Source organism: Staurois parvus, unplaced genomic scaffold, assembly GCF_062004578.1.
Source record: "Staurois parvus isolate SC_StPar_1 unplaced genomic scaffold, SC_StPar_1.0 ptg000574l, whole genome shotgun sequence".
Taxonomy (NCBI): Eukaryota; Metazoa; Chordata; class Amphibia; order Anura; family Ranidae; genus Staurois; species Staurois parvus.
This window is the reverse complement of record NW_028318370.1, coordinates 3,013,994-3,129,433: the sequence shown is the minus strand read 5'-3', so window position 1 is coordinate 3,129,433 and position 115,440 is coordinate 3,013,994. Positions and strand designations below refer to the sequence as shown.

The 115,440-nt window shown below is 43.9% G+C and overlaps 1 protein-coding gene across 1 annotated transcript; it reads left to right on the top strand.

The window, feature by feature from the left end:
• The first annotated feature begins 24,459 nt into the window (after window positions 1–24,459).
• On the top strand, window positions 24,460–109,247 carry ACP6 (acid phosphatase 6, lysophosphatidic). The gene is made up of 11 exons (XM_089691906.1): window positions 24,460–24,551; window positions 34,618–34,824; window positions 41,163–41,291; window positions 42,766–42,896; window positions 55,176–55,255; window positions 57,075–57,162; window positions 65,387–65,519; window positions 69,771–69,871; window positions 75,864–75,959; window positions 77,672–77,837; window positions 98,464–109,247. Exons 2-11 carry the CDS (start codon window positions 34,627–34,629, stop codon window positions 98,602–98,604), a joined length of 1,263 nt encoding a protein of 420 aa, XP_089548032.1. The 5' UTR covers window positions 24,460–24,551; window positions 34,618–34,626; the 3' UTR covers window positions 98,605–109,247.
• Window positions 109,248–115,440: the final 6,193 nt, after the last annotated feature.

Sequence of the window (115,440 nt, the reverse complement as noted above, 5' to 3'; positions counted from 1 at the left end):
GTTCAATACTTTTTCCCAGTTTCATTCTATTTTATTACACACAACTTAATCTCTGAACGTATTTGTTTTGGTTTCTTTGTATGTATGGATTGCATGGGTTGTTACCAACTTATGGTGAACATTTCATGTCAATAGAAATATATTTACTGAAATGGTGACGTGTTCAATACTTACTTTACCTTTGTGTGTGTGTGTGTATATATATATATATATATATATATATATATATATATATATATATATACACACACACACACACTGCTCAAAAAAATTAAAGGGACACTTTTTAATCAGAGTATAGCATCAAGTCAATTAAACCCCTTCGGATATTGATCTGGTCAGTTAAGTAGCAGAGGGGGTTGTTAATCAGTTTCAGCTGCTTTGGTGTTAATGAAATTAACAACAGGTGCACTATATGGGCAACAATGAGATGACCCCCAAAACAGGAATGGTTTTACAGGTGGAGGCCACTGACATTTTTTTCCCTATTCATCTTTTCTGACTGTTTTTCACTAGTTTTGCATTTAGCTAGGGTCAGTGTCACTACTGGTAGCATGAGGCCATACCTAGACCCTACAGAGGTTGCACAGGCAGTTCAACTCCTCCAGGATGGCACATCAATACATGCCATTGCCAGAAGGTTTGCTGTGTTTCCCAGCAGTCTCAAGAGCATGGAGGAGAATCCAGGAGACAGGCAGTTACTCTAGGAGAGCTGGACAGGGCCGTAGAAGGTCCTTAAACCATCAGCAGGACTGGTATCTGCTCCTTTGTACAAGGAGGAACAGGATGAGCACTGCCAGAGCTCTACAAAATGACCTCCAGCAGGCAACTGGTGTGAATGTCTCTGACCAAACAATCAGAAACAGACTTCATTAAGATGGCCAAAGGGCCCGAAATCCTCTAGTGGGCCCTGTGCTCACTGCCCAGCACCATAGAGTTCGATTGGCATTTGCCATTGAACACCAGAATTGGTAGGTCCGCCACTGGCGCCCTGTGCTTTTTACAGATGAGAGCGGGTTCACCCTGAGCACATGTGACAGACATGAAAGGGTCTGGAGAAGCCATGAAGAATTGTATTCTGTCTGTAACATCATTCAGCATGACCATTTTGGTGGTGGGTCAGTGATGGTCTGGGGAGGCATATCCATGTAAGGATGCACAGACCTCTACAGGCTACACAATGGCACCCTGACTGCCATTAGGTATGGGGATGAAATCCTTGGACTCATTGTCAGACCCTACGCTGGTGCAGTGGGTCCTGGGTTCCTCCTGGTGCATGACAATGCCCGGCCACATGTGGTAAGAGTATGCAAGTGTTCCTGAAAGATGAAGGAATTGAATTGCCCCCACACTCTCCTGACCTAAATCCAATAGAACACCTCTGGGATATCATGTTTTGGTCCATCCGACGCTGCCAGGTTGCACCTCAGACTGTCCAGGAGCTCAGTGATGCCCTGTTCCAGATATGGGAGGAAATACCCCAGGACACCATCCATCGTCTCATTAGGAGCATGCCCCGATGTTGTCAGGCATGCATATAAGCACAAGGGGGCCATACAAACTACTGAGGACCATTCTGAGTTGTTTCAATGAAACTTCAGCAAAATAGACTCACCTGCTGCATCATTTTTTCACTTTGATTTTCAGGGTGTCTTTGAATTCAGTTCTCTGTAGGTTGATCATTTTCATTTCATTCAAACGATGGGACATCCTTACGTTCCTAACACATTACCCAGTCCATCAGTATAGATATCCAGCATGTGTGTATATGTACAGTATACAGGTGAAACTCGAAAAATTAGAATATCATGCAAAAGTTCATTTATTTCAGTAATGCAACTTAAAAGGTGAAACTAATATATGAGATAGACTCATTACATGCAAAGCAAGATAGTTCAAGCAGAAAATTAGAATATTGTGAAAAGGTGCAATATTCTCGGCTCAAAGTGTCCCACTCTAATCAGCTAATTAAGCCATAACACCTGCAAAGGGTTCCTGAGCCTTTAAATTGTCTCTCAGTCTGGTTCAGTAGGAATCACAATCATGGGAAAGACTGCTGACCTGACAGTTGTGCAGAAAACCATCATTGACACCCTCCATAAAGAGTGAAAGCCTCAAAAGGTAATTGCAAAAGAAGTTGGATGTTCCCAAAGTGCTGTATCAAAGCACATTAATAGAAAGTTATGTGGAAGGGAAAAGTGTGGAAGAAAAAGGTGCACAAGCAGCAGGGATGACCGCAGCCTGGAGAGGATTCTCAAGAAAAGGCCATTCAAAAGTGTTGGGGACTTTCACAAGGAGTGGACTGAGGCTGGAGTCAGTGCATCAAGAGCTACCACACACAGACGAATCCTGGACACGGGCTTCAAATGTTGTATTCCTCTTGCCTAGCCGCTCCTGAACAACAAACAACGTCAGAAGCGTCTTACCTGGGCTAAAGAAAAACAGACCTGGTCTGTTGCTCAGTGGTCCAAAGTCCTCTTTTCTGATGAGAGCAACTTTTGCATCTCATTTGGAAACCAAGGACACTGAGTATGGAGGAAGAATGGAGAGGCCCAAGGACCCCGAGTATGGAGGAAGAATGGAGAGGCCCAAGGACCCCGAGTATGGAGGAAGAATGGAGAGGTCCAAGGACCCCGAGTATGGAGGAAGAATGGAGAGGCCCAAGGACCCCGAGTATGGAGGAAGAATGGAGAGGCACACACTGCAAGATGCTTGAAGTCCAGTGTGAAGTTTCCACAGTCTGTGTTGATTTGGGGAGCCATGTCATCTGCTGGTGTTGGTCCACTGTGCTTCATTAAGTCCATGGTCAACGCAGCCGTCTACCAGGAGATTTTGGAGCACTTCATGCTTACTTCCGCAGATGAGCTTTATGGGGATGTTGACTTCATTTTCCAGAAGGACTTGGCACCTCCCCACACTGCCAAAAGCACCAAAACCTGGTTCAATGAGCGTGGGATTACTGTGCTTGATTGGCCAGCAAGCTCGCCTGACCTGAACCCCATAGAGAATCTATGGGGCATTGCCAAGAGAAAGATGAGAGACATGAGACCGAACAATGCAGAAGAGCTGAAGGCCGCTATTGAAGCATCCTGGTCTTCCATAACACCTCAGCAGTGCCACAGGCTGATAGCTTCCATGCCACGCCGCATTGAGGCAGTAATTGCTGCAAAAGGGGCCCAAACCAAGTACTGAGTACATATGCAGCTTCTACTTTTCAGAGGTCCGATATTGTTCTATGTACAATCCTTGTTTTATTGATTGCATGGAATATTCTAATTTTCTGAGATTGTGGATTTGGCGTTTTCATGAGCTGTAAGCAATAATAATCACAATTATGACAAATCACGTCTTGAACTATCTTACTTTGCATGTAATGAGTCTATCTCGTATATTAGTTTCACCTTTTAAGTTGCATTACTGAAATAAATGAACTTTTGTACGATATTCTAATTTTTCGAGTTTCACCTGTGTATGTATGTGTATATATATATATATATATATATATATATATATATATTCCAAAACACACTCCACACACATGACACTATTTGCCCACTTTAGCTTGCAAAATACCTTCTCGTTTCTAAAGCATTCTCCAATGTGACATCTGATCTCATGCGAGAAAATCGCATTGGCAAAGGGACATTTTATAGACATAGCTGGAGGGGAAACTAAGACTTCATAGAATGTTCCAGAAATAGAAAAGATGCTGATAGACAGAACACATAAACATTGCTAAAAATAGGTATATAGATAAATCATACATAATTCACAGAGGCATAAAGGCATCACATTTAGTGTACAATTTAGGTAAAAACCGTATATCAGTTGATCAACATATAAACAGATTGCTAAGTACATCTTGCAAATTATTGTGTGCTTTATTAGGTGCCTGTTCATGCACATTAAGTGTACTGGTACAATAAGGTGCCATTCATTCTTTAGTACCTTGCCATGCATTGCACTGTGCTGTAATGCACGTCCATCAAAAGGTGTGTTGGTGTAGCTGTTATGAATGAATGGCACCGCACTGCACCAATGCACCTAGGCTACACTCATACCATGGTGCATCCACACAAAGTGTATTAATGTGCATTGTGTTAGCGGTTCATGCGGAATGTTCCCATCAAACACTTGTAGCTAATGACTTGTAGCGGTATGGTGACGACTACCAGCTGGGAACCCATATCAACACAAGGCATATATCACAAACATACATGCCTAAGGTGAGATGCTGCATGGCCCCCAAAACGTCACAATCCTCTGTGATATGATCACTTTAATAATCTTTTGGACACTGTTTCAAAGATCAGTGGTGTGCTGCAATATATGTTTTGACTTGTGTTTGGAGTTTGGGCTCTCTAGGTCACTACAATGCACCAAATTATGTGCATGTGACTTTTTTTTGACAGGTAGGACACCACAACATATGGTACTGTGCATTGTGGTGTGCTAAAATGCTTATCTGTGGCAAGGTTGGTACATTGGGGTGTTATTAAGAATGAATGGCACCACAACCTACAACATGCTAATATGCACAGTCCTGGAGTGCAAAGGTGTGAACCCAGCCACAAATGAATGGTGTGAACGTTTGTAAAGTGAACATTTGATTTCTTCATGTAGGGAAAAGTAACAGCTTCATTTTGTTGGAGGCCCCACCAGCAGCACGCACTCACCTTTGCTTCACTACTCTGTTATTTCATTTGGCCACCAGAAGCGAACAAAAATACTTGATACTTCCAAGTGTGGAGAGCATGTGATTGACTTCCCTTCACTCCCTTCATGTGATTGCCTTCCCTTCACTTCCATCATATGATTTCTTCCCTTCACTTCCATAACGTGATTGACTCCCTTCACTTCCATCATGTTATTGACTTTCCTTCACTTCCATCATATGATTGACTTCCCTTCACTTCCATCATGTGATTGACTTTACATTCACTTCCATCATGTGATTGACTTTACATTCACTTCCATCATGTGATTGACTTTCCGTTCACTTCCATCATGTGATTGACTTCCCTTCACTTCCATCATATGATTGACTTCCCTTCACTTTCATCATGTGATTGACTTTCTGTTCACTTCCATCATGTGATTGACTTTACGTTCACTTCCATCATGTGATTGACTCCCCTTCACTCCCTTCATGTGATTGACTTCTCTTCACTCCCTACTTTTGATTGACTTCCCCTCACTCCCTTCATGTGATTGACTTCTCTTAATTCCCTTTATGTGGTTGGCTTCCCTTCACTCCCTTCATGTAATTGACTTTCCTTCACTTCCTTCATGTGATTGACTTCCCTTCACTTCCTTCATGCGATTGACTTTCCTTAACTCCCTTCATGTGATTGACCACCCTTCACTCCCTTCATGTAATTGACCATCTTCACTCCATGTGATTGACCACCCTTCACTCCCTTCATGTGCTTGACCTCCCTTCACGTGATTGGCTCCCTTTCACTCTCTTCATGTGATTGACTTCCCTCTCACTTCAGTCATGTGATTGACTTCCCTTCACTTCCTTCATGTGATTGACTTCCCTTAACTCCCTTCATGTGAATAACCTCTCTTCACTCCCTTTGTGTGATTGACTTCCCTTCATGTGTTTGACTTCCCTTCACTTCCTTTATGTAATTGACTTCCCTTCACTCCCATTATGTGATTGACTTGGCCGCGCAGACACATAGGGACAGGAGAACGCTCATGGCCCTGCATATTTATTTATTATTTCAGGTACTTATATAGCGCCGTCAATTTACGCAGCGCTTTACACATATATATATTGTACATTCACATCAGTCGCTAACCCTCAAGGGGTGTACAATCTAAGGTCCCTAACTCACATTCATACATACACATACTAGGGACAATTTAGACAGGATCGAATTAACCTACCAGCATGTCTTTGGAGTGTGGGAGGAAACCGGAGTACCCTGAGGAAACCCATGCAGTCACAGGGAGAACATGCAAACTCCAGGCAGGTAGTGCCGTGGCTGGGATTCGAACCAACGACCCTAGTACTGCCAGGAGGAAGTGCTAACCATTTAGCCACTGTGCTGCCCGTTATATGCTCCATTCTACTTTATTGCTCGTGTTAAACTTCCTCGACTGGAGACAATTGGTCTTCCTGGAAGTGATTATATATCTTCGTGAATTTTGGGTAGGGCATAAAATGTGGAAGTCTTCAGAACTCCTATGTCTGCTTTGAAATCACTACTTGGCTTTAGGCCCCATCGATTATCTCAAAGTATTCTATATAACAGGAGACAGAAAATATATGCATAAAAGGTTTTTATGAGTGGCATATACTGGATGTTCACTCAATTCTAAAGAATGTAATTAATAAATGAAGGTTTCAAGGAACATATTGATGTTTAGGTAGTACTTGTGAAAGACCCATTTTTGTTGTTTTGAATTTTCTCTTTTTCCATATTGGAATGAGGGCATAGGATAAAAACCTTAAAACAATAGGGAATTGGGGACCATGGGGCCCCTGTGTCCTCGCCCACACTCAAACCACACCTAAAAAAGCCTATGAAAGGTACCAGGGGCATCACATGGGGCCCCCTTCTGACCCCGGGCCCACGGGCAGTGCCCGAGTTCCCAAATGGTCAGTCCGCCCCTGTATACAACTTTATACTGGTTGTTGTCAATTTATTTTATAAACCATTTGCAAAACTTATTTTCTGCATTACCATAGGTCTTTTTTTTTAAAGAGCAGCTAACAATAGACAGGTGAACGTATAAAATGAGAGCATAGAGCTCTGCCTTATAAATAAAAAATATCCATATGCGTTCATATTTTCCATATATATAATTTCATTTTTTTTAGCCCTGAAAGCAATGAAGGAATAAGATAAGTATAGAAAATACTATGCATTTCTTTTTAGCAGTTGTACAAATACAGGTCACAGTTTTCTTCTTTGACCATGTTGTAGCCTGAAGACATATCTCCTGACTGTGGGAGGAGCTTTCTGCTTCCAGTGACAATTGGAGATGGTCAATGTGGAGTTGCTGTAATTACTGTCATGTGGCATTGACGCCTGGCTGTCTGCACGAAGAACTCTGATGAAAATCCACAGATTTAAAACAAACACACAATTATTGCCTGATGGTAACTGCCAGCTTCAGCTGAGGAGTGCAATCACATTAGTTTAGTGACTTTAATCACGTTGACTTCTTCATTAAACACAATTCCTTCAGGCCAATTAACGAAGATGTCAGCCAAACTACTGAAAACTAAATTTTCTTATGAGAAGAACTTAACATATCTCCCAATGGTAAATGACACATTTGTCATAATTATGAATAGGGATGGGTCACCCCATGTTACCCCTGCATAGGACAACAAATGGGAATACGTCCACCCATATTAGCCCTGCATAAAGACAATGAATGAGGATGGGTCACCCTATATCACCCCATGACAATGAATGGAGATAGGTCTACCTATGTCACCCTGCTCTGGACAATGAATGGAGATGGGTTACCCCATGTCACCCCTACATAGGACAAAGAATGAGGATGGGTCACCCTATGTCACCCCATGACAATGAATGGAGATAGGTCTACCTATGTCACCCTGCTCTGGACAATGAATGGAGATGGGTTACCCCATGTCACCCCTACATAGGACAAAGAATGAGGATGGGTCACCCTTTGTCACCCCATGACTATGAATGGAGATAGGTCTACCTATGTCACCCTGCTCTGGACAATGAATGGAGATGGGTTATCCCATGTAACCCCTACATAGGACAAAGAATGAGGATGGGTCACCCTATGTCACCCCATGACAATGAATGGGAATAGGTCTACCTATGTCATTCTGCATTGAACATTAAATAGAGATGGGTCACCCTACATGGAACATTAAATGGGGATAGTTCACCCCTGGATAGAACTCTAATGGTCTATTTATGTCACCCTTGTATAAAACAATAAATAGAGATGGATATCCTCTTGTCACCCTGCATTGTACAATGAATAGGGATGAGTCACCCTTGCTTAGGGCAACAATTGGGAATATGTCCACACATATTACCCCTGCATAAGGAAAATGAATGAGGATGGGTCACCCTATATCACCCCATGACACAGAATGGGGATAGATCTACCTATGTCACCCTGCACTGAACAATGAATGGAGATGAGTTACCCTATGTCACCCCTACATAGGACAATGAATGAAGATGAGTCACTCTATCACACCCCATAACAATGAATGGGGATAGGTCTTCCTATCACTCTCTTCCCACCCACATCAGGGTTTGCATCTCTGCATGCTTCCTTCAGGTCAGCAGTATGCAGTGCAGGGGTCAGAAGTATGTAACACACTAGTATATGTGTGTATAGTGTAAGGATTGGGATTAGGTAATGTTCAACACAGTGTAAATAGTTGCAAGCATCAGTTATGTACAACATACTGTAGTGCATATAACGCAGGGGTCAGGACTATGGAATGCAGCGTATACAGTACAAGGAGCAGGCGACTTAAGGTACAACATATATATTAACACCTGTTCATTTGCTTGTTAGCACAAATTGCTAATCATCCAATCACATCGCAGCAATTCAATGCATTTAGGCATCTAGACGTGGTGAAGACTATTTGCTGATATCCAACCCAAGCATCAGAATGAGGAAGAAAGGGGATTTAAGTGACTTTGAACGCGGCATGGTTGTTGGTGCCGGATGGGCAGGTCTAAGTATTTAAAAAACTGCTGATGTATTGGGATTTTCACGCACAACCATGTCTAGGGTTTACAGAGAATGGCCTGAAAAGTAGAAATTATCTAGTGAGCGGCAGTTGTTTGGACAAAAATGCCTTGTTAATGTCAAAAGTCAGAGGAAAATGGGAAGACTAGTTTGAGATGCAGAATGCCATCTCTGAAAGCAGAACACATAGAACCTTGAAGCAGATGGGCTACAGCAGCAGAAGACCACACCAGGTGTCACTCCTGTCAGCTAAGAACAGGAAACAGAGGCTGCAATTCACACAGGCTCACCAAAATTGAACAGTAGAAGAAAGGAAACACATTGACTGGCCCCAATCCTTACACTATACACACATATACTAGTTTGTTACATACTTATGACCCCTGCACTGCATACTGCTGACCTGAAGGAAGCATGCAGAGATGCAAACCCTGATGTGGGTGGGAAGAGAGTGATAGCTGGACCTATCCCCATTCATTGTCATGGGGTGACATAAAGTGACCCATCCTCATTCATTGTCCTATGCAGGGGTTACCCTATGTCACCCCTACATAGGCAACCATGCCACGTTCAAAGTCACTTAAATCCCCTTTCTTCCCCATTCTGATGCTCGTTTTGAACTTCAGCAAGTCAACTTCATAACGTCTACATGCCTAAATGCATTGAATTGCTGCCATGTGATTGGCTAATTAGCAATTTTTTGTTACCAAGCAATTGGACAGGTGTACTTAATATAGTGGCCGGTGAGTGTATATTGCCTACATTGTACATTCACTATAGGCTGAACCTGTTGTTGTGTCCTGCATGCACAGCTTCCCTTTAAATAAAGTAAAACTGAACATGGCGTCTTTTTGTTATTAAGGCGATATATCTGTATTGAGGCCCGTTCTGCTGTTGACACCAAATTTTAAAAAACTCTTTGATTTGCACACAGGGTGTCTGACCTTCCTGCAGCCTTCTCCTGCCCTGGGTGTGTTCTGAATTCAATACATTCTTTCACGTGTTTTCAAATATTTCAGGCTCCAAAATAAGCAGTATTGCCCTGAGCCTGAGGTTCTTCTTATGTGACCAAACAGCTGGGATCTTGTACTAAAAACATCTCTGTTAGCACAACACTGTCCATTGATTGCTAGCCGGGCAAAAGTGACAGAGCAAAAGTATGGAAACATCATTCTGCTTAAAGGGCAATGCCACCCAAACAGTTCTATCTCAATTCCAGGTGGACAATTATGGATGCATCACTTTCCTTTTAGGACATTGCCATCCACAAATTAAAGAGGCTCCCCTTGCGTTTTCAGGTGTTACCTGTTGATCCTGCAAGTTCTTCTTTGAAGCTTTTTCTGCTTGTGAATGTTTGGCAAATAAATGTTAGCACTCCTCAAACTACTGAAGGGTTGTCAGGCCTCAAACCTGTGTCTCCTAATCTATCCCTGCCGTGATGTCATGATGCCAATATCCACCATTCTAGAAGTGTCAATGGCAGGGACATAGTCCACCCCCATCAGCCGCAGAAGAAAGTGGATAAGCCTACTGTATATTACTGGATATCATTTTTGTTATATAATATTTACATTTTACCTTTACTTTTCCACTGGGCAAATCTGACTCTTCCTGGGCTTTCCCTAGTAAAAACCCACCTCCAGCACACACACACACACACACTAATGCAGGCCATAGATGGGGAGAAAATGTTTTTTTTAACAAAAAAAAACCAAACAAAGGGTCGTTCAATAGGCCAATGTTACCACCAACAGTAAGAAGAAAAAAAAATCGGCCAATTTTCTTCCCGTCTATGGCCGGCATTTAATTACTTCTGTCCCTGCAGAGAGCCCCACTATTATATCTGACATTAAAAAGTATTGCGGTTGCAACATTGTATCTATTTGTATCCATTTCGGGGGGTTTCCGGATACAAATAGATACATTGTTGCAACCGCAATACTTTTTAATGTCAAATATAATAGCGGACTGGAATTCTTCTTCTTTCTCTTCTTCTTTCTCTTCTTTCTCCTCTTCTTTCTCTTCTTCTTCTTTCTCTTCTGCTTCTTCTTCTTCTTCCTCCTCCTCTTCTTCTTCTTCTTCCTCCTCTTCTTCTTCTTCTTCCTCCTCTTCTTCTTCTTTTTCTTGCAGGTCACGGCTCATGCGCAGATTTTTTATCGGTAAAAAGATCCAACTTTACCGATCAAAAAAATCTGGCAAAATCCAGAAAAACGGCCGACCAATTAACCCATTAACGGTGCAAAAATCGGCTGTTTTTTTTTTCGGCCGAGAAATCGGCCAATTTTTGACCCATCTATGGCCTGCATTAGATTTACTAAAATTGGTGTACTCAAAATCTGGTGCAGCTGTAGATGGTAGCCAATCAGCTTCTAAACTCAGCTTGTTCCATTAAGCTTTGAGAAAAAAATCTGGAAGCTGATTGGTTTCTATGCAGAAGTGAGCCTGATTTTGCACCCTGCAACTTTGGTAAATAAACTCCATAGGCTTTTCTTCAGTAAGATCCCACCTCCAGCACACACACATAATGTTTTTATTTCAATAGGATCCCATCTCCAAACACACACACACACATTAGTATTTTCTCAATAAGATCCCACCTCCAGTACGTACACACACACACGCACGCACGCACACACACACACGGTTAGATTTACTAAAACTGGAGCACTCAGAATCTGGTCCAGCTATACATTGTAGCCAATCAGCTTCAAAACTCAGCTTGTTCAATTAAGCTTTGGGAATAAAACCTGGAAGCTGATTGGTTCATGCTATGGCTTTTCTTCAATAAGCTCTCACCTCCAGCACACACACATTGTTTTTTTTCACAATAGGATCCAACTTCCAGCACACACATGTTTTTTCTCAATAGGAACCCACTTCCAGCACACACACAATTTTTTCTCCAATAAGATCTCACCTCCAGCACACACACATTGGTCTTTCCTCAATAAGATCCCACCGCCAGCACACAGATCCCACCTTCAGCATGTAAATTGGTCTTTCCCCTGATCCACTTTTCCAACACATACTCTACAGTTTCTCCAGAGACTCCCCAGTCTACAGTCAAAACTCCCACCACACAAATTGCGTATTGAACACTGCCCATATACTTCCTATAGACATTGCCCACTGAGTGCAATGTCTTAACATAGTTATAAATGGGGGTTTCATCATCCTGGCCCAGTCATTTCAGACACTGAAGATTTCAAACCCAGAAGAAGGAAGGGAGAAGATGGAAGCACTAATGACAGAGGGGGGGCCCTGGCATCACAATGCTGATTGGGATCATTTACTAGGTAGGTTTTCCATATTGTGCTAAAATGTTGTAAATACTAGCACATTTTGAAAAAAAAAAAGGTTCCTGGGGCCCAAAATGTTCCTTGTTGCGACAGTTTACATCTCTTTTAACCCCTCAAAGACGTGTGTACCATGTATGCAAATATTCTATGGGGGTTTATTTACTAAAGCTGGAGAGTCCAAAATCAGACTCACTTCTGCATAGAAACCAATCAGCTTCCAGGTTTCATTGCCAAAGCTTCATTGAACAAGCTAAGGTTAGAAGCTGATTGGTTTCTATGCAGAAGGGAGTCTGATTTTGGACTCTCCAGCTTTAGCAAATAAACCCCATGGAGTCTAGTCTATATGCCTGCTCCTGCTTGGAACTCATGAGGTCATCGCCCATATCTGAGGCCTGTGTAACTTGGGTGCCCAGATTACGGCCAGTGCACTAGAGGAACCTTTCTGATCACCGCCATTGACAGATCCACCGTAACCGACCACCACTACTCCTTTCCTGAACCTGCTGTTATGTTTTCCACCTAGGTATTGGCTGAGCTTCTATAATCATTTCTGGTATAGTCCTCCAGCACACTGTAGGGCTTTAATGAGGTGCCTAACTGTTTGCAGACTGTAATCAAAGGCGAGAGTTACAAGAACATGGTACAATACTCCATAATACAATACAGTAGATGGCACATTGGCATTCCAAATAATTGGTAGCATAAAGTTCCCAAAAAATGTTAATTATGCAAACAAAGGTTAGAAATTCATGATTTATTTTTATTTTGTTCCCAGCAACAGGTGTCAAGAGGGGGCTGCGGTGCTCAATCATACCAAATCATGGTTACTACGAAGGTCTATGAGGATTCCTTGGAGGAGATGCCCTCCCTGTTGCTACACCTCTTCATATTCATTCTACTCTCTGTAAAACCCTCTCTCTTCCCCTACTATCTCAGCCTTCACTTGACTATTCCCCAACTGGGTGGAACAACCCTGAAGGTAACGTGACCTCCTCTTATATGGTGTATGGATCCAGTGTCAAGGAAAAGGGGTTGTGAAAAACAGCCTACAGTATGTAGGTTTAGCAACCTTTTAATTCTTCATGTTCCACCTAACTGAGGGCACGGCAGGGATAGGTCCTTTTCCTACATACACTGTGCTACAAAGTGTTGTTCTTTTTCATCCCAGAAAGTTGGGAGATACTGTATGCTTATCATTTACAAATTGTTTAGGAAACAGGTGCCCAGCAAATATAGAGATGCATATAGGAAATGTTTAATAATAAACAGAGTCCAAATTCTCAGGCTAATATGGAGGTATTTAGACTTGGATATAGTTCTGACACGCCGAGCACCTGTTCTTTTTTTGTCTGCATCGACATCTGTTCTTTATCATATGACTGCGAATGAACTATTGTACCTTGACGTGTCGATACAAAGCACATACCAGAGCCAGCAGTCACTCACTTTCTGATTAATAACCCAGTCAGAGCAAAGTGCATGCTATGGTGCTTGAAGAATTGAAGTGTATCTAAAGTCATAATGTTCTCTTTTCATTTTGAATAGAGAAGTAAAAGGTTTAAACCCATTTTCCCCTCTGTTTTCCATCTGTGTCCCACTGGAGAGATTTCTTTTTAATTCCTGTCCTGTAGACAGGTCCGGGACAGGGGGTAGGAAGAAGAGGCAGCCACTTTGGGCTCTTCATTATTAGGTGGCACAGAAAGGGCAGAACCTGCATCCTATGCCACTGAAGTAGTTTACAGCTCATGAGGAGTACACTATGTCCTTTCACCTTGGGTGCTACACGACCTTGTCCTGTCTGTAAACACAAGTTGTGAGAGGTAATCTCTCCAAAGTGAGAACCAGAAGAAGTGTCTTCATTGGAAAATCCCCCCTCTATTCCTGTTCTAGTGAGAACTCAAATCTTTGAATTCTCCCCCATGTTCATTCCCATTGACACCCAAAGCTTCAACCAAAGTTGTTTTTTTTTTTTTTTCGTGCATGGTTGCTAGAAAGTTGAGTCACGTTCTAGCTTGTGATATCTTTTGGAGACCCCAGAGAAAAAGTCCTTTCTGAATTCACAATGGATCAGTAGATGACTGGGTGCCACTTCTTGAAGTTATCAGAGCTGCCTTTCTTAACCTTTTCAGCACAGAGGAACCATTGAAATCATTTTCTGGTTTCAGGGAACTCCTGCTAAAAATGACTACATCTACAACTCATGATGCATTAGTGTGATGGTCAGTGGGAAGAATGCTCTTTAGATTTATGGCCAGTGGGAAGAATGCTCTTTAGATTTGTAGTCATTGGGAAGATTTACTCCCTTACAGATAGCTAAAGAGATCAGTGGTGTTTGTGGGAACTTATCTGAGAGGCAAAAATTTCTCACTGCTCTGGGAACATCTGGAGGAACCATAGAGTTCCACGGAACCTTGGTTGAGAAACCCTGTGTCAGAGAGTGACAAAACTTCACTATGACCTTGCGGGAGAAGCAGAACTGCTAAGAAGGGTATGTTTAACCAATGAGTTATCTGTTATTCTGACTTTTTAATTTTCAGGAAATTTCCACCACATTCAGCCAGTGTTTAATTGCTAATGCAATCAAAAGTGATTAAAAGAACTAAAACAACCAACGAATCTGATTGACCTCCAAACTTTAATGATATGGAAAAAAAATTTAGTACATTAAAATACTAATTGTGATTAAACAGTCAATGATCCAACCCAGGAACCCCGTCAAGCAATCTGATAGAAAGCGATGAGATTTTTCACCATGTTCATTCCTGGTTCCCTCAACTCAATTGACCATGGGCTGATCATAAATGGTGGACTATTCACTGGATTCTTTTTCAGTGTGGATGGTAATTGATCAAATGAATGATGGGATTTCAACATTCATGGTCAGCCTATAAAAATACGAAACTGACAGATGAACCTTCCTTTCCTCAAGCACATCCTTTGAGATGAAGCCACAATAATATTGCAAAAAGGGGCCTGTAGAAGAAAATCCTTCAAGATGAACTCTGAGCACTCCCATGCTTCCCTTGTCATCCCCTTTTTCAACTTACCAAACCTTATATTAGTTTAAAAAAATATTCTAAAATGTTAGAAATTCATTAATCTGTGGTCACAGGATACACTGGGTCCTGAGTCTTCCATCCTGTTCCCTGCAGAGGAAGAGGGTCTTTCTTCATATTCCCATATCACTGTTTGGGTGATGAGCCCATTTCTTATTGATTATCCAGCAGCATGGTTCCCTGGAGACTTCAGTGGCAGGAAGAGGCAACCAATTTACTGTGGCACTGGATCCACCAGTTGTGAATGTGTAGGTGTTGCAGGACTTAAGAGCTTCAAAAGGTATGCCAAAAATTCTGGAGGAGATATCAGGGGGTTGGAGGGAATAAAGCTTTGAGTGGAGTTGTTTAAAGGAAATTCAAGCAATATTAGGGCTGCCATTGATGATCTTCTTCTGAAAGTGTTAGGCTGGGCACACACGGGTGAATATCGGCCGACATCAGACAGTTCAGCAGAAACTGACCTGCGTGTACAGCTGCCAGTCTGACAGAAGCTGGTCCAACGACTGGCTTCTGTCAAACAGGCATGAGGGAAAACTAGCATCTGACTGGCATCTGATCTGATTGACTGCAGAGCTCAATCTCAGTCCCATGAAGACAGTCCAGTGAAGACTGAGATTGAGCTCTGCAGTCACTTTTGAAGCAGTTGTTCTCTTATTCTGGGTCACAATCCTGTGCAATGTCCTTTCGTCTCTTTCGGTCAGTTGACCTTGCTGACCATGCTTATGCTTATCAGATGACGTTTTCCCGGAAACTGTAAATGCCATCATAACCTTTGATACTGTAACTGGTGACACGGCAAATAAATTGTCGACTTCAGTCACAGCATATGTGTGTACAGTAGATTAAATTTTCTTTTAATTAGTGATGCAATGTAAATAGAGTGAATGGAGTCTCAGGGAGTTCCAGGAACGTTGTAGAGAAGTCCCAGCACTGCTCTGACATTTCTGTAATCCCCTGCAAAGAATTGCCCACACACCTGCAGATAAACCCTGATTTAGCGGGATATGATTCAACATCATTTTAGGTTCTGGCCCCCCTGGGACATCACCTTCTTGTCCCCTCTTGCCTTGTACAGGCCTCCTCCATCTCCGTAAATAGCACACATAGAACAGCTGCAGCAAAACGCCTTCCATGCACTGTGTCTGTACTGTGCTAATCTCCATCTATGGGAGCACTCCGGAGCAAACAGATCCCCAGGAACAACACTCTGAGGTGGAGGCAGCTTGATAGGTTAGGGTTTAGCAATGTGATTTTGGTGCTGATAGTCCAAAGAGAAAATGGTCCTGTCCTAAGCCCCCCCAAAAAAATAAAAAAAAATACATGTGTGTCCTAAATCAAAACCAACGTGCTCTTAAAGTATAGCTAAAGGCAAAACTTTTTTTTAATTAAGTTTTGGATAGAGTGGAGAGGGATTAGATCCCCTGCTAGGTTTTTATTGCAGTCTGTATCCCCATTAGGGAGATTCACCATCTCTATTTGTCCTGTCTACCATGAAAGTAAAAGAAAATCCCAAATTCTATGTTGTCACCCAACAGAACAGGAATAGAGGGGAAATTTTCCAATGAAGACACTAGTTCTGGTGACACAACAGGATTCTCTCTCGTTGCATGGATTTCCTCTCACTTCCAGTTTTGGCTATGGGACAGGAATTGAAGGGAAATCTCCCCAATGGGACACAGATGGCTATCTTGGACCCCTATAGGGAGATTCACCCTCTCTATGTGTCCAGTTTTAATATTATCATTGAAAGTGAATGCAAATCTCAAATTTTGGGTTGTCCCCAGAACAGGAATAGATGGGAAATCTTCCAATACGGACACTAATTTAGATATTTCCTCACTTTGGAGGGATTTCCTCTCACTTCCTGTTTTGGTTATGGGAAAGGAAGTGAAGGGAAACCTCTCCAATGCAATCACAAATGGCAAAAAAAAAACTTTGCAGGGGTTATAACCCCTCAGTACTCTATTCAAAATAAAAAAAATTTTTTGCCTTTGATTACATTTTAACATTCTTGTGCATTGATCATTATTATCACTGATTATTTCAGCTATGTAGACTACAGAACACCTCCCCCTATGTTATGGAGATGAGAGAGAATAACACTCCAATGCACAACGCACACCAACATGCATGTGAATTGGAGACCAGTGTGAAGGGGCCCTACTGACCCAAAACAAGCATGTAGAAAGCAAAGTCAGAACTCCTAATCTGCACATGGGTTCAGAAAGTTTTAAAAGCAGATGATCAAGCTGACAACCCAGCAGGCGGTGTTTTCAGAAACAACAAGTCTATCAGTGGGGGGTTTCAATCCAAGACAAAACAAAAACCACAAAGTATAGCTAAAGGCAAAACTTTGGAAAGGGTGGAGAGGGATTACAACCCTTGTCAGCGTTTTATTGCTGTCTATGTCTCCATTAAGGAGGTTTGCCCTCTCTATTTGTCCTGTTTACCGTTATCACAGAAAGTGAAAAAGATCCCAAATTTTGTGTTGTCACCAGAGCAGGAAGAGAGGGAAAATCTTCCAATATGGACACTACTTCTGGGATTTCCTCATTTTGGAAGGATTTCCTCTTACTTCCTGTTTTGTCTGTGGGGCAGCAAGTGAAGGGAAATCTCCCCAATAGGGCACTGATGACAGGGGTTATACCCTTCCCTATTCTATCTAAAATGGGAAAATAGTTTTTTCCTTTAGTTCTACTTCAATCATGTGGATAGAAACCTTGAGATCTTCATTCTGAAGGTGACTGAGCTAATAAATGTGCACCATAATTCTGAATTCCTGCATCTTGGAGGGGATTTTCTCTCACTTCCTTGTCACCCAACAAAACAGGAATTGAGGGGAAATCTTCCAATGGGGACACTAGTTCTGGTAACACACCAAAATTCTCTCTCTTTGGAGGGATTTCTTCTCACTTCCTGTTTTGGCTATGGGACAGAAAGTGAAATGAAATCTCCCAATGGGACACAGTTGAAAAAAAAATGATAGGGGTTATAGCCCCCCCCCCCCCCTTACCCTATGCAAAATGTTTTGCCTTTAGTTCTACATTAATTATTTGGGTAGCTACCTTGAGATTTTTATTCTGCAGATGATTGAGCTAATAAATGGAGACACTAGCTGTGGTGACACTTTTGAAGACTGTCCTCACTTCCTGTTTCATCTATGGGGCAGGAAGTGAGGGTAAATCTCCCCAATAGGACACTGATGGGGATTATAACCCTCTCTCACTCCATCCAAAATGAAAAAAAAAAAAAAGTTTAGCCTTTAGTTCTAGCTGCCCTCTGCCCTATAGCAGAAGTACTGCTACAGGGCGGCAGGGCTGTGCAAAATCACGTATATATAAGTGATTTGCAGTTCTGGGTAGGGGGCACGGCCCACGCCGCTGTCGGCAGCTAGAGATCTCAATCACTGGGTCCCGGCCAGCAATTCTCAGCTGACACTTGGCAATCATTGGAGAAAGCTGACAGGGGAGAGACCTGTATGTCAACAACACAGGTATCTCTCCTGACAGCAAGGACATGCTGCTGTGTTCCTCTCTGCACAGCATGTCTCCCTAATAAAACACACCCAGCGCACAGTTAACCCTTTGATCGCCCCAGATGTTAACCCCTTCCTGCCCAGAGCCATTAGTACAGTGTCAGTGCTTTTTATTAGCACTGATCACTGTATTCGTGTCACTGGGGATGTCAGTGGCAGTTAGTCAGTTCCCCACCAGTGTTAGAATTATAGCCGCAGTCCCACTATAAGTCACTAATCACTGCCATTACTAGTATAAAAAAAAATTCCAGTATCTATACCTTTCATATAAACCAATTCATTTACACCTATTGGGATTTTTTTTAAGCAAAGACATGGAGCAGAATATATTTTGGCCTCAAATTTATGAAGAAATTTGATTTTTTAATTTTTTTTTATTGAATGGCCTGGTCAGGAAGGGGGGTAAATCCTCTGGAGGGCAAGTGGTTAAAGGGTTAGTTCACCTTAACTGTCTATGCAGATGAGGGACATCTGTATATATAAAGAAACTGCAGCTTTGACCAAAGTTAACCCCTTGCCTACCAGACACTTATACCCCCTTCCTGCCCAGGCCAATGTTCAGCTTTCAGCCTTATCACACTTTGAATGACAATTGTGCGGTCATGCAACACTGCACCCATATGAAATTTTTATCATTTTTTTCACACAGATAGAGCTTTCTTTTGGTGGTATTTAATCGCCGCTGGGTATTTTATTTTTTGTGCTTTAAACAAAAAAAGAGCAAAAAATTTGAAAAAAACAAGGTTTTTCTTTGTTTCTATTATAATATTTTGGAAACAGATAATTTTTCTCCTTCACTGATGTGCATTGATTAGGCTGCACTGATAGGCAGCACTACTGGGTGGCACAGGTGGGCGGCACTACTGGGCACAGGTGGGCAGCACTGCTGGGGACAGGTGTGCGGCACTGCTGGGTGGCACAGGTGGGCGGCACTGCTGGGTAGCACAGGTGGGCGGCATTGCTGGGGACAGGTGGGCAGCACTGCTGGGGACAGGTGGGCGGCACTGCTGGGCACAGGTGGGCAGCACTGCTGGGCACAGGTGGGCGGCACTGCTGGGCACTGATCATCAGGGCACTGATGATCAGGGCTGATCTGTTTGTAGACAATCGCCGGTTCTTGGCAGTACTTTCCTCATGCTGTGACATTGTGAGAAAAGTGCAGCCGATAACAGGCAACTGTATTTACCTGGTGATCTGCTGTGTCATTGGACACAGCTGATCATGTGGTAAAAGGCTGATGTGATTGGCCTTTTACCACATTATACGATCAGCTGTATCCGTAGGACACAGTGATCGCGGAGATCGCCGGGTGCGCGCCCCTGGGGGCACGCAGGAGGGGGTGTTCTGGGAGGACGTCATATGATGCCCTCCCAGAACTGGACAACCACACTGTAGCCGTAATTCGGCTATAGCGCAGTGAGCAAGTGGTTAAATAATGTTCTTGCTATAGGTGTAGGCCATTTATGTACCTCACGACGCCTGACTGGAAAGCTCCCAGGATGCTGCTTGGACATTGCTAAGAGATACCTAGCTGTTACTGCTCACTTCCACCATCACAGGAGTGAGCTCTATCTCTGATTCAAAGCCCCTCACATGCACTTTCTCTTCCCTGATACAGTAGCTCTGAGCTCAGTGTTTGAGAGCTCACTCTTGTGATGGTGGAGGTGAGCAGTAATGACTAGGCCTCACTTAGCAACATCCTGGGAGTAGTGCACTCAGGCTGCATGAGGTACATAAATGGCCTACACCTATAGCAAGAGCATTATTCAACTTTAGTCAGAGCTCCACAGCCTGTGTTTATCTACTCCTGTGATGGTGAAAGTGAGCAGAATTAGCTAGGAATCTCTTAGCAACGTCCTTAGTAACATCCTAGGAGTATTCCATTCAGGCTCAATGAGGTACATAAATGGCCCACACCTATAGCAAGGACATTATTCAACTTTGGTCAACGCTGCACAGTTTGTTTTTATCTTCAGATGCCCTGGCCTTTTCTGCATAAACAGTTTTAGGTAAAGGTGAACTATGCCTTTAACCAGTTATGACTGCCCACCTGCACTGTACTGTGGATGGGCAAAGAGACGTACGGGTATGTCGCTGCCTAATTCTGGGCTTCGGGTGTGCATGCCCCTCCAACCAGCACCCATTGTGATAGTACACAGCGGGAGCCTGTCAGCAAATCCTAGACCAATGATTCACGGTCGGGACCTGCTGATCGGCTGTGTCCAATCACAGCCCAGAGCTCTGTGTTAGTAAAGAGAGCTCTGTACAGAGGGAGCAATCTGTCAATTTCTCATTCCTGCCTTTGCGGGTGGGAAGCTTAGAGATTGTTTAGTAAAAGCAGCACACATTACACATAGTTAGGCACACATTTAACCCCTTGATTGCCCTAGATGCTAACCCCTTCCCAGTCAGTGTCATTAGTACAGTGACAGTGTATAGTATTGTTTCTGATCACTGTATTAATGTCACTGATGATGTCAGTGGCAGTTAGTCAGTGGCAGTTATACCCCGTACACACGATAAGAAAATCGTACGAAAAATTTAGCGGAACCACTGATCAAACGATTTTCTCTTCATTGATGAGCAGGATGTTTTAACTGGTAACAATATTATCAACAGAAAAATCTGGTCGAACAATAGTGAAAAATGTCGTTTTACATACGAACAACTGATTTTCTATGCGGCGGTATGACGGTCGTACGAAAAAAAAAATCTATCAAGCGCTATCACGAATGAGCGGAAACAGAAGATGACCCGGATGTTTATGTTCAAGGAATCTTTGTAAAAATGAACGAAAAATCCAAATGTTAACAGTAGATTGGCCAATGAGATAATGAAACCAGAATTCTGCAGATTATATTTTACGTATCACTATTTATGTATATAGGTCATGTAATAAACGATATTATACTCATTGCTGGTAATTGTGTATATCGTTCGTTCTGGCTGGAAGGGCGTGGCTACAAGGTCACACGCACACCGCATCACTTCCACTTGTACAAGACGTCAACACTACGTATTGCCCGACGAACAATATTTTTAGATTGGTTAATGTGGGCCACAATTTCGACCAATGAACGAATGCCTCTCGGTCGTCAGGTGACCGATCGGTCGATTTTCTAATCGTGTATTCCCACCTTTAGTATCAGATTGCCCCGCCGCACTCCCACAGTCCCACTAGAAGCCACTGATCACCGCCATTAGTAGTATAAAAAGGAAAAAAAGAAAATTCCAGTATATGTACCAGAGTTTGTAGATGCTATAACTTTCATGCAAACTAATCAATATACACTTTTTTTTTTAAGACCAGGCATTTTCTGGCACTTTTTATTTACAAGTTTAAATCAGTATTATTTTGCTAGAAAATAACTTATAACCCCCAAACATTATATTATTTTTTTTAGCAATGACCCTAGAGAATGAAATGGAGGTTGTTGCAATTTTTTATCTCACATGATATTTGCACATTGGTTTTTCAAATGCAATTTTTTCGGAAAAAATACACTTTAGTGAATTTAAAAAAAAACACACAAAATATACCTCGATTTGTTTTGTAAAATATGAAAGAGGATGTTATGGCGAGTAAATAGATATCTAACATGCCACATTCTATTATTACTCACGCTCGTGGAATGGTGACAAACTACGGTACTTAAAAATCTCAATAGGCGACGGTTTAAAAAATTTTACAGGTTACCTGTTTAGAGTTACAGAGGAGCTCTAGCGCTAGAATTATTGCACGCGCTTTAACGTTCGCGGCGATAACCAACATGTGTGCTGGAACCACCATTTACATATGCATGCGCGATTTATGTATGCGTTCTCTTCTGTGCATGAGCAGAGAGGGATGGGGGCACTTTAAAATATTTTTTTCTTAGTTATTTATTTTTATTTTTACACTGTCCCTTTATTTTTTTTATCATTTTTATTCCCATTACAAGGAATGTAAACATCACTTATAATAGAAATATGCATGACAGGTCCTCTTTAAGGAGAGATCTGGGGTCAAAAAGACCCAGAACCTTTTCTTTACCTTTAAAAGCAAAAGATAAAAAAAAATATTTTTTTTTATCTTTCGCTTTAGAAAAGAAAACAAATTGTTTACATCCGCTGCCAAGTGTTGTCATGACATCGCTCCGGTCCTCCATCATGGTATCAGTGACCATAGAGTCTCTCAAAGCCTCCATCTTCAGCCAGCCACACCGTCGGATCATTTCTTGGGCGCGCTGGTTTTAGCGGTAAGCCTAAGGGCTCGTTCACACTTGACTTTTTTTCCAACTCTTGCCAAACGCCCCTATAGCAGTTTGGCGTTTGTGAAGTGTTTTTAACGCTCTGCAAATGCTCCAAAAATGCCGTACGTGCAGTTTAGCGGCAGTTGGTAGGCGTTTGCCGAGCGTTAAAAATGCCCCACAAATGCCTACAATGAAGTTTGAATGGTGTTAACGCTCCGCAGATGCCTCGCAACTGCACCACAAATGCTGGCCAGGGCAGAGCGGCACCATAGACTTGAATAGGAGGCTTCTACTCCTCCTGACTCGACCAGAGGCGTCCGTTTTACCGCGACGCTAACGCTTCCGTGTGAACAGCGCTATGTGCTGCAATGTGCAGAATTTTCAGAGGCGTTTGGAAAGCGGTAAAAACGCTTCCCAAACGCCTGTCTGCCGCCTGCTGACAACGATAGTGTGAACGTAGCCTAAGAAACACCAGAGTGAGGGGTGGGATGTCCCCTCCTGCCACTACAGAAAGTCGTCCGTCGGCTGAAAAAAAAAAAAATACTGGGATTATGGCCCATAACCTCTTGACAACCGCAATGTCATACCTCCCAACTTTTTGAGATGGGAATGAGGGATACCTATTAGTTACTGTATGTGGGCATAGGACACACCCCCTGCCACACCCCTTAAAGGAGAATTATACTAAAAAAAAATAAACAATTATGTAAACCCACAAGAGCTTTTTTTACCACGACTATTCTTTTATATTGGCTTTTGAAATCTACAAATGCAGCAATTTAGAAACTGGATGAAAGGTTTAGCACTGGGAGACACTTTCTGAAAGATAGAACGTGCACTTTATATACAACTATATAGATCAGACCAAAATGAGGGGCAAATGAGGAGGAAGGAGGGACAGAGGGACTTTGTTCCAAATCAGGGACAGTTGGGAGGTATGCGCAACGTACATCCTTATTGCGGTTGTCAGGTGATTAAAGACATGTAGCCGAATATATTTTGGACAAAAATGTATGAAATTTGATTTTTTTTTAAATTATTATTTTATTGGATGTAATTTATAGCAGAAAGTAGAAAATATTGTTTGTTTTTCAAAAATGTTGGGGATCAAATACCAACAAAAGAAAGCTCTATTTTATTTGGCTACAGCATTGCATGACTGCGCAATTACCGGTTAAAGTTGCGCAGTGCTGAATAGCAAAAAAAAATGGCCTGGTCATGAAGCGGGTAAAACTTTTCAGAGCTCTGTTTTGGTAACCACGCAGATTTCCAGGCTCAGCCAACTCCTAGAAGTAACCTCCCAGGGCTGTGAATGCCATGTAACCAGGCTCTGCATGCAGAAGATGCAGAATCTCCATAGTGAAACGCAGGCTCCCCTTTTTTAATATCAAAGTTGGCTCACAGAAAATGGCGGCGCCGTAGACCGCTCTGGAGACCCAAGAATGAAAAGCTAGTCAAGACCTCTAGCGGTCAGAGCGGCGAAGACCAGCAGAGAGCGGGAGCACGCGGTGCATCTTGGGGGATGTAGTCTGTTTGATAGGAGTCCATTCATGAGCGCTGTACTGAGCCGCTGGTTGGACTACATTACCCAGAATACCTCGCCTTCGGCTGTCAGAGTCCACCGAGTGAGACAGTGTGGTGGCTGTGGAGTGTGCCAGGATTCGGGGATCACACAGCAGAAGCCCTCTGCCCAGGCTGGACACCAGATGTAGGTTTGGGAAAGACTCCCCCCCCCCCCCATTCATTCCCCTCCTATGTTCTGGTGGTACCTTGTCACCTCTCCCCCTGTCCTGCTGTTTGTAGTCAGGATTTCACTGTCTCTTCCCTTTAAGTGACTTTCTTACAATCTATGTGCAACATAGAAATGGGATTTAGCTGGTCTTTGTCCCACAGGAGAGATTCCCTTTCACTTCCTCTTTTGGAGACACAACAGGAAGTGAGAGGAAATCCCCTCTTAGTTGTCACCACAATAAATGTCACTGCTGACAGATGTTTGCTCACCATCTGTTCCAGTGACAACACAACATTTTACATTTCCCCACCCTTTTAGACTACAGTCATCAGGACAAATACTGGGAATCCCACCGTGGACTTAGATACCCGACAGGGGGTATAACCCTTCCTCAGTCTGTCCAAACTGTATACAGAAGTCATGACTTTAGATACCTTTAAAGCAAACATTTCTGCAGGGGGGTGGGGGTGTTGAATGTAGTATATAGGGATTAGAACCCCTGTCAGCTTTTATTGCAGTCTGTGTCCCCATTAGGGAGACTCATCCTCTCTATTTGTCCTGTTTATCATTATCACTGCATGTGAAAGAAAATCCCAAATTTTGAGTTGTCACCAGTACAGGAAGAGCGGGGTATTCTTCCAGTGGGCACACTAGTTCTGGTGACAACCAGGGATTTCCTCTCACTTCCTGTTTCAGCTGTGGGAAAGGAAGTGAAGGAAAATCAAATCTCCACAATGGAACATATATATATATATAACTAATATAGGTCACACCCTCCCCAAATCTGTCTAAAATGGGAAACAAAAGAATTATGTGGCTGGAAATCTTGAGATCCTTTTTCTGAAAACGATTGGGCTAATAGTACATGGGGACACTAGCTCTGGATTCCTTGGAGGGGATTTCTGCCTATGGGACAAGAAGTGAATGGAAATCTCCCCAATGAGACACAGATGGCAAAAAACCTGACGGGATATAACCTTCCCTTACTAAATCTAGAATTGGGAAAAAAAGTTTTGCCTTTAGTTCTACTTTACTTGTGTGGATAGATCTTTATTCTGAAGAGGACTGAGCTAATAATAAATGGGGGCACTAGCTCTGGATTCCTGCATCTTGGAGGGTTCCTCTCACTTCCTGTTTTGTCTATGGGACAGGAAGTGAAGGGAAATCTCTCCAATGGGACACAGATGGTAAAAAAAACTGACGGGATATAACCCTCCCTTACTCGATCTAGAATTAGTTCTCATTTAATCATGCAAATGGAAGCTTTGAGATCTTCATTCCGAGCATAATTGAGCTTATTAATGGGGACACTAGTTCTGGTGACAACTTGCAATCACTTCCTGTTGTGGATACAGGACAGGAAGTGAAAGGAGATCTCCCCAATGGGAAACAGATGGAGAACGCATGCGCGGTAAGAATGGGAGGACGTCATCAGAACGAGAGAACGTCCCTCATATTACTATATGGCGGGCGGGAGGTGGTTAACTAAACAAATATGCTACAAAGATGCTGCAAGCAGGATTTTTTACACTGTAACGGAAGCGCAGTGCCCCAGTGAGATCACCTACGTAGACATACATAGGGAAGCATTTTTCATGAGCTGTTCTTGCTTTTTTTTTTTTTTACAAAAAAACCTCTTCAAAAACTCCTCAGTGTTAAGGTAGCCTAAGGAGGGAATTCTTCCCAATGACCATCACACTAATGTATTATAAGTTGTAGATTTGGTCATTTTTAGCAGGGGTTCCTTGAGACTAAAAAATTATTTCATGCTGAAAGGGTTGAGAAAGTCTGATATAGATGAAAACCTTGAGATCTTTATTCTGAACATGACTGAGCTAAAAAATGGGGACACTAGTTCTGGTGACACTTTGGAGGAATCTCCTCTCACTTCCTGTTTTGGCTATGGGACAGGAAGTGAAGGATAATCTCCCCAATGGGATCATTGCATGTGAAAGAAAATCACAAATTTTGAGTTGTCACCAGAACAGAAAGAGAGGGGGAATCTTCTAATGGGGACACCAGTTCTGGTGACAACCAGGGATTTCCATTCACTTTCTGTTTCAGTTATGGGAAAAGAAGTGAAGGAACATCTTCCCAATGGGACACAGATGGCAAAAAATCTGACGGGATATAACCCTGCCTTACCATATATCAGTGGTTCTCAACCTTCCTAACAGTTCCTCATGTTGTGGTGACCCCCAACCCTATAATTATTTACCAAGTAATTATAATTCATGAGTGTTGTTTTACCTCCAATACTGCTGCTTTCAACACAGTAGCTGCTTTCAACACAGTAGCTGCTTTCAACACAGTAGCTGCTTTCTACACAGTAGCTGCTTTCTACACAGTAGCTGCTTTCTACACAGTAGCTGCTTTCTACACAGTAGCTGCTTTCTACACAGTAGCTGCTTTCTACACAGCAGCTGCTTTCTACACAGTATAATATATGTGTTTTCCGATGTCCTTAGGTGACCCCTGTGAAAGGGTCGTTCGACCCCCAAAGGGGTCGCGACCCACAGGTTGAGAACCGCTGATATAGAGCAAGATTTCTCAACCAGGGTTCCATTGAACCCTAGTCTCCTCCAGAGGCTGCTAGGAGTTCCTTGGGCAATGAGCAATGTCTACCTTCCAGATACGTTCCCACTGACACCATTGGTCTTTTTAGCTCTCTGTAAGGGGGGAATTCTTCCCAATGACCACAAGTGTAAGGATCATTCCTCCTGCTGACCATCACACTAATGTATCATGAGTTGTAGATAGATCCCTGAGACCGCAAAGTTGTTTCAAGGGTTCCTCCATGTTGAAAAGGTTGAGAAAGTCTGATGTAGATGAAAACCTTGAGATCTTTATTCTGAACATGTCTGAGCTTATAAATGGGGACACTAGTTCTGGTGACACTTTGGAGGAATTTCCTCTCACTTCCTGTTTTGGCTATGGCACAGGAAGTGAAGGGTAATCTCCCCAGTGGGACACCAATGGCAAAAAAACCCCCAAAAAACTGATGGGTTATAACCCTCCCTTACTCTGTCTAGAACCGTGCCCTATATAACATCTAGAAGGGAAGGCTGGAACTAATGGACTTTATAGACTCACAAACTTCAAACAATAATTGTTTTTTGTTTTTTTTTTAAACCTTGATTATCTTTATTACAAAAAAGTTTATATATATATATATATTTACTAATTCATAAAAAGTAATACTAAATATACATCACAAACTGAAAAAATGTCGCACCCTAACAAGAGAAAGTGAAATACATAAACCTCCTGGCAATCTCAAAAGCTATTAAGGTACCAAAAGACCACCGATGACTGAGATGATCCTCTACATAAATATGTATGTACATTCCCAATGGGGTTTATTTTCCCGATTTCAATTGAAGTTGGCTCTACATGTTTCGCAACTGAACGTCGCTTCTTCAGGAGCTGAATGGGAGCATCTAAATGGATAAATAGGACATAGGTTTTAGATATACATATCCGCATAACACCAAAAGGTATGTCTTTACAATTGTTATATATCCTCACAATAAAAAGTAGTTGTGACGGGAGTGACTTTTGGGGGTGGGGGGACCCCTGTATCATCTCTTATGTGTAAAGGCACCCTGTGCCTGTTAGGGGGTACAGGGTGCTCTGTCGTGATATTGTGTAGACATGTATAGGTTTGGTGTGGGGGTTGTCCATTGTTCACTGCCAGGTGCTGCATCCCATTGTTCTATTGTGTCTTGCTGGCCAGCAAACTATTATGGGATGTATGTGTCCCTGTATTGTCTAATGCCATGTGGTTGTTCCCTTGTTCTATTGTGTGTCTTGGTTTGGTGGGGGGTGTTACCAGCAGCCCTTCCCCCCAGTGGGTCGGCCTGGTGATGTGTTTCCTGTTCCTGGTTGTGTTTCCCCTCCCTGTGTATATATCTTGTGTTTGTGTAAAAATAAAGCAGTTGACTTCCTGTCTTAAGAGAGTCTGGTGCTGTCTATTTCCTGCATGATCAGCGGTGGGGTCCATGGATTTGGTTTGGAACGGGGCGGACTGACAACTCATGGGGCCCCTGTGTCCTTGCCTAAACCCAAAAAACCCTATGAAAAAGGTACCAGGGGCATCTCATGGGGCCCCCTACTGACCCCGGGCCCTCAGGCAGTGCCCGAGTTTCCAAATGGTCAGTCCACCCCTGGTTCGGACAGGAAAGCTGGAGTCTACTGGAAATACCCAAGCACGGTCTGGGTCCGGTTCCGTTACAGTGGTATTGATTATATACCACCAAAGGAGAAGATGTGCTGGATCTGGGGGTCCAAACATGGGGGCACATTATGAGGCCAGGGGCAGCACCATGATGCACAAATAGTTGCAGTCTAATAGGAGTGAAATACCCAAAATGTATGATAGTTGCAATATAACAAAACATCCAGTCTCCAAAAGAAGTTTAGCACAGGGACACATACTTAGCCATCGAGCACAATCAACGGTTTTACAGCGGCTGTTTTTGGCTTGTGACATTTTTTTCTACAGCCAGTAAACCGCCCCAGCATGTTATCCTATGTGTCCATGTACACATAGACTGGAATTAATGTTTTTTGGCTAGAAAACCCCCCCCCCCCCAGGACTAGCGGGTTTCTAGAGTTTTTCAGCTGTAAAAACGCTCTAACGCTGAAAAACACTGCAAAATGCAGTAAAATGCCGCAAACTGTTGTTTCTGGATTTTTTTTTTTTACCCAAAACATTTTTTTTATGGTAAAAAAAAAACAACTCTAAGAAATGCAAATGTGGAAAAAACGCCACAAAACACTAAAAAAAAGCTGAAAACTCATGTTTTTAACCACTTCCAGTCCGGACACTTTTACCCCTTTCCTGTCCAGGCCAATTTTTAGCTTTCAGCGCTGTCACACTTTGAATGACAATTACGCGGTCATGCAACACTGTACCCATATGAATTTTTTAGCATTTTTTTGAGACAGATAAAACTTTATTTTGGTGGTATTTATTCACCGCTGGGATTTTTTTTTTTGCTATGTAAATGAAAAAGTCCAAAAAGTTTGAAAAAAAGTGTTTTTTCTTATAAAATTTTGCAAATAAATAATATTTCATCATAAATCTTGGTCAAAATGTATTCCGTTATCTTTTTAGTAAAAAAAAAACCCAAATTAATTTATAACCAAAATGACAATTTTTAAAAAATTTTTTACATTTTTATTTTTTTATATTTATGTTTTTTTTTTTTTTTGCATACTGTCACCCTAGTAGTACAGAGTCACCATGGTGACACTGTACTACTTGTGGGGGGTGATGAAGATTTTTTTTTTTTTACACTGATTGCTTTTACACCCATAAAGGCTGTAAAAGCAATCATTTCTCCTCTCTGGCTGCATTCTTGCAGCCATTGAGAACTACTGTGTGAGCTGTGATTGGTCACAGCTTGTCACATGGTACAAGGCTGTTGTGAATAGCATTACCATGTGACCTCTGTGATTATTCACAGATTTCACACGTAGTAAGCAATGATGTCAGAAGTGATATCTTGCTTACTGCTCTGCATGTGATCACTGATTGGCCAATCAGTGATCACATGATCGGGACCTCGCACAGAGGTCCCGTACGCCGATCGGTGTTCCACTGTGTCCGGAGGACAGCGGGCACCGGATCGCGGTGCTGCGTGTTCCAGGGAGCGCACACAAGCAGGGGGCGGGGAGGCCGTTTATAGACGGCCCCCACCCCTGCACTGCCACCGTCTGGCCGTTTATATACAACGGCTGGATGGGAGGTGGTTAACGTGACTTTACACAGCTAACGTTACCAGCGTTATCAAAACGTGCCGTGTTACGATGGAGGCTCGGGTGGAGGGAAATGGGCCATATAAACCAGGTCAGCAGGAGGTGATCATCAGCATTACTGAAAATGGTATACAGAGACACGGAGGTTATAAATAGTAAAAAAAATATTACGACCACTCTTGGGATATATATTATATGGAGGTATTTGCAGAGTTAAAGGATAAGTTCATCTTTTTGACAAAAAGAATAAATGCACATTGTTTTACAGGTAAAAAAATGTGCATTTAATTTTTGTCCGCAGGAGCCTGGAAAGCATTGCACCAGCAATCAGTAGATCGATGATGGCATGCCGATCTGTCAGAATATGTGCTTGCCGTACGAACAAGCGGATATTCTAACAGGAAGCTTCAATGAACGACCATAGAGCTTCACAGCAGCGTGGTAGTTTATTGAAAACTACAAGCCCACAGCCGCTAAGGCTGCCGGGACTAGTACGCACTCATATACAGAACTCAGTGAATGAGGGACGCAGCCGTGTGGGCGGATCCCTGCCGCTCACGCTGTTTTCAAATTTGACAAATAGTACGGGGAAACTTCTCTCTGTACTATCTATCAGAGGGAGGGGGCGGGCGCGGCTACAGCTATGGGAACATGTTACATGTTCCAACCTAAAAATGTGTGGAACATGTAAAATGTTCCCAAAGGTGGACGTATCCTTTAATTACCTTCTTAACATGATGTATACAATACCAAAGGTATTAATATTAGGGCCGTGATGTATTCAATTGTAAAGGCTGATCCAAGGCTCCTTTCACGTGGGCATTCTGCTTTTTAACCACTAGCCTACAGGGCACTTATAGCCCCTTCCTGTCCAGGCCAATTTCGAGCTGTCAGCGCTGTCACACTTTGAATGACAATTGCGCGGTCATGCAACACTACCCATATGACATTTTTATCTTTTTTTTTGTGACACAGCTTTATTTTGGTGGTATTTAATCTTGAAAAAAACACAAAACGTTTTTTCTTAGTTTTTGTTATAAAATTTTGTAAATAAGTGATTTTTCTCCTTCACTGATGTGCACTAATGACGCTGCAGTGATGGGCACTGATAGGCTGCACTGATGGACACTGATAGGTGGCACTGATGAGGAGGCACTGGTAGGTGGCACTGATGGGCATTCACAGGCATCACTGATGGGCACTGAAAGGCAGCACTCATATATGGCACTGATAGGCAGCACTGACTGGCACTGATAGGTGGTACTGATTGGCAGCACTGATTGGCATTGATAGGTGGCACTGACTGGCACTGATGGGTGACACTGAAAGGCAGCTCAGATGGGCAGTGATGTGTGGCATTGATGTGCACTGGTAGGCACTGATATGTGGCATTGATGTGGCACTGATGGGCACTGGCAGGTGGCATGGATGAGCACTGACAGGTGGCACTGCTGGGGCTACACTGATCATCAGGAAACACTGACAACGTGACAGCTCGTGAGGAGAGAAATGCCGATAACCAGCATTTCCCTATTTACATGTGATCAGCTGTGATTGGACACAGCTGATCACATGACCGAGCCGACATCTTCGGCTCTTTCCGTCGATTGGTGATCTGCCGAGGGACACAGCACTCCGCCGATCACCACGCTGCGTGCTCCCGGAGCCGCGCATGCGCGGTTAGAATGGGAAGACGTCATATGACATCCTCCCAGAACGAGAGAACCTCTTTGCGCCCTTCATTGTACTATATGGCGGGCGGGAGGCGGTTATTCAGTTCAGTCACATTTTTTCCAAGAAAAAAAACGATCAATTCATGCCACTTTTTCATCAGTTTACATCCTTATTTGTATGTCCGTTTACATCCATTTTTTTATTCATTTACATCCTTTTTTTTTTTTTTACAGAAGAAAAGTAAGGTTTTCTTCCGTTCAAAAAAACAAATGTTAACGGATGTGGACATTAGCAGATGTAAACAGACGATCATCCGTTTACATCGGCTAGTCTATAGAAATACATGGGTGTCCATTTTTCATCCGTAAACGGACAGATGAAAAACGGACATACGGAACGCCCGTGTGAAAGGGGCCTTAGGGCGTTATATGATTAAGCTGCGTTGGCCTCTGGAATGGTTCCTTTCTGATATAGAAGCCATTACTTAAAGTGAATCAAACACGATAAAAACTTCTTTTGAAGAGTGGCTGTTTTGTTATATTACCACTATCATTTTTAAGTTTTGGGTATTTTACTCTTATTAGATTGTAACTATTTGTGTTTCATGAAGTTGCGAAACATGTAGAGACAACTTCAGTTGAAATCGGGAAAAAAAAACATTTAGCATGTACATACACAGCTGTACAAGATCATCTCAGTCATCGGTGGTCTTTTGGTACCTTAATATCGTATAAATTTGCCAGGGGGTTTATGTATTTTAATTTTCCTTGTTAGGGTGCAACATTTTTTCAGTTTGTGATGTACAGTGGGGCAAAAAAGTATTTAGTCAGCCACCAATTGTGCAAGTTCTCCCACTTAAAAAGATGAGAGAGGCCTGTAATTGGCATCATAGGTAGACCTCAACTATGAGAGACAAAATGAGAAAAAAATCCAGACAATCACATTGGCTGATTTGGAAAGAATTTATTTGCAAATTATGGTGGAAAATAAGTATTTGGTGAATATGAAAAGTTCATCTCAATACTTTGTTATATATCCTTTGTTGGCAATGACAGAGGTCAAATGTTTCCTGTAAGTCTTCACAAGGTTGGCACACACTGTTGCTGGTATGTTGGCCCATCCTCCATGCAGATCTCCTCTAGAGAAGTGATGTTTTGGGGCTGTCGCTGGGCAACACAGACTTTCAACTCCCTCCAAAGGTTTTCTATGGGGTTGAGATCTGGAGACTGGCTAGGCCACTCCAGGACCTTGAAATGCTTCTTACGAAGCCACTCCTTCGTTGCCTGGGCGGTATGTTTGGGATCATTGTCATGTTGGAAGACCCAGCCACGTTTCATCTTCAATGCCCTTGCTGATGGAAGGAGGTTTGCACTCAAAATCTCACGATACATGGCCCCATTCATTCTGTCCTGTACATGGATCAGTCGTCCTGGTCCCTTTGCGGAGAAACAGCCCCAAAGCATGATGTTGCCACCCTCATGCTTCAGTAGGTATGGTGTTCTTTGGATGTAACTCAGCATTCTCTCTCCTCCAAACATGACGAGTTGTGTTTCTACCAAACAGTTCTATTTTGGTTTCATCTGACCATATGACATTCTCCCAATCCTCTTCTGGATCATCCAAATGCTCTCTAGCAAACTTCAGATGGGCCCCGGACATGTACTGGCTTAAGCAGGGGGACACGTCTGGCACTGCAGGATCTGAGTCCCTGGCGGCGTAATGTGTTACTGATGGTAGCCTTTGTTACATTGGTCCCAGCTCTCTGCAGGTCATTCACTAGGTCCCCCGTGTGGTCCTGGGATTTTTGCTCACCGTTCTTGTGATCATTTTGACCCCACAGGGTGAGATCTTGCTTTGAGCCCCAGATCGAGGGAGATTAACAGTGGTCTTGTATGTCTTCCATTTTCTAATTATTGCTCCCACAGTTGATTTGTTCACACCAAGCTGCTTGCCTATTGCAGATTCAGTCTTCCCAGCCTGGTGCAGGTCTACAATTTTGTTTCTGGTGTCCTTCGACAGCTCTTTGGTCTTCACCATAGTGGAGTTTGGAGTGTGACTGTTTGAACTTGTTATCAGTATAAAAGACACCTGTCCACAACCTCAAACAGGTGCCATTGATACAGGTAATGAGTGCAGGACAGAGGAGCCTCTTAAAGAAGAAGGTACAGGTTTGTGAGAGCCAGAAATCTTGCTTGTTTGTAGGTGACCAAATACTTATTTTCCACCATAATTTGCAAATAAATTCTTTCCAGATCAGCCAATGTGATTGTCTGGATTTGTTTTCTCATTTTGTCTCTCATAGTTGAGGTCTACCTATGATGCCAATTACAGGCCTCTCTCATCTTTTTAAGTGGGAGAACTTGTACCATTGGTGGCTGACTAAATACTTTTTTGCCCCACTGTAAAGGAAGAAAAAGAGAAAGGGGTATTATATGAACGTGGAAATTGTTTATGATACGCAGTGTGTCAGTAAACTAAACGTCATCCGGTGTACACAGGTGGGGGGCAACGGCCCCCTGGGGTCTCAGTGGTTGGTCAGCCTTGCCGGAGGAGATTTGTATTTCGGTATTGAGTGACGCTATCTTCTTTCCTTTGCTCCCTATAGAGGCACACAATGAGTGTGTGGGTGCGTGCCGGTCTTTTGGGATCCATCGTCTATTGTCTGCACAGGAAGAGAAGCGCTTTAGCCGAAGTGAAGAGGGACATTGCGCAACTGAGCGGACTGAACCCCGAGTATGAGCTGAAACTGGTGCAAGTGGTGTTTCGGCATGGAGCCCGAACCCCCCTGAAGCCCATTCCTCACAATCAGCAGGTAAGAAAGGGAGGCTAATTTTTATTAAAGGGAACCTGTCAGGATATAAATATGGAACTCGCCACGGATGACATTTTTTAAAGTTGAAAGTCAGAGACCGATGTCATCTTTGCTGTTTTATTCCGACCACCGCCCCGGCCCTTTTAAGAGCTTTTAAATGCAGAGAGGAGGAAGCGGGCATTTGGATCATGTGACCGCTGCGATTGGCTATCACAGCGGTCACACGATTGGAAAGCTCCCAATTGCTAGTTTTCTTTGGGAGCTTTCCGGTTCCTTCCGGTGTCCTTCAGGGCGCACACTCTCAGCACAGAGAGTTGTTTACATAGGGCCACATACATGCGTCCTCTTGGCGTTTAAAGCTCACCTGCCGAGAGGTTGAATATATATACGCCACGTTGGCGGGAAGAGGTTAAAGTGTACCTGTGCTCATTCTATGCAGGGTAAAGCAACCGGTTCACTTTTACCTCCTCACTTCCCTTCACAAAATGGGCATCACAGTATGTTATATATGGAGCTGCGTGGCCGCATATCAGTCAGAGTGCCCATGCTGACCCATGTCCACAGCCAGAAGGGCCAACAATGGGCACGTGAGCATCAGAACTAGACTACGGAGCAATGGAAGAACGTGGCCTGGCCTGATGAATCACGTTTTCTTTTACATCATGTGGATGGTTGGGTGCGTATTCATCGCTTTCATGGGGTTGAGACAGCACCAGGATGCAGTACGGGAAGCAGGCAAGGTGGCAGAGGCAGTGTGATGCTTTGGGCAACGTTCTGCTGGGAAACCTTGGGTTGTGCCATTCATGTGGATCTTACTTTGACATGTGCCACCCACCTAAACATTGCTTGTGACCAAGTACACCCCTCCATGGAAATGGTATTCCCTGATGGCAGTGGCCTCTTTCAGAAGGATAATGCGCCCTGTCACACTGCAAAAATGGGTCAAGAATGGTTTGAGGAACACAACAATGAGTTTGAGATGTTGACTTGGCCTCCAGATTCTCCAGGTCTAAATCCAATCGAGCATCTGTGTGCTGGAAAAACGGTCTGATCCATGGAGGCCCCACCTCGCAAATCACAAGCCTGTGCTACTGATGTCTTGATGGCAGATACCACCCACTGCCTGATTTAACCAGGGGTGGACTGACAACTCATGGGGCCCCCGGGCAATAGGGGATCATGGGGCCCCTGTGTCCTTGCCCAAACTCAAAAAAGCCTATGAAAAAGGTACCAGGGGCATCTCATGGGGCCCCCTGCTGACCCTGGGCCCTCGGGCAGTGCCCGAGTTTCCAAATGGTCAGTCTACCCCTGGATTTAACCCTAAATTGCTGTACTGATGTGCCGCAGTCATGGGCATTGCATGAAGTTTGGTTCCAACGTGACCCCACAGGACTGCTATAGTCGCAGCACCGCCCACCCATAGTGACACGCTGCTTACGTTTTGCCGCAAAGCACCGCATTATGAGTGGCCATATGTTCGTGTCCAGGCGGGTGTTTGGGAGGTGGTAAAACCACCACCTGGTTTTAACAAACCCCCCCCCTTCCCTAAATGAGGCAAGAATGGGAATGGCAACAGCATTGGTGCCTTCGAAAACAAGTCAGCCATGGCGGTAGAAATCTACACAGTTGTTTTTAGAGCTCTCACACTTCTGTTTGTGTACACTGCCCTGGAATAGTAGGAGCCCTGGAAATCTGAGAATAGTCAGGGCCCTGGAAATCCGAGAATAGTACGGGCCCCGGAAATCCGAGAATAGTACGGGCCCTGGAAATGAGAGAATAGTACGGGGCCCTGGAAATCCGAGAATAGTACGGGGCCCTGGAAATCCGAGAATAGTACGGGCCCTGGAAATCCGAGAATAATACGGGCCCTGGAAATCCGAGAATAGTACGGGGCCCTGGAAATCCGAGAATAGTACGGGGCCCTGGAAATCCGAGAATAGTACGGGGCCCTGGAAATCCGAGAATAGTACGGGGCCCTGGAAATCCGAGAATAGTACGGGGCCCTGGAAATCCGAGAATAGTACGGGCCCTGGAAATCCGGGAATAGTACGGGCCCTGGAAATCCGAGAATAGTACGGGCCCTGGAAATCCGAGAATAGTACGGGCCCTGGAAATCCGAGAATAGTACGGGCCCTGGAAATCCGAGAATAGTACGGGCCCTGGAAATCCGAGAATAGTACGGGCCCTGGAAATCCGAGAATAGTCAGGGCCCTGGAAATCCGGGAATAGTCGGGGCCCTGGAAATCCGAGAATAGTCAGGGCCCTGGAAATCCGAGAATAGTCAGGGCCCTGGATATCCGAGAATAGTCAGGGCCCTGGAAATCCGAGAATAGTACGGGGCCCTGGAAATCCGAGAATAGTACGGGGCCCTGGAAATCCGAGAATAGTACGGGGCCCTGGAAATCCGAGAATAGTACGGGGCCCTGGAAATCCGAGAATAGTACGGGGCCCTGGAAATCCGAGAATAGTACGGGGCCCTGGAAATCCGAGAATAGTACGGGGCCCTGGAAATCCGAGAATAGTACGGGGCCCTGGAAATCCGAGAATAGTACGGGGCCCTGGAAATCCGAGAATAGTACGGGGCCCTGGAAATCCGAGAATAGTACGGGGCCCTGGAAATCCGAGAATAGTCAGGGCCCTGGAAATCCGAGAATAGTACGGGGCCCTGGAAATCCGAGAATAGTACGGGCCCTGGAAATCCGAGAATAGTACGGGCCCTGGAAATCCGAGAATAGTACGGGCCCTGGAAATCCGAGAATAGTACGGGCCCTGGAAATCCGGGAATAGTACGGGCCCTGGAAATCCGGGAATAGTACGGGCCCTGGAAATCCGGGAATAGTACGGGCCCTGGAAATCCGGGAATAGTACGGGCCCTGGAAATCCGGGAATAGTACGGGCCCTGGGAATCCGGGAATAGTACGGGCCCTGGGAATCCGGGAATAGTACGGGCCCTGGAAATCCGGGAATAGTACGGGCCCTGGAAATCCGGGAATAGTACGGGCCCTGGAAATCCGAGAATAGTATGGGGCCCTGGAAATGAGAGAATAGCATGGGGCCCTGGAAATGAGAGAATAGCATGGGGCCCTGGAAATGAGAGAATAGCATGGGGCCCTGGAAATGAGAGAATAGCACGGGGCCCTGGAAATGAGAGAATAGCACGGGGCCCTGGAAATGAGAGAATAGCACGGGGCCCTGGAAATGAGAGAATAGTACGGGCCCTGGAAATGAGAGAATAGTACGGGCCCTGGAAATGAGAGAATAGTACGGGCCCTGGAAATCCGAGAATAGTACGGGCCCTGGAAATCCGAGAATAGTCAGGGCCCTGGAAATCCAAGAATAGTCAATTCTGAGGTTTCTGGGGGATTTTGTGCTGTGATCAGCTACTTCTAATGTCCATATAATCAGCACAAATATTCTTCTGTGATTTTGTACCGCCATCTAGGGGCTGTAGAGGAGATTTATTTCAGCAAAAAGTCTGAAGGCATCCTGCAAAAATAACATATAGAACTAGGTGGTTGTTCTTCTATAATAGATGTAAAAAAAACCCTGAAATGCTAGTTGTCTGGCTGCTGTGCTGATCCTCTGGCGTTGGTGCTATCAGAGCCTACGTTTGTGCCTCAGAAGGTATACAGCCAGGTAAGTAGCAGGCGAGCAATAGTGGTCTCTGTTTTTCCTTTAAAATAAAGCACCACCAAAAAAAGAATAACACATTAACCCCTCGCCTACCGGGCACTTCTACCCCCTTCCTGCCCAGGCCAATTTTCAGCTGTCAGCGCTGTCACACTTTGAATGACAATTGCGCGGTCATGCAACACTGTACCCATATGAAATTTTTATCATTTTTTTGAGACAGATAGAGCTTTATTTTGGTGGTATTTAATCACCTCTGGGTTTTTATTTTTTGCTAAACAAACCAAAAACAACTGAAAATTTTGAAAAAAAAAGTTTTTTTCTTAATTTTTGTTATAAAATTTTGTAAATAAGTGATTTTTCTCCTTCACTGATGTGCGCTAATGAGGCTGCAGTGATGGACACTGATAGGCTGTACTGATGGACACTGATAGGTGGCACTGATGGGCACTGATGAGGAGGCACTGGCAGGTGGCACTGATGGGCATTGACAGGCATCACTGATGGGCACTGAAAGGCAGCACTCATATATGGCACTGACGGGCGGCACTGACGGGCGGCACTGACGGGCGGCACTGACGGGCGGCACTGACGGGCGGCACTGACGGGCGGCACTGACTGGCATTAATAGGTAACACTGAAAGGCAGCTCAGATGGGCAGCGATATGTGGCATTGATATGCACTGATGGGCACTGACAGCTGGCTCTGATGGACACTGACAGGTGGCACTGCTGGGGCTACACAGATCATCAGGGCACACTGATCATCAGTGGTCTGATGATCAGTGTACATGTCCCCTCTGAGTAAAGCTACCGGCTCTCCTCTCCTCTGTCAGCGTGACAGCTAGTGAGGAGAAAAATGCTGATGACCGGCATTTCCCTATTTACGCGATCAGCTGTGATTGGACACAGCTGATCACATGACCGAGCCGACATCTTCGGCTCTTTCCGTTGATCAGTGATCCGCCACCGATCGCCGCGCTGCGTGCTACTGGAGCCGCGCACGCGAGGTTAGAATGGGAGGACCTCATATGACGTCCTCCCAGAATGAGAGAACCGCCTTGTGCCCGTCATTACCTTATATGGCGGGTGGGAGGCGGTTAAAGGATAAAATAACAAAACCAGCTGTTACTGCAATTTCACTTCCTCACTTTCACTTTCTCTGAGCCCAGGTCACTGTAGACCTGCCCAGCCTATGACTAGACAGTGAAAGGAGAAGCAGCACAATGAAGATCTCTGTCACTCTGCTGTCTCCTCTTATCAGCATGTTCCTTGTCAGCACATGAACTGATTGGCTCCTTGTGCTGCCGCTTATTCTCACAATCCCGCTCTGCTGTACAGGGGCAACAAGATACTGATTCCAGGTCACATTCAATGATACTGCTTGCATTTATAAAAAGTCATTAATACAGAGCTGCTTTCATTTTTGTATTTTATACCTGTTTGGAGTTCAGTCTTAAAGTATTACCAAACCCACAGCAGTACAATCAGTCTGTATATGCAGTAAAGCATGCTTGTTATACTCACTGTGGAACCTAAGGGGTTATTCCTCTGCATTGTGTGAAAAAAGGCTGTTTGATCCATTCTTCTCTGTTCCTTCGCTTTTTCAAGCGACCATGTCTTATCTCCAGACTGAACCGTAGGCATGCACATGCTCAGTTTGGTGTGTATTGCTAGAGAGGTTTTTTTTTTTTTAATATCTTGGGAGAGTGTATGTGATCAGCACAGGGCCAATCGGCTCTGTCCAGACAGATGTCCAGGGATTTTCATCCTCCAAGAGCAGAAAGAAAACTCCTCCTACAAGCTGTAGCTAGTGGTGGGCTGGACACTGATAGAAGTCACAAGACTGCTCTAACTGCTGATGAGAAAAGGTATTTAGCAGTAATATTTACTAAAATAATTGCATTTCCATGTTGTGTGTACTGTGGGAGACCAGATATAGTGAATGCGGGGTCCGGGGAGACCGGATATAGTGAATGCGGGGTCCGGGGAGACCGGATATAGTGAATGCGGGGTCCGGGGAGACCGGATATAGTGAATGCGGGGTCCGGGGAGACCGGATATAGTGAATGCGGGGTCCGGGGAGACCGGATATAGTGAATGCGGGGTCCGTGGAGACCGGATATAGTGAATGCGGGGTCCGGGGAGACCGGATATAGTGAATGCGGGGTCTGGGGAGACCGGATATAGTGAATGCAGGGTCCGGGGGAGACCGGATATAGTGAATGCAGTGTCCGGGGAGACCGGATATAGTGAATGCAGTGTCCGGGGAGACCGGATATAGTAAATGCAGTGTCCGGGGAGACCGGATATAGTGAATGCGGGGTCCGGGGAGACCGGATATAGTGAATGCGGGGTCCGGGGAGACCGGATATAGTGAATGCGGGGTCCGGGGAGACCGGATATAGTGAATGCGGGGTCCGGGGAGACCGGATATAGTGAATGCGGGGTCCGGGGAGACCGGATATAGTGAATGCGGGGTCCGGGGAGACCGGATATAGTGAATGCGGGGTCCGGGGAGACCGGATATAGTGGATGCAGGGTCCGGGGAGACCGGATATAGTGAATGCGGGGTCCGGGGAGACCGGATATAGTGAATGCGGGGTCCGGGGAGACCGGATATAGTGAATGCAGGGTCTTTTACTTCTTTGGCCAGCGTCATTACCAGCATTTGACTGAAAAGGCTTTTTTTGATGTCTTCATCCTAGGTGGAGTGGTCGCCGACTCTGCTTGAGGCTCCCGCACACACTCAGTTTCATTATACAGTCACAGATCTGGAAGGTGGACCCAGACCTCCCTCACCATTCGAAGAGCGATATCGATCTCACAAGCTCAAGGTAAAGCAATGCTGGGATTTGTAGTTCGAAGACTGATTCAACTTTTTAAAGTTTAGGATGGAGGAGGATATGCTCCTAGAGACACCAATAGCGAGAGGACATCTCTTTAAACAGAGGGAATGTCCCTGGAACAGGTGTCTCTATTGAGAAATTTCCCCCTAAACATTTTGATGACAACTGTGAAATTTTGGAATTTCCATCACCGTCTGCACTGGTGACAGTGATCACCAGGACAAATAGAGAGAGTGAATCTCTCTGCCGGAATACAGACAGCAATAAAAGGCTCATCAATATGATCATAAAATGTCTAAATAAAACTTTTACTGTTTTCATTACATACCTTTTTTGAGACCCAGTGATATCATCACTGGATCTCTATGCTTCTACACAGATCATGGCTGGTGGGAGGGTGATTTTGTTTTTTACCGTTGGTGGTAACATCGGCCTATTGAATGACCAATTTTTTGTTTTTTGTTTTTTTTTAAACAGCTGGTTTTCGACCCATCTATGGCCTGCATTAAACCCAATAAGTGAAAAAAAATGTACAAGTGACAAAACGCCACACAAAAAAGTACACTAAGGAGTGTGCTTTGTCCAACCCCTCAGGCACAAGGATCCCCCTGATCCCCCGAGGCACAAGGCTCCTGACAGGGACAAGGTTTCCAATGTGGTGCGCCTAGCCAAAAGGCCTGGCAGACCCCTCTCCTCGTGGTGAGCCAAAGCCGACCAATGAGTTGAGGGGCTCTCCCAAAGAGAGACCCCACCGGGATCAGAGGAGGAAGGAGCCTAAGGGCCACACATCCTCCCCTTAGACTTCAAGGTAGTCCCGAGGACCCACACCCTCACCTTCAGTAGTATATTTAAAAGACCAAAAGGGACCAAATAGGAAAAGTTTAATATTCTGGTTTACATTCTCACTACCTGCGTTTGTGCCAAGTGAGGGTGAATTGGTTGGTGACACAGACAGCAAAAAAACCTGAGGGTGGGTCTAACCTTTACCCACATTATCCAACGCTTTGCCTAGAATTTTATTAGATCTGAAAAAATGCTAGTATTTATAGTTTTATGGTGGATACATAGACATACATTGGACCAGCAGGGGGTTCTGGGTATTCTAGATCCATCACAGCTGGATAGACACCGCACTGCTTAGCATTATTATTATACAGGATTTATATCGCGCCAACAGTTTGCAATACAAGGGTGACAGTACAATTACAATACATTTCAGTACAGAAGGAATAGAAGGGCCTTGCTCGTGGAGCTTACAATCTAAAGGAAGGGGTATGCCTAGGTTATATTCCATCCACAGCTGAGGAGTTAGCAGGGTAAAGTGGTGCAATAAGCAGCAGAGGTTAACCATTAGTATCCTGAGGTTGATATAAATGCTGAGTCTTGCCCCCCCCCCCCAATCATGCAGTAACCGTATTAAACAGTAGTCACATTACACTTCTGTATCTTGTTTTCATCACAGGGTGGCACCTTCCCAGGACAGCTCACCACAATAGGGATGCAGCAGATGTTCAATCTTGGCATCAGGCTCCGTAAGGCCTACATGGAAGAGCAAAGTTTCCTGTCGCCGGTATTTAAGCCATCAGAGGTCTAGTGAGTGTTTAAAAAAGTATATATGTGTACACTGCTTCTATAATATGAATAATCAGATTATCCAACAGGCACCGTTTCTATAGATGTTCACAAAGGGAAGTGTGCAATCTCCCTTACATTTACTAATACTACCAATACTATGGGGTTGATTTACTAATGGTAGATAGACTGTGCACTTTGTAAGTGCAGTTGCTGCAAAGCTTAGTAAATGAGGTAAAGCTTCGTTTTGCATGAATACCCAATCAGGAGAAAGAAAAATAAAAAACAGCATTTTTGCTTGCACATGATTGGATGTTGGAAGTCTTCAGGGTTTTTCCTCATTTACTAAGCTCTAGGGCAACGGAACTTGCAAAGTGCACAGTCTATTTGCCATTAGTAAATCAACCCCTATGTAATTTGAGTGACTACCTAAACATTCCACTTCGTTTGTAGCCAATTCGGTGCTACATACACTATATGACCAAAAGTATGTGGACCAAATTTTTGATCATGTTTCCATTACGGAGTATTGTTAATAGTACAGCATACAAAGACAGTTTAGACAATTGTGCACTTCCAACCTTGTGGCAATGGTTTGGGGAAGGTCTTTGTCTGTTCCAGCATGGCTGTGCCCCTGAGCAAAAAGCCAGTTCCCCAAAGACATGGTTTGGTGTGGAAGAACTTGAGTGTCCTGCACAGAACCCTGACCTCAATCCTACTGAACATGTTTGCTCCATAAAGACATGTCTGTTCCAATCTGATGTGGGGAACTCAAGTGGCCTCCACAGGGTTGTGACCTCAACCGAACTGATCACCATTGGAAAGAATTGGAACGCTGATTGCAAGACAGGTCTTCTCATCCAACTTGAAATAGTAAGAATTCCCATAGACTCGCTCAAAAATCGTGTGGAAAGCCTTTCCAGAAACGTTGAGGGTGTTATAGCTGCAAAAGTGGGGGGACTCCATATTAAAGTGTGCCTTTTTCCTCAGTGACAAGGTCTGCTTATTCAAGATGCACCCCCTTCCTAAAATCCTGGATGGAAGTGCAAAGAAAGAACTTGTAAGAGGGAAAAATTAGATAATATACCTACCTTTCCCCAGATTCCTCTAGCAACACCTAGGTGAGGGTGACATCATCCTTCTTCTGGCCAGATCTCAGGGAGTGTTGAGTAGCCCAGGTATTGCAAGAAGATAATCCTGCACTGTGCTGTAAAGTGTTCTCTTGTAATTTCATCTATAGAGCATTCCCAAGGATCTTGTCAGCAGTAGGATGATTTCACCTGTCGGGATAAGGTGAGTATATTTTCAAACTACTGTTAGGATGGTCCTAATAATAGGTCCTTTTTTTGCACTTTTATGCATTGTTTAAGGAGGAGGGTCTTATTAATAACGTGGAGCTTTCCTGACATACAAGTTCCACTTTAATGTCCATGGTTTTGGAATCCAAGATCATATATTTATGATGGTCAAATGTCCACAAACGTTTGATCACCATATTATATACTTGTAGTAGATCTAAAGAATTCACATTCACAGGCTTGCTCAACTTTGCCCCCCACACACACACAACCTTCTCCTTTTCAACATCCATGTACTTACAGTTGCAAGAAAAAGTATGTGAACCCCTTGGGATTACGTGGAGTTTTGCATGAATTGGGCATAAAATGTGCTCTGAATGTCATCTAAGTCACAACAATAGAAGAACACAGTCTGCTGAACATAATACTACACAAACATTAGATGTTGCCATGGTTTAATTGCACATAACATGTAAACATTCACAGTGCAGGGAGGAAAAAGTATGTGAACCTTTGGACTTAATAACTGGTTGACCCTCCTTTGGCAGCAATAACCTCAACCAAACGTTTCCTGTAGTTGCAGATCAGACCTGCACAACGATCTGGAGTCATTTTGGACCACTCCTCTTCACTAAACTGTTTCAGTGTAGCAATATTTTTGGGATGTCTGGTGTGAATCGTTCTCTTAAGGTCATGCCACAGCATTTCAATCGGGTTGAGGTCAGGACTCTGACTGGGCCACTCCAGAAGGCGTATTCTGTGCTGTTGCAGCCATTGTTTTGTTGAATTACTTGTATGCTTTGGGTCATTGTCTTGTTGCATCACCCATCCTCTGCGGAGCTTCAGTTGGCGGACAGATGGTCGTACGTTTTCCTGCAAAATGTCTTGATAAACTCTGGAATTCATTTTCCCATCAATGACAACAATCCGTCCAGGCCCTGAGGCAGCAAAGCAGCCCCAAACCATGATGCTCCCTCCTCCATGTTTTACAGTGGGGATGAGGTTTTGATGTTGGTGTGCTGTGCCTTTTTTCCTCCACACATAGTGTTGTGTGTTCTTCCCAAACAACTCAATCTTGGTTTCATCTGTCCACCGTATATTTTGCCAGTAGTGCTGTGGAACATCCAGGTGCTCTTTTGCAAACTTCAAACGTGCTGCAATATTCTTTTTGGACAGCAATGGCTTCCTCCGTGGTGTCCTCCCATGTACTCCATTCTTGTTTAATGTTTTCCTTATTGTAGATGTGTCAACAAAAATGTTAGCATGTGCCAGAGATTTCTGTAGGTCTTTAGCTGACACTCTGGGATTCTTCTTTACTTCATGCAGCATTCTGCGCTGTGCTCTTGTTGTCATTTTTACAGGACGACCACGCCTAGTGAGAGTAGCAACAGTGCTAAACTTTCTCCATTTGTAGACAGTCTGTCTTACCGTGGACACATGAACATCAAGGTTTTTGGAGATACTTTTGTAACCCTTTCCAGCTTCATGCAAGTCAACAATTCTTGATCGTAGGTCTTCTGAGAGCTCTTTTCTGCAAGGCATGGTTCACATCAGACAGTGCTTCTTGAAACCAGTAAACCCAAAACAGGTGTGTGTTTTTTAAGGGCAGGACAGCTGTCAGCAACACATCCAATATCATCACACTGATTGAAGTCAAGGTTGGCTCACTTCTGGCTCCAATTAACTCTGGGAGAAGTCATTAAGCTAGGGCCACACATACTTTTTCCTTCCTGCACTGTGACTGTTTACATGTTATGTACAATTAAACCATGGCAACATCTAATGTTTGTGTAGTATTATGTTCAGCAGACTGTGTTCTTCTATTGTTGTGACCTAGATGACGTTCAGAGCACATTTTATGCCCAATTCATGCAAAACTCCACGTAATCTCAAGGGGTTCACATACTTTTTCTTGCAACTGTATGTGAATAGAGTGGTCACTGCTCTTCTGGCTAACCAGTCCTACGCTTCTCCACAAACCATTGACACGTTTTGCCCCACACTTGTTTTAGCTGTCTTTTTTTTTCATTCAAAAAATGACACAGGATTAGAGGTAACTCCTAAACAGCCAGGTTATACTGCTGCCTACAGGAGGAATTGGACACCAGCAACCAATAATCTATTGACCAGTCAGGTATAACCTCACCGATTTTCATCATGTTTCACGTTTTTGCCTGTGTCCTAGGAGGATGGATGTCCTTTCGCCTTGGAAAATTGTAACTATTTTTACTAAGCCCATTGCACGGGGTGTTGCTCATGTGCTGTAGTCACTTATGTACAATATTGTGTGACTACATGGAATCTAAATTTGGTCCTCCAAAAGATCCCCACCTTTGAAACTATCACGGATAACCCCCCTTTCCATTGTCATGCATGAGGTTGCCTTCCTTCTATCCATCACCTCTGCGAGTGGTGGTTATGAGCTGGCAGCCTTTTTTTCTAAAGTACCGTATTTGCCGGCGTCTAAGACGACTTTTTAACCCATGCAAATCTTCTGAAAAGTTGGGGGTCGTCTTATACACCGGTATACGGCGAGCCGGTGTCAGGGGCGGCGCGGTGGCAGAAGGGACACTAAGTACAGGGGCGGACAGGGGGCTGCTGTACCTTACCTGGCTCCGGTCCCGGTCCCACGACGATCCGGTCCAGGAAGCGCGGCTCCTCCTTCTTTCAGTTCGGCCGCTCGATGGTCGCGCGGCCACTCGGCTCCGCCTCCTCACCGGTGATTGGGCGCCAGCACTGGAAAGGCACACAGGCAACCAATCACCAGTGAGGAGGCGGAGCCAAGCGGCCCCGCGAAAATCGAGTGAGGGAGCGGCCAGTAAGTGTGCAGCAGCACCATGCTGTGACACTCTTGGCACTATTCCTCTCCCCCACTGACACTAAAGATGAGGCACTGTTCCTCCCTCACTGACACCAACGATGAGGCACTGTTCCTCCCCCACTGACACCAACGATGAGGCACTGTTCCTCCCCAACTGACACCAACGATGGGGCACTATTCCTCCCCCACTGACACCAATGATTGGGCACTATTCCTCCCCCACTGACACCAATGATTGGGCACTATTCCTCCCCCACTCACACCAACGATGAGGCACTATTCCTCCCCCCACTGACACCAACGATTGGGCACTATTCCTCCTCCCCACTGACACCAACGATGGGGCACTATTCCTCCTCTCCACTGACACCAACGATGGGGCACTATTCCCCCCCCCCCACTGACACCAATGATGGGGCACTATTCTCCCCACTGATACCAATGATGGGGCACTTTTCCCGCCACTGATACCAATGATGGGGCGCTATTCCTTCCACTGATACCAATGATGGGGCGCAATTGCTGCCACTGATACCAATGATGGGGCGCTATTCCTCCCACTGTCACCAATGATGGGGCGCAATTGCTGCCACTGATACCAATGATGGGGCGCTATTCCTCCCACTGACACCAATGATGGGGCGCTATTCCTCCCACTGACACCAATGATGGAGCACTATTCCTCCCACTGACACCAATGATGGAGCACTATTCCTCCCACTGACACCAATGATGGGGCACGATTCTTCCCACTGACACCAATGATGGGGCACTGTTCCTCCCCCACTGACACCAACGATGAGGCACTATTCCTCCTCCACACTGACACCAACGATGGGGCACTATTCCTCCTCCCCACTGACACCAACGATGGGGCACTATTCCTCCTCCCCACTGACACCAACGATGGGGCACTATTCCTCCTCCCCACTGACACCAACGATGGGGCACTATTCCTCCTCCCCACTGACACCAACGATGGGGCACTATTCCTCCTCCCCACTGACACCAACGATGGGGCACTATTCCTCCTCCCCACTGACACCAACGATGGGGCACTATTCCTCCTCCCCACTGACACCAACGATGAGGCACTATTCCTCCTCCACACTGACACCAACGATGGGGCACTATTCCTCCTCCCCACTGACACCAACGATGAGGCACTATTCCTCCTCCCCACTGACACCAACGATGGGGCACTATTCCTCCTCCCCACTGACACCAACGATGGGGCACTATTCCTCCTCCCCACTGACACCAACGATGGGGCACTATTCCTTCCACTGATACCAATGATGGGGCACTAAAAGAAGGGGGTCGTCTTATACGCCCAGTCGTCTTATACGCCGGCAAATACGGTAGCCTAATCAGTCTTACACAAGCACAAAGTTTTTGAGGCCTAGAGTCTCTTTAAATTCTGCCGTTCACCTCTTTCCAGCCCCAGCATATCCCAAAGAGATTTGTCTTCATTGCTTGTGTATGGTTAGAACTGTTAAACCAATCTGACAGCACAATACCACCTATCCCAACAAGTACCTCAGCCTAAAGAAAAATCAACAACTTTCACCCTTGAAAGTTAACGTGAATAATAACGGACTTTTCTCAGCAAAATAAAATAAATAAAAATAAAATAATAAATAAATAATAAACTAATAACCAATCATAAGTGTCCAAAAATGTAAATGTCCTCAATCAAAAATTATCCAAAAAATTGTCTCTATATGATACAGTCTTTTCACCTCCAAACAAATAATGTATTTCTTTACTTTATCCCGCGTGATGTTTCCAGATTCCTCGTGTACCTCAAAAAATATAAACTCAGGATAGTGTATTACCTTTTATATATAAGTAACGTGCCACAAATCGTGAATCATGCAAACTGCATAACATGTGCAATACACGTGGAAATAAAATATATATGTATAAATTATAAAGTATAACCAATATAAAATCAGTAATATATCAAAATACACACGTGAGTCCACTCCAATTGTGAACACTTCAACTGCAAACAATAAACAGTGATTCACTCCAATTTGATGTAAAACACACTTAACTCAATGCAAAAAAGAGATCAAGCTTTCAAACCAACTCTATAATAATCTTCTATATCAAACCCATTTCTATGTTGAGCACAAAAACACTTAAAAATAAAATAAAGTGTTCCACTCCAGCTGGTGTAACAGTGAATAATTACCCTATGCCAGTAATAACAGGCACTCCTCAGATAATGGATGAAAAACACTCTCCAGGATCCTAATTAATCTTGTTGTTTCTCCTCCATATTCCTCATAGAATAAATCAGGGATTAGAGATGATGGTGTAATTAATAAAATGCCATTTATTAAAAAACTTACATCTTAAACTGAAGAAAACAGCCCCCAATGACAGAGATAGCTCAAGTATATGCTTTAGTATGGGAACTACCGCATGTTCCCACTTCCAAAATGGCCGCGATCGCACTTCTGGTTCTGCGTGAGTGTGTCAAACGTCACGTGTTCTGATGCGTTACGTCACTTCTTGGACTTTTTCACAAGGGATCCACGTGTGTATTGCACATGTTATGTAGTTTGCATGATTCACGATTTGTGACACGTTACTTATATATAAAAAGGTAATACACTATCCTGAGTTTATATTTTTTGAGGTACACGAGGAATCTGGAAACATCACGCGGGATAAAGTAAAGAAATATATTATTTGTTTGGAGGTGAAAAGACTGTATCATATAGAGACAATTTTTTGGATAATTTTTCATTGAGGACATTTACGTTTTTGGACACTTATGATTGGTTATTAGTTTATTATTTATTATTTTATTGTTTTATTTTGGTTAGAACTGTTGGTCTTTATCTTGCATCCTCCAGTTCCACTAGAAAGACTATTGCTCTCTTTTCCATTCTTGAGGGACCCTGAGGGCAAGGGAGAACCTGCTTCTTGTTCCACCATTTGTGGTTGCTCAGATCATTCAAGACTATAGGCTTTTGGAAAAGATTTCTACCATTCCTGTCAAAGTACACTCTGCTAGATCTTTGAGCGCTTCATGGGCCTTTTGGCATCAAACATCTCAGATTTGTAAGGTTGCCACTTGGTCTTCTGTCTCACATTCTGCATGTTTTACCAGGTGGATATTCAACCCTAAGCTTTGGACATAAGGTCCTTAACTACTTCCCGACCGGCCATTGTATATAAACGGCCGGACGGTGGCAGTGCAGGGTCAGGTGCCTTTTATAAACGGCCTCCCCGCACCCTGCTTGTGTGCGCTCCCTGGGAGCACGCAGCACCGTGATCTGGTGCCCGTTGTGTCCTCCAGACACAGTGAAACACCGATCGTCGGACGGGACCTCTATATAAGGTCCCGATCATGTGATCACTGATGATCACATGCAAAGTGGTAAGCAAGATGTCACTTGTACCATCATCGCTTACTACGTGTGAAATCTGTGAATGATCACAGAGGTCACATGGTACAAGGCTATTCACAACAGCCTTGTACCATGTGACAAGCTGTGACCAATCACAGCTCACTCAATACTTCTTAATGGCTGCAAGAATGCAGACAGAGAGAGAAATGATTGCTTATTATTATTATACAGTATTTATAAAGCGCCAATAGTTCGCTCAGCGCTGTACATTACAGAGGGGGACAGAACATGTGACAGAACAATACCAATACAATGCAAAACATGAGGGGATCGAGGGCCCTGCTCTTTCGAGCTTACAATCTAGGAATACATCCTATATGGGTGTAAAAGCAATCAGTGTAAAAAAAAAAAAAATCTTCATCACCCTCCACAAGTAGTACAGTGTCACCATGGTGACACTGTACTGCTAGGGTGACAGTATGTAAAAAAAAATAAAAATAAAATAAAAATGTTTAAAAATTATAATTTTTTTGTTATAAACTAATTTGGATTTTTTTTTTTTTTTTACTAAAAAGATAACGGAATACATTTTGGCCAAGATTTATGATGAAATATTATTTATTTGCAAAATTTTATAAAAAAAACCCTTTTTTTCAAGATTTTTAAACTTTCATTTACATAGCAAAAAAAATAAAAATCCCAGCGGTGAATAAATACCACCAAAATAAAGCTTTATCTGTCTCAAAAAAATGGTAAAAAATTAATTTGGGTACAGTGTTGCATGACCGCGCAATTGTCATTCAAAGTGTGATAGCGCTGAAAGCTGAAAATTGCCCTGGTTAGGAAGGGGGTAAAAGTGTCCGGACTGGAAGTGGTTAAAGGCTGCTCATTGACTGGCAACCATCCTCCAGTTCTTAAAAGTGTTGTTTTTTGGGATGTTAATGTTTTGTTGCTGTTTATCTTACATCTCCAGCTGCATTCGAAAGCCTGATTCTCTCGTTGTTATTCCTGAGGGTCCTTGTATGGGAGAACCTGCTTCTCTTTCCACCATTTCTTGGTGGCTCAGGTCATTCAAGCCTGTAGGAATTAGAACAACGTTCCTAATTTTCCTGTCAAAGCGCACTCTACTAGATCTGTGAGCACTTCATGATCCTTTCAGCATCAAGCTTCCCGGATTTCAAGGCTGACACCTGGTCTTCCATTTCAAAGTCTCCAAGTTAAACCAGGTGGATGTTCAGGACTCAGCAGATGCCAGCTTTGGGCATAAGGTCCTTCAGACCACTTTTTGAGCTGCAACCAGCCTCCAGATCTTAATCCTGTTGTTTTGAGGAGTTGATAATGTTTTGTCGATGTTGACCTCCTCTCATTTGGACTGCTTTTATATATCCCAGTTGTTTAAGGATTACTTCTCATCCCATTTCCCTTAATGCACTTGTCTTGGAGCCTATTAACATGGTATTAAACCCAAAAACATAAATGCAATATATTCCAACTTACCAGTCATTAGATTCAGAAAAAATGAGGAAAGGTTGTAACAGCGCAAACACCCCAAAGTCCTGGGAAATAGTAGTATGGGGTGATCGTGGTATTAGTGGCTACTGTATGAAGAGCATAGGATTCCGTGTGGCACTGAGGGCCAGGCTTCCAAGTCATTAGATATGGTGGCTGCATTAGGTTTCTTTTTTTTTTCTTTAGGCTTTTTCTCCTCTGGTGATCTGGTCCGTAACATACCTCCTGTATTAGAGTCTATAGTCTGGATGAAGAAGCACAGGGGGATGTCTTTGGACTGTCTATGGGGAGGGGAGTGTTAGATGTACTAGCAGATTTGCATACACTAACAAATTGAAGCCAAAATCCAGCTGATATTTTATAATCATTTACAGCAATCTGAGATACTGGGATAAACATTTTACATCATTGAATAGAAGATGATCATTGTAAGCATCCCTGTCAGTGGTAAATGGTTTGTCTCTTCCCTCTAACTGCTACTTATGCAGGTCAGCTTGTTCTTTTTAAAAACAACAGACTTACTGGCCAGATCACCAGGTGAAAATAAAGAGGTGGGGGGAACCTAAAAAAGAAAACAAATGCATCCGCCACATCTAATGATTGATAAGCTGCAATATAATAAACATTATTGTTTGGGTTTATTACCACTTTAGAGGACACAGGTCCCACCCCTCTGTGTTTGTGATTTATTCCTAGTACTGCCTTTCTACAAAACTGAAGCACGATAGGAGTGAAGAGGTTCTATTTCGTTGGTCAGTGGCTGTTTTTTTTTTCTGTGCGTGTCCAGTTCCTCCTGTAGGCAACAGTATATCTCCATTGTTTATAATAATTTCTTCTTATCCTGGTCACTTAACCACAAGCCTACCGGGCACTTCTACCCCCTTCCTGCCCAGGCCAATTTCCAGCTTTCAGCGCTGTCGCATTTTGAATGACAATTGTGCGGTCATGCAACACTGTACTCATATGAAATTTTTATCATTTTTTTGTGACAGAGCTTTATTTTGGTGCTATTTAATCACCTCTGGGTTATTTTTTCTAAAACCAAAAACCACTGAAAATTTTGAAAAAAACCAAAACGTTTTTTCTTAGTTTTTGTTGTAAAATTTTGTAAATAAGTGATTTTTCTCCTTCACTGATGTGTGCTAATGAGGCTGCAGTGATGGACACTGATAAGCTGCACTGATGGGCACTGATGAGGAGGCACTGGTAGGTGGCACTAATGGGCATTGATAGGCATCACTGATGGGCACTGAAAGGCAGCACTGATACATGGCACTGTTAGGCGGCACTGATAGGCGGCACTGACTGGCACTGATAAGTGGCACTGATTGGCAGCACTTATAGGTGGCATTAATAGGTGTCACTGACTGGCACTGATGGGTGACACTGAAAGGCAGCTCAGATGGACACTGATATGTGGCATTGATGTGCACTGGTATGCACATGATATGTGGCATTGATGCGGCACTGATGGACACTGACAGGTGGCACTGCTGGGGCTACACTGATCATCAGGGCACACTGATCATCAGTGCCCTGATGATCAGTGTACATGTCCCCTCCACGAAAAGCCGATTACCGGCTCTCCTCTCCTCTGTCAGCGTGACAGCACGAGAGGAGAGAAATGCAGATAACCGGCATTTCCCTGTTTACATGTGATCACGACATCTTCGGCTCTTTCCGTTGATCGGTGATCCGCTGTGTCCGAGGGACACAGCGCACCACCGATCGCCGCACTCCTTGAGCTGCGCATGCGCGGTGAGAATGGGAAGACGTCATATGACGTCCTCCCGGAACGAGAGAACCACCTTGCGTCCGTCATATTACTATATGGTAGGAGGGAGGTGGTTAAACGGATTTTACAGTAAGTACAACAATCCTGTTCTATACTTCAACAGTGACTTTGATTATGTTGAGATGATGTCATCAGACTGCTGCTTTGAGGAGGGAGCTTTTCCTCAGTCTCCTTTCCCACCATGCTCAGACTGTACATTGTAACTTTACTAACAAGTCACAAGGGAAGAGGCTACAGCAGGGCTGACCTCTGTCACTCATGTGTCAACCAAGGACTGCACAGATTCCAGGACTTGCATGATTTTGTCATCTATGGGTTAGCTTCTAAGTCCAGAAAATAGATGGTGACCCTTGGTGATGCCTGAACAAAGATGGCTCTTGCTGCCTGGAGAGAAAAGCAGATGAAAGCATCGTCAGAGGTGTATTGTGATCTCTGTGAGAGGTTTCTGGACTTTTTGCACTTGCACATTATTTATCATTCATGTACTTAACCACTTCCAGTCCGGACACTTTTACCCCCTTCCTGCCCAGGCCAATTTTCAGCTTTCAGGGCTATCACACTTTGAATGACAATTGCGCGGTCATGCAACAGTGTACCCATATGAATTTTTTAGCATTGTTTTGAGACAGATAAAGCTTTATTTTGGTGGTATTTATTCACCACTGGGATTTTTTTTTTTTGCTATGTGAATTAAAAAGTCCAAAAATTTTGAAAAAAAGTGTTTTTCTTAAACAATTTTGTAAATAAATAGTATTTCTTCATAAATCTTGGCCAAAAAATAACCCAAATTAGTTTATAACCAAAATTATAATTTAATTTTTTATTTTATTTTTTTATATTATTTTTTATTTATTTTTTTTACATACTGTCACCCTAGCAGTACAGTGTCACCATGGTGACACTGTACTACATGTGGGGGGTGATGAAGATTTTTTTTTTTTTTTTTTTTTTACACTGATTGCTTTTACACCCATAAAGGATGTAAAAGCAATCATTTCTCCTTCTCTCCAGCTGCATTCTTGCAGCCATTGAGAACTACTGAGTGAGCTTTGATTGGTCACAGCTTGTCACATGGTACAAGGCTGTTGTGAATAGCCTTGTACCATGTGACCTCTGTGATCTTTCACAGGTAGTAAGCAATGATGTCACAAGTGACATCTCGCTTACTACTTTGCATGTGATCACTGATTGGCCAATCAGCGATCACATGATTGGGACAGAGATCCCGTCCGACGATCGGTGTTCCACTGTCTCCGGAGGATCGCGGTGCTGTGTGCTCCCAGGGAGCACGCACAAGCAGGGTGCGGGGAGGCCGTTTATAAACAGCCACCTGACCCTGCACTGCCACCGTCCGGCTGTTTATATACAACGGCCGGGCGGGAGGTGGTTAACAGGAAAAAATATATTTGATGCTGGGTCCACTTTAACAATTTTAACATTGTCACACGTGGCTGTATTGTACACTAGAAAGCTGAGCACTAACTGGACAATTTTTTCCTTTTATTTCAGTGTCCGGTCCACCAACATAGTGCGTAATCTGGAGTCCATGCGGTGTTTACTGGCCGGCCTCTACCAGCAAAAGCAGGAAGGTCTGTACTTTGTAGATAGTAGTAATAGTTTATTCACAGTTAATGGGAATTTTTCAGTAATGTTGAAGACATTTCACAGCTTGTCCAGTCCACTTCCTCAGTTTAAATGAGTGTCAGGAAAATACCCCAACATAGGTAATATAGACACCTCCATTTAAACATCACCAAATGTGCCAAGGCAGATGTTGATTGTTTAAGATCAGGATGGGAGGTATGAGAATTGTGGAGCCACCCTGTTCTAGTTACTTAATTCCATCCTTGGTGTCAGGAAGACTTCATTATTATTATTATACAGGATTTATATAGCACCAACAGTTTGCTCAGCGCTTTACAATATAACGGAAGACAATACAGCAACTATACAGTTCAATACAAGAGGGATAGGAGGGCCCTGCTCCTTGGAGCTTACAATCTAGGAGGGAGGGGCTAGTGGTACAAAAGGTAGTAACTGTGGGGGATGGATTGGTTGGAAAAGTAGAAGATTTCAGTATTAGCTGAGGGCAGGATAGGCTTCCCTAAAGAGATAGGTTTTCAGAGATCGCCTAAAAGTGAGCAGAGTAGGCGATAGTCTGATAAATTGGGGTAGAGAGTTCCAGAGGATGGGGGAAGATCTGGAGAAGTCCTGGAGACGAGCATGGGAGGAGACATGGGTGTTAATCGTTTGATTCACTTGGCTGAAGGTGTGAATTGTCAAAATGCCAGGGTAGAGATTATAAAACTACATTACACTCACCGGCCACCTTATTAGATACACCTGTTCAATTGCTTGGGAACACAAATTGCTAATCAGCCAATCACATGGCATCAACTTAATGCATTTAGGCATGTACACATGGTGAAGATGACTTGCTGAAGTTCAAATTGAGCATCAGAATAGGAAAGAAAGGGGATTTAAGTGGCTTTGAACATGGCATGGTTGTTGGTGCCAGATGGGCTGCTCTGTATTTCAAAAACTGCTGATCTACTGGGATTTTGGTACACAACCATCTCTAGGGTTTACAGAGAATGGTCCGAAAAAGAGAAAATATCCAGTGAGCGGCAGTTGTGTGGATGAAAATGCCTTGTTGATGTCAGAGGTGAGAGGAGAATGGGCAGACTGGTTGCTGCGACATTTAGATGGTAGGGTCTGAATTTGGCAGAAACAACATGAAAGCATGGATCCATCCTGCCTTGTATCAACAGCTCAGGCTGGTGGTGGTGTAATGGTGTGGGGGAGAGTTTCTTGGCACTAGCAAGGTTAGAGTGGCCGGTGAGTGTATATGTAAGAGACAGAAGGATCCCACCCCTGTCCAGGGTGACTGCTACATTTTGACCTAGATGGTCTGTTTTGCGTTTTCTGCAAACAATTTGTCCCAAATCTGCTCCTCGCTGTCCTTATATGAATGTCTCTTTTGTGTCCTGACTGGTGGGATTTTCCCTCCTATATTGGTTCATTAACTTCTTGAGAGGTTGTCCTGTCTCCACAACGTGCAGATCTCTGCATTCCACACTACAGCGCACAAAACAACCTCCACAAACAAGTATACACCCACAGGATCTCAAGGACTTTTTTATACATTGAAGGAAAATGGATGTTCCTACGAGGACCATGAGACCGAGAACAACTGGTTCACTAGAGCTGTGAAAGAGGCAGTGCCAACCAGTGCCAGGTTTTCAGACTGCAGGGAAGACCTTAGTGGGGTTCAAGCCTTGCCTACCCTTCACAATAAAAAAACAAACAAAAAACAGTCTCTTGCTGCTAACTGGGTATAATTTGCATTTGTTTGTGGTAGAGGTAGCTTGTAAAATATTACGGATAAACATGTTACTCTTTGCTCAGGACCCATCACAATTGTCACGGATGAGGCCAGCAGTGAGATCCTCCACCCCAATTACCAAAGCTGCCAGAAGCTCAAACATCTGTCAAGGTGCGTTTGGACAATCTTCTTATTAGCATGGAGCCGTATTGGTGGAAATGCAGGAAAATGTACTGACATTTGTTCAGTTTGTATTGAAACATTGCATGATTTTCTAGACTGTTCTAGGCTTATTATCTGCAAACCTTATTTTCTATCACATTCCTACAGCGGTGCTAAAACCTAAAAGCTGCAGCAGTCTAAAGGAAAAAAGCAATAAATAATGGTGCAGCGCTGAATAAATACTAAATCAATATAAAATCAAACTAATTCATAAATAGACATACTTTAGTAAAAAAACAGGTGTATCAATAATTAATGCTCACACATATAATCAAAAAATATTAACCCCAACACTAGGATCATATTAAGTGAATAACATAATTCATGCATGTGTATAAAACACTCTGTGAAACAATTCAATCTATGTATATATATATGTATATATGTATATATACAGTGGGGATCGAAAGTTTGGGCACCCCAGCTAAAAATTTGTATTAATGTGCATAAAGAAGCCAAGGAAAGATGGAAAAATCTCCAAAAGGCATCAAATTACAGATTAGACATTCTTATAATATGTCAACAAAAGTTAGATTTTATTTCCATCATTTACACTTTCAAAATAACAGAAAACAAAAAAATGGCGTCTGCAAAAGTTTGGGCACCCTGCAGAATTTATAGCATGCACTGCCCCCTTTTCCAAGCTGAGACCTGCCAGTGTCATGGATTGTTCTCAATCATCGTCTGGGAAGACCAGGTGATGTCAATCTCAAAGGTTTTAAATGCCCAGACTCATCTGACCTTGCCCCAACAATCAGCACCATGGGTTCTTCTAAGCAGTTGTCTAGAAAACTGAAACTGAAAACAGTTGACGCTCACAAAGCTGGAGAAGGCTATAAGAAGATAGCAAAGCGTTTTCAGATGTCAATATCCTCTGTTCGGAATGTAATTAAGAAATGGCAGTCATCAGGAACAGTGGAAGTTAAAGCAACATCTGGTAGACCAAGAAAAATATCAGACAGAACAGCTCGCAGGATTGTGAGAAAAACAATTCAAAACCCACGTTTGACTGCACGATCCCTCCAGAAAGATCTGGCAGACACTGGAGTTGTGGTCCACTATTCCACTATAAAGAGATACTTGTACAAATATGGTCTTCATGGAAGAGTCATCAGAAGAAAACCTCTTCTACGTCCTCACCACAAAAATCATCGTTTGAACTTTGCAAATGAACATATAGACAAGCCTGATGCATTTTGGAAACAAGATCAGTGGACCGATGAGGTTAAAATTTAACTTTTTGGTCGGAATGAGCAAAGGTACGTTTGGAGAAGAAGGGGCACAGAATTTAATGAAAAGAACCTCTGTCCAACTGTTAAGCATGGGGTTGGATCAATCATGCTTTGGGGTTGTGTTGCAGCCAGTGGCACAGGGAACAGCTCACGAGTAGAAGGAAAAATGGATTCAATAAAATTTCAGCAAATTTTGGATGGTAACTTGATGCCATCTGTGAAAAAGCTGAAGTTAAAGAGAGGATGGCTTCTACAAATGGATAATGATCCTAAACACACCTCGAAATCCACGGGGGATTACATCAAGAGGCGTAAACTGAAGGTTTTGCCATGGCCTTCACAATCTCCTGACCTCAACATAATTGAAAATCTATGGATAGACCTTAAAAGAGCCGTGCGTGACAGACAGCCCAGAAATCTCAAAGAACTGGAAGACTTTTGTAAGGAAGAATGGGCAAAGATACCTCAAACAAGAATTGAAAGACTCTTGGCTGGCTACAAAAAGCGTTTACAAGCTGTGATACTTGCCAAAGGGGGCAGTACAAGATATGAACTCTGCAGGGTGCCCAAACTTTTGCAGATGCCATTTTTTTGTTTTCTGTTATTTTGAAAGTGTAAATGATGGAAATAAAATCTAACTTTTGTTGACATATTATAAGAATGTGTAATCTGTAATTTGATGCCTTTTGGAGATTTTTCCATCTTTCCTTGGCTTCTTTATGCACATTAATACAAATTTTTAGCTGGGGTGCCCAAACTTTCGATCCCCACTGTATATATATATATATATATATATATATATAATATACACACATATACATGTATATATCCACTACAAACAAAATCCACACAATGTCCCAATGATATAGATATAAGTAAATCCGTGCTCCACAGCAATAACTCGCGTGTAAATATTGTGAATCCAGTGCCCACAACTCGTGAATCCAAAACCTTCCAAAGTGGCCCCTCACCTCCCAATAGTGACCACAAAGGCCAGCTCGCTTTAGGGTAAGTAACACTTTCCCAGGAACAATCTCGTCACCTCCAGGTGGACCCTCCTGGATATCCACAGGCCTTTATCCTCCTGAGTACTCCACTCCCCGGGTACTTGTATCAGTAGTTCACCTGCAGGTAGCAGCACTGAAGGATCATCAAAGGAGTAAACAGAATTTGATGTACAGCGCTGCCCCCTGGAGGAGGAAACGGATGATCCTTCAGTGCTGCTACCTGCAGGTGAACTACTGATACAAGTACACCCCAACACTAGGATCATATTAAGTGAATAACATAATTCATGCATGTGTATAAAACACTGTGAAACAATTCAATCTATATATATATATACACATATATGTGTATGTGTGTGTATATGTATGTGTGTATATATATATATGAATATATATATATATATATATATATATATATATATATATATAGATTGAATTGTTTCACAGTGTTTTATACACATGCATGAATTATGTTATTCACTTAATATGATCCTAGTGTTGGGGTTAATATTTTTTGATTTATATGTGTGAGCACTAATTATTGATACACCTGTTTTTTTTTACTAAAGTATGTCTATTTATTAATTAGTTTGATTTTATATTGATTTAGTATTTATTCAGCGCTGCACCATTATTTATTGTTTATTTACACTTTATGGTTGAAGGGGGGTGCTAGCAGCTTAGTGGTAGGGTTTCTTCATTTAAGCGCAGGAGATTGCATTTATTTATTTTTTTCTGCTAAAGGAAAAAAGGACTCCCCTCATATCTCAAGTGCAAATAATTAAAGGGTCAGTCCACAGAAAAATGATTTTTTTTGGTTGTAGATGGTGTCTGCCACTGGACTCTAGAGCAGTGGAGACGTGTTCTCTGGAGTGACCAATCACGCTTCTCTGTCTGGCAATCCGATGGACGTGTCTGGGTTTGGCAGTTGCCGGGAGAACGGCACTTGCCTGACTGCATTGTGCCAAGTGTAAAGTTTGGTGGAGGGGGGATTATGGTGTGGGGTTGTTTTTCAGGGGTTGGGCTTGGCCCCCTAGTTCCAGTAAAGGGAACACTGAAGGCATCAGCATACCAATACATTTTGGACAATTCATTCTCCCAACTTTGTGGGAACAGTTTGGGGATGGTCCTTTCCTCTTCCAACATGAAGCTGTTATAGCTGCAAAGGGCAGGGCCAACTCAATATTGGACCCTATGGACTAAGACTGGGATGCCATTAACGTTCATGTCCATGCAAAGGCAGGTGTCACAATACATTTTGACAATATACTGTATTTCTTGGCATCCATAGAGGTAAGATCTCCTTAATAATATTCAACGTCTGTCCTGCTCACCTTTTGGGTATTTCCACTTCTGGTATAGGCCACATAAAATAAAAATCCAGCAGGGATGGTGGGAGCCCCTCATCGTGTGCAGTCAGGTGTGTAGCCTCGGGAACTCTGCACAGGATCTCTCTAAGAGAGTCCATGAGAGATAGAAGAAACTGTCAGAGGGTTTAACTCTTCAGTGCCTATATAAAGCTGAGCTCCAGGATGAGCTTCAAGTTGGTTAACATTTTTACCTTACAGCAAGGAATGCAGGGGGTGGGGCCAAGTCCCACTGACTGTGTCAATAGATGCAGACAGCGAGGCTCAGGAGCTAGTTCCCCGAGTGCCACCATAGAAAGTGTCTTTCTATGGGGCACTTAGCGGAGAAGAGAAGCCAGATGCGCTGGTGGGGACCTGAGAAGAAGTTCAGGGCCACTTTGTGCAATTCCATTGCACAGAGTAGCTAAATATAAACCTGGTTGTTGTTGTTTTTTAAGGAGCCTTTACGTTTCCTCTCCTATTTGGGACAGACCAGCCAAACATATTTTCAATAAGTAAAGGCAAACCCAAGAAATCTGTATTCTACTTGCTGTGACGTCGCTGTTCCCCTGCAAGCATCTCATCCAGCTCGGGCTGCAGGGAGGAGGAATCTGTGAGGTTCTCTACGTCTCATGACCTAGGTGCAGTGGGTGGGTTTTGTGGGTGTTGCTTTGTGGCGGATACAGCGGATCAGTACTAGTCTTTTACATTTAGGTGCATATATATGTGGACACAGGCACAATTTTAGATTTGTTCAGGTATTTACCAAAATATATTCAAGCTATAGTTATATATTGGATATGGGCTGAAAGTGTGCACTCTCAGGTGTAATTTGAGGGTATGTACATCCAAATTGGAGGAAGGCTTTAGGAATTACAGCTCTTAAGAGTAGCCAGCCCCCCTTTTTCAAGGGACCAAAAGTAATTGGACAATTAAATGAAAAGCTGATTCATGGCCAGGTGTGGGCTACTCCTTTTGTTATTTCTTCATCAATTAAGCTGGTAAAAGGTCTGGAGTGGATTCTAAGTGTGGTATTTGCATTTGAAATCTATTGCTGTGAACCTACATCATGCGTTCCAAGGAGCTGTCCATGCAAGTGAAACAGGCCATTGTAAGGCTTCAAAAATGAAACAAATCCATCAGAGCAATAGCAGCAACATTAGGAGTGGCCAAATCAACAGTTTGGTACATTCTGATGAAAAAAGAATGCACTGGTGAGCTCAGCAACATAAAAAGGCATGTACGTCCATGGAAGACAACAGTGGTGGATGATCACAGGATCCTCTCTGTGGTAAAGAAAAACCTATTCACATCATCCAGACAAGTGAAGGACACTCTCCAGGAGGTGGGCGTATCATTGTCAAAGTCTACTATCAAGAGAAGACTTAACGAGAGCAAATACAGAGGGTTCACCACAAGGGGAAAACCATTCATACCTGAAGAATGGAAAAGCCAGATTAGACTTTGCCAAAAAACATCTCAAAAGCCAGACAGTTCTGGAAAAGCATTCTTTGGACGGATGAAACTAAGATGATTCTGTACCAGAATGAAGGAAAGAAAAAAGTGTGGAGAAGGCTTGGAACAGCTCATGATCCAAAGCACACAACGTCATCAGTAAAACATGGTGGATGCAGTGTGATGGCATGGGCATGCATGGATTTCAGTGGCACTGGGTCATTGGTGTTTATTGATGATGGGACAGAAGACAGAAGCAGCCGGATGAATTCTTCAGTGTTTAGAGAGATACTGTCAGCCCAGATTCAGCCAAATGCAGCAAAGTTGATTGGACGGCGCTTCACAGTACAGATGGACAATGATCCAAAACACACTGCAAAAACAACCCAGGAGCTTTTGGAGGAAAATAAGTGGAATATTCTGCAATGGTCGAGTCAATCATCTGATCTCAACCCCATTTAGCATGCATTTCACTTGCTGAAGGCAAAACTAAAGGCAGAAAGACCCACAAACAAAGAACAACTGAAGACAGCTGCAGTCAGAGCCTGGCAAAGCATCAGAAAGGAGGAAGCCCAGTCTTTGGTAATGTCCATGGGTTCCAGACTTCAGGCAGTCATTGCCAGTAAAGGGTTCTCAACAAAATATTACAAATGAACATTTGATGTATGATTATATTCATTTGTCCAATTACATTTGAGGCCCTAGAAATGGAGGGACTGTGTATAAAAATGGTTGCAGTTCTTAAAATTTGTACTTGATATTTATGTTCAACCACTTGAATTAAAGCTGAAAGTCGGCACTAAACATTCATTTGGATTGTTTCAATTTAATTTATTCTGGTGGCATATAGAGCCAAACGTATGAAAATTGTGCCGTGTCCAAATATATATGGACCTAACTGTATGTAAACTATGCCATACCTAAAACTTCAGCTTTCCATGTGTTAGTAACAGATATCGCTGAAACGCCATACTTTCTTCACACTCATCACACTTCATTATTGCAGATTCTGGGCCTTCTGTGCAGATAAGGGAAAGAGGAAATAGCTGGGCCCAGACTGTGGTGACGGGTGTGATATAGATAGGTTGTGGCCTAGACAGTAATACGTATAACCGCAGGCCTGTGTGTATAGTCTGGAGGATGACACCACAACAATACCACTTCCCCTTGCTGAGGAAGAAGACTGGCCAGACTGGACAGAGCTTGTGATGTCTGTACTATAACACAAGCCACTTTCATTTTCAGATTGCTAAGAAGCCCCTTTTAGTTCCAGGCTGCTTAGTCTTCAGAACATCTAACAGAACAAGCTACAGTTAAAGTTAATGTCTAGGGAAAATTCCAAACTACCCTTGCCGTGGGGCTTCCCCAGCACTGCAAGGTTTAGTTGCTTACATTTACAGTTGGGGAGGTGGTAAAACACCATGGTTAAGATATGTTTTTACCACCCACGCCCCAACCGCACCTCCTTTCACTGCAGTAGTCAAGGGTGTGCACATGTCGCAGCTACAGTAGGAGTCATACGCCCAGGGGCGGACTGACCATTTGGAAACTCGGGCACTGCCCGAGGGCCTGGGTCAGTAAGGGGCCCCATGAGATGCCCCTGGTACCTTTTTTCATAGGCTTTTTTGAGTTTGGGCAAGGACACAGGGGCCCCATGATCCCTTATTGCCCGGGGGCCCCATGAGTTGTCAGTCCGCCCTGTCATGGTTGGTGGGGTAGCACCTGCTAAGCATGACCCATCCAAGTGAATGAGGCTGCTCTGTAACCTTGTGCACTATAGCAAACAAGGAGGTAAAGCAGGCAGTGTTATGTTACATTTTGCCCAACTGCTTTAATACCTAGGACCTTGCAGAAGCATTCAGTTGTGGGGGGCTAGCAGAGTGGCCTCATTTACTTGAATGAGTCATGATTGGAAGGCGGTAGCACCCACCAAAAGTAACAGGGGGTTTAATGCCTGTTGTGGCATGTGTACACCTTTGGCTGCTGTCTCAGCAGCTAAATGGGGGGTAGGGATTGGGGGAGGTAAAACCGCAACTCAACAGCAGGGTTTTACCACCACCCAAACTTTACGTGTGAACGTAAGGATGCCACTGCTGAATGCAACTAAGGGCTCATTCTCCGGCACTGGTGCTCCTCTGAAAAGCGATCTGAGCGTGTTTGTCAGGTGGTGAGATGGAAATATTTTGCCTCCTCATCATCTGATTTAAACCCACGATTGCTGTACAATGCACACGATTGTGACACAGTAATTTGACAATTATAGGTTTAAATCAGGTGTGAGAAGACAACACTGCCTGGTGATCTTTGACTTCTCATGTTGTTCAGGTAGATCTCCACCTCTTTAAGGTTGCCCACCCTGCTCTAGACCTAAACAACCAATTAACTCTTGCATACTTTTTTCGTTGCCTGTAGTTGAGCTATAAAACTTTTTTTTTTTTTTGATAGAGTGGTGAGGGCTTAGAACACTTGTCAGTTTTTATTGCTGTCTGTGCCCCCCGTTAGGGAGATTCTCCCTCTCTGTTTGTCTTCTTTACTAATATCATTGAAAGTGAACATGAAAGTAAACCCCACATTTTAGTAATAGAGGGGAAATCTTCCAATGGGGACACTAGTTCTGGTGACCTGGAGGTCCCCATGTAATTACCTTATTTGCAGGGATTCTCCCTCACTTCCGGTTTGGCTATCTGGGAAAGGAAGTGAAGGAAAATCTCTGCAATGGAACACAGATGGCGGAAAAAAAAAATCTGACAAGGGTTATAACCCTCCCTTGCTCTATCCAAAATGAAAGAAAAAACATTTTGCCTATAATTCTACTTTTAAGTTGCATTGTTCTGTAGCCCATCAAGTAAACTTGGACTACGGAATGCTTCCCCTTGTGTTATGGTTAATAAAGTGGAAGGTGTTTTGTAGCCCTGTCCTAGTGTGACAATGCTGCTCCTTTAAAAATACATTACAGTGAGTGAGTGTTGTCACCCTAGGACAGGAACTATGTAATGGGTAGAATCACCAGGTAACTATAAAGGGGAAAAAAAAAACGAATGCAGCCAACACATCCAAGAATTGGTAAGCTACAAGGTATTGCATTTTTGTTCTTAAGTTTGGATACTCTTTAACTGAACTTTTGATGTTGCAGTGGCCGGATGTCTGACGCCTCCAAACAGCCCGGAATGACAGACGAGCTGAAAAAGCTCCAGCGAGACTTGAATATTGATATCACAGAGGAAGTGGATTTCTTCTTACTGCTTGACAATCTGCTGGCTGAACAGGTGAGAAAGGAAGGCCACAGATGCTGATGTGCAGGTTGCTCAAACCAAGCGATCAGATTTCAGCTGCTGCATTTTTGGTATACATGACCCTAGGTTCACATCTGTGCGGGTGGTGCCGCTGCGGATCCACACGAAAATCCGTGCACCCGCATAGAGAACTGCGTACCCGCGGGCAGGTCCCATTAGTTCTAATGGCACGCCGCCCGCACTGGAAAACACAGCCGTACTGAGAACCGAGGGTCCCGTGCAGGCTGCGTTTTCCAATGAAGTGCAGAGACTTCTTCCCTGCGTGTCCTGGGCATGGGAGTCCATTCAAATGAATGGGCTCTCGTGCCTGTGCAAAACGCGGCCCGCACGGCCGAATAGGTGTGAACTGGGGGTTAAAAAAATGAACGTAGGCTTTTGACTGGCAGTTGTGAGCCACACTATTGTTCTTTCTTTACCTGGGTGATTAACAAATATGTCCCAGTGTACCCACTTAGGGCAAAGTAACAAGCTGCCTTCCCCTGGTGATACTTACTCCTCCCTGCATTCCTCTGGTGCCTGCTGGAGTCAAGATAAAGAGCCGGGGCTTTTAGATTTGAGGAGAATATTTATTTATTTATTTATGGTACTTCTATAGCGCTGTCAGTTTACGAAATGCTTTACATATATATTGTACATTCACACCAGTCCCTGTCCTCAAGTTGCTTACAATCTAAGGCCCTTAACTCACATTCATACATACACATACTAGGGCCAAGTTAGACAGGAGCCAATTAACCTGCCAGCATGTCTTTGGAGTGTGGGAGGAAACCGGAATACCCGGAGGAACCCCACTCAGGCACAGGGAGAACATGCAAATTCCAGACAGGTGGTGCCGTGGTTATTACTCTGTCCCCTTTCAGCATGTGAGCAGACAGTCACTAGGGCAAAAGCTGTATCACATGTGGTGGTAGAGGGAGGGTCTTTATACCTGTGTAAGTTCCAGGTAGATCGCCGACCAGAAAAAAAAAACTTTTTTTTTTCTTAACCTCTCTTTAGTTCATTTCTAGTTTCATTTAATTAAAATAAAAATAAAAGCCACACTTTTTTAAAAGCCACCACAGTTAAATGACAGGCTGGGCCCAAAGTCTTCTTTCTTCTGATTTGTAGTATAGGAGGGACCTTCTTCTCTGTGATTTGAATGCTTCCCATTGGCTGAGGAAAATATTTATCGGATCATCCTCATAGGGTTCTGTAGTGGCTAAAGCTGAGGTTTAATCTGATCATAGTCTTCCTTTCTTGGTTCCTCCTGTACCCTTTCAACAACATACTAATGACCTTTTTAAATAACACCTTTCTGTTTTCATTACATACCTTTTTTTATGATGTCATCACTGGGTCTCTGTGCTTTTCTTTGCAATGCAAGCAGATCACAATTGGTGGGAGGGGCCCACAGGCTTCTGTACATAGCTTCCTGGAAACATCTCAGCACCCTGCCACAGTACTCATCTCAAGGGCCCTCAACGATGATGAAAACCCTGAAATCCAATGAATGAAAAGGGCAGGTTGGGGACAGTCATGCCGGGAAGAAAAGAGTTAGATGATGTTGCCGCTTCTAATGCTCACTGTGAGAAACATTGAAATCGGAGTGAAGCATGGACCATTTTTTTTCTCCGTCCACACAAACAGGTGGATGGAGGAATACCTCCCGCTGGGACATTGTATGCTGACACGGCTCCCACTGCTGTCTGATGGGTTTATCTGCACTTTACACTGCACTCTGTTTCGCTCTCTGTAGTGTTAAAGGGGCAGCATCAATCATAATGTCACAGCTCCGTTGTTTGATACAGAGGGCTTTAGCAAACCAAATGTCATCTAGTTAGAGGTTAGATTGGCCTTTCTCAACTAGGGTTCCATAGAACTCCAGGAATCCTCCAGAGGTTACTAAGGGTGACGTGAGCAGAGAGCAATGGCAGATTAAATCCTGGAATTCTGCTTTAATTATCCCTCCCTGAAATGTCATAGAATGTAAGGGCATGGAGAGACTCTACCGCAGTTTCTGTCTCCATCTGCACACTGAGTGTGATTAATTTTTTTTATTTCAGGTACTTACATAGCGACGTCAATTTACGCAATGCTTTACATATATTGTACATTCACATCAGTCCCTAACCCTCAAGGGGTGTACAATCTAAGGTCCCTAACTTACATCCATACATACACATACTAGGGACAATTTAGACAGGAGCCAATTCACCTACCAGCATGTCTTTGGAGTGTGGGAGGAAACCGGAGTACCCGGAGGAAACCCACGCAGTCACAGGGAGAACATCCAAACTCCAGGCAGGTGGTGCCGGGGTTGGGATTCGAACCAGCGACCCTAGTACTGCCAGGCGGAAGTGCTAACCATTTAGCCACTGTGCTGCCCCGTGATACTACATCCTATCAACATCGTTCCTTTTAGGCCTCATGCACATTGGACATTTTAAACCCTGCCATTAGGGATTTCTGGCATTTTGTTTTTTGCCTCTAAATGCCCCTGCATGTCAGTCTATGTGTCCATGCACACAAAGACGTTTAGAGGCAGAAAAAGAACCCCACTGCCAGTGCGTCCAGGAGCAGCAGTGTTTTGGTGCTTGAGCGTTAATTCATTTTAGTGGCCAAAATAAGATATTAATCTGGTTAATTAAATGAATTAATGCCTAAGCGCTTGACGTGCCTAGACTAGTGTCTACATGTGTTTACAAGCGTCAAGCGTTTTTCTGCCCAAACACTGCTAACAGAGGGAAAGGCATCTAAGAGATATGGGCAAACGTCCTGCGTTTACAAGGCACATATGTGTGGCCGCTGTATGTGGAAATGCAAACAAAACCCACATGGTCCAACTTTTCAACAAGGGGACTGTTTGGGAGAACATTATTGGGCTTCTTTCACATGGGTGGCCAGAGGGAGCGCTAAAAACAGGTGATCCAGCCGCATTTTTACTGCCTTCCAACCGCACACCTTAAACATAATGTTCAGCCAGAGGAGACTGCACACATGCAATGGCAAATTTTACTTACATGAAAAATGGATATGGAGCGAGCGCCAAAAACCAACTAGCAACTGATACACCAAAGGCAACCTTCAAATACCTCCAAAAACACAAATAAACATGGGGTGCGGCGGTAAATAAATATAAAAACGTATACCAATAAAGCATCAATCATTAAAACATATATGCTAATTATGCATAAATGAATAAAGTGCCAATATAAGTGCAATCAATCAATAATATATAAGGGTGCTGTGCACGTGATGATAAAGATGATAAAAATCTATACATCTCAAACAGCTCTCCTATGAAGAGAACGCATGTCAGTTCAAGAGTTATAAATGAATGATGTACTCAAAAAAGTCTCTAAATGGTGATCCGTGTATTCTTGGGCATTCAATTCAGGTGATGTGTAAAAGGTCTGTTTAACCATTAGCCGCCCGGCCTATAGCCGTTTGGCGGTGGCAAAAATGCTTCACCTTTCCGGGTGCACGCCATTTGGCGTGCTCCCGCACATGCGTTGAAGTGGTTAAAATGCACACTCACCAGATGGCAAATCATAATACGCAATGTATATAACAATAAGCCGGAGGTCCCCCTTAAAGGTAATTGGCAGCCTGGTCTGGTCCAAGAGATCTCCTTCCTACCTGGTAATCAGCCAAACAGCTACCGTCCTCAAGGAATGGGCTCTAGGATGGTATTAGCTCATATGGGCTCTAGGATGGTATTAGCTCATATGGGCTCTAGGATGGTATTAGCTCATATGGGCTCTAGGATGGTATTAGCTCATATAGGGCCAAGAAGAAGAATGTCCATAATGTAGTATATTCAGCCAAACACGTTTATTGTAGATAAGATGAAACGGCAAACATCAGCAGAAAAAGCTCAAACATTTGACAGGCAGCACAGTCTATCAAACATGCCCATAGAAATCAATGGGGATGCACGACAACCAGGGGCCAAATGCTTGACTTGTGGTTGCAGTGCAGTTTTCAATACAAAATCCCCATTCGGCTGAAAAAAAAAAAAAAAAAAAAACACGTTGAAAAGTCAATAACTAACACTTGGCATAGGGTTGGTGCAATACACCACACCAAGCCCAGGAGGGGGCACTCAGAAGGTAGTACACTTACAGTTTCAATTTAAAAAGTCTTCGTTCATTTGGCTTTATGGAGTATTGAATAGATAGTCCATCAATATGGAGCAGTTATATTTATTGTGCAATCACTTTTTAAATGTTTTTCTCTCTTTAGGTGCATGGATTTCCCTTTTCTATGAAGTATAAAAGCCATCTGCAAAAGTCAGAGCAAAGAGCCCTTGACATTGTCACATATATAGGGGGACCTAACAACAGGTGAGATAAACCTTCGTTCATGCACGCTGGGTGAATTGTTGCTTTGGTAATGCAAATAAATAACTAGGTCTTGTGAATTGGTTGTGCAAAGTATTAGATTCAAGATTTTGTATATGCAGTGCAGGCTAGAGGATGAAAACCTGTATAATGATGGTTACACAGTGTGCTTTCCTATAGTAGTTATTGGTGAAGTTCAAGGCCTGTTCATGGCGGCCTGAGGCCAAATCTGATTCACAAACACTAAAATGACAAGAGTAATGTTCTTTCACATTATTTCTTAAAGGAGCAATGCACTTTGGGAGAAGCGCTTGTGGAAATTTACCTCCTAATTTGCACATCTGGCCCAAGTCGCTGACTCAGAAAGCACTGATCCCAGGTTCACACTATGCAGTGCGGGACACTGCATGTAATTCACACAGGAATTGAACGCATTCCTCTGTGAATTACATGCAATTGTCTGTGCGGTGCGATTTGAGCCACACACTTTGTATGGCTCAGATTGCATCGTATCCACACCTAAAAGGTGCAGGACCCTTTTTTAATCCGCACCTGAATCGCATCACATGGGTGGTCTCATCCATGCGATGCGATTTCTGGCAAACGCATCTAGTTTTTCAATCTCTTTCAGGGTGTTATTAATTTATCATTGATACCCGCACCAGATCGCATGAACACGATGCTATTGCAATGCGGTGTGAGAAACGCTCAGGACTCGCAGTGTTTCCCACACCACATTGGTGTGAACCGGGTCTAAAGCCATTGAATCTGCATAACAGCCAGGCAACTAGCCTTTTCAGAAGGAGAGGCCACAAATGGAAGACTTTATGCTTTCTCAGTACAGTCGAGTACTCGTTTGTGTTAATATAAATGTAAACCCTAACGGGATGACAATTGGGTTACCAAAGCCCTCTTGCTTGGACAGGGGGAGAATACAAGTAAATAATAGAAATTAGTGCTGAAAGGTAATTATTATTATTATACAGTATTTATAAAGCGCCGATAGTTCACTCAGCGCTGTACATTACAAAGGGGGACAGAACATGTGACAGAACAATACCAATACAATGCAAAACATGAGGGGATCGAGGGCCCTGCTCTTTCGAGCTTACAATCTAGGAGGGAGGGGATGGTGGCACAGGAGGAGATAGCTGTGGGGGATGGAGTGGTAGGAAGAGTGGAGGAGGTCGGCAGGTTAGCAGGGGGTGGGGTAGGCTTCCCTGAAGAGATGGGTTTTCAGGGTGCGTCTAAAGGAGAGGAGAGTAGGTGATAATCTGATGGGTTGGGGCAGGGAGTTCCAGAGGATGGGTGACACCCTGGAGAAGTCCTGGAGGCGGGCATGGGAGGAGGAGACCAGGGAACTAGAGAGAAGGAGGTCTTGTGAGGAGCGGAGTGTGCGTGCTGGGCGGTACTTGGATATTAGGTCAGTGATGTAGTTCGGGGCAGTATGGTGGACGGCTTTGTACGTCAGTGTTAGGATTTTGAATTTGATCCGTTGCGCAATCGGAAGCCAGTGGAGGGATTGGCAGAAGGGTTGGCGGAAACGGAGCGGTTGGAAAGGTGAATGAGTCTGGCAGCCGTATTCAGGATGGACTGAAGCGGGGATAGCCAGCGGTGAGGCAGGCCAGTGAGGAGGGAGTTGCAGTAGTCGAGTCGTGATATGATGAGGGAGTGGATGAGCTGTTTAGTGGTTTCTGGGGTTAGGAACGTGCGGATTTTGGCGATGTTGCGGAGGTGGAGTCTGCACGAGTTTGTTAAAGATTGGACTTGGGGCTGGAAGGATAGGTTGGAGTCCAGAATGACACCCAGTACTCTGGCCTGCGGGGCGGGTTTGATGGTGGTGTTGTTGGATGTGATGGAGAAGTCAATGGGGGGTGGGGTCCGGGCTGGGGGGAAGACAAGAAACTCGGTTTTGGAGAGGTTCAGTTTAACCGTTTCAATACCGTGCAATTTTACACCTTCCTGCCCAGGCCATTTTTCAGGTTTCAGCGCTCTCACACTTTGAATGACAATTGCGCAGTCATACAACATTGTACCCAAACTAAAATTTTATCATTTTCTTCACACAACTAGAGCTTTCTTTTGGTGGTATTTAATCACCGCTGGGGTTTTTATTTTTTGCTAAATTAACAAAAAAAGACCAAAAATTTTGAAAAAAAACCACATTTTTCTTTGTTTCTGTTATAAAAGTTTACAAATAAATAATTGTTCTTCATAAATTTAGGCCGAGATGTATTCTGCTACATGTCTTTGGTGAAAATAACCCAAATTAGGATGTATTATTTAGTTTGTAGGAAAGTTATAGAGTTCACAAACTATGGTATAGATCTGAATATTGATCAATCCTGAAGTACTGACAGCCAATCTAATTTCTTGAGGTCCAAGAATGTCAGAATAGTACAGATATCCCCAAATGACCCCTTTTTGCTGAGTAGACAGTCGGACGTACTTCATAAGAGGCATGGCGAGTTTTTTGAAGTTGTATTTTTTTGTCATAATTTTTCCGAAAATGAAAAAATGAAAAATATTATTTTCACTATTTTTTTTTTTACATACTGTCACCAGTGCAGTACAGCGTCATCATATAACTGGCATGGCAGTGAACAGGGACACTGACTGGTGACAGTATGAAAAAAAAAAAAATTATATTTTTTTTTAATTTTTTTTTATTTTTTTATTATATTTAATTTTTTATTACATTTTTTTTAATTTTTTTTAAGATTTTTTTTCATATTTTACTATGACCAAAATAGTACAATGTTACCATAGTAACATTGTACTACTTTGGGGAAGTGATCAGTATTTTTTTTTTTTTTTTTTTTACACAATTTGCTTATAGCAAAGAATTACTTTGCTATAAGCAAGCATTTAGCTGAATGAAATCGATTCATTCAGCTTTTTTTTTTTTTTTTTTTTTTTGTGCTTAGCTGTGATTTGGTCACAGCTAATCACATGACATGTGCATGTGATTAGCTGTGACCATTCACAGCTAGGCACTAGTATACAATGGATGGCATCATGAATGAAGCCATCCATTGTATACAGCTGTCATGTGACCTGCTGTGATTGGTCGCGGCAGGTCACATGGTACCGGCAACGGGAGCCGGTACTCGGATCTGTCATCGGCCGTGTCCGAGGTGCACGGGCGGTGACAGATCCCGCTGCTGCGCCGCTCTGCAATAGCGCAAACGGCGCATGTGCGGGAGCACGCCAAATGGCGTGGACCCGGAAAGCTGCAGCGCTTTTCAAGCCGCCAAACGGCTATTGGCCGGGCGGCTAATGGTTAAGGAAGTGGAGCGACATCCAGTCTGATATGTCGCTCAGCAGGTGTGTGATTCGGGCTGAGACCAAGGGGGTGAGGTGGGGGGTTGAGAGATAGATTTGTGTGTCGTCGGCATAGAGGTGGTAGTTGAATTCTGGCAATGATGAACTTTTATTCCCATTCCAGAGTGGAGACTTAGTCAAGTACAAATGTGTACTGCTGACTTGTTCTCTTTAGGGTGAACACAAGTTTATTTTAAAGGCCTGGTCTATGTTTTGAACCTTGTTTCATATTACACCCATATTTAGGGTGTGACATGCTGCTTGGCCACATGCATCTTCCCCAAAACTCAAACTTCCCTCTTTTGTCTGAACCAAGGGGTACCTATTCATTTGTTATTATCTGAATTCAGTAGATCTGTGTATTGCTCAGCCCGCACAGCCTTGTCCTCTGGGATCACTCACACCGGAGATCCCTCCTCCCTCTTCAGTGTGGTCATAGGGCTGATGCCTGTGCTCCTTGTCTCCCTCTCTGCCTCCCTTCCCATTTCTTTCCCTCAAGTGACATCACGCTGGACACAACTGTCAGTTATCCCCAAGCGTGTTCTCAGCGATAGATTACAACTGTGTGTCTATGCTGGAGGGGGTGGCTGGATGCAGCAGCACAGTATGATGGCACACTGCTCCATAGTACAGCCGCACTTCCTCCAGTAGATCCTCACCTGCATGTAGCTCTGAGGCTGGAGAAACACTGCGAGTCCTGAGCGTTTCCCACACCGCATTGCAATAGCATCGTGTTCATGCAATCTGGTGGGGGTATCAAGGAGAAAACCATTACATTTGTGATGCACTGATCACAGTAGCAGTGCACTGCAGGCTCCTTTGCAAAAAATAATTTAACCACTTCCAGTCCGGACACTTTTACCCCCTTGCTGACCAGGGCAATTTTCAGCTTTCAGAGCTATCACGCTTTGACAATTGCGCGGTCATGCAACACTGTACCCAAATGAATTTTTTACCATTTTTTTGAGACAGATAAAGCCTTATTTTGGTGGTATTTATTCACCGCTGGGATTTTTATTTTTTTTGCTATGTAAATGAAAAAGTCCAAAAATTTTGAAAAAAAGTGTTTTTTTAAATAAAATTTTGCAAATAAATAATATTTCATCATAAATCTTTGCCAAAATTTATTCCGTTATCTTTTTAGTAAAAAAAAAATCCAAATTAGTTTATAACCAAAAATTATAATTTTTAAAAACATTTTTTTTTACATTTTTATTTTATTTTTTTATATTATTATTTTTTATTTTATTTTTTTACATACTGTCACCCGAGCAGTACAGTGTCACCATGGTGACACTGTACTAATTGTGGGGGGTGATGATTTTTTTTTTTTTTTTTTACACATTGCTTTTACACCCATATAGGATGTAAAAGCAATCATTGCTCTTTCTCTCTGTCTGCATTCTTGCACTCATTGAGAAATACTGAGTGAGCTGTGATTGGTCACAGCTTGTCACATGGTACAAGGCTGTTGTGAATAGGCTTGTACCATGTGACCTCTGTGATCATTCACAGATTTCACACGTAGTAAGCAATGAAGTGACATCTTGCTTAATACTTTGCATGTGATCACTGATTGGCCAATCAGTGATCACATGATCGGGACCTCGTACAGAGGTCCCGTCCGACGATCAGTGTTTCACTGTGTCCGGAGGACACAGCGGGCACCGGATCGCGGTGCTGCGCGCTCCCAGGGAGCGCGCACAAGCAGGGTGCGGGGAGGCCGTTTATAAACTGCCACCCGCTCCTGCACTGCCATTTATATGCAACGGCCGGTCGGGAAGTGGTTAAAAAACAGTAAATGCACATTGATCATTAGATCGATGTCGCTGCATTTACAACTTGCAAAAGGTGGGCTCTGGGGGTGATGTGCTAAAACTGGCGCATTCAGAATCTGGTGCAGCTGTGCATAGTAACCAATCAGCTTCCAGGTTTTATTATCAAATCGTAATTGAACAAGCTGAAGTTAGAAGCTGATCGGTTAAAATGCACAGCTGCACCAAATTTTGGGTGCACCAATTTTAGAAAATCTTCCCCCCCATGCCTATTTTAAAAACTTGGATATGATTAAGCCCGGGTTCACGCTGATGTGGTGCGGAATTCGCACCTGTTTCCGTGCGAATTCCGAATCGCACCCTGTTCATGCAAATCGCTGCGGGTGTGTATGTTAAGAACACCCCGAAATCAGTTCACAAAACGGGGTGCGTTGTACAGAATTGGATCGCATAGGTGTGAACTCCCATGCGATCCGATTCTAGTGAGGACCAAAAAGGGATCCTTCACCTTTTTGGTGTGGATGCGGTACGAGACATACAAAATGCGTGGATCAAATCGCACCTCACAGAATTCACATGTGATTTGCACAGGAATGCGGTGCGGTTCATATGCGAATCACATGCGATATGCTGCACCGCAGAAGTGTGAACCAGGGCTGAGTCTTTCCTAGAGAGCCATCAGCATGTTTCCAAGACCTCAGAGCTGTTGGTGGATGTAGATCAGATGTCTGTAGGGGGTTACAAAAGCACAACCCCCAACAGTTATGGCAGTCTATAGCCTGAAGGAATGTTCCATCCTAAAACCTGATGTTTCGCTTTTTTTTTCTTTTCTTCTTTTTTTTTTCTGACCTCCAAATTGCTTGGTCCTGGAATGATGACATTTGTTTCTACCACAGTGAAGTCTTGAAGCTGATGGTGGGGCCGTTCCTGTACACCCTGCAGAGAAACATGCTGGAAGTAACAAGGAAGACGTCTGCCACTACACCTCCCAGGTACATATCAATCTCCAACCAGCCATATCTGTATAACGTCACTGCTGCCCAGAGATGGCAACCCCAAACTCTGGTATGATTACTATATGGATTTTCAAAATTTCTTTTGGCAGCTGTAGGTGTCCCATGCTTTCAAATAAAGAGTGTAAATGGGCACATTTTGTTTGTTATAGTCACATTCCGGCACAGATCTGTCCATGAATTGTGACGTCCATATCTGTTGCCTTCGATGAATGCCCATGGAGCGCAGGAACCAGATTTAGATTTCTAAGACACATATACACATATGGAATTACCTGTGCTCATCCCAGCAGATGGATGGATGTGGCTTTGGTATGAGCACCTTCGCGTAATGTAAAACTGGTACAAGATGTCCTTTGAAAACCATTTCCTAGTGTAGTGATTCTAATTTGTCCTTGCTGATTTGTGATTGGCTATCTCAGATGATTATTATTATACAGTATTTATAAAGCGCCAATAGTTCGCTCAGCGCTGTACATTACAAAGGGGGACAGAACATGTGACAGAACAATACCAATACAATGCAAAACATGAGGGGATTGAGGGCCCTGCTCTTTCGAGCTTACAATCCAGGAGGGAGGAGATGGTGGCACAGGAGGAGATAGCTGTGGGGGATGGAGTGGTAGGAAGAGTGGAGGAGGTCGGCAAGTTAGCAGGGGGTGGGGTAGGCTTCCCTGAAGAGGTGGGTTTTCAGGGTGCGCCTAAAGGAGAGGATAATAGGTGATAATCTGATGGGTTGGGACAGAGAGTTCCAGAGGATGGGTGACACCCTGGAGAAGTCCTGGAGGCGGGCATGGGAGGAGGAGACCAGTGAACTAGAGAGAAGGGGGTCTTGTGAGGAGCGGAGTGTGCGTGTTGGGCGGTACTTGGATATTAGGTCAGTAATGTAGTTCGGGGCAGTATGGTGGACGGCTTTGTACGTCAGTGTTAGGATTTTCAATTTGATCCGTTGCGCAATCGGAAGCCAGTGGAGGGATTGGCAGAGGGGGGTGGCGGAAACGGAGCGGTTGGAAAGGTGAATGAGTCTGGCAATGATGAAGTTAATATAGATAGTCATACACATAGCAAAGGATGTGTACGTACATAGCAAAATATTAGCTAATTTTTTTTGAGCCACAGTGAAATTTGTTACTTCTTAAGTATATCTCTGGGCAAAATAACTAATATGTCTCAGCACATCCCTCCAATACATGCACATTTCACAATGTTATCTCTTTCAAAAATTGCTACAAGTACAAGAACATACATGTTGATGCTGCCCAAAATCCAGTGAGCTCCTAATTTCCTGTGCTCCCCTAGCACACTTCCTGTCCCAAAGTGACATTGCTAGTCCTCATAGATACAGTACATTGAGTGTTGTCATCTTAGGAAAGGAAGTGTGTTACTGGTTGGAACACCAGGGTAAAGTAAAGGGAAAAAATAAAACGAATGTAGCCACTGCATGTACGGACTGTTAAACTGCAATACATTAAATTTGTGTTGGGGTTTAGATACATTTTAAATAACAAGCCCAAGGATGGCCACTGTTCAGGTTATATACTAGCAAGCCAGATAAAGTTGTGCTATAAAGGTAGGAAGATGAAAAAGGGTCTGCCAGCCTGTTGCTAGAAAGAAAACATTTGAATATAATACAACTGGTTGCCCCCATTCATGACAGGTGCTCTTTAAAGGTTCTCTTCTTCCATTTCCAGGAAACTTTTCCTTTACGCTTCTCATGATGTGACTCTCATTCCTCTCCTTATGGCTCTGGGGATCTTTGACCAGAAGTGGCCTCCATATGCTGCTGATCTGACACTAGAACTCTACCAGCATCGTCTGTCCAAGGCGTGGTTTGCCCGACTCAACTACAATGGGGAGGTAGGTCATGAACTCTCTCTCTCTTTTTCCGCTTACACTCTCTTCTCTCCCTTCTCTTGGGTGAGTGTAGAGAAGAGACTAAGTAGAGTGACTCATTTAAACATTGCAGATGCAGGTCTCTCCCCCCCCTTTTTCTCTTCCCCCCCCCTTTTCTCTCCCTCCCCCCCTTTTCTCTCCCTCCCCCCCTTTTCTCTCCCTCCCCCCTTTTCTCTCCCTCCCCCCTTTTCTCTCCCTCCCCCTTTCTTTTTCTCTCTCCCCTTTCTCTCTCTCTCCCCCTTTCTTTCTCTCTCCCCCCTTTCTCTTCCTCTCTCCCCTCCCCTTTCGCTCTCTCCCCTCCCCTTTCTGTCTCCTCCCCTTTCTCTCTGCCCCCCCCCCCCTTTTGCGCTCTCTCTCTCCCCCTTTCTCCCCCTCCTTGCGCCCCCCCCCCCTTTCTCCCTCTCTCTGCTCCTTTCTCCCTCTCTCTGCTCCTTTCTCCCTCCCCCCCTCTCTCCCCCCCCCCTCTCTCTCCCCCCTCTCTCTCTCCTTCTCTTGTTCTCTCTCCCCCTTTCTCTCTCCCCCCCCCTTCCCCCCCTTTCTCTCTCTCCCCCCTTTCTCTCTCTCACCCCTTTCTCTCCCCCCCCTTTCTCTCCCCCCCCTTTCTCTCCCCCCCCTTTCTCTCCCCCCCTTTCTCTCCCCCCCCCTTTCTCCCCCCCCCCTTTCTCTCTCTCCCCTCTTTCTCTCTCCCCCCCTCTTTCTCTCTCCCCCCCCCTTTCTCTCTCCCCCCCCTTTCTCTCTCCCCCCCCCTTTCTCTCTCTCCCCTCTTTCTCTCTCCCCCCTTTCTCTCTCTCCCCCTTTCTCTCTCTCCCCCTTTCTCTCTCTCTCTCCCTTTCTCTCTCTCTCTCCCTTTCTCTCTCTCTCTCCCTTTCTCTCTCTCTCTCCCTTTCTCCCCCCTCTCTCTTTCTCTCCCTTTCTCTCCCCCCTTTCTCTCTCTCCCTTTCTCCCCCCTTTCTCTCTCTCCCTTTCTCCCCCCTCTCTCTTTCTCTCCCTTTCTCTCCCCCCTTTCTCTCTCTCTCTCCACCCCCCCCCCCCCCTCTCTCTCTCTCTCTGGCTTTCTATACAGGGGTGGACAGGCAGGTAGGTAACTTTAATGCAGAAGAGACACAGCATGTCTTTACTGCATTAAAATTCCTGCCTGTTCGCCCATCTTTAATTCTGGCCTCAAATTCCACTTTAAAGGATAAGTTCACCTTTTGGACAAAAATAATAAATGCTCATTTTTTTGCAGGTAAAAAAATTTGCATTCAATATTTTTGTTCAAAGGAGCCTGGAAAGCATTGCACCAGCGAGCAGAAGATCGCTGATGCCACGCAGGTCTCCTGCAGATCTGTCTGAATATCTACTTGCCGTACAGGATGTACAGTCAAGCAGATATTCTGACAGGAAGCTTCAATGAACTACCCTGGTGCTCCACAGTGACTTGGTAGTTCACTGAAAACTACAAGCCAACAGCCGCTAAGGCTGCCGGGACTAGTATGCACTCATTCACAGAACTCTGTGAATGAAGGACGCGGCTGTGTCGGCGGAGCCCCGCACGGCTGTGCTGTTTTCAAATCTGGCAGATAGTACAGGGAAACTTCTCCCCGTACTATCTGTCAGAGGGAGGGGGGCAGTGGGCATGGCTGCAGCTATGGGAACATGTTACATGTTCCACCCTAAAAACGGGTGGAACATGTAACCTGTTCCAAAGATGAACTTATCCTATACGTTCTGCTTTAAACTCCTGGCATGGCAGTACCTAATATCCCCAGCAGATGGAGGTGCAATTGTAATATATAGTTGCAGCAACAAGTATATGGCGTAATAGTTGGTCCGAACACTGCTGCTGGACTGCTTGGTCTGCTCTGACATAATATTTTTATTGAAATTAACGTAGAACTTTGTGGATCACCCACTAGATAAAACGTAGAGCAACCAGAGACACTAACAATGAACTTATTTGCACCATTTGGTCTGTTATACAGTATATACAGTGCCTTGAATAAGTATTCATACCCCTTGAAATTTTCCACATTTTGTCATGTTACAACTAAAAATGTAAATTTCTTTTATTGGGATTTGATGTGATAGACCAACACAAAGTGCCACATAATTGTGAAGTGGAAGGAAAATGATAAATGGTTTTCAAAATTTTTTACAAATAGATATCTTTCGCTGCAATTACAGCTGCAAGTCTTTTTGGATATGTCTCTCTACCAGCTTTGCACATCTAGAGAGTGAAATGTTTGCCCATTCTTTTTTGCAGAATAGCTCAAGCTCTGTCAGATTAGATGGAGAGAGTCTGTGAACAGCAATTTTCAAGTCTTGCCACAGATTCTCAATTGGATTTAGGTCTGGACTTTGACTCTGACCAACTTCCCTGTCCCTGCTGAAGAAATGCATCCCCACAACATGATGCTGGCTCCATCCTGGTCAGAGTTGATGGGAAGATGGATGGAGCCAAATACAGGGCAATCTTAGAAGAAAACTTGTTAGAGTCTGCAGAAGACTTGAGACTGGGGCGGAGGTTCACCTTCCAGCAGAACGACCCAAAACATCCAGCCAGAGATGCAATGGAATGGTTTAGATCAAAGCACATTCATGTGTTAGAATGGCCCAGTCACAGTCCAGACCTAAATCCAATTCAGATTCTGTGGCAAGACTTGAACATTGCTGTTCACAGACGCTCTCCATCCAATCTGACAGAGCTTGAGCGATTCTGCAAAGAAGAATGGTCAGAAATGTCCCTCTCTAGATGTGCAAAGCTGGGAGAGACATCCCCAAAAAGACTTGCAGCTGGAATTGCAGCGAAAGGGGGTCCTACAAAGTATTGACTCCTGGGGGCCGAATACAAATGCCGCCACACTTTTCACAGATTTATTTGTAAAAAGATTTGAAAACCATTTATCATTTTCCTTCCACTAAACAATTATGTGCCACTTTGTGTTGGTCTGTCACATCAAATCCCAATAAAATTAATTTACGTTTTTGATTGTAACATGATAAAATGTGGAACATTTCAAGGGGTATGAATACTTTTTCAAGGAACTCTATATACATCAATGGAAGTGGACATAGACAATGTAGTACACATAAACAGTGAACATAGACATTCAGATCATATAGTATATCTGATCTCTGTAGGTTTATATATGGTCCGCTTTATCGCCACAGTAAAACAGCTGATGTAGAATATGCAGTTCACAAACATCTAGCACAGTTGAGGTGGAAATAGAAAACTCATTTGTATATTTTCTGTGCCCATTGTTGAAAATGGTTTTAAATAACTTTATAACAGAAGATAAAGATAAGGTGCTACAACTCAGTGAAGTAATGCAGGCCGTAGACGGGTCGTTTATCGGCCAATTTTTTTGTCCGCACAAAAAATCAGCCGATATTCACGCCGTTAGTGGGGCCCACCCGTCAGCCGTTTTTCGTGGATCGTCTCGTTTACTTTTATCGGTCATGCTGGAAAATCCACGAAAAACGGCCGTTTTTCATGGGCGATGGTGGCAGCATCGGCAACGGCGCTGACTGATTTTTCGTTTATTGGCCGACAATTCGGCCGATAAACGGCCCGTCTATGGCCTGCCTTAAGCAATCCTCCAGAGCTGTTGGGTGTGGAAAGGCAGTCGCACAGCTGCAAATACAATCATGCAGAGAGATAATCTTACTGAGATGTCAACTTGTTTCAGTCTTGTGGGCCTTGTTCACAACCAGCACAAGTCAAGTTAACTAGCCATACAGATGATTCCCAGGGGGAATCCAGATCTGGTTGGTTCCATAATTAGAAAATAAGAGGGGAAGGAAGTTGGGGTGACACTAAACAGTAGAATGGAGAGCTATGGTAAAAGAGGAGACAACATATATGTTTTTCTTATAAGGTAGATATACTTTAAAGCTGAAATTTAAACTGCTTATCTTGCCTTTCCCAGTTCCTATCTTCCTCCTCATCAACATTCATAATTATTTTTTTTAAATAGAAACTTTACACTTTCATTACATACAGTGGGGCAAAAAATATTTAGTCAGCCACCAATTGTGCAAGTTCTCCCACTTAAAAAGATGAGAGAGGCCTGTAATTGGCATCATAGGTAGACCTCAACTATGAGAGACAAAATGAGAAAAAAAATCCAGACAATCACATTGGCTGATTTGGAAAGAATTTATTTGCAAATTATGGTGGAAAATAAGTATTTGGTCAATATGAAAAGTTCATCTCAATACTTTGTTATATATCCTTTGTTGGCAATGACAGAGGTCAAATGTTTCCTGTAAGTCTTCACAAGGTTGGCACACACTGTTGCTGGTATGTTGGCCCATTCCTCCATGCAGATCTCCTCTAGAGCAGTGATATTTTGGGGCTGTCGCTGGGCAACACGGACTTTCAACTCCCTCCAAAGGTTTTCTATGGGCTTGAGATCTGGAGACTGGCTAGGCCACTCCAGGACCTTGAAATGCTTCTTACGAAGCCACTCCTTCGTTGCCCGGGCGGTACATTTGGGATCATTGTCATTTTGGAAGACCCAGCCACGTTTCATCTTCAATGCCCTTGCTGATGGAAGGAGGTTTGCACTCAAAATCTCACGATACATGGCTCCATTCATTCTGTCCTGTACATGGATCAGTCATCCTGGTCCCTTTGCGGAGAAACAGCCCCAAAGCATGATGTTGCCACCCCCATGCTTCACAGTAGGTATGGTGTTCTTTGGATGCAACTCAGCATTCTCTCTCCTCCAAACACGACGAGATGTGTTTCTACCAAACAGTTCTATTTTGGTTTCATCTGACCATATGACATTCTCCCAATCCTCTTCTGGATCATCCAAATGCTCTCTAGCAAACTTCAAACGGGCCCGGACATGTACTGGCTTAAGCAGGGGGACACGTCTGGCACTGCAGGATCTGAGTCCCTGGTGGCGTAGTGTGTTACTGATGGTAGCCTTTGTTACGTTGGTCCCAGCTCTCTGCAGGTCATTCACTAGGTCCCCCCGTGTGGTCCTGGGATTTTTGCTCACCGTTCTTGTGATCATTTTGACCCCACAGGGTGAGATCTTGCGTGGAGCCCCAGATCGAGGGAGATTATCAGTGGTCTTGTATGTCTTCCATTTTCTAATTATTGCTCCCACAGTTGATTTGTTCACACCAAGCTGCTTGCCTATTGCAGATTCAGTCTTCCCAGCCTGGTGCAGGTCTACAATTTTGTTTCTGGTGTCCTTCGACAGCTCTTTAGTCTTCACCATAGTGGAGTTTGGAGTGTGACTGTTTGAGGTTGTGGACAGGTGTCTTTTATACTGATAACATACTGATGATTTCAATCAAATCCCCCTGATGAAGCCACGTGACCAGTGGCGTAACGCGTAGGGGTGGGACTGTAACGTCACTCGGAGGGAGTCAGTTCGTTTGCCGGACCACGGGTGTACAGCTCCGACAGTCAGCGGAAGTTTCGGATCGTATTCGAGTTACCACTGTCTGAATACAATATATGTGAGTGCCATATTCTGAGCAAATAAAGCCGATCTTTATAAAAGATAAAGCACCATGTCGAGATCTTTTTTATATGTGGAGAACCGCATGGAGATGTGAATATAGAGGAGTTGCATCCTCTGGAGAAGTGATCCACAGCACATATCGTCTATTACGGATATCTATTATCTCAAAGCAAGAGTTCCTAACAAGTAGGTTCCAAGGGAGGAGAACCGAATGCTTGTATAGCCTAATTGCAGGCTTCCAATGAGGTGAGCGTACATCTTCACTTTTGGGAGGATTCACAAGCAGTCACGGATATATAATCAATATAGATTGAAGATTTTTCAGCACAAAGTCACTTTTATTATATGGGACGTTTTTTTCAAAAATATTTTTCATTTTTTTCATTTTTTATTGTTTTTATTCATTTATGCACTAGGTTAATTTGAATTGATATAAAGCATAAGATTATCAGTATTTATAATTTATGATTAATCACAGACATCATTTTTAATTATTGGTATTTTTTATACACATTTCTCCTATCATATGATTTTTAGGATAGAGATTAAGTGATTTAAATAATAATATAATAATTGGAGGTTTGGGAGCGCAACACTATTTTATTTTACAGGTCTGTGAGAGCCAGAAATCTTGCTCGTTTGTAGGTGACCAAATACTTATTTTCCACAATAATTTGCAAATAAATTCTTTCCAAATTAGCCAATGTGATTGTCTGGATTTTTTTTCTCATTTTGTCTCTCATAGTTGAGGTCTACCTATGATGCCAATTACAGGCCTCTCTCATCTTTTTAAGTGGGAGAACTTGCACAATTGGTGGCTGACTAAATACTTTTTTGCCCCACTGTATGTAACCACTGTATGTACCAGTTTTACACCCCTGGGTCACTGTGCTTCTCTATGCATGGTAGGCAGGTCATGTCTGGTGGGTTAGGCTGGCAAAGTCCTATATAAAGGTCTTGAAAACATCGCACCACCTAGCCTCAGTACTCCTTTCAAGAGCCCCTGGCCATGATGCAAGGAATCTAGGGAGGAATTGTGCATATATTAAAATGCCTTGATGGGTAGGTGTCAGTCTGGAGGAGGGGCCAGTCCTAGGCAGCCAGTATTTTCATGTAGACTGCCCTATAATGCTGAAAGAACTGAAATCCAATGAATGAAATGGGCTAGAGCAGTGGTTCTCAACCTTCCTAATACCATGACCCTTTAATACAGTTCCTCATGTTGTGGTGCCCCCCAACCACAAAATTATTTTCGTTGCTACTTCATAACTAATTTTGCTACTATTATGAATCGTAATGTAAATATCTGATATGCAGGATGTATTTTTTTTTTGCAGTAGTTGATGATTTTACAGTACATGATTTTACATTTACCCAGAAATTATAATTCATGAAGTGTTGTTTTACTTCCAATACTGCTGCTTTCAACACAGTAGCTGCTTTCAACACAGTAGCTGCTTTCAACACAGTAGCTGCTTTCAACACAGTAGCTGCTCTTTACACCTGTGTGACTGGTCCACATATGTACATTATGGGGCCAAACCTGTCACATACACCTGTATTTGTACGGGGTGTATGCAATGGGGTTGGCGCGATGATGTCATCACGCTGGGTACTCGTATGTGGGCGTATCTGCATGTGGGCGGACCCGCCTGGAGACGGATAGAGGAGCGGTGTCTCTGTTCCTAAGACCGTCGGAAATATGTGTTTTCCGATGGTCTTAGGCGACCCCTGTGAAAGGGTCGTTCGACCCTCAAAGGGGTCACAACCCACAGGTTGAGAACCGCTGGGCTAGATGATGCTGGATGTCCTGCAGCCAGAAAATGAGACAGGCTCTATCTGGCTAGCTACAGCTCTTAATGCACACTATGAGAAGCTCACAGTGTGCAGTTAAATCAGAGTAACTGCAAGACTGAAGGGAAAGCTTAGAGTCCAGCTGTAAGGAACATGTCTGCACCTCGAACAGCCTGGATAAATTAACACTTCCAGAGCAATCACAAAGTCTTAACTGACCATTAACCTTGTGCGATTATCGCAGAGGCTGGCGGCAGATTAATCTGTCAGCACTTAGCGAACGTACCTTCTCATATGTATCACGTACATGAAATGACTTTGGGATCCCATAATGAGTGTCGGAGTCATTTTTATGCCTTGCGTTTGCAGGATTGTATGAAATCCTGCAGTCCGTCTTGGGAGATCTGGGTAGTGATTAAACACAGAACACAGCTTCTTTGCTTCTCTCGATATTGATTTTTACATTGAGTTAAACGGTCTGCCCTTCCCTGTGGCTTATTAGGACTCATTGTACTCGTCCGCCTGTAAATAAAGTCAGTGCAGCTTCCCAGTGACCGCCGGGCCTGTACAGACTGCACTGCATTATGGCCAGACATCCAGATCATTTACAGCAAGTTTAGAAGTACATTTTCATCTTTTACTACATTTTCCCATCTGTTCTATGAGAGTTCCACTGCCATCCTAAATGCTCCTGTTGTTTTAGTATGTTCTTCTATTTCCTTCAGTCCTCTGTATTTATACTGTACATATCCTTGCCTATGGTGGCAGATCAAAGAAGGAATCCCAGGACATCCCTTTATGTGTTCAGGGTCTCTGTACTAGGCAGCCTTGCCCTGCAGGGTGCGTGTGCATTTATTGGGATGCTGAGGATATTCTTTTTAATAAAACAGTACAGAGGGGTTCCCCAGCACACTTTTAAGCTAGCTAGAAAAAAACATTCAAGTCTGATTTGACTACTCAGGTTAAACAGAGAGGATTTCATAGAATACACTTGCAAATACATGTGAAAGCCATCCTGTTATGTCACGGCACCTCTGATAAGTGTGGTCCCTTACTCTACTAATAAACATGTATAGCATTGCACAAACTGAGGCAGCACAGTGGCTAAATGGTTAGCACTTCCGCCTGGCAGTACTAGGGTCGTTGGTTCAAATACCAACCATGGCACCACCTGCCTGGAGTTTGCATGTTCTCCCTGTGCCTGCGTGGGTTTCCTCCAGGTACTCCGGTTTCCTCCCACACTCCAAAGACATGCTGGTAGGCCAATTGGCTCCTGTCTAAATTGTCCCTAGTATGTGTATGTATGAATGTGAGTTAGGGATCTTAGATTGTACGCCCCTTGAGGGTGAGGGACTGATGTGAATGTACAATATATATGTAAAGCGCTGCGCTATATAAGTACCTGAAATAATAAAATAAATAAATTGAGAGCCCGCTCACCTGAAGGCAGCCTTTATCTCCCTAATGGTACATTCTTAAGGGCTCATGTACACTGCAGCTGATAAACTCACGTTTAGGAGCTGTTCTGTGTTTTTTTCAGCAGCCCCTGAACTCTCCCTAATGTTCTCCTATGTGTCCATGTATACATTTTCGTTTACAGTCGTTGACAGGCATTTGAGTTTACAGTCGTTATTTTTAACGCAGAAAACTTGCGTTCAGCAGTCGATTTTATCAGCGTTTCAAACACAAAACGCTTGTAAACGCGGTTAAACGTGGCAAATCGCATTTATAAGCATTTGCGTTTGAAAATTTTGTTTTAACTCTTCCAGTTCCCGATGCTGTCGAGCCTTTTTTCATCATGAGAAATGCATGCAAAGCGTTTTCAAGGTACTCAAATGGACAGAACACTGAACACAGGATGTTCCTACCAAGCTTGTCACACATTGTAATGACCAATTCACACCTCAGACCTCTCCCACCCTTGGAAACAAAAGATATGTTAATGACCATTCACACCTCAAATTCCTCATGAAGACCTCCTGCCAGGTGGCCTTAATGACTCCCTCCACCTTTCCCCATCCTTGGAAACAAAAGAAATGTTAATGAGCAACTCACACCTAAGCTAATCAACAGATACTACTGTCTCTGCTTCTACTCTCTATTTCTCTCAAATAATAATAATAATTTACCACTTTTCAGTACATTCTGGGCATTTGGGAGGTTCTCCTGCGCTTATCTTTAAAAAACGCTTCTAAACGCAAACGCGTTATGCAAACACGGCTAAACAGACGTTTTTTAACCTACGTTTTCCAGCAGGCAGTTTCCATTGTTCAAAAGTGTCCGGTGTACATGGGGCCTTAAAGTGATATTAAACCCAAAATCAAACATTTATTATATTGCATCTTACCACTTCTTGAATGTGATGGCTGCATTAGTTTTCTTTTTTAGGCATTATTTCTTCTATTTTCACTTAGTGATCTGGCCAATAAGTCTGTTGTTTATCAAAAGAACAAGCTCTTCAGCAGAATGTATCCATTATAGAGATAAGACAAACCATTTAACTCCTGCAGGGATGCTTACAATGATCAGCTTTTATTAATGTAAAACCTTTATCCCAAAAGAAAACAGGTTTGCTGTAACTGCTTATAAAGTGTGATCAGCAGTTCAGTTTCAATTTGTTTATTGTATTTACATCTGCTAGTACACCTAACACTCCCCTCCCCCAGACTGACCATGTGTCCCCTGTGCTTCTTCATCCAGAGTGGAGTGGAGGCACACTAATACAGGAGGTGTGTTACTGGCCACATCACTAGGTGAAAAGAGGGAAAAAGCCTTATGTAATATATTTCAGCTTACCAATCATTAGATGTGGTGGCTGCATTAGTTTTGTATGTTTGGTTTTGGGTTTAATACCACTGTGATAAAACACCAGTAAATGTTTCTCGCCTGTTCCTCCTTCTTTTCCTCTTCTCAGTTTGTTTTCTTTTGTGCAAATTTCTGAACAAATCATATAAGGTGATCAAGGGTAGAGACAGAAGTGCTGTATCAGTAATATAGAGTGACAGTACATACCCTGTCAGAAAGTGGAGGAGGCAGTAGTACTAGCTTGGTAATATAGAGAGACCGTATATACCTTGTCAGGTAGTGGAGGCAGAAGCAGTGCTAGATTGGTAATATAGGGTAACTGTGTATACCTTGTCAGGTAGTGGAGGCAGAAGCAGTGCTAGATTGGTAATATAGAGAGACCGTGTATACCTTGTCAGGTAATGGAGGCAGAAGCAGTGCTAGATTGGTAATATAGGGTAACTGTGTATACGTTGTCTGGCCGTTGAGGAGGAAGCAGTGCTAGATTGGTAATATAGGGTAACTGTGTATACGTTGTCTGGCCGTGGAGGAGGAAGCAGTGCTAGATTGGTAATATAGGGTAACTGTGTATACCTTGTCAGGTAGTGGAGGCAGAAGCAGTGCTAGATTGGTAATATAGAGAGACCGTATATACCTTGTCAGGTAATGGAGGCAGAAGCAGTGCTAGATTGGTAATATAGGGTAACTGTGTATACGTTGTCTGGCCGTGGAGGAGGAAGCAGTGCTAGATTGGTAATATAGGGTAACTGTGTATACCTTGTCAGGTAGTGGAGGCAGAAGCAGTGCTAGATTGGTAATATAGAGAGACCGTATACACCTTGTCAGGTAGTGGTGGCAGAAGCAGTGCTAGATTGGTAATATAGGGTAACTGTGTATACCTTGTCAGGTAGTGGAGGCAGAAGCAGTGCTAGATTGGTAATATAGGGTAACTGTGTATACCTTGTCAGACCATGGAGGAGGAAGCAGTGCTGGATCAGTAAGGTGACAAGATATATACGCAATGCACAAACTGAGAGCAGACTAATTTGAAGGCAGCCTTTTTACTTCTTAAAGGTACATTCTTTAATAAAACACCAGAAAATGTTTCTTGCCTGTCCCTTTTTCTTTTCCTTCCCTTCCCTCATTATGTTTTCTTTTGTGCAAATTTCTGAACACTTTATATAAAGTGATCAAGGATAGGGGAGGAGGAAGCAGGATCGGTTATATAGAGTGACAGTGTATACTTTTTCAGATAGCGGAGTTGGAAGCATTTGTGGTTCAATAATATAGGGTTGCAGTGTATACCTTTTTAAATATTGGAGGAGGAAGCCATGCTGAATCAGCAATTTTTGGTGACAGTGTGTACCTTGTCAGATACTGGAGGAGGAAGCAGTGCTGGATCAGTAATATAGAATGACAGTGTATACATTGCCAAATCGTGGAGGAAGGTGCAATGCTGAGAGTGAGTGTATATCTTCTTGGCATATATTGCAAAACGAAAAGTGGAAACAGAGCTGCACTCTGTACAATCACACTGTAGTATTTATTCCAGGTAGCTGGTTTCTGCAGACAAAGTCCCCACCTTAGACCACTCCCCTCGAATGTGTTCCACCCCAATTGTAATAGTTTCTCCAAATGGTGGAGAAAGATGCAGTGCGGGATCAGTAGTATAGAGTGACTGTGTATACCGTGTCAGATTGTGGAGCAGGAAGCAGTGCTGGCTCAGTAATATATAGTGACAGTGTATACCTTGTCAGATAGTGCTGGAGGAAGCTGTGCCGGATCAACAATTTTTGGTCACAGTGTATACCTTGTCAGATACTAGAGGAGGAAGCAGTGGTGGATCAGTAATGTAGAATGACAGAGTATACACTGACAAATAGTGGAGAAAGGTGCAGTGCGGGATCAGAAATATAGAGTGACGGTGTATACCGTGTCAGATGGAGGAGGAAGAAGTGCTGGCTCAGTAATATATAGTGACAGTGTATACCTTGTCAGTGGAGGAGGAAGCCATACTGGATCAGCAATTTTTGGTGACAGTGTATACCTTGTCAGATACTGGAGTAAGAAGCAGTGCTGGATCAGTAATGTAGAAATGACAGAGTATACATGACAAATAGTGGACAAAGATGCAGTGTGGGATCAGAAATATAGAGTGACGGTGTATACCGTGTCAGATTGTGGAGGAGTTAGAAGTGCTAGCTCAGTAATATATAGTGACAGTGTATACCTTGTCATATAGTGGAGTAGGAAGCAGTGCTGGATCAGTAATATAGAGTGACAGTGTAATATAGAGTGACAGTGTAATATAGAGTGACAGTGATATAGAGTGACAGTGTCAGATTGTGGAGGAGGAAGTGCTGGCTCAGTAATATATATAGTGACAGTGTATACCTTGTCATGTAGTGGAGTAGGAAGCAGTGCTGGATCAGTAATATAGAGTGATGGTGTATACCTTGTCATATAGTGGAGGAGGAAGCAGTGCTGGATCAGTAATGTAGAATGACAGAGTATACATTGACAAATAGTGGACAAAGATGCGGTGTGGGATCAGAAATATAGAGTGACAGTGTATACCTTGTCATATAGTGGAGTAGGAAGCAGTGCTGGATCAGTAATATAGAGTGACGGTGTATAACGTGTCATATAGTAGAGGAGGAAGCAGTGCTGGATCAGTAATATAGAGTGACGGTGTGTACCGTGTCAGATTGTGGAGTAGGAAGCAGTGCTGGATCAGTAATATAGAGTGACGGTGTGTACCGTGTCAGATTGTGGAGGAGGAAGCAGTGCTGGATCAGTAATATAGAGTGACGGTGTATAACGTGTCATATAGTAGAGGAGGAAGCAGTGCTGGATCAGTAATATAGAATGAATGAGTATACATTGCCAAGTAGTGGAGGAAGGTGCAATGCTGAGAGTGAGTAATACCTTCTTAGCATACATTGCAAACAGTGTAAACAGATGTGCACTCTGTACAATCACACTGTAGTATTTATTCCAGGTAGCTGATTTCTGCAGACAAAGTCCCCACCTTAGGCCACTCCCCTCTGATGTGTTCCATCCCAATTGTAAACGTGGTGAAACGCATCGGAGGAATGACCTAAAGCAGTCTTTTTTATTTTCCTTAAATAACTTTATTGTAACATGGGTGAGTTGTCATCATCACATCCAAGAACATTGCCCTTTGAAAAGGCCATTGCGGTTTCCTCTATTTGAATTGGGCGAGTCAGGGAAGGACGGAGCCCGTTTAGTCAGCGAAGGCGAGCCAATAGACCTGCCTGGAGATGGCATCTTGTATCCATATTAATACTTGACCTGGCAAATGGCAGAACATCAGTGAGCAGCAGAGGCTCTGGTTAAGAGACCGTTGACATTGCAGTGCCTTGCAGTGCGTTTTTCATGCAGTGACGCATGTTGCGGTGCGTTGCGTTAGGCAGCCCTTTCAAAATGAATAGGCAGCACACACAAAAAGTAGTACAAAGTGCATTTTTCAGCACAAAACACCACGGGGTTGATTTACTAAAGGCAAACACACTGTGCAAAGTCTAATTGCTTTTAGTAAATCGCCCCCCACGTGTGTTGTGGAGGTGCAGTGGGATGCTATTCAAAAGGCATGACGCTGCCGTGTATCAATGCATGTACCGTGTGTTACTGCAACCTCAATATGTGGACAGGCCCTAAACCGCCTGTCAGGTTTTTATTTTCTGTTTTTGTCCCATTGGATAGATTTCCTCTTACTTCCTGTCCCAGAGACATAATGGGAAGTTAGAGGAAATCTCTCCAAATTTGACAGGGGCTCTAACCCTTTTCCTGCTGTATCCAAAACTTCAAGAAACAAGACATTTGGTACAATTGCACTTAAAATGGCATCTGTCTGAATTGGCCTCGTTATCAATTCCAGAATTGTATAGAACGGTGTGAGCACCACAAACTTAGTATGAGTCCAGTACGTCTTTACTGCACATTAAAAAGGATCAAGGAAGACATACAATCAGGGGCGGACTGACAACTCATGGGGCCCCCGGGCAATAAGGGATCATGGGGCCCCTGTGTCCTCGCCCACACTCAAACCACACCCAAAAAAGCATATAAAAGGTACCAGGGGCATCTCATGGGGCCCCCTACTGACCCGGGCCCTCGGGCAGTGCCCGAGTGCTCAAATGGTCAGTCCGCCCCTGCATACAACACATTTCGGGGGCTAAAAACTCCCCCCCTCATCGGGGCTTAAAGTGGTTGTAAACCTCAGACATGAAATATGAAGAAAGCATATCCCTCTATAGTACATACTTGTCCTAAAAGAGCGCCAAGTGTCATTTTTGTCTGCTGCCTCATTCCTCTGCTACCTGCATGAGTCCCTTCTGACATGTTTTCCTGACAGCAAGAGACAAAAAGGGAACGGGATGGGAGCTCCAGCACACAGCCTGTGATTGACATTCTCAGTTCTATTGCTGTGAGTTGTGTGAAGGGAGTTGTGTCTCTTCCCTCCAATCAGCTCTCACTAAGCTCTGCAGAGTGTAACTTCAGCTCCTCACCCACTGCTTTCTGAAAGCTCAGACAAGTTGTATAAATTGTGGACTTCGAATGTATGTAGAGAAGAGAAGACTGAAGATAGACAGGAACCACCTAAACTGTTACTAAACCCCAAACCCCACATTCACTATATCCAGTCTCCCTGGACCCTGCATTCACTATATCCAGTCTCCCTGGACCCTGCATTCACTATATCCGGTCTCCCCAGACCCTGCATTCACTATATCTGGTCTCCACGGACCCTGCATTCACTGTATCAGGTCTCCCCGGACCCTGCATCCACTGTATCTGGTCTCCCCGGACCCTGCATCCACTGTATCTGGTCTCCCCGGACCCTGCATTCACTATATCCGGTCTCCCCGGACCCTGCATTCACTATATCCGGTCTTCCCGGACCCTGCATTCACTATATCCGGTTTTCCCGGACCCTGCATTCACTATATCCGGTTTTCCCGGACCCTGCATTCACTATATCCGGTCTTCCCGGACCCTGCATTCACTATATCTGGTCTCCCTGGACCCTGCATTCACTATATCTGGTCTCCCTGGACCCTGCATTCACTATATCTGGTCTCCCTGGACCCTGCATTCACTATATCTGCTCTCCCCGGACCCTGCATTCACTATATCTGCTCTCCCCAGTTCCTGCATTCACTATATCTGGTCTCCCACAGTACACAGAACATGGAAATGCAATTATTTTAGTAAATATAAACTGCTAAATACCTTTTCTTATCAGCAGTTAGAGCAGTCTTGTGACTTCTATCAGTGTCCAGCAGAGCACTGGTTAAAGCGCGTAGGAGGAGTTTTCTTTCTGCTCTAGGAGGATGCAGAACCCCTGACCCACTGTCTGGACAGCGCTGATTTGCTCTGTGCTGAACACATGCAGTCTCCCAAGATAAAAAAATAACAACCTCTCTAGCAATACACACCAAACTGAGCATGTGCAGAGTGACTCCACACAATATGTCTTATCAGGAGATAAGAGGGGGACACTGGAAGAAGGGGAGGATGAGAGAAGACAGGATCAAACAGCCTTTTATACAAAATGTAGAGGATTAACCCCTTAGGCTCCACAGGGAGTATAAAAAGCTGCATATACAGACTGATTTTACTGTTGTGGGTTTAGTAACACTTTAAGTAAGAGGATTTGTTTCATTTCTGTGTATCCCAGCGAGGCCATTCACTTCACGGAGTATATGGAAGGGTTTACATCCACTTTAAATGTCCATTGTACTGGCCAACGGATTGAACAAAGACGAAATATTGATTCAGGTCCCCAGTCTTGACTGCCAGACAAGTGATGTGAATCAATACGTCTTTTATCCAGTCTGTTGCTCAGTACCCCTTTTCAGTTTCCTCGCTTTATACCTGTCATGCAGCATTGTCCAATTCCCATCCCCTCCCCAGCATATCCAGGATTGTCTGCTGTGCCGCTCCCAGCACAGATATCTTTGGTCCTGATGTCATCGGCTGCCAGGTGCCTCTCCCCGGCTCAGGCGTGCACCCACCCTTCCCCAGAATATGTGAATGGAACCTGAGGCATCCTGGAATTTGTAACATGCAGATCCCAAGAGGCTTCAGAACACAGGAGATTACATTCACGCCTAGGTGAGCAGCTTAGGGGAAAAGCATACAAAACAACAGAGAAAAAATAAACAAGCCAAAAAAAAATGATTTGCCCTTTTACATTGCAGAGGGGAGTGCAAAGTTGCCCAGTGCATCTAGAGGGCGAAGGACCGCTTTATGATAACAAAGAAATGCTCATTTTTTGGGGACAAACAAAACTTTTTTTTAAGGCAGGGCTCGACAAATCCCAGGCACCAGGTCACCATGGCGACTAGAAATTGCGTCCTGGTGCCTAGGGTTTTGTCAGCCCATTCACTGTTGGCACCAGGTGTCAGCAATTCCTATTGCCTGACGCCCCAGACATGTGTATTAACATCTAAAAACAGCAGAGGGGAAGTGTTTTTTTCTTTGTCTTGTTCACATCCCGACACTCCGGACTCCAGGCTGCTGTGTGCGGGGGGTGTCGGCGCTCTCCGGGAATACACGTCTCCCAGCCGCTGCCTCTCCCATCAGCTGGTCTCGGGGGGTGATAGAGATGTGACAGGATGGCGGACACGGGAGATGGAAGGATGAGCCTGAATGCTGGCTCCCAACTCCGCCAGAGCCACTGCAGGGAGATGAGAGGAGTGCAAGCTCTGACCTCCTTCCACTCTCCTTGGAGGCTGTGCCTGGACACCTATTCAGTTCCTGTTGTCACCTATCAGGGACTGGATCTGGGTCAGCAATCAGGCGGAAGATCTGGGTGTGTGTGATGTCGGCAGATCTTGGGGTGCCCCAGGATGTGTTGGAGCCGATCTGGCAGGAGGCAGAAGAACAGAGCCAGCTGACTACCATGTCCTAGGAGAAAAGGTGAGTGAGCCATGGACAATGAGCAAAGTCCGTAGTGGGGGGGGGGGGATTTGTGAAGAGGTGAGAGCTGTGGTGAGGAAAGCGGGAATTGTTAAAGAATTATTATTATTTTACAGGATTTATATAGTGCCAACAGTTTGCGCAGCGCTTTGAGGGTAACTGTGGGGAGAAGGGAGGATTTCGAAAGTTGGTGAGACAGCAATTGGCATAATAATGAGTTCGCCCTTTAACAGGTTTTTATTGTTATTCTTTCATGCCAGCCTAGAACTCTGACATAATGGCGTTATGTTGGAGTTACTTGCTGGCCGCTCTGCTTTACATACGTTAGGGTTAAGGGGCGCCAATTACTTGCCTTGCCCTGGGCGCTGATAACCCACACTGATTAAAAAAAAAACTGGCTCCTAACTTTTTTAACTGGCACCTAGAATTAAAGAAAATTTGTCCAGCCCTGGTTTAAGGTTCGGCTCACACTAATGCGAAGTGATTTTGGCACGTATTTTAGTGCAATTATATAGTGTGACTTGGTTGTTCTTTTGCATATTCTTTTTTTTTTAATTTAAATATTTATTATTTTTTCAGATAAACAAGTTATACAAATATACTCATTAAAACCTTAGCATATTATCAAAAAATGTATCATTTCATCCCTTTCTCCCCCCCATACAGTGGGGCAAAAAAGTATTTAGTCAGCCACCAATTGTGCAAGTTCTTCCACTTAAAAAGATGAGAGAGGCCTGTAATTGGCATCATAGGTAGACCTCAACTATGAGAGACAAAATGAGAAAAGAAATCCAGACAATCACATTGGCTGATTTGGAAAGAATTTATTTGCAAATTATGGTGGAAAATAAGTATTTGGTCACCTACAAACAAGCAAGATTTCTGGCTCTCACAGACCTGTACCTTCTTCTATAAGAGGCTCCTCTGTCCTGCACTCATTACCTGTATCAATGGCACCTGTTTGAACTTGTTATCAGTATAAAAGACACCTGTCCACAACCTCAAACAGTCACACTCCAAACTCCACTATGGTGAAGACCAAGGAGCTGTCGAAGGACTCCAGAAACAAAATTGTAGACCTGCACCAGGCTGGGAAGACTGAATCTGCAATAGGCAAGCAGCTTGGTGTGAACAAATCAACTGTGGGAGCAATAATTAGAAAATGGCAGACATAAAAGACCACTGATAATCTCCCTCCATCTGGGGCTCCACACAAGATCTCACCCCGTGGGGTCAAAATGATCACAAGAACGGTGAGCAAAAATCCCAGGACCACACCGGGGGACCTAGTGAATGACCTGCAGAGAGCTGGGACCAATGTAACAAAGGCTACCATCAGTAACACGCTATGCCGCCAGGGACTCAGATCCTGCAGTGTCAGACGTGTCCCCCTGCTTAAGCCAGTACATGTCCGGGGCCCGTCTGAAGTTTGCTAGAGAGCATTTGGATGATCTAGAAGAGGATTGGGAGAATGTCATATGGTCAGATGAAACCAAAATAGAACTGTTTGGTAGAAACACATCACGTCGTGTTTGGAGGAGAGAGAATGCTGAGTTGCATCCAAAGAACAACATACCTACTGTGAAGCATGGGGGTGGCAACATCATGATTTGGGGCTGTTTCTCCGCAAAGGGACCAGGACGACTGATCCATGTACAGGACAGAATGAATGGGGCCATGTATCGTGAGATTTTGAGTGCAAACCTCCTTCCATCAGCAAGCGCATTGAAGATGAAACGTGGCTGGGTCTTCCAACATGACAATGATCCCAAACATACCACCCAGGCAATGAAGGAGTGGCTTCGTAAGAAGCATTTCAAGGTCCTGGAGTGGCCTAGCCAGTCTCCAGATCTCAACCCCATAGAAAACCTTTGGAGGGAGTTGAAAGTCCGTGTTGCCCAGCGACAGCCCCAAAATATCACTGCTCTAGAGGAGATCTGCATGGAGGAATGGGCCAACATACCAGCAACAGTGTGTGCCAACCTTGTGAAGACTTACAGGAAACGTTTGACCTCTGTCATTGCCAACAAAGGATATATAACAAAGTATTGAGATGAACTTTTCATATTCACCAAATACTTATTTTCCACCATAATTTGCAAATAAATTATTTCCAAATCAGCCAATGTGATTGTGTGGATTTTTTTTTCTCATTTTGTCTCTCATAGTTGAGGTCTACCTATGATGCCAATTACAGGCCTCTCTCATCTTTTTAAGTGGGAGAACTTGCACAATTGGTGGCTGACTAAATACTTTTTTTGCCCCACTGCATACCACCCATCCCCCCCCCCCCCATTCAATCCCTAACCCCTTCTGCTCTGCATTTTCCTGTTCATTTCTGGAGATCGTAATCCCTATATAAGAAGAACAAAGTGTTTCCATATTATTCTATGATAATCCCCCATAACCTCTAAGGCTAGCCTTGACTTTTTGAATTCCTCCCATTTGTTCCATCTGGTATGGTGACTCTCCATCTTATCTTCATTCAAATGATAAAATTCCTCTTCATTAAAGTAGACTGTAAAACAACATTACATTTTCAAGTGATACAGCAAAAACAAGGCACTTTTGAAAAGTACAATACAGAAAAGTATATTAATATAAGAAAGAGAAAAAATAGAAAAGAGTAGATTGCAAGTACATGAAATACGTAGATGATAAAGTAGGTTGAATGATACATCTGTCAACAGTATATGCCAGTTAACCTTCACTTGGAATGTTATTAATCATGCAATAAATGTCTATAATCCCTCCATGATTCCCATTTTTTTTATCAGATAAGTGCATCTTATCCAGTAAGGTATAATGAATGCATTCCATGAGCATTACAGCATCAACTCTGTGTAAAATGGAGGCCAAGGGTACATCATTGGACCTCCAATGTAAGGCAATAGCCCATAAAGTGGCAATACATATAGTATGTATCAATCTCATAACGGCATCAGAGACCCCCGGGATATGAGCCCCCAATAGACAGGTCTCCAATTTACATATTTGATCCACCCCATCCACCCAGTCTTTTATTTTTGGCACCTCCTGTCTCCTCCAATACTCGGGTATCAGTCCCTTTGCTGCAATCAAATAGTAAATAAACCAGATTCTTTGTATTTTTTAACTGAAAGCTATGAAAAAGGCAAATCTCTGGGTCTACTAGAATATCAACCTCAGTAATTTTCTGAATCAAGCTTACTATTTACCCCCTATACTCTTGTATTTTAGAACACCCCCACCATATGTGCTTTTGCATATTCTATGGGGCCAAGTCGCTCCAAAGTATCCCAGGGAACCTTTTCCAAAATTGCACTTGAGTGCTGAGTCGCTTTAATGTGAACGGGCACCATTTAAAATGTGATTTCCATTCTCATGCAGTTCTGTGTGACTCAAGTCGCATCAGAAATCGCATTAGTGTGAACAGAGCCTTAGTGCTATTGTCTTGGAGAAAAAGGACAGAATATACCGCACACTGCTTGTGTACATTGACAATGTTTTTTTGTGTGTTACACATAATGTCCACAGCTGGTTAATGTATAAAATCACACAGATGGATCCCGTTGAATCCACCCATTTAATATGATCCTTCTCTTCATTTGCAGGAACAGGTGGTAAAAGGTTGTAGGGCTGGCCTCTGCCCGCTGGAGGAGTTCCTGAACGCCCTCTCCGAGTGTGCTCTGAGCCCAGAAGACTACAAGGGGCTCTGCTGCTTAACAGACACAGAAAGTAGGACCAAGAAGTAGCTGGAATATCTCCAGGATGTTGCAAAGTATAGCTGCCACTAATGGACTGACCTAAAACGGACCTGAAACTTCATTTCACTCTAACCTGTTTTATTCCCCACCCAGTTTCCAGGTCTGACGTTTTAGGCACTGTGATTTGGCACTGGTACTCCTTGGTGTTTGGTGCATAAGAAAAGCATCAGTCTAATAGTATAGAAGATGGTGGGGAGATGGGGTGAACTAGTTAGAAGAGACCCTGTCACCAGCCCACAAATCTGTAGATAAAATCACAGAGAATTCAAATATTTGAAATGCTTACTGGCAGCATTTCCTTTTCATTAAAGAATCATGTGATTGCAATCACTTGCAAGGTGCCTTTGAACTTGCTAGAAAATATGACTACTCTAGCACACCCCCTCCCACATAACCCTCTCTCTTCTGTGGATATCCGTACTGACCCAGCTCCTCTGCCCCTTATTTCCCTATGTGACCTTGTATGTAGCTGAAGGGAAGGAGTGAAGGGAAATATTATAGACCATGGCTGGGAAAACAGTGGCCCTCTAGCTGTTGCAGAACTACAATTCCCATCATGCCTTTGGCTCTGAGAATCATGCTTGTGGCTGTCAGTCTTGCAGTGCTTCATAGCACATGTAGTTCCATAACAGCTGGAGGACCAAAGTTTGCCCACCCCTGGTCATTTGAGTCTTCTGGGGCTGCTGACATCACATCCAAGATGGCAGCACCCAGCAGCAGTCTCAGGGCTTTTGCATATCTACATAAGGGAGGCTTTTACAGGTTAATAACATACATACAATATGTTAATTGCGCATATAATCCTAAAATCACTACATGTTACAATCTGATTGTACAACTAAGGAGTGCAAGGGCCTGCCCGATTGGATGCAGATTGATTGGATAGATTATACAGGTTCTTTCTTTACCACAGAGAAACCGTTAATCGTACTGTACAGGACACAGGACCTGAGTTCATAGACTATGGGTTATATGCATGCTACCTCTAGGTGACCTGGATACTGGTGAAAAATTTGCTAGGACTTTTATAAGACCACCCACTTTGTGAGACTCCAATGTTTTGCTAGTGTCCTTAGCTGATGGACTTGTTCTCCTCTGGAGAAGGATTTTTTTTCAATTCATTGAAGATCTGACTGCTCTGTCTAGCAGTTTCCAGATCAGCTACCCTGAGTGTGTACCTTGGGAACTGTACCCAGACCCCACTCAGTTGTGCCGGGCCTGTAATGTTATCATTGGGTACTGCTGTAAGTCGTGTACCGGGGTGGGCTCCCCAGGATACAGTGAAGTCACAAACGAGGAAAGCAACCCCGACACCAGCTTTTGCAACAACAGAATTTTACTTAGATGTGGCAAGTAAACACAACCACAAATGCTGGAAACATACAATAAATTTACATACACCCAGCCCAAAGGCTGAGACCCTTGTGCTGCACAGCACGGCGCCTCCTGATGGATGAAGGTAGAGAGTTTAGTAATTTACTTACTGGCGGGCACAACTAAGCTGCCACACCTTACCTGTTATTACCCTAAAAGAGGAAGAATCAGTGTATGGTATGGGCTAGCCTGCGGTGCAGCACAACAGCTTACAATCTTACACAAATCTACAGTATTCCCCCTCCCATAACTGGTCCTGTAGCACGTGCCTGAGTATTCCTTCTGAGAAAAACACCAGTCTGGCTTCAGTTTGTGGGATTTTATCAGCTCTCCAATGTGAAATGTCACTTTAAGTTGTGGAGTCCTTCCAATGATCAGTAACAACACTTGTGGCCTGACACAAACAGAGACCCTAACTAACTATAGGCCTGTCTCAGTCTCAAGGCGCCAACCCTGAAATGAGGTGCGTGCACGATCTTACCGACCCGGGTCTGCTTTGTATCCGCTGGTGACTCTGAACAGAACAAATGTCTCTCCAACTAGCCGCAATCTTCCTCTGAACAGGATCAGCGTCTTGAACACCATCAGCTTCACTTAGCTGCATTTCTGATTACGGAGGGATGTTCTCACACCTGGATGGCTTCGGATTCTCAGCTCACACACAGCCCCATTCTCCAAAGCATGGCTGCTGTCTCCTTTTCCTGTTCACTCCCCTCCTGTGTGAAAACCCCACCTCTTCATGAATATAGAAGTATTTATGCAGTCTGAGGCTGTGTTAGGAAAACAGTGACATCTTGTGGCTAAACCGCAGAATGTCAGTCAAAACATTTGATTTACTCCAACAGTGTTCAAACAATGAGATCTGTTTCCCCATCTTACACTGGTTCCTGGTTTCAGTGCTCACCCTGGCACAGTGCAATGTGCGTAGTTAGCCTCAGTGCTATGCAGGTCCAGGGCTGTGCTCCATGTCTGTGGTTCCCAGATCTTGAGGGGCGTGCCCACTGTGACAAGTGAAGCCTGGACGTCTAGTAGCCCCAGCCTGAGGATAACGAACGACAGGACATTTCTGTAAGTTATCACCGGTTCCTGGCTTTTAATATGACAGTCCGCAGTGCATAGCACGGTATGCAGCTTTACATGCAGAGGATTTGGCAGTAATTCACTTTACTGTGGTACCCCCTTCCATTTTGTCTCTAACGTTTACTTGGTGCAAGCAGTTTTATTTTTGGTGGTTCATCTTCTTCTATTGAAACTTAGTCTCAGGGGGTGACTTCTCATGCTTCCCACATGACACATTCCCACCTGTCTTTTCTGACGAAAAACGAACACAGTACATTGCCGTACTTCTGCTGAAATCTTCGGCAGGGAAACTGCCTCAGGAACTCAGTCATCTCCTGGGTTATAGCGGTTCCTTCATCTGGCAAAACCCCATCTATTCCACACTCCATAACCACAAGTACCCCACTGGAGAGTCTATCACTTAGCAATGGCAGCTCAAGAGTATAAGGAAGCTGGGACAAAGGGGCCAAATAGCATGTGTTCTGTAGACAGCCTGCAGGAAACTCAGAACACCACTCAGGGTGATAGTTGTTCTTGTCCTGGAGCAAAGTCCTAATATGACACTGCTCCCTTCCTCTGACTCTAGCTCCGTCTCATGCATGCACCATGAGGCCTGTCTGAAAAAGACAGATTTCTCTGCAGCTATGTCTATGGAAAACTCTTGCCACTTCTAGAACCTTTTGGTCTCCAGAGGCCATAAATGCTACATGTCCTCTATTTCCCCTGCCCTCCCGTTCAGAATTCAGAGGCAGAACCTCCTTTATTTGAGGATATTTTTGAGGTACACGCTACATCTTCATGCTAAGTGCTCTACTGTGGAGTGCGCATTGGCCTTTGCCTAACAGCACCTGACTCTTCACGGCCAAAACATGCCCCTGAGAGTCTAAATACAGTATGTGTATCTAATACAGGTACAGATTGATTGTGTACTCCATTGGAACTGGTTCAACCCTGAGAGGGTTTACACTCCTTTAGCTTTTTGCTAAGATTTATCTTATGGGAAAGGATTTTAAGAAGAAATCGGCTATTATTTGCTAGTGTACCCTGCTATTTTAGTTTTCAGCAAACACATTACAGTCCCTATTGAGGATGTCCCCTCTTTTAGGGATTATGTTCCATCCTACTTCTCAGTCACTGGATTTAACGGTATGATTGTTGAAACCCAGGTCCTAAAGGATGGGAGTATTTCTCAGTCTGGTAATTCCACCTTACTCAGAGCAAGAAAATCCAATTTCCGCAAGATTGGCCATGGTGCATCAAAGGCTGAATACAAGGCAATTCTCTGTCACTAGTATTTTGGCCTTTCTTCTGTCTGGTCTTGACCAGCATCTGTCACCATAAAACCCATTAAAAGAACAGGTTTCTGCATTGTTCATTCTCCTCTAGAAACCTCTTGCCTCACAATCCCTAATCAAGACCTTTTTTCAGGTAGTTGCTCATATAATTTCATCAATTCGATCTCCTGTGTCTCCTGGGGATCTGAAACTGGTTCTCTCTGTACTTTAAAGACCCGCTGTGACGTACCTGGCTGGAGGCTGGGGTGACAAGAAGGCTCCCCTTACGTGTAAAGCACCTCTGAAGGTGGAGACAGAAGGTGCAGTGCCCAAAGAAGCACGGGTTGCCAGTGGTGCAGTTGCCTGGTGGTTCCAGGTGAGAAGACACCTGTGCGCAGAGAGGACACGGCAGATGACTCTCTGGAACACCTTGACAGATGGGCAGAGCAGGAAGCGTAGTCAGAAGTCAGGGCCTGGGGTTACACATAGCATATAAATCAGGAACTGAGGCAGAAGCATAGTCAGGAGCAAGCCAGAGTCAGACACAGGAAATCAATCAGGAACAGACAGGAGCAGATCTGTGTAGCAAGTGGAGGTCAGAGCCATTAGAGAAGCAGGAACAGGTCAGGGTCAAGCCGGGAGTCAGTAACAAATAATCAAGCAGAGTAACTCACACAGGAACAGAAGGCTGATGATAATCCAGAAATTACTGAGATGAGGTGCAGTCCTTATAAAGACCCCTAGGCACCAGCAACTATCGCACTTTGCATGTGCTGATGCACCACTACGTGCTGTGTGCCTATGCGCACATTGTTGCGCAAATTTGCACGGGCATATTGGGCATTGTCACATTTGCCAGGATTTCTCTAGATTTCTTCCCTGACACCCTCCTTTGAACCAATTAGAGACATTCCTTTGGAAGACCTCCCAAAGGTTGCCCTTCCGATGGCCACTACATCTACTAGGTGTTTCTGAGTTGGCAGAACATTTGCTTGTTTTGCACAAGGATAAAGTGGGGTGTTTTTTTTTATTACCTAAAGTGGTCTCTTCTTTCCACCTCAATGAGGACAGTGTTCTTTCTTCCCTGTGTCTTGACCCAAACCATGACAAGGAAATTGCCCCTCACTGCTTGGATGTTGCCAGGGCTGCCAGGGTCTACCTGAAAGCTACAGCCTCTCTTTGCATAACCGAGTCGCTCTTTGTTCTGCTTTTGTGTCCTCGTAGAAGACATCTTGCTTCCCGCTCCATCATTGCAAGGTGAATCAGGCTACACATCTCTAGGGTCTATGACCTTAGGGATAGAGTTCCACCTTTCCCTATCAGAGCCCATTCCACCAGGGATGTTGGTGTCTCTTGGGCTTTCCAGCATTAAGCATCTGCTTCCTAGATTTACAAGGCCACCACATGGGCCTCTAGTCACAATTCTGACTTACCTGTAAACTCCTCATCTTGGAATGCAGTACAGGACTTAGTCACTCCTTATTACTTGCTAAAAATCTGGAGTCTGACAAACTGGGTAGGGTTATATGATGACTCTGTATGGGCAGCCCTAGCAAGCGGTTTCTGTCCAATCATCTGAAGGTAGCCTGCATATAACCCATGGTCTAGGAATACAAGTCATGTGTCCTATATTGTACTCCAAGGTGTAGAATTTACAGGTATGACAAAATTCCTTCTTTTAGGTCTCAGGGAACCCCTGATACAAATTACTATAGCTACACTTCATGGTACATTGGTGTGATCAGTAAAATTTGTAAATATAGAAAAATATAGATTAAAGGGGAAGTATGGGACTACAAAAAAAAAACCACATAGGCACCCATGCTGCAGCATCAGTCTGAAGCAGCAGCTGTCCCCTGATGGGTCTAAGCCCTAGAACAGCGCTGACATGAATGCAGATCGCTCCATTCTAGATCCGCTGGGAGCCAGTGGTGCAGTTACCTGGGTGGTTCCAGGTGAGAAGACACCACTCTCTGCTCTGTCTCTCCAGCAGTGAGAAGCTGAGCAAGCTGCCAGTCAGGCATCTGGGTGGATCCTGACAATACGGTCAGGATCCTGACAGAGCCTGGGGTTGGCTGCATTCTGGTGCCCCAGAATAGAAGTATGGCCAAAAGTTCTTTAAGCATTTGCATTGCAATACCCTGTATTGCTCTATATGACAACATTTTTTTCAGTAATATTAAAGAAATGAAATAAATTATAGTGCTAATAATGCCTACACAGCCAAAATTAAAGTGTTCCTTAAAGCGGAGTTCCACGCACCCTGTCAAACAATAAAAGTCAGCAGCTACAAAAACTGTAGCTGCTGACTTTTAAATAACAGCCACTTACCTGTCCCTTAGTCCCGCAGTGTGTCCCATGCAGCCCGTTTCACCAACTGTCCTGTATTCCAGGAGGCCGGCATCTTCAGTGTGCGCACCTGACTGTGACAGCTTGCAGCTTCACAGCCGGGTGCCCACTGTGCATGCGCAAGTAACTCTGCGCTTCATGAATGGTCCTGTAGTCTTCTGGGACCTGTCACGTGCCTCAAAAGACTACAGGGGAGGAAGGAGGACACCTTCCACTTCTGATCGCCTAGGCGATTGGACTGGAAGTGGGAGCGGGTACCTGTCAAATTGGGGTACCCGCTCCCCCGCCGCCCCCCAAAGGTGCCAATCCTTAATGGGGAGCAGGGGAGCAGTCCTTAAAGCGGAACTTCCCCTTTTGGGTGGAGCTCCGCTTTATTAGTGCTGATATATAGTGTAAAGGATCCCATTTACATTGGAGGTCAGTGAAGAAGGGCCACTTAGATTGGTGTTTACTGGGGGAAGGGCCCCATTACACTTGTAGGCAATGGGAAAAATGTTCCTATATTGCTGATAAGTGGGAAGAATACCTCAAATAAAAACAAAGATGTAACTTGCGAGCCACTTACTGCTATTACAGGATCGCAGACATACAACACATCCTCTTTAAATGTGCAAATAAACATAAAAACAATATGTTGCGCTCCTTCTTTGAATATTAAATCAATACATATTTTCAATAAATATATAAAAAAATCAATATTAATAAACTTGTGAAAAACAGAAAATCATGTGAAATCAAAATGTCATCCTGTGCTCATTATACAAAAATTATATAATATAAAAAATATATAAAAATTAATCAGTCTTCAATGAAAAAAAGATGTGACTTTTCCCAGTGATTCAAATCAAATAAATAATTCCAGGTGACTTCCTTAGTGAGTATAAGATGTGCGCTCACCTCCAGATTAGCCTGTAACAGGCTAATAACGCTTTTTGTCCACTCAATCGGACTGATGTTTGTTGCACCATATGAAGAGTGGTGGGTTCCTCTCAGGCTGCTTCCCGTCTCCTACTCCTGCTGGGATCTTACTCTTATACTGCTTATATCCTGCTTTCCTTTCCTTGGCAGGTGCCCTCAGTGGAAAGAAAATTACCAAAAATAGTGCTTTATCTTTTTAAAAAACAGTGCTTTATTAATCAGTTGCACTCACATTTAAAAACCGCTTTTATATCGCCAACAATACATCAACAGCATGCCAAACACTGCCTGCCTTGTGTAGACCTGTCATCCTCAAATGGCCAGTGACGTCGTAGCCCCTCCCCTACGCGTTACGCCGCTGGTCACGCGGCTTCATCAGGGGGTTGTGATTGACCAATTTTTTATATTGTATATTTTTTGTATAATGAGCATGGGATGACATTTTGATTTCACATGATTTTCTGTTTTTCACAAGTTTATTAATATTGATTTTTTGATATATTTATTGGAAATATGTATTGATTTAATATTCAAAGAAGGAGCGCAACATATTGTTTTTATGTTTGGGAAGAATACCTGCCACAGGGGGTAAGAAAGCCCCCCCCCCCCCCACAGAAAACTAAAATGATCATTGGTGTTAATGTTCCTTTTTTGAGAGTCAGAAATTTCTAATTACCCCAGGAAACCCTAGGGACCTTTGATGGAACCCTAGCTGAGAAAGACTGGATGACGTTGTAGTCTGGGTTAGAGTGAGGATTAGGGGGTTAAGTGTTAGTTCACATGGTCACATTTCAGAATGCCTGCATTTTATTTTATACTTCTTTATACTTTTCTAAAGCTTTTTTTCAGGCTTATCGTTCACACATTTATCAGGCAGAGAGGATACCTCCTGTGTTAAAATGCCGATCTCCTGCACTGTGCGTTTTTCATGCATTTCCAGTCATCTGCACGGTACATGTGTGTTTGTCAGAATTCATCTTATTTTAAAAGACATCACTTTTAAAAACTGCTCTGGAAAAAAATGCAGAGATGTGGCAAGTGCTACTTGCTATAATGACACCGATATGAGGAGTTGACCTGCACCAAATATTCAGCATGTGAACAGGGCCTAGGTGTTAAAGGGTATCCTAATATCGTATGTACTCTCCAGCGCCTCAGGAAATGCACAGCCAAAAGGGAAGCCCAGGGTACCAGGACAGTGACAACCAAAGGAAATGCTTCAGGGGTGCAGCCCTCCTCAGACGGGGAGATCAGCCACTGGATAGAGAGAAAACAGGTGGCGCACACACCTAGTGCATTATCCAAGGTTTATTGAAAGGTATGAAAGGTAAAAACATACTCACAGACGAAGCATGAGTTGACATGGGCGGGTCAGTAGCTGCTGTCATGGTGCGGAGTTGACATGGGCGGGTCAGTAGCTGCTGTAACGGGGCGGAGTTGACATGGGCGGATCAATAGCTGCTGTCACGGGGCGGAGTTGACATGGGCGGGTCAGTAGCTGTTGTCACGGGGAGGAGTTGACATGGGCGGGTCAGTAGCTGCTGTCACGCGGTGAAATTGACATGGGCGGGTCAGTAGCTGCTGTCACGGGGTGGAGTTGACATGGGCGGGTCAGTAGCTGCTGTCACGGGGCGGAGTTGACATGGGCGGGTCAGTAGCTGCTGTCACGGGGCGGAGTTGACATGGGCGGGTCAGTAAATGGCAATAAAGTCACATCACAGTAGTGTGAACCAGGCCTTGTACAGGTTTGGATTTACTTACTATTTCCATCCTAATAATATTTAAATCAGGGATCATGGAACCCTTCCATCAGGTGCAAAGAAATGTTCTGTTTTTTTAGGAACTTTGTATAAAACTCTGCCTCTTGTCGATTTAACCTGTTCCGTTTCAAACACCAAACAATGCAGCAGGGAGGGCAGACTCCAGCGGGAGCTGACTAATAGCAGGCGATTAGATGACATCCCCTGTACACCTACTGTTCACAGGGTTCAAGAGAGCAGAGTTCTTACCTTAGCAGTGATATTGTGCAGATGCCCAGACACAATGGGGGAGATTTACTAAAACTGGAGCACTCCGAATCTGGTGCAGCTGTGCATGGCAGCCAATCAGCTTCTAACAGCTCCCTTGTCTCCTCCTCCTATGCTCATCTCCAGGACATCTCCAGAGCCTCCTCCATCCTCTGGAACTCTCTACCCCAATCTATCAGACTATCACCTACTCTGCCCACATTTAGGCGATCTCTGAAAACCTATCTCTTCAGGGAAGCCTATCCAGCCTTCAGCTAATAATGGAATCTTCTACTCTCCCCACCACTCTATCCCCCGCAGTTACTACCTTTTGTACCACTAGCCCCTCCCTCCTAGATTGTAAGCTCCCAGGAGCAGGGCCCTTCTAACCCTCTGGTATTGTTCCTGTATTGTCTCCCTTTATTTTGTAAAGCGCCGAGCAAACTGTTGGTGCGATATAAATCCTGTATAATAATAGCTTCAGCTTGTTCAATTAAGCTTTGCATAGAAACCAATCAGCTTCCAGGTTTTATTGTCAGAGCTGCTCCAGTTTTAGTAAATCATTCCCCAAAGAGTTTGAAATGACAGCTACCCATCTGTGGGATCAACGCAAATACTTGGGTGTTTTTGGAGAAGAAAGCCTTAACCTTGGTGCCCAACCTATGACCCAAGGGCTGTATGTGACCCTTTTGGTGCTTGCAGTGTGGCCCTTGGACCCCAGCACTGATAGAGATCAGTGTCATTGCAACTCCTTTACTAAATGAACGCTAGCCGTCTTATGTAACATGTCCCCAGTCTCTGACTGTCTCCTGCAACACGACTGCAGTTTGTCTGTTCCCTCTAGTAAGTCTTCAGACTCTGACACTCTACTGTAGCATTACATAGACCTGGTAATATGTGCAGCCCATTAGTGACACAAGGGGCTGCAGCTGAGGGCCCCTATACCTCACAAGTTGACAACCACTGCCTTAGAACCTTCAGAACGTGGCTCGCTCTATAGCCATAGTAAAACGCATCGTCTGCTGGAGTGTGTCCTTAATTGTGCTGACCTCAGAGACAGGATCTGATGGTGACAGGTACTCTTTGTAGCATAAAGCTGGGTACACTCTTATGGGGTTTTTTTTTTCGTTCAGCCCGCTGGGTTAGTACAGCTCAGGAGGAGCCGCTGTACTAACTATTTGATGTTAGTACAGCGATCTACCCCGCTGTGCCATTGGCTGAGAGCGGTGATCGGGAGCTGACCGGCAGACCTTCAGTCACGCCCCTTTTGACAGACGCCGAACAAACTGTCAGACCGATTGCCCTACACACGGGCTGATGCCGCCCAACATTGGACCTGTGTGTTCTTGGCTTAAGGGTGCGGACTCCACTACTACACCTGGGGCTGATCTCCGGTTGCCGGGAGCATTATGGCAGCCAACGGTCGGCCATATTTTTTAGACTTGGTATTGGACAATCCTGCACTGGAACCTCAGGTAAGCCTGCCCATTGGCAGAGCCAGTGAGCTTTCCTATTGCTACTGTATATTTGTCTATAGGGACAGCTGGGAACAGCTTTATTTTAACCAATGTCTACCTAACATCAAGTTGTGTATGATTTTATGGTTGCCCCTTTTTTCTTTAAGAAAGTGAATAAAATTCCTGTCTTCCTATATGTGTATGTGTGTCACTGGCACCAGGATCTGTTGCTTGCTGATTGTGATAGAGGACGGGATGTATGTTTAGAAGACAAAGCCGATTCTTTGAAAGGCCTGTTGCATACTTTTGGCCTTCTCACCATTGCCTTGTATGTCCTTGGCCTCCTGCATATGATTAAAGCAGAACTTTGATGCAATATTCAAATTTAAGCCAGTGATGTCCCATGTGCTTCTTTTTGATTCCACTAGATGTCCTCAGTCTGATGGCCAGCAGCATTCAACCTACCTCCTCTGAGCCTATGTTGTATTGCTCCCACCCCCAGCCTGTGACTGGAGAGTAAAAGGAGAAGCAGCACACTGATGAACTCAACTCTGTCACTCTTCCTTCTCCTATCAGCTTGCTTCTTGTCAGCACATGAACTGATTGGCTCCTTGTACTGCTTTCTCCTCCCACACTCCAGCCCTGCTGCAGGAGGCTGATACCATTTAAATTGCTTGCATTGAAATGCATTTAATTATGATTACAGAGTTATTAGTTTGTGTTTTTTATATCTACCTGGGGGTTCAGCTTTAAGGTGTTACTAAACCCACAACAGTACAATCAGTGTGATTATGCAGTAAAGCATGATAATTATACTCACTGTGGAACCTAAGGGGTTAATCCCTCTGCATTGTGTAAAAAGGCAGTTTGATCCTGTTTTCTCTGCCCCTCCTCTTGTTCAAATGTCCATCTCTTATTTCCTGATAAGACAGACTGAACCTGTAGTCACATGCACATGCTCAGTTTAGTGTGTATTGCTAAAGAGTTTTTTTTTCTTGGGAGAGTGCATATGATCAGAACAGGGCTAATCAGCACTGACCAGACAGAGGTCACGGGTTCTGCATCCTCCTAGAGCAGAAAGAAAACTCCCCCTACAAGCTTTAACCAGTGCTCTGCTGGACACTGATAGAAGTCACAAGACTGCTCTAACTGCTGATGAGAAAAGGTATTTAGCAGTTTATATTTATTAAAATAATTGCATTTCCATGTTCTGTGTACTGTGGGTGACCAGATATAGTGAATGCAGGGTCTCGGGAGACCGGATATAGTGAATGCGGGGTCCTGGGAGACCGGATATAGTGAATGCGGGGTCCTGGGAGACCGGATATAGTGAATGCGGGGTCCGGGGAGACCGGATATAGTGAATGCAGGGTCTTGGGTTTAGGAACACTTTAACCCCAAGGGTTTAAGTGGACCTCCAGGCAGATAAAAAAAAAAAGACACAAATGAATGCAGCCAAAACCCAAGTTGTGTCAGGGCAAAAACATATGCAGTATATGCAATGAATGGTGTGTGTGGAGGTATAGGCTGCTGCTAACACCTAACACAAGTTAGTGTAATATATGAGAGTTGAATAGTGCTGCGCTGCCAATCCTGCTCCTATTTATAGTGTTTAAAAAAACAACTTAAAAAATAAAAACATATAATAAATGTTTCATCAATTAGTGTACTACAATACACCTCCCCCTACTAACAGTGATAAGAAAGTGACAATGTGTAAATCACAGCCTCTGTAGATCAAATATAAACAAACCATATGTGTCTGTAAAAATATTACATCAATGTCCAACAATTTTGAAACCGTTCATTCCTTATTGACAGATGAATGGTATTCCAGTACTACAAAACACCTTCCACATCTGTAGAGAAGATATTGGTGAATTAGTGATACACGTGACACCAAATTTCAAGTGATCAATCCATGCTGACAGTCGTGCTCCCCCTCCAAAACTGCACTCACCGCAATGAGTTGGCCTCCTGTTTATAGGTAGGTCAAATTAGCTTTTTGGGTGAGATCTTCCTCAGCCTTCCACCATCATTATAAAAGACCCTCCGCACCAATGGATTCCTTACAGTAATGCGTGTCCACTCTCTCCTCCACCCAGGTCATGCAGTTGGGAAGCGGCCATAGCTTTATACCATTTATTATAGGAAAATATACATAAATATAGGACAGGTACATGTGTTATTGATGCTTTAAGAGGCGATGTGTGCCGGGACGCCACTGCGTTCCACAGCCAAGTTACGGCTAATCAGAAGTTATACAGTTAGCCCCGCCCATCACATTTCATCACGATGTCATCAGGTGTGGCCTGTTGATGCGAGTTGATTTCTGGTTTCCATGATATATAGCGTGCTGTTGTCTGTTCGCCATGCCCCTGATGATGTCAATTTGTGCCGAAACGCGTTGGGTGGGACCTGTGATTTATGACATTAGCATGCTGAACGCAGCGGCCATTTTGATGATCTGTTTACAAGCACTTTTCATATTGGGATTCATGTGAGTGTAATACTTTTGTTGTTTTAAACATCTTTCATTTAATCTTCATATGAGGAATATTCCTTTCTTCTGATGGCATTCCTGGGTTAATCTCTATGGAGTCCGATGGGAAGGATTCATTTATTATCAATTTAATAGGGAGCTAGAAGGTTGGATGTGGATAAAGTATAGGAAAACTAGGACGCCTAGGAGTACATCAATCGTTTAAGATCACTCAAAAATTTGAGGGTCTTAATATTTGGTAAGCAGTTTGGTTTTACCACTGTGGTGTTGGGGTGTTGGGACTTTACTTCCTTCTGGATGAAGTTATTCTTTTATGGACTTTGTACAGTTAGGTCCATATACAGTATATTTGGACACCGGCACAATTTTAGATTTTTCAGGTATTTACCAAAGCATATACAAGCTATAGTTATATAATGGATATGGGCTGACAGTGTGCACTCTCAGGTTTAATTTGAGGGTATGTACATCCAAATTGGAGGAAGGGTTTAGGAATTACAGCTCTTAAGAGTAGCCATCCCCCCTTTTTCAAGGGACCAAAAGTAATTGGACAAATGAATGTAATCATAAATAAAATGTTCATTTTTAATATTTTGTTGAGAATCCTTTACTGGCAATGACTGCCTGAAGTCTGGAACCCATGGACAATACCAAAGACTGGGTTTCCTCCTTTCTGATGCTTTGCCAGGCTCTAACTGCAGCTGTCTTCAGTTGTTCTTTGTGGGTCTTTCTGCCTTTAGTTTTGTCTTCAGCAAGTGAAATGCATGCTCAATGGGGTTGAGATCAGGTGATTGACTTGGCCATTGCAGAACATTCCACTTCTTTTCCTTCAAAAGCTCCTGGGTTGCTTTTGCAGTGTGTTTTGGATCATTGTCCATCTGTACTGTGAAGCGCCATCCAATCACCTTTGCTGCATTTAGCTGAATCTGGGCTGACAGTATATCTCTAAACTCTGCAGAATTCATCTGGCTGCTTCTGTCACATCATCAATAAACACCAATGACCCAGTGCCACTGGAAGCCATGCATGCCCATGTCATCACACTGCCTCCACCATGTTTTACAGATGACGACTTTGGATCATGAGCTATTCCAAGCCTTCTCCACACTTTTTTCTTCCCGTCATTCTGGTACAGATTAATCTTAGTTTCATCCGTCCAAAGAATGCTTTTCCAGAACTGGTCTGGCTTTTTTAGATGTTTTTTGGCTTTTCTATTCTTCAGGTTTATGAATGGTTTGCCCCTTGTGGTGAACCTTCTGTATTTGCTCTTGTGAAGTCTTCTCTTGATTGTAGACTTTGACAATGATACGCCCACCTCCTGGAGAGTGTCCTTCACTTGTTTGGATGTTGTGAATGGGTTTTCTTTACCATAGAGAGGATCCTGTGATCATCCACCACTGTTGTCTTCCATGGACGTCCATGCCTTTTTATGTTGCTGAGCTCACCAGAGCGTTCTTCTTTCCTCAGAATGTACCAAACTGTTGATTTGGCCACTCCTAATGTTGCTGCTATCTCTCTGATGGATTTGTTTCATTTTTGAAGCTTTACAATGGCCTGTTTCACTTGCATGGACAGCTCCTTTGAATGCATGATGTAGGTTCACAGCAATAGATTCCAAATGCAAATACCACCCTTAGAATCAACTCCAGACCTTTTACCTGCTTAATTGATGAAGAAATAACAAAAGGAGTAGCCCACACCTGGCCATGAAACAGCTTTTGATTCAATTGTCCAATTACTTTTGGTCTCTTGAAAAAGGGGGGATGACTACTCTTAAGAGCTGTAATTCTTAAACCCTTCCTCAAATTTGGATGTACATACCCTCAAATGAAACCTGAGAATATGCACTTTCAGCCCATATCCATTATAGAACTATAGCTTGAATATGTTTTCGCAAATAGCTAAAAAAACTAAAATTGTTCCTGTGTCCACATATATATGGACCTAACTGTATATTAGACGCTGCATGTTTATGGTTTAGTTTATTGTATTCCTGATCAAACGAATGTATGCCGGCAGCTTCCATATTTATTCACATTTATGTTATTCAGTTATCTAAGCGCAGCTAATTCTCTTTACTGCATTGGACACGGCTGCCCAGAGCGGTCCCACCCCACCTGGTGTGTACAGGCCTGAGGCCAATTATGTTGTTGCACATTTCCCCTTTAATGTCAAACAGTTCAATCCATTATTTTCTATGTCCTTTCATGCAAGTAAAGGCTTCAGTACGTCTTCATTGCAGCTTACTATCAGCAGAGAAACGCAGGACTGCCATTGCTAAATATGCTCTGAAAATGCATAATGCTTGGCTGTCTGGCCATCTGTGATAGGTGTTCATATTAGGAAGCCAGAAGTCTTTTTTTTTTTTTTTGCCTTGTTCTGGGTCAGTGACAAAGTATTGAAGCCAGAGGAAGGTCACTGTAGCAGTAAGATAACGGACATTTGATTCATGGGGGGGACACAATTGCTTAGAACAGGGGGTTGCCAAACTACAGCCTGCGGGCTGGATGTGGCCATTTGCTTGCCTGTTCCTTGCACTGACACCAAAGACAGGGCAATATTCCCCACACTGACACAATCAATTTATTATATATAATTTATACTATCCCCCCCCCACACTGATACCAGAGATGGGGAGCTAATTTTCCCACTGACACCAATGATGGGGCACTATTCCTCCCACTCATACCAATGATGGGGCACTATTCCTCCCACTGACAACAATGATGGGGCACTATTCCTCCCACTGACACCAATGATGGGGCACTATTCCTCCCACTGACACCAATGATGGGGCACTATTCCTCCCACTGACACCAATGATGGGATACTATTCCTCCCACTGATACCAGAGATGGGGAGCTAATTTTCCCACTGACACCAACGATGGGGCACTGTTCCCACTGACACCAACATTGGGGCACTATTCCTCCCACCAACACCAATAATGGGGCACTATTCTTCCCACAGATACCAGAGATGGGGAGCTAATTTTCCCACTGACACCAATGATGGGGCACTATTCCTCCCACCGACACCAATAATGGGGTACTATTGCTCCCACTGATACCAGAGATGGGGAGCTAATTTTACCACTGACACCAAATATGGGGCACTATTCCTCCCAAAGCCACCAATGATGGAGTACTATTCCTCCCACTGATACATGGGGCACTCTTCTTCCCAATGCCACCAATGATGGGGCACTATTCCTCCCAATACCACCAATGATGGGGCACTATTCCTCCCACTAATACCAGAGATGGGGAGCTAATTTTCCCACTGACACCAACGATGGGGCACTATTCCTCTCACTGACACCAATGATGGGGCACTGTTCCTCCCACTGGCACCAACGATGGGATACTATTCCTCCCACTGATACTAGAGATGGGGAGCTAATTCTCCCACTGACACCAACAATGGGGTACTATCCCCCCCACTGACACCAATGGGGTAATTTTTTTACTCCCACTGACCATCACACTATACCACTGTTTACTCCCACCGATGCCAGGGCATTTTCTGTTCCCACTAGCTACAGTCTGGCCCCCTTAAAGTAAAACTATAAGGAATTTTATTTTTCATTTTGTATGGAGTAAGGGAGAGTTATAACTCCTGTCAGTTTATTTTTGCCACCCGTGTCCCCATTGGGGAGATTTCCCTTCATTTCCCCTCTCGTAGCCAAAACAGGAAGTAAGCAAATTAAGGGAATTTCTTGGGGGCCCCCAGGTCACCACAACTAGCATCCCCATGGGAGGACTTCCCCCTCTATTACTTTTCTGGGAACAATTTAAACAGTTGTTCTAATTCCTCTCCACTCTATCCAAAACTAAAAAAAAAAAAAAAAAAAAAAAAGTTTTGCCTCTTATTATTTTTTAAGG

Excerpts from the sequence above, each read along its gene's own strand:
- ACP6 (XM_089691906.1), top strand. The coding sequence starts at position 34,627 with ATGAGTGTGTGGGTGCGTGCCGGTCTTTTGGGATCCATCGTCTATTGT. Across the intron at positions 34,825-41,162 it reads CCATTCCTCACAATCAGCAG|GTGGAGTGGTCGCCGACTCT; the intron begins GTAAGAAAGGGA and ends TCTTCATCCTAG. Across the intron at positions 75,960-77,671 it reads TCTGCCACTACACCTCCCAG|GAAACTTTTCCTTTACGCTT; the intron begins GTACATATCAAT and ends TTCCATTTCCAG.